Source organism: Melanostigma gelatinosum (assembly GCF_949748355.1).
Source record: "Melanostigma gelatinosum genome assembly, chromosome: 21".
Taxonomy (NCBI): domain Eukaryota; kingdom Metazoa; phylum Chordata; class Actinopteri; order Perciformes; family Zoarcidae; genus Melanostigma; species Melanostigma gelatinosum.
The window spans coordinates 5020837-5142732 of NC_136654.1; the positions used below are offsets into that span (position 1 = coordinate 5020837).

General features: G+C 43.1%; 9 protein-coding genes across 12 annotated transcripts in view; 4 read left to right on the plus strand and 5 right to left on the minus strand.

The window, feature by feature from the left end:
• grid2ipb (glutamate receptor, ionotropic, delta 2 (Grid2) interacting protein, b) overlaps positions 1-12776 on the minus strand; it is a gene marked incomplete at its 5' end in the record, with an annotated part of 28954 nt that extends 16178 nt beyond the window's left edge. The window contains 6 exons of the mRNA XM_079293711.1: positions 849-934; positions 3128-3406; positions 10748-10902; positions 11098-11427; positions 11565-11818; positions 12701-12776. Of these exons, the coding sequence (XP_079149837.1) occupies positions 849-934; positions 3128-3406; positions 10748-10902; positions 11098-11427; positions 11565-11818; positions 12701-12776 (1180 nt within the window). The remainder of the gene's footprint in view (positions 1-848; positions 935-3127; positions 3407-10747; positions 10903-11097; positions 11428-11564; positions 11819-12700) is intronic.
• A 2598-nt stretch (positions 12777-15374) lies between these two features.
• On the plus strand, positions 15375-18654 carry zdhhc4 (zDHHC palmitoyltransferase 4). The gene is made up of 6 exons (XM_079292985.1): positions 15375-15896; positions 16024-16097; positions 16251-16429; positions 17189-17314; positions 17422-17666; positions 17773-18654. The coding sequence occupies exons 1-6, from the start codon at positions 15774-15776 to the stop codon at positions 18070-18072; spliced, it is 1047 nt and encodes a 348-aa protein (XP_079149111.1). The 5' UTR covers positions 15375-15773; the 3' UTR covers positions 18073-18654.
• A 184-nt stretch (positions 18655-18838) lies between these two features.
• pgp (phosphoglycolate phosphatase) lies at positions 18839-21306 on the plus strand. The gene is made up of 2 exons (XM_079292660.1): positions 18839-19566; positions 20237-21306. The coding sequence occupies exons 1-2, from the start codon at positions 18972-18974 to the stop codon at positions 20560-20562; spliced, it is 921 nt and encodes a 306-aa protein (XP_079148786.1). The 5' UTR covers positions 18839-18971; the 3' UTR covers positions 20563-21306.
• Positions 21307-21904: 598 nt separating this feature from the next.
• bricd5 (BRICHOS domain containing 5) lies at positions 21905-25210 on the plus strand (the record flags this gene model as incomplete). Its single annotated transcript, XM_079293833.1, has 6 exons — positions 21905-21958; positions 22204-22341; positions 22437-22586; positions 22674-22781; positions 23998-24148; positions 25109-25210. 6 exons carry the CDS (start codon positions 21905-21907, stop codon positions 25201-25203), a joined length of 696 nt encoding a protein of 231 aa, XP_079149959.1. The 3' UTR covers positions 25204-25210.
• A 586-nt stretch (positions 25211-25796) lies between these two features.
• mlst8 (MTOR associated protein, LST8 homolog) lies at positions 25797-28940 on the minus strand. Of its 2 annotated transcripts, none has more exons than XM_079293832.1 (9): positions 28861-28920; positions 28438-28616; positions 28191-28242; positions 27923-28085; positions 27776-27851; positions 27511-27663; positions 27298-27422; positions 27038-27201; positions 25797-26521 (listed from the first exon to the last, which is right to left on the minus strand). In XM_079293832.1, exons 2-9 carry the CDS (start codon positions 28564-28566, stop codon positions 26403-26405), a joined length of 981 nt encoding a protein of 326 aa, XP_079149958.1. In that variant the 5' UTR covers positions 28567-28616; positions 28861-28920; the 3' UTR covers positions 25797-26402. The 2 variants fall into 2 exon arrangements, with proteins under 2 accessions (XP_079149958.1, XP_079149957.1); XM_079293831.1 differs by having other exon boundaries at positions 25799-26521; positions 28889-28940.
• A 785-nt stretch (positions 28941-29725) lies between these two features.
• meiob (meiosis specific with OB-fold) lies at positions 29726-33270 on the minus strand (the record flags this gene model as incomplete). Its single annotated transcript, XM_079293084.1, has 13 exons — positions 29726-29839; positions 29947-30033; positions 30192-30378; positions 30497-30641; positions 30754-30846; positions 30983-31078; positions 31265-31317; positions 31539-31639; positions 31982-32177; positions 32334-32406; positions 32657-32788; positions 32992-33049; positions 33214-33270. The coding sequence occupies 13 exons, from the start codon at positions 33268-33270 to the stop codon at positions 29726-29728; spliced, it is 1392 nt and encodes a 463-aa protein (XP_079149210.1).
• A 17172-nt stretch (positions 33271-50442) lies between these two features.
• On the minus strand, positions 50443-92251 carry LOC306794976 (heparan sulfate glucosamine 3-O-sulfotransferase 6). Its single transcript, XM_079293276.1, has 2 exons — positions 91452-92251; positions 50443-51689 (listed from the first exon to the last, which is right to left on the minus strand). Exons 1-2 carry the CDS (start codon positions 91970-91972, stop codon positions 51071-51073), a joined length of 1140 nt encoding a protein of 379 aa, XP_079149402.1. The 5' UTR covers positions 91973-92251; the 3' UTR covers positions 50443-51070.
• An 11823-nt stretch (positions 92252-104074) lies between these two features.
• LOC306794742 (methionine-R-sulfoxide reductase B1-A-like) lies at positions 104075-108095 on the minus strand. 3 transcript variants are annotated; one of them, XM_079292930.1, is made up of 4 exons: positions 107200-108095; positions 105335-105477; positions 105115-105232; positions 104075-104451 (listed from the first exon to the last, which is right to left on the minus strand). In XM_079292930.1, exons 1-4 carry the CDS (start codon positions 107981-107983, stop codon positions 104435-104437), a joined length of 1062 nt encoding a protein of 353 aa, XP_079149056.1. In that variant the 5' UTR covers positions 107984-108095; the 3' UTR covers positions 104075-104434. The 3 variants fall into 3 exon arrangements, with proteins under 3 accessions (XP_079149056.1, XP_079149058.1, XP_079149057.1); XM_079292932.1 differs by lacking the exon at positions 107200-108095 and adding an exon at positions 106132-106257; XM_079292931.1 differs by lacking the exons at positions 104075-104451; positions 105115-105232; positions 105335-105477 and adding an exon at positions 106333-106828.
• Positions 108096-112252: 4157 nt separating this feature from the next.
• Positions 112253-121266, plus strand: tex2l (testis expressed 2, like; the record flags this gene model as incomplete). The annotated part of the gene is given in 12 exon segments (XM_079293826.1): positions 112253-113638; positions 115189-115389; positions 115817-116147; positions 116904-117154; positions 117403-117552; positions 117651-117750; positions 118283-118415; positions 119353-119490; positions 119901-120110; positions 120784-120904; positions 120990-121108; positions 121110-121266. Coding segments are annotated over 12 exon segments (3189 nt in total). The 3' UTR covers positions 121159-121266.
• Between the last annotated feature and the right edge of the window lie 630 nt (positions 121267-121896).

Genomic DNA, 121896 nt, shown 5'->3' on the forward strand with positions numbered 1-121896 from the left:
AACAAGCGTATTTCCCAAAGTGTCCATTTATCTGCTCATTATCTTGGTCGTTTGTTGTGGATTTAGGTTTGTAGGTTTACAGAGCAAGAAATAAAAGATAGTCTGTCCAAAAAGAAGCTTTTCTGAGTGAAGAAAAATCACAAGTTTATAATTCATACAAATAATAGTTTACAACATTGTGATGAAGCGTGCGCGAAGTACGGCATAACAATATTTGATAAGTATAATAAAATGACGAGGGTGATGTTTATATAACATCTGATTTATTTCATATGTCATTTGTAAGAAGTTTGAATTTGTATTGGCAAATTCCGCAAAATAATAATGCATTGTGACAATTAGTACAGTTTGTATTGAACATAAAAAATAAACGTGAATGTCACCGCGTAGCACTGACTGACCGCTCGAAGTGTCTGTTTCAAGTGCTCTACTCTTAACGTTTCGTTGGTGAGTCAGACTAAAACGCTTCCCGGTACAGTCATAATCTCGCTCGCTCACACACACACACACACACACACACACACACACACACACACACACACACACACACACACACACACACACACACACACACACACACACACACACACACACACACACACACACACACACACACACACACACACACACACACACACACACACACACACACACACACACACACACACACACACAGAACCACCTTCAACCCCCAGCAGCTGGCACCACAAGAGGCTCACCCACATAAAACACTTCCGCCCCCCCCCCCCCTCCTCCTTCGCCAGCCGACACAGAACAATATTTGGGGCCAAACCACCGTAACACGGAGCGAGGAGGCGTCTATCAGGGGTTTAAGAGAGAAGAAGTACCTGAGATAACGGCGTCGATGCAGACGGGGGCGTGACCTCGGAGCGTGAAGCCGAAGTTCTTCTTCCCCCGGTAGACACGGATGACCCTGAGGAGCGGCAGGACGTGAGAACGATTAACAGAAGATTTGCAGAAAATAATTCTTGACTTATTATATCGACATAATAGAAGCTCATTATAAAAAATGTTTTTTTTACAATATCATGAAGTTTTCTTTTTTTCATTTGAATCATTTTGTCAATAAAATGTCAGAAAGAATAAAAAAAGCCAATAAAAATGTCTTCAAATGACTTGATTTGTCCAACCTATAGCCCAAAAAAACTAAAATATTCAGTTTAGAAGAATAGAAAACAGAGAGAGCTGACAAAGCCTCACATGTGAGACACTGGAGCCAGAGACTGTTCTACATTTGATGGATTCAACGATGTATCAGTAATTACAGCTGTTGTCATTTCAGGTTTCAGCATTAGTCGCTGAACTACGCTGATGCTCAACAACCTCTCTGTGAATGGAGGGAGAGCCCAGATGTCTCTGGGTGATGGAGGACTCACTCACTGCTGTTTGTGCTTCCCGTTTGTTTTCATATTGTTACATCCTGTAGGTGGGAGTCTGACGCGGGGGGCATGACGCTCGTATTTCAGCCTAATCGTACTTCAGGCTTTTGTTAGTACATAACAATCCCAGCTAGTGCAGCCTCGCCTCCTATCACTCAGTTTTATTCTCCAGCTTCCGGCCAAACAAAAATAATTCATTCTCTCTCTAAAAAAAGGCTCTGACATTTTGCTGATGGTGGTGCTTTGCTCTCATTCACCCCAGTGCAGGAACACCCGGTGGAACCTCCCGTTACATCAAAGATGAGACATTATGGTGTCTATCCACCAGTGCGTTGCCATGGAAACGACTCAAGGCAACAGTGCCTTAATACGTAAACAGGGGGAAGACAAAAAAAAAAAAAGGACGGCGGAAGGGGAGAGAAAAACAGACAAATCTGTTCTTTGATAGCCGCGGTTACTGTTATGTAAGACGAGCTAAATGCAGATGTACGCACTGTGTGTGTGTGTGTGTGTGTGTGTGTGTGAGAGAGAGAGTAGGGTGTTTGGGCAGTGCAGCCACAAAAAGAGGCACACTTGACAAACAGAGACTTCTAAAGGCCTCTCCTGATCGCCATCAGTCAACACCAGCTGTACTTTATACTCATAAGACTCAATGAAACATCAACTAATCGTTGCGCAGCAACTCCAATAAATGGCCTAAATAGACAATTGCCAATGTGTAGCGATTGATTTTCAGTATCAATAACAATGTTAAGACACTATAGTAAATGTCATGTAAAAAATACTAAAATAACCCTTTAAACACATCTTGGGGTGGATTCATAAAAAACGAATTATATTTCCATTTATGAAAATGAATAGGCTTAAATGTTATGATCCATGTATTATCTATCCATCTTTCTATCCATCGATCTATCTGGTGTTTTACTGGGGAGAGACAACAGTGTTGCACAACGCTCTCGAGCGGCATCATTCTGTTCTGGGAAGGCACCAGCATGCTGCACAGCTTCTAATTGTGACTGTGCCACTTACGCCACATGATGTAACCTCTCCCATTTAACACAATCAGCTGTTGCGTGACCTGCCAATATGATAACACGTCAGAGATATTCAGCTGCACATCTTCCCTGTGGATTGAGGCGGATCCTGGGAGTTAGTCCGCTCGTTTGTGTGGGAGTGCACTGCCCCCCCCCCCCCTCCCTGTAATCCTGCACTGAGTCCACTGTGGTGTTATTAATTGGACAATCGTGTGATCAGCATGTTGGTGGGCGGAGGTTGAACGGTCGGGGGCTCTGAAACAGTGCGGGATTAACGTGTTGAATTGATGCGATACAAAGAAGCAAATGGCAGTTTCAGTTTGGCTGGATTGAAACAACAACTTATTTTGGGGTTTTACTGGTGCGAACATCTATTTATAACAGAGATTTGGGGTTATTTTTTAAGTTCAGCGTCGTGACGGGACTCAGAGGAAAACACAAGCTTTAGGATGGAAGAATGTGGAGATGACAGGAAAACAGCAAGGATGGAAAAAGAGACACACTGTCCTCTGTGTCATATACATTTTTAAAACATCCTGCCGGTAAATGTCTGAATATTAAAGTAGTAAGTATTTGGCTGCTGCATTAATGCGTGGAGATGAAACTGTTGGTGGCCTTTCCAACAGTGAACAGCACTTAAAACAGAGCCAAAGCCTCAGTACAAACAACATCTCCAACATGTGTGCTCACCTCTGATTGGGTCTGATGGGGGGATGTGCGGGTATCCCGGAGACAGACTTTCGAAAGCCCCTGTCTCTCTCCGCCTCCCCCCTCCCCCCGGGTTCTCCATCTCTGGGCACCGAGCTGGCCCGCTTGGACCCGTGGCGGCGGTCGGAGTGATCCTCGCTCCGACTGCGCCGGATCCTGCCCTGCGGCTCACTGATGCTCTTGCTGCGGCAGAGTCGGTTGATCACGTTCTGGGACACGGCCTCGTCGAAGCGCTGCCGGTGCTTCTTGGGAATGAAGATTCTGGCGAACATGGTGGCATGTGAGGGGGAAACAGAGGGGGTGATGTTAGTTTTTGTCCACGGGAGGAAAAAAAGAGAGTAGAAAAGAGGACGGATCTACATCACGGATCCACCTCGATCCATTTAAAAAAAACAAAAAAAACATAGAGTCCGGAACCCAAAACCCTGGATTTCCAGAGGAATAACAGCAGCAAGTCAAACATCCAGCATGAGCAGAGATTAAAAAGTGATGATCAGCTGGATCGTTGCTGAAATAATCATCGCAATCCAAGTCCAGACTAATTCAGATCAACAGGCTCCCTCCGTCAACACTCAAAAGGAAAAAAGCTTTTGTTGGACAGCTGAGGGGTCTGCCGTCTCCGGAGACAAGAAAAGATGAGAAGTTGAACTCCTGTTCAGTCAGAGAGAAAAGAGGAGCGAGACCGAGAGGAAAATCTTGGCGTCACTTGCTGCTTGCTGGAGTCTCACTGCAGCAGCGCGAGGCACCAGAGCCAGAATACGGCAAGAGGAAAAGGTGTGGGAGTGAGCGAGCACGGGATTTCTACTCTGCCATCTCTCTCTCCATCTATGTCATCCTCACTCTCTCACTTCCGTCCACGCTTCACCCCTGTGTCACTCAGTCAGTGTGAGCACGGAGCAGGAAGCTGTCATCATCTTCATGAACCAAAACCTCGCCATTTCGACGAAGACACTCAATGTTTACTTGGGGGTTTTTTTTGGCTTCATGAGGTATAATTAACCGAATCAAAAGCAGCACGAAGTAGGTAGATAGGTTTTAACTCAATTAATCATTCTCATTTAAATCAGGAGTCCAGTATTTTATAAACAGCTTCATCTCGTGATAAAAAAAGCTCAGCTAATGTCATTTTCACGAAACACGAACAACACCAAAGGGAACGACCATCACAAACACCACACTCGAAGCTCCTTTATCTTATATTTTCTTAAAGGGGTAGCCCAGAGAGCTTAGTATTACACTTCCATAATGTCGGGGGACTTGCGAGAGGGAGACAAATTTGAAAACGAATGGTCAAAATCGGCACAGCAGAGACGGAGATATGTTGACTTTTTAGTCCATAGTATGGGTCAATCTCCAACAATGCTGGATCCTACAGTTCCCATAATGCAACTCTTCATTACACCCTAAATATCTATCTGTTTCATGCTAAGCTAAGCTAAGCAGCTGCTGAAAGGTAGCTGCATATATACAGTGCAGACTCTGGGCAGAGGAAAGAATATGCAAATTTCTGAAAATGTCAAACTTTTACATAAACGTGAACGATATGACGGAAGATGAGGTGAAAGGGAAATAGCAGCTTGCCTTCTCAGTCAGTCTATCATCCGTCTGTGATCGTGAATGAATCACAGATGTTGTAATTCACTGTGACGGTTTTCAGCTTGTGATTCCCAGAATACCTTTAATCCTTCACTCAAGAATCATATCATATCTACGTCGCAATATCGTCTATTAAGGCCACTGATTGCAAAACTAATTACCCAGAGGAAACGCAGTTAGTTGCAATACTATGCGCGCCCACTTCAAAGACGGCTGAACCTTTCCTTTAAGGTTCGACATGCCTCAGAACAAATTAAGAGGACTGTCGGAGGGGAAGAGTGTGAACATCCTCACAGGTCTAGTTATTAAAAACTGTGTGCATGCATGTGTGGGCGGTTGCCTTGTCTCTTAGTAGCAGTCCTGATCACTTGAATGAAATGTTGCCTGTTGTCGTTGCGTGCATGGGATGACTCATTTTGTTTTGTTCTCATAGTCGACACGGTTGTTTGGGAGACAGCCAGCCCTCAACATGAAGCAGCTCGTACCGTCCACACTTAGCCCCCTCTTTGACATTTTGCGAGCTTATGGCGCCACAAAATGCACGTTTCATTTCGTTTACTGGCCTTGGTGTCGAACCTCAATACCTTTGTTGTACCGACCAGAATGTGACCGTAACGCAGCGTTTCAAACGTCAGATTGACTGTTTTATTCCAGTAAAGGTCACACATGGCTGCTGGTGTTTAGACAGGATTTAACAATGGAACTGTGTCTTCTATTGTTAAACAAAAGAAGTGGAAACTTTTGAGAGGTTTAGCTCTCTTCAGAGGAAGGTATTGGAAACAAATTTTGTCTTGGTGGCGCTACAAAAACACAAGTATCATACACGCACGAATATTGAAATATTCAAACAACACCCAGATCTTAATTGATCTCTCATAGAATTATCTTAAAAATATAAAATCGTAATACCAGAAGGAGAAAGTCTTGAAACACTGGTTAAATGTAAATTAAAGAGAGCCAAGATCCCAGCTGGTACACGGAGCGAGTCAGAAGTTAATTGTTTGATTCCATGTTCGTTGAATCACGGTGGCATTCAGGCCAAATTGAGAGCGGAGCCCCAACACAGATTTTCACAAACTGTTTTGATTCCCACCTACACCAGTCTGTTGTGTTCTAGCCCGATTCACCGCTGATCAGATGAATCAGCGCGGCCTGTGAAGAGCAGCACCAGTGGAGTAATTAGCAACAAACGCGCCGATAGAGACAACTGCTCCCGCTCTACATGTCCTCGAGACGCTAATTACGCTGCAGAAAAACAATTTCCACAGCTAAATAAAGCAATTAGGACACACTTATAGCACAGAGCGATGGAGACGGAGGGAGGAAACCGTCACAGCAAACACGAGGCCCGGCCACTGTTCACTTCGTTATCCAGAATTTTATGCAACGGTATTTCATAAGTCTCACTTACATGTGGAACTTGTGGTTTCCTGTATGAAAATCACAGACACAGGAGATACAGTACCTGGCAAAAATGCTACATTACAAACCTATTGGGCAAGAAAATACTCCTCATCTCAAAGGAATAGAGCATTTCGACATTTCTGACTTTGGGCCCTCCAGTGGTGGTATCCCAAAATGCACCGTGGTAACAATGGATGCGGCTCCCCTCTCGACAGGAGCTCTCCATTCAGCACCACAACAACACAAACCAGCAATGCAGCAGAAGTTAACCTCACCTGCTGCTTGAATTAGTAGCGTGCAATATGGGGTGAACATTATTATCTTTTCACAGAAACAATCTAGCCAAAAGGAGTTTAAAAAAAAACACCCACTGATTAATAATTAGTCTGACAGGCCTTTTTAAATCAATCATTGATGTCATGAGTTGACAACCGTTGGCTACTTTTCTCCCTTTTGTTGGAAATATGCACACTTGCAGTTGCAAAAGTGTCTTCCCTTCAAATCATATTCCATGTTTCGCCGTGGAGAAGACTCAATTGAAAGGTTCGGTAAATCTATACTCATCGTGCCTTGAACAAGCATACACCGTATTATTTTCATGTTGACGCTTACAAGAACTGGTGGTTGTCTAATCTTTTGAACAAATCTTCTCAGTTAAAGACATAGGCCACATATTCTTAGCCTGCTGTCGCTGTTTCATCATTCTCATGCTGATCAGGTTTTGAGGCGTTCATGTGTCTGACTGCAGCCTGAGACAGTGTTGCCTGAGCGCAGACTACAGGCTACAAACAGCAGACTCCTGAGGTATAAATAAATGTCCCTTAGTGTAATGTAGGTGTAGCAACCCACACAGTCCCTCTCTCTGTTTGCTGCCTTCGCTTCCCTGCTATTTGTCATCTATTCATGTCCCGGTAATAACATGTCTCTGTCGCTCACACAGATGCAGTGGGACCGTCACAGTGTGTGTGTGTGTGTGTGTGTGTGTGTGTGTGGCTGCTGCTATCAGCCTTATGCTTTTATAAAATGCGCAAATCGTCCGTTGCAACAGCCACCTCATCATAAAAAGTTTTCCGCGTCAACTCTTGGCAACAAAATGAGCGCTCTGATCTCTTTGACCTCATTTATGAAGAACAGAGATCTATATTGATCTGAAGGAAGAGGTTGTGGAGGAGGACGCAAGCAGGGAGGAAGGGGACGGATTTCTCAAAAGGGAAGAATGACGAGTAGACAAAAACTACAAAGAGGAGACCTCATTTCATTTCAAGTGTCCGGATGTGGCTGATGCACGAGCGAGGCTAGAAAAGGTGAGACCGGTGCCGTGTCCTAACACACATAAGGAGGAGTAACAGCGCGTGTGCACGGAGAAAAGAATCGGCCTAACATGATCCGTTTGTCCGGCTCCTCTTGGGCGCTGACAAACAGGCACAGCGGTGGGTCGTGTATTTAAGGATTGCGCCAGTTGGAATTAAAAGATAATTATACGATGATCGTTGTGAGCATCACTGGGTGCCTGGTCTGTTTCCAGGAACTTGTCAAAAGTAAATGATGAAAAATGGTGCTTGTAGAAAGAAACGTCAGCCACATCAGATCCACTGAATGGACTGGGACTGTCAACCAAGACTGAACCACAGTCAGTACAATGACACCACGGTGCCACGGCTGTACAACATGTAATGACAATCCATTCACGATAGATCAGTCTGGACCAGTGCTTCTCAAACGTTTACCCCCTAGGTGTACTTTGGAGTACTGTGAGATTTAAAAATATATATTTTAAATGAAAACACATCAGTCATGCATGATTCCTAAAATAATTATACTATAATAGGTTCAATAAAAAAATGTTAAATTGAATTTAAATAATCAAAGAAATCATCAACTGCTGTAAACTGTCAACTGTCACAACAAATTTTCTTTTTTTACCAAATATGTTTTGGGGCGGAGTGAAAGAAATTTAAGAACCGCTGGTGGCGCCGTAATGCACAAACATGACCGGCATTGGAATCCATGGAGCTGTTGTTCCGCTAACAAGCAATCTGTTTTTTTCGTTCTTCCTTCAGACTGAACAAGCTGGTCCCATTAAGCGGCGCCAAAATCTGCCAATAAAAAGACGACTTGTTCCCCTCCAACTTGCGAGTGCACTGAATTTAGTAGTTTGTGCTCATCAACACTTCGATAAAAAAAACTGTTGCTCGGCACTTGTGCGCCCCGACTGCTTCTCATGTTGTGCAGTGTAGCAGCTCAGCAGTAGTTGCAAACAAGCTCCACTGACTCCTGCAGTTCAGATTAAACACTATCATTATCGGCACCACTGAAGGAGAAAAGCTTCGTGTGTCAAGAGGAGCAGATAAAGGCAGATGTGTTGACCATGCTCACCCATCATCATCATCCTTTAATCACTGCTATTATGTTATAGGGCTCAACTATCACTGCAGTAATGAAAGATGTTGGTTGATTTCGCCACAGCTAAAGAGGGAGACCTGCACCGGACATCATGCGGTACACAAAAGCTAAAACGTGCCTGCAATATTCAGGGAAGACACACACGTACTCAGTATGATACAAGCAGATATCATTTTTTTTAAGAGGAATATTAATGTAAGCTGTTAAATCAACATTCAGTTTGAAAGCAAACACGTGGAGAGCGATTACATCCCAAAAGCAGAGCATCACTCAACCTAATGACTTCACTCACATAAGAGGCAAACACAATAAAAATGCCTTTGTAGTGCCGACTGTGTTACAGCTGCGTCCGTCCAAATGTGGTCCCGTCACATCGAACTCGGAGAACACCCTGTTGACGGCTCGCTCGACGTCATAAACGACAGATTTAAAGCTGGGAACCGCCTCGAAGAAAGCTTAGAAAGCCACAAGGGAATAGAGGAGTTCGTAGCCGAAAACATCAGCTGTCGAAACACCAACAGCAGCCACTGACATGTTCTGTATCCGACTGCATTAAACATTCACTCACCTCCCCACTTCACATACGTAATTACACTGATTGGCAAAAACCATTCCATTGGAAAAAGATGGGGAAAAGGTATACTCACCCCAGGCAATTCATCGCTTTAGCGGTCACCCATAGCTCAACTACAAACTAAGTTGCACCATCTAATAGTGAGCAAAATGGCAGACAGACCTAAGGCTTCAGTGCTGCCTCTCTGAGGGGGATAAGAGACACGGTGGGACTTTGGTGCAAGCGGGAGTCTTTACCAAGTGTTAGGGGAAAACGGTCACCACACAGAGAGAGAGAGAGAGCGAGAGAGAGACAGAGAGAGAGAGAGAGAGACAGAGAGAGAGAGAGAGAGAGAGACAGAGAGAGAGACAGAGAGAGAGAGAGACAGAGAGAGAGAAACAGCCCGAGCTCTGAGCAGAATAATGAGAAGAAAATCCATCAGATAAAAACACATAACCCCGCCCTCCCCTATAGAGAAAGGGGGAGAGAGAGAGAGGAGGTAAGAGAGTTGTGAGATGGAAAAACCACAAAGACATGACAAATATTATTATTGGTGCTCGTGCAAATAGGAGTGTCCTTTATTGAACAAATACCAATGAAGAGTTCTCAATGTTGTGAATTATTCATTCACCAATTTAAGGGAGAAAAATCCAGCCGCCTAACATCATCTCAGGCAACGAAAGGAGCCCAGCACTGACCCCGTGCTGCTGGAAACCCTTCTTACGGAATATAAATACGAGTTGAGACTGGTGTAGTAGTGGAGGGGAGCCAGCGTAGTAAGAGAACAAAAGGTCTGGTTGGCTCTGCTGGTGGAGGAAGTGCAATCTGTGGACAAACTGTCTGGGGATTCAGAGAAAGGCGGCAGTGCTGGTCATTTTGGCGCGTAGACAACCACATAACTCTGGCTTACCCGAGTGCTTTTTCCTTGTTTGGATATCTGGCGTTAGGCCGACTCGTGGAAACACACACCTTCAAAAAATAAACCTGTTGGGTGTAGCTCCAGTTCGGCATGGCCACCGGTAATAAATGATGTTTTTCCAAAAAGCGAGTACTCAACTAAATCTGTATGTGGCTCATCATCAGTCACCGCCATGCTGTGAATATGGCTGGAGTTGCCAATCCTCATTTTACAGCTAAAAAAACCTCTCAGCTACATGTCAGTTTAGTCTCTCGGTTTCACTAACACCGACGGCACTTGAAGCGACTTGGAGGGGTCACTGTGGATTTACCCCGGGTGGCAGATGGCACCCACCTAAACCTAAAGCGTAGCTCGGAAACGGCTGGCAGCGGTCGAGACCCCCTCTAATCCATCCCGCAGAATGAGCAACGGGAAACGTTTACGTGCTCATTATGACTCAAATCCCTGCAGAGTATTTTACTTTTTTAACTGGCACTTGAAAATGACAAGTGGGAATGTGTGTGGGATACGATACCAGAAATGGGAGTAGTAATTGAACAACACTGGAAGCTTTGCAGGTCAATGGTTTGCCACCGTTCACATGGTTTCAAAGGTGGATTAAAGAGGAAACAAAAAGCATGCTCTCCACTGCATTCTCACAAATCTTTCCTCCACTTCCTACCAGCAGTTTATTCTATCCTGTGTTTTGCAATCGATTGTAACCGGAGCTGAAGCGGCCGGCTCTTACCTGATGCTGGAGATGAGCCGCCGATGCTCATCGGTGGCGAGTATGTCGGGCAGGACCGAGGCCAACCACTCAACCCTCTTCTCGGCCGCGTAGTGCTTCAGCGCGGTGAAGAGTTTCTCTTTCACTTCGGGTTCCTCACCTAAAATCTGGTCAACCTGACGGCGGAAATGACGATGATGTTAGAGGCTGGAGGACAAGTCGGTGAAAGGAGAAACGGGGTAGATGCTGCCACCTCATAGTTTTACACTGTGCCAGATTGTTACCGTAAGGACACTTCATCTGCAGTTCAGGCTATTTGTATATACATAAAACTGGACCAGACTTAGCTGTCGCTGTGTATTCAGACGTACCCTCCTGTTGAACTCCAGAGCTTTATGTTTACGGTCCAGTCTCGCTCCCTCTCCTCCCATCTGACTGTCCTCGATGCTGAGGCTGTGTTTCTGCCTCGGGCCGAGACACAGCACCCCCAGGCGGAGCGTCCTCCCCTGGGAGGCCTTGATCAGCGCCGCGGCCGTCTCGTGCTGCCGGACGGGGATCCCGTTGACCTCCATGACGTACTCCCCGGCCCTCAGGCCCGCGCGGCCGGCTGGCGAGCAAGGCGAGCAGTCCTCCACCAGCAGGGGGCAGTCTCCCACGATGGTGAACCCAAAACGACCGTCCGGACCTGGGATGACGTCCATCTGTAATGCAGGATAGATATGGCAGTTTTTATTCAAATTGAGAACATAACCCCGGAAAGGCTCCGGACCAGGCAGGAAGTACCTCAACCCACATTATGTTGTATTGCTCTGATAGATTAAAAAGCTGTAAGTAAGACCTGCTGTATGCGGGACACCACTCCGATACTGGGAGGGATGTTCTTCTGAGTGTGGGCGATGGCGACAAGAGACTGGGGACCCAGCGTCGACACATTGTGGCCCTCGATCTCCAGGACCTGGTCCCCCGCCTGCAGCCCCGCCAGGTGGGCACTGCTGCCCTCCTCCACAGACACGATGTAACTGGGTCCATTGCCGCCCAGCTGGAAGCCGAACTCCTCAGGCCAGCCCTGGTTGGACGACGGCATGCTGAGGACTTAAGGGACGAGAGGAGGGGACACAATAGGTGAGGTGGGAGAAAGAAAAGATTTGAGGATGGGGGACAAGTAACCGCTCATGATCCGAGGACTTCACAGAGTCCTCCATTTCGGAGCTTCGCAGCAGCCAAACATCTGTGAGATTATGAGACGGACATGCTGATAAATGAAGAAATACTCATTCAAACACGCGCACTTACCCACTGTGGCCGATATATTCAAGTCTATCGACATTGCGAAAACACCTTTGGATCAAATAATCCTCTGCAGGTTTCGAAAGAGCTCCAATTCCTGCGTCTCTTCTCCCGCCTGCTATCTCCGGTGTCTCAAGTTGTACTCTCGAGTGCGGCTGTGTAACCCTCTACCCTGAACCGTGACACACTCAGCGGTCCCTGACCTGGTTCACAAACGCAAAAGCAGCCAATCAAATGAAGGCGTCGCAGAGATTGTGACCTTAATTAGCTTGAGAGACAAAAGTTCCTCCAGCTAATTCTTTTTTTTTTTACTCAGGGCACATGCAAGTCTATTCTGTTGAATGGTAATTATGCAATAGAGAGCACACCACTGGCAATGGTGCTCATTTCTAAGCAGGTAAGAGACACAAAGTGGCGTTAAATAACAACCGTATGAGGTAAATTCGCAAATATAGAAGCACATGGAGGCCAGACTTTGGAGTGAAATACTAAAATGAGAATGAAATATTCCACAAGTGACAGTTTCTGCTATGACAAATACAGAAATACAAAAATAGACCTGTTGGCGTCTGCTAAATATACTAAAGTATAAACCCTCTGGCTCAGCTGGGAGCTAATGATCCTCCACGGCCTCCAAAGCCGCAGCGCAGCGGCATTCACTCGCTGGACAAAGCTGATCAGACTTACAGAAATCTTTAGATGGATACCGAGAGCCCCGACGGAAAGAGTATCTGCCTTTTTTGTTTTGCAAAAATTTCTTCATCTTGGATGTCAAATAGCAGGTCGGCCTGCTAGCAGCCCGATATCCAATCTGTCTTCTCCAAAAAGAAAGGACCAACCCAAAGTCAAACGAGCGCAGTCTCTCTGCGAGTGTGTCAAGGAGTTAGTCCTGCGTCTCATCCCTGATTGATCCTCGGGCCAGCCTGCTTGCACAGTGTTAATCAGAAAACTGGGACACGTGCACCCGGGCACCTCTGTTCCTTCACAATTCTCTCTCCAAAAAGGGTATTGTGAGGCCTCATTTTTCTATAAATACACCAGTGTGTCTTTTTCCTCCTCCTCCTCCTCTCTTGGCTAGGTGGCTCTCCGAGGGACCGCTACTGGCCCAGAATCGCTCTGCGTCGATGCAACGGAGCCTGATGAGTACTAATTGGAGCGTCTGCATGCCTGGAATTCTGTGTGTCCATGTGTGATGTGAGAAGCTTTAGCCCGTAGGATTAGTAGGATTATGAGCTGAATCTTCAACGCTCCTCCACCCCCCCCCCCTGTCATTAACACTGAAGGAACATATGCTCCCCTCCCGTAATGAACACATACACTGAATATCAGTGGAACCATACAGGAAATGTGCATATGACATGTGTTGTTATTATTATTGCGATGAGTCAGAATGTGAGAAAGAACACACACAGTGTGAAGATGCAGTCTGTATCAGAGGCTGAGTTTAGGTAAAAGCTGTGAAAACACACGCTTTACGTATTGATTGAATCAGAAGGATTTAACCTGATATTTCATTTGAAGCTGCACGTATCAATATCTTGATCCATAATAGAAAAAGAGTCAAATGACTATGTGTAACAACAGCACAGTGAATTTCACCTGTTTACTTCAGCTTTATGGGGAATTTAGCGCCTTTCATTTTAGCGTCTTTGAGCTCACTCTTTTGGTTTCACCACATCAACAACAAACGGCAAAATGAGTGACAAGCTGGTGACCATAGTACAACCTTTAGCAGCTCGAGACCATAACAGAGCTAGGAGAGTAAATATTGGACTTGTTTAAAGCCCCTACCCATCTTATTCCGGCTTAGTCACGTGACTCCTTGTGGTAGTTTGTTTTGCACTTGTTGGTGCGGGAGGAACTTTCACCTTTATCACTCTTATTAGGTCATGAATTGTGCTGAATGTGATGCAAACCTCAGCTCAAATAAACCTCACTTAAACCGCATAAAGCTGCGAGTATGGAGTTCCCACGACATTGTTTTAAGTTGACAATTAGTGCCGGCCTAATAGTACAAATACACAAAAACTACTCGATTACAATAACAAGAGTAAATGTACCTAGTTACTTCCACCCTTGAATATCAGTGATTAAATCTAATTCAATTAAATTGAAGCTCAAGAGAAAGTAGTGAGGATGCCTGCAGGTTATTGGAGCTTCAAACTGTCATAAATCAATAAGGAACAGGGACTAAATAATTAACCACAAAGGGCTGTTTCTCCAGACAGACACTGCTCACTCCAATCAAACTCTCTTCTTACGCTACAGCAAAGACAGTTACTCATGTGTGACAAGGTGAGAGACAGAACGCTGACATTTCACAGGCAACCGAGTCTGTTAAAAAACGGTCTCAGCCTTTTCACTCAGTGAGCAAAACTGTAATAAATTCTTCCTCAGAGAAATCATTTATACATTTAAGCATCAATTATTCTTTAGATATGTTTTTTAATTAAAAAACAAGGGAGCGGAAATAATGTATCTTTATAAAATCCAAAACTGTAACATTATTAGGATGGAAAGTATTGAGAAATACTTCCTAACCTCAAACTGTAACAGTAAATACACTATGCCTTGTGACCGACAACATATCTAGCATAAGAAACATGTCAAATGATCAACACACACACAGCACAGCACATCATGTACCTGTTTAAACAGCATCCATAAATGCCCATGCAGAGCTCCAGAGTAACGCTCTCCTCTCCAGGACTGCGAGCTGTAATATGAGCATTGGGCCGTGTCGGCAACCAGATCCAACAGGTGTCTTGTGATGCCTTGCTGCATTGTGTAGAGCACTGGATGGCAGCGACAGAGAGAAAACAATCCTAAGTAACAGCTGCAAAAACGTTAAAAACTGTGCTTGTCTTGATAAGTGCTTTGATTTCAATTCTGACTTGGAGTAAATAATGTGATCTTTGCAGGTAATAAACTGACGTCCTACATCCAAGTGCATCAAATCTCTTCATTCAGAAAACACACATTTCTGATAAACACATAGGAGACCGGACACTTTTGGGTGTGATGGTGAATATGTGATGGTTATAGTTGATAAGTGTGGAAAAATAAAGGGTCTCCATCAGGAGAAAGGCTTTCAAGACACTCTCAAATGAGTCAAAACATTACATGATGAATATTCATTATGACAACTTATAAGTTTAAAAAATATTATATTAGCATTATGTTAAATGAAAACTACTGGACAAACTTCACATTTCTATAGACATGCAGCTAGATTCTGACAGATCATGTCACCCACCTCCCTGCAACAGTGTCAGCCTCAGCAAGTTAGAACAACCTCTCAGCTGTTAGCTTGGAATGTAGCTACATCGATGCTAAGGAAGTAGTAGCAGTTTACGGAGCAGCACCGAAAGTGGTGCTGGTGGCCACAGCGCTAGCAATAACAGCTATGTTGACGTGAGATAAAACACTGCAAGGCAGCTATGTGCGACCTTTACTCGGAGGTCAGGGGGGCAACGGACGAGTAGATGGCGTTAGGTTGTAAAGAAAGCGGGAATAGATATGCAGGTTTGCTAGCTAACTGACGTAAATTACGTTAGCATGCTAACGTGTTCATCTGAGATTTAGATTTAGAAGGCACACCCTACATTATTTATTTTAAAAGTGTTCGTCGTCGTGTTTCAACAAACATGGAGACTTAATAGTAACAGCTGTAGCTTCTTGTTGAGTTCGCTACCTGTACGTGGTGACTTTGTACCAGAAAACACTTGTTGTTTTTAGAAGCCGCCATACCAGGTGAGAGATGGATTTCCTCACTCTGTTCGCCGTCTACGTTGCAGTGGTGCTGACATGTATAGTCCTAGTTTGCAAATACTCCGGCCAGCAGCAAACCCCGTTCAGTATCTTCTTCAGCTCAGTAGGAAAGGTAAGAATTTAAGTATTTGAACTGTACTTCCACAAGCCGACACTGTGTGGCGCTGTTTGACTACTTTATCACAATACAAAGAAAACATGTCCGCTGCAATTAAAGCTGCTGACAATTGTCATCACAGGTAGTTGCACCGTTTACGCCAAAATGGCTCCAAAGGTTTTCACAGTGGACCTTGCACAGGCTGTTTCATCAAAGGTTTGCAGTTTAAGTTTTCACAGAAGTACACATTCCTGACATTGTCATAATATGTGTTTATATGGTCTAATATTGTATTTTTAAGTCCAGTGCCGAACAAGTATACGACTGTATTTTTTGCCTTCAGTCTCTTTCATGTGCTTCTAATTGCAGGAACAACATGTTCATCTATCTGCATATCCTGCTGGAGGGTGCTGTGTATGCAGAGTTCACCTATGAGGTGTTTGGCTTCTGCAGGGAGATGGACACCACTCTGCCCAGTCTGTCCGTGCCTTACGTCCTGCTGACCATCAAGACCTTCTTCTTCTACCTCTGCATCAGGAGAGATCCAGGTTTGTGTTTTAGCTGAAGCATATTCAGACATACTTATTGTTCAAACATATTATATGAGACAGGCAGGGGAGGTGAACCCTGACACGCTGAGGTGTGAGATATGTAACACTTTGTACACCTTGTTTGAGATTTATTTTTTGCTGGTATATTGTGGAGTCTTATGAGTAATAACTGGGGATGGTGGTAATTACATCAGTAATTTCATGGACCTGGAGGGTCAAACTATTTTCTGGGGGAGTCTGGTAATCTAGAGACAGCTTCACAACATCACCCCATGGTACAGTAAAGCAGGCCTCATGTCCTGGGAATGCCAGATGAAGTGTGCTTATTTCCACTAAAATGTAAAATTACATTATTTTCCGGGAACCAAACTCAACTTAAATCATCAGTCTTTTCATATTAGAAATATTCTGTTTGCATTGCATACTCCCATTACATTTGCTGCTGAAGTTCTACCTTACTGCTGGTTATAAGGCCCTTGTAGATTGTGGGCGTGCAGAAAAGCAGTCTTATTAAGTATCAAATCTTATAGACTTCATATAACTGCAGTTATTTCCGAGTAAAGTAGATCATTTCAGCTGGCTTTTCACACAAATAGCCAGAAAAAATGACTGATAAGTTAGTTCTGGACAATGTTCACGTGGACAAAATAATACAAACCACCAGACCTCTCCTTGTGTACATAAGGTCTGAAGTACTACTATGTCTTTTGTTTTATTACACTGCAGTTATTTTTCCTCAACTCTTTCCTCTTGCAGGCACAGTGACGAAGAAGAAGATCGCTGGCCAGCTGAGCATCTACCCTTATGACAGGAGGCTGTTTCACCCGGGAGTCTCTTGTGAAACCTGCCAGCTCATCAAACCGGCTCGCTCCAAACACTGCAGTGAGTACATAGATGTTACACAGTATTAAATATGTACCATAGAAAATGTTGTGTATTAAACACAGACTCATACTCAGCGCTCACTTTCAACACCGTCTGCATTTCAGGTGTCTGCAACAGGTGTGTCCAGCGTTTTGACCACCACTGCGTCTGGGTGAACAACTGCATCGGGGCTCAGAACACGCGCTACTTCCTGCTTTACCTCTTGAGCGTGTGCGCCATGGCGGGCGACATTGCCGTCCTAACAGGAGACATGCTGTTTCATGCCGTACTGCGGTCAGGGCTTCTGACGGCCAGTTATGTAGACGAGTACGGCCAGCAGCAGGCAGCAGGGCCTCTGTTTGTTGTACAGGTGAGACTCAGTACTGCCGACGCGCTGCGTTTCATATCCACAGCCATGTTCATTCCCAATTCAATGTCTCATATTAACCTGAAACAATTTTTCTCTGTCCCTCCAGCATCTGTTCCTGACCTTCCCCCGAATCGTCTTCATGCTGGGATTTCTGGTCTTTGTCTTCTTCCTCCTGGCGGGTTATGCCCTTTTCCATTCCTACCTGGCTCTCGTCAACCAGACCTCCAACGAGTGGTACAAAAGTCGAGGTTACGTGTGTCAGCACTGCCACCCAACTGCAACAGCAGACCACCTCTGTAGCCCAGCGCCAGACCACTCGAAAAGATACTACTACAGCAGAGGGCTACTCCGAAACCTGGAAGAGATTTTCATCCCCCCACAGCCTGTTCAGAAGAAAGACAATTGAGAAAAAAAAAAGATACAGCCGTCCGTGTTATGCTGCATATACTGTCCATCCCCCGGGCTTTGCTGTCCCTAAGAACTACGGTTGCCTGTTGAATTAAAGTTTGCGATAGCGATTTCCTTATGGGCTCTGGTGTTTATCTCCCATAAGGTGTCACATATTGGGAAATCTGTGAACACATTGGCAGCAAACACAAAAGTAATCAGTTAGATAAAGTTGGTGTCTGTTATTTATTAAATGAAACCTTTTTTTTTTACTTTGCCGGCCATCAACTAAAGCTGGAACATGTCCTGCCACTGCAGGTTTTTTAATACATGATCGTGGCATTGGCACTCAGCTTTTGAAAATATTGTACTTTTTGTATTTATATCTGGCATAGGTATATTATTTTAATATTAGGCAAGGATTTCAAATAAATAATAAAATTCCGTGTCAGGGGGTCAGAGGCCAGCTGTAGGAGCTGCGAACACTTGCCCCAAAGACTCATGGGAGGTGTAGTTTGATGCCAAGAAGAGGACTTAAAAGAACAGCGTGCTTGGCTTTTAGTAGTTGCTGTGATGTTTTGAATACCCATAAAGTTTGATATTGTTTTTATTGTTTTTTGCAAAGACAACTACAGGTTGTGAGCAGGAGTTAGTGACAGAAGCCTGGCCTGGTGGGACTGGACTTGTACCTGCGTAGTTCATAGTTTGAATACAGAACTATAATAAATACGTCCAGAGCTGCTCCTGTCTCTTTAAGCCGGTGCGGAAGTAACCGCAGAATTGACGCAACACTCAGTGGAAGGTCAGGTTTTCCTCTCCGGTGAATTTCAACACTATTGTTTAACCAACGGTCACAACGACAAAGCTTGTTTCTCTAAATACAGTAGTACTTAACTTAATGACAGCACCAACAGCCTGATGTCTGGGTCTAAATGTACACGGCTGAGCGGAGCGCTGGTGAAAGAAGTGCTGGACTCGGTGGACTGCGTCCTGTTTGACTGCGATGGGGTCATCTGGCGGGGGGACCAGGCCGTCCCTGGAGCCCCTCAAGTCATAAACCTGCTCAAGGAAAAGGGGAAAAAGGTCTTCTTCGTCACCAACAACAGCACCAAGACGAGGAAGATGTACGTCGACAAAATGTCTACGTTGGGGTTCAAAGCGAGCGAAGAGGAGGTCTTCGGGACGGCGTACTGCTCCGCCATGTACCTGAAGACCGTCTGCGAGCTGGAGGGGAAAGTGTACCTGATAGGAAGCGACGCGATGAGAGAGGAGCTGGAGGCGGTGGGGATCCAGCAGACCGGCGTGGGACCGGACCACGTCTCCGGGAAGCCGAACGACTGGGCGAACGTGCCCCTGGATCCCGCCGTGAAGGCGGTGGTGGTCGGTTTCGATGAACACTTCAGCTACATGAAAGTGAACAGAGCCATGCAGTACCTGACCCAGCCGGGCTGTCTGTTTGTGGGGACCAACAGGGACACCAGGCTGCCCCTGGAGGGGGGCAAGGCCGTCCCAGGTAGGGATGCTCACTGGAGACACACACTAAAGGGGCTGACGGGAGTTAGTGGAGATGTCTACACTACTTTGGGTTACACCACTCAAATGAGTATTGTTTGGGGAAATATAAGGCCTCATTATTGGATTTTTTCAGGTCATGAAATACATTAAATAGTAAGCTGAGGTTTATTACTAAGGAAATCCTTCACTCAGACTCTAGAGCTTTCATAGTTGAGGTGAATAAAACAGTCTGCACCATAAACCAAACTAGTTTTAAAACTTGCATCATGAAGTAGAACTTGCTGCTAAGATCTTAAGGCAAAGTTAACAACGCATGCTGTATTAAGTTGTAATAAAGTTCAAGCCCCTCAATACCTGGGATTTTTATCTTACTGGAATGAAACTGTCTAAAAAGGCTCTTTTCACAGCAGCCAGGTCACAGGCACAGTAAGCACAGGTGTAACTGATCAAGTTAATTACGGTCCCATTCAATTTAGTGTGTCACAGTCTTTCCAATGGGCCAGCTCGCACAACACCAGTGCCCTAGGCCAACCTACATGGAACATGTCGTGTCAACATGGCTGCAGTAAAGCGGGCCTACTGATAACACAGGAAGTGAAATCGCTGGTACCTGCAGGGAAATTAAGTTAAAGGTCTCCTCACCTTTTGCCTTCCACTCCCCCTCCCAGGTACCGGCTGCCTGCTGCAGGCCGTGGAGACGGCAGCCCAGCGGCAGGCCCAGACGGTGGGCAAACCCAACCACTTCATGTTCGACTGCGTGGCCTCCAAGTTCGGCGTGGACCCCGCCCGCTGCCTGATGGTGGGCGACCGCCTGGACACGGACATCATGCTGGGCTCCAACTGCGGCCTGAAGACCCTCCTCACCCTCACAGGGGTCAGCACGGTGGCGGACGCCGAGGCCCACCAGAAGAGCGGCTGCGCGGAGAGGCAGGGCATGGTGCCGGATTATTACGTGGAGAGCATCGCAGACCTCCTTCCGGCTCTGCAGGGATGAAACTGTGGCCGTCAGGAATGGAGCGTAGCTACGCGATAGCCTAGCAGCTCCAAACCGGAGGAATCTGGCTTGCCTGTCACATGCCGGACCCCATTGTCTTCTAAAAGGGAATATTTTTACATTACATTAAAATGATTAAACATCTCTTAACTGAGTCACAACCGAGCAGCTAGCTGATGCCTGGCAGAGGAGACAAAGACTCCATTATTGAACTAAACCACTGTTAAAAACCTGCTGATTTAACTTGATACCAACGATTGATTTATTCATAATAACATCAGAACAAGGATTTATAGTGTTGTCTCAATGTGTTTATGTTCCTTTTTGGGGAAAAGGAGTAAGGAGTGTACTTTAAATACCCAGCCTGTGATGCAATCTCCCCTTAAGCAACTACGAGTCAAGCTTGAGGGAAATGAGCTCACAAAATGTGTCCACGGTTTGGTAATATGTGTGTGTGTGTGTTCAGGTTTACAGCTGTTTTAGAGTCTATAAATAACAGATGGGGGCAAAAGGCACTGAACTGGCCTGAGTTGAGCTTTCTGTTTTTTAATGTATTTTCACACCTCAGCAGAAAATGCAAACATTTTCAGTATATTCATGGTATGGTGCGATGCTACCCGGGGTTTGTCACGTCAGTTCAACAGTGAAACAGTGATTAATAGAACAGCAAACATGTTTAAAAAGGTACCCACGATCTTCCTTTTACCTCCTGTTTTCTCTGACTTGTCCTCGACTCCCGGAATCACTGAACGTAATGCTCAATAATAAGAATAAAACTATCTTTACTAAATCAGCGTCTGCTCTCTGTGGCTGTGAGTTCTAAGAGAACAAAGCAAACATCCCTCTCGGGCCCGTGCGTGAAGTCACCTTGGGACGGTCATCGGCTGGATGCTGCAAACAGTCAGAATCGCGTATCACCTCTCGGCTGATGAGAGAGAGGCTTTCCGAGCTGCACCTGTCTCACCCTCTTTGTCCATTGTCTGGGCCGGGGAGGGCCGTCGATTCCTCTCGTCTAAGTGTGTGTTTGAGTGACGGGGGACATTGGAAAGATGGGTAACGTTAGAGATGCATAATAAGTCACATTAGATGTTAAAAAAAGGAAGAAATTGCAGGAGGACAAGACCTCGAAAAATTGAGTTTGGCATAATTCAGAGTCGTGGGTGACTGTTTTGGGAGGGAGACGGTGAGACCACAGGAGGAGGAGGAGATGGAAGGGGGGGGGGGTCTACAGGGACAAAGAGAAGCTGGCCAGGTGTATTGCCTCTCAGTCATGACCACAGCTCCATGCCGGTAGCTACGAGAAGGGAGCAGACCGAGTGAGGAGCCATCAAAGGGACACAGGATGGTGAGGTGTTGGAAGCATTCGGAAAACCGTTTGGAGGAAGCACAGTGCACGGTAAGCAGCTACTGACTGAGGACAGATGTATGCATTTCAGCCAGCAAAGGGGTGAAGGCAGGACATGTTTTTGCTTGTATGCAAATCCAGTTTTGCTACAAGTGATAGTTGCACGACAGGTTGGGACTTGCAGATACCGCTCTATGTTAAAAACAATTCTCAGCAGCCAGACAGTTTCCCACCCTGCTACAGTTTGATGTGAAACAGCTGGTCACCGGCTCTTGTGTGTGTAAACACCTCTGCAGGATGGGGGCTCTGCTGCGTCCACCCAGTCCCGCTTCCCGCACAAGGCCTTCTGGGTCAGCCTCTCGGCCTCCCTGCTCCTGGTCGTCATTGCGCTTGGTTTGACGGGGCACTTGGGGCTTTCTCAGCCTCACCCCGAGGTATATGACTGCCACCATTATCTATATACATTGCCCACATAGTTTCTGACCCGAGGTCTAATTCATTGCTTGCATTAATCGGTCTGCTGTTGTAGTCTCTACAGATTGTCCGAATCACAGTCCCAGATCAGACCGGGGTTCTGATCAACCAGTCGGCCGTTGTGGACCAGCAGAACGACCTGGTTACCTTTTCCGTGACCTCACCTGCAAACCAAACGTCCACCGTGCTGTTCGATATCAAACATGTACGTCCAGGTGATATGCATGTGATGTTATATGTTTTCGGTAATGCTACAAGCCATTGCCAGCCATTATCTGCTGTTGTGTTGCAGGGTTTGATATGCTACAAGCCTGTCGACCAGAAGAGCTGCTTCCTGCGAAAGATGGAGACGTCCGACTATGACAACGTGCACCCCCTCCTGCACGAGTCCACGCACAAGGTAACGGGGGGGGGGGGGGGGGGCAGCGACATGTCAACACGTGAGAACCGAAGCAAGCAACCAGTAACATAATAGGTTCTCCCTCGTCGCGTTCGGGACATGCGAGACTACAAAGTGCAAGATGAAAACGCACTCTGGGCAAATGAAGAAAAAGAAAAGTTTGCCCTTATAACTCTGCCAGGTGTTTTTTTCGAAGTCACCGGCTCGCTAATGTGTGAACTGGCATTTCTGACCTTGACTCATAAACTTAATCCCAGAAGCCCCCCCCCCCCCCCCACCCAGGGAGCCAGGACTCTCTGGGTTTCATAGGTTCTGCATGACTTCCTCGCCGCTCCGCTACAAAGAGAGGGGTGAAGGCAGACGGGGCCGCATGAAGAGGCGCATCGTCTCCCTCTCTCGCTGAATTCCTCGGCACATCTGATCCCTCCAGAGCCCCCACAGCGTGCCCAGGATCCTCTTACAGGAGGCGAATTCGGCAGCGAGCCTGGGCCCTGGAGCAGGCACAATGGCCACTCTGTGTGAGGGCTTTGTAAGACTCCTCTGTTGGATTCAAAATACAGCCCGGTGCATTGGTTGGTAAGGGAAGGGCCTGTGTGTGACAAATACCTGGATCTCCCATATTGGCGTCCATTGTTGGCTCTGAATTGAGCCCTTCTGCCTTCAGATATGATTTGTGTGAGACTGTCTGATTCCTAATTGTGGTTTGACAACATGAGAAGGTGAAGGTGATGATGTGGGGCCTTGCAGGTAAACTGAGATGACACTTCTGTCTCTCCACCGTATCATCTTTTTTTTTTTGCACAATAGCACCATTTCCACCTCGAGTTGAGTCTCTTGAGTGTTTTTGCGATCCCGTCTTGCGGTGTCGTATATCTCATACAGCGCCTCAGCTCAGACTGTGGTCCTTTAATCTATGATGGGAGGGGAAAGGGCCCCTCTTATGGATGGAGAGTAAATGTGGCCCGTCCCTCTGTTCTGCAGCACAATGGTCCTCTTGGTCTTTTGCAGCAAAAAATGGAAAAAGTGGTGAACGCGACCCACTCGAGCACAACGGCACATTAAATGGTTCACTATCGCAGGTCAGCCTTTGTGACGAATAAGAGCGCAAATGTGCAAACCGTGTTGACCTCAGCAGTGAAGATATCGGGCTAAAAGAAGCTTGAGTTTCAATCTTGGTTTTCTTCTTCATATCTCCCTTGATTTGACCCCAATTCAGAGTCACTTCCAGCTGTCTGGGAATGAGACCCGGAGGCAGATGGAGTTCCTGGGAGTGCTGGCGGACAGTCAGGTGGACGTGTCCACGCTGGAGGAGCCTCTCCGGGCTCTGTGTCAGGACAGCTCCATCCACTGGACCAGGAGGGTCGAGGGTGAGAACTCGTACTTTGGACTTAAAATCACATGTCATGTTAAAAAAAAGGCTTGAAGAAATGCTAAGGACAAGGGTTTGGGGGAAGTGTTGATCACCACCCTGGATATATATATATATATATATATATATATATATATATATATATATATATATATATATATATATATATATATATATATATATATATATATATATATATATATATATATATATATATATATATATATATATATATATATATATATATATATATATATATATATATATATATATATATGCTGACAATGAGATAAATAAAGACTGACGCCAACCTTGTCTTTTAAATGGCTACACAAACATGAGAGGCACAACGATGGTATGTTTTTAATTTAGTTGCATACTGACATTTGGGTAAACGCGTCAACTGACATGTTATCTTCGATATTAGTAAAGTACGCATGGTCATATCACGCATCACTTGTCAGTACCCACAGACACCGTATGAAGGGAGCTTTCAAAATGAGCCAGCTGGCAACGCCGTAAAGAAGCAACTCGTCAGGCTGAAACCTAAAACTGATCTATGACGTCCAGCTGCGACCTTTCTACTGTTGCAGTAAATGAGAGGAGGAAAAAGACATTATACTTCTGCTCACTCAACAGTGGCCATGTGGCGGTGTCACACTTTAATCAGGCCACTTTTAGACCATCAATTGTTGTAAAATTATTCTTGTAATAAAGTTGTGACACATTTTGTCAAGGAAAGTGGGGTACGCCAGTTCTTTCTCCAGTTTTACAAAATGAAATTCAGGTAATGTTTGCAGAATTAGAGGATAACAGTCTTAATTTAGGGAGGCAGGCTATTTCATCTTTCATAGCTACCTTTGAACCATTCAACAGTCAATGCTGCACTGTTTCCACGACGATGATCTGTATCTTACGTTTGCTCTTATAGTCACCGTGGTCTGTGTCTCGTTTTCAGGCCCGGGGAAACAGAGGCTGGTCTACTTCTGCATCGACATCTGCTTTCCCAGCAACATCTGCGTGTCTGTGTGCTTCTACTACCTGCCAGAGTGACTGTGTATTCTCTTCCTCTCCTCCCAGCGAAAGATCAGGGAAACAAAGGTGTCTTTTTAGCTCCCTCTACAAGAAAAAAAAACACAAAAAAACAACACACAGAAGAAAAGCCAGCTTTGACTGTTTCCTTTGTGCCATACAGCCGCTAGCAAACCAGTGAAGCAGCCAACCCTCCCAGTCCGCTTCCATCCTTTCCGAGAGAGAAGAGATGGAGACAGGCTGTCGCGGTTATCGCCAAAGCCCCATCGTCGCTCTCTTCATGCATAATATCCGCTCTGGTGGGACACTAGACATTTTTTTTTACATGCCTCTAATTGTATTTCCTGTAACCCACTGCAGCAGTATGATTATGTGTAACCGTTCCAGTCGCAATAAGATTTTTTTTTTTTGATCTGTTAAATAAAAGACTGTTGTTTATTTGTGGCCTTGTTTTCTTCATTACTGGGGGGGGGGGGGAGAACAAAACTCACTTCTTTGACCGACGTCTTTTTACTGTAGAATCATTTCCTGTACATCGTTTCTCTCGATATTTCTCCAGGGACAACGGTTGAAAATTAGCTTTTTTAGCTAACACTGTCACATTTACAGTCATGTTTTTATTAATGTGTGCTGTCGATTAATGTGAACTGTCCCTGTACAAATAAAATCTTAAAAAATAAAAATAAAAATAAAAAGATACTTCCTAATCCGCGTGATCCAAGTTGACGTGAGACGCGTTGTCCTTTTGACACAATAAATACGGTGCACAATAAAAACAGAGTTGAAAAGGATTTCCTTAAGTGCACAGAGGGATGAAGTTAAAAGCATAAAGTTCAGTAATTAAGGTAACATGTTTTAATCACACTTACCCATTTCTACACGGTTGGTTCAGAAGTTTTCCCGTACAACCGATTACATTTGGTTCAAAATGGTGTGCCTGGCCCTTTAAGGTGGATCTTCGACTTTATGTATTTACATTTTTGCCTTGCTGCTATGCTGAATACTTACATGCATTTGGCAAGGAAGAGCACTGTAGATATCCTGGAACACACAGCTGAGAGTCATCGTAATGTTCAAACACAAGCCTCAACTTTCTCAAGGTGATCATTTCTGGGAGCAGTTGTTGTAATTCCCAATTGAGGCACAATGTTTTTATGTCCTTGTTCCACTTCTGCACAGACTGTCTGCACATCTCTTCATCTCCTTCCTCCTCCTCCTCCTCAGCCCAGCACACTGTCATTGAAGGCCAGACACACCACGGCCTTCTGATGGCCGCTGTACTCCCTCTTGATCTCCCCCGTCTCCACGCACCACAGACGAGCCAGGTTATCCGAGGAGGCTGCGGATGGAAGAAGAGAAGAGTCAGACCCCGAAATTCACCCCACGGTATACTGACACTGACGTTACCAAGCCTTTACCTGCGTCTCTCTAAACGGCTCTAAAAGTCTCATAATGTGTGCCTAAATACACGGCAGTAACGAAGAAAAAAAAAAAACTCAATTGATGACAAACTAGTTAATGCAGTTAATGCATAAAACACCAAAAGCTCGGCTTGCATTACTGCAGTTTAAGGGAACGCTTTTGTTGTAAATGCCACATCTGAGTAAATCAGTTTTTGACTCAAGATTATACATAAATTAGAACATATATTTTCCCATACTTGTCCAGTTCAAAAAAATCAAATTCAATATCTTAACTCCAAAATAACAGCGTGTGGGATCCTTGTGTTCAGGTCTAACTGCAAGTAACACTTCCCTGATCTGGAGATGAGAGTTTAGGATTATAGATTGGTTGTGATGCAAGTATATTGACATTGCTATGATGATAAGCTGTTTGCCAGGGCTCATGTACTGACCAGTGACGATATACTGGGAGTCTCCAGAGAAAGCACAGTCCCACATCCAGCCTCTGGATGTCTCTCCGGGATTGTTACTCTTGATGCTCAGCTCCGTCATCAGCGAGAAGTTGGACGTCCTCCAGATCTTACAGGTCTGGTCTGCGGAGCAGGTGGCCAACAGGCTGGAGGTTGACGGCAATAAACACGAAAAATTCCGTATCATCAGCAACGACATCGGAGAGAAAGATTTACAGTGTGTAGAGGAGATGGGCACTCACGTGGAATCGGGGCTGAACTTGCAGCGGAGGGAGTAGCGCTTGTGTGCGGGGATCTTAGTCTTTGGGATGAGCTGAGTCACCTCATCTCCGATGCCTCCAGCAAGGTTCCACACATAGCAGTTCCCCTGTTCAGAAAAACAAAACAAAAGGATGCTTTAATAATCGAGTATGATTTAAAGCGCAGCACCCTTCTCAGACGTTTTGAGGACTGACCGAGCTGTTGACCGCTGCCATGTAACTGGCATCCGCATCAATGTGAACCGAGTTGACCGAGACCTCTGGCTCAGGAATCAGCTGTTCGTTGTGGTCAGTCTTCAAATCCCAGATGTGAATCACGCCACTCTGGTCTCCAACAATCAGCTCTGCCTGAAAAAACACACAACACTGAGTGTTGACCGACATTGTTGGGCAGGAAGCACGTACTTTAATTGACTTATAATCAAACAAACACATTTAAACAGCTCAAATAATGTCTCACCTGGTTGGGATGCAGGCATACACAGTTGATCGGAGCATTGACCTGGAATATCCTCTGACACTGCAGATTTCTTGACCTGAGAGGAGCGGCAGAAGGATCAAAGTCAGGTTCGTTGAACACATTTTTGCACAGCGGGCATTTCCTTACCTGAGGTCCCATATGCGAGCCATGCAGTCCTCTCCTCCTGTGTACATCCAGCGGCCATCTTCATGGAAGCCCACAGACGTGATGTTCTTGCTAACGCCGTCGTAGTTGATCACCGGGTTGGGATTGTTGGAGTTCAGGTCGTACATGCGGATGTGCTGATAACCTGAGAAGCACGAGTGGAAATGACTGGAAGATAATACGGCAGCTATGAATTTCAATTGTGCAAACCAGGATGAGGAGGAACATGTGCGAGACTGTCTGAACCGACCTGCAGCTGCAATCATACTCCTGTCAGGTGTGACCTCAAGTGAGTTCACTTGCTGGGAGCAAATGTTAAGGAAGTGGATTGTTGTGCATATTTTTTTTTAAATAATATTTTGTAGCTTGGCTTTAATTAGTCAACTTGAAACAAGTCTCTCCTTCTACTATGAAAGCAGCAGGACACGCTCGACTGATGTCATCTTCAGTACCGACATTCGTCAGAGCACACTGTTCGTCAGTTAGAGTAAGGATACGGAGTCCTGGTGCTGGACGGTCCTGGTGCAGATCCCGCTGTGGGCCTGCCAGAACCGGACAGTGTGGTCGTATCCGGCCGTGGCCAGAATGACCGGGTCGCTGCCCACCGTCCCCTGGTTCACGTTCATGCTAACGACTGCTGGCTGTCACCGCTCAGAGCGAGGCATGTAACGAGTCACTGCGTGGAAATAGAGGAGACAGTCAGCTGCTGCAGTTTTTAAACCGTTAAATGGCGTCTTTTAACAGGTTTAACTTATTGTGACACTGTGGAAATACGAGTTAACGTGCAGGCTAACGTTAGCAGGAAGCTATCTAAGGGCCATGCAGACAGTTAGCTGACGTTTCAAATTCAAAAGCTACAAAATGTGACTGTAAAGATGTTTCACTGTAGGATATTATGTATGACAGTTTCGACTACTTACAAGAATAAACCTGACAAGTTTAGATTACCTTGAGTTGTTGACGACAAATCTGTACGTCCCCGTAAAGTGTCCCGTAGCAACATACAACGATGTGTCAAATGTTCCGCTTTGATAACCAGCACTCTGCCGCCACCTACTGACGTATTTTATCATAGCAGGACAACCTGACCACAGCAATTATTAATTTATTCCTCATCGAACTATTCAGAATATATTGTAGTTAGTTGTGCCGTTTCAAATGATACTGTAAGATTCTCCTATTGGTCAAATAAATACCAGTCATGTTAAAAATAAACTGTTGCTTTAATGGCATATTACTGGTGTAAAATTGAATTCAGCAAATATAAAAAGCTTCTTTTTTTTTTTTAAATGCAGTCAATCTATACTGCACCAATAGTACAAGACTGTACTCTGATGAAGTAGTAATTTAGTCAAAATGTACATGGGTAAATGTAACAACAGTAACTTTAATTCGAATATTTAATTAATAAATGTAAACTGTAAATTGAATTGTGAAAACTGAGTATGGTGTTTCAAAGCTGCTTGTTCATCAAAGCATCTTGTCATGGAAAAATAAAGGCTGATTGATACATTTGACACAATAAACTTATAAGTTAGTTTATTTAACAGCTTGAAAAATAAGTCCAGCCAACAGTACAATCTTGAACATATATATTTAAATACGTTCAACAAATAAATAAATAAATAAATAATACAGAGAATGTATCTATTCACGAAACACAAATCCTGCAGATGTAAAAATGACTATTTCTCTTGTTAACATCTCAGTCAGAACAGTAGCACACAGCAGGTAAAGCAGCTGATTATAACATACGAGCTTTCCTGCTGTCAGCGTGTGCCGTGATCACAGCCGCTGCAGCAGGGCGGACATGTGCTGCTTCACCTCTCCTGGGTCAGCCACCGAGCAGCCCAGGACCACCCCCCTGCTCCCAGTCTTCAGTTTGGTGGAGGGGATTACCTACAACATATTATAAGAATCTTTCAACTTGTGATTTGCTTTTATAGCTAACACACACACACACACACACACACACACACACGACATTCATTTAAAAGCTACTATACCTTCACGTATATTTTGCATCTCTCCAAAAGGAATTTCCACTTCATCTCGGTCCGCTCGTCATCAGTCAAATGTGTAAACTCTTCGGTCTACATCAGATGGAACACAAATTCAGTTTATCTCTTATTGTTTTCAACATGTATTGGTATTCATCTGGCTTCTGTCATGTTCTTTAATCCCTACACACAGGAGCTACCACGTGTAGTATTGAGGCTGAGTAATCCTCCTCCTGTGAACTGGTACTGACCGTACAGCCCAGTGTCTGTTCTGCCACTGGGCTCCTGAGGCTGCAGGCGTGCAGGGTGCCGGTGTGGTCCGTGAGGTCCACCAGCAGGTCGAAGCCTGTGGCGGCTAAAAGAGCCTGATCCCTCCCTGAACACAACAGGTTGGTGCAGCTCTGTGCGTCCTCGGTCACCTGGTACTTACACCTGGAGCTGAGATGATGAGGAAAACACACTGATCAAGGAACTGTTTATCAGCTATCATCACGAGTACAATGAAAGCAGCAACTATTTATGAATGCCTCCACTCTATGCGCTTGCGTGGACTCACCATCGCGTCCTGATGACTTTTGAAACAGAAGAGTCGAGGTCCAGCCTGGAGAGGAAGCTGTACGTGATGCCGAAGAAAGCTTCAGGGTTCTCCTGGACCTTCTGCTTCAGCTGGCTCACTGTGTACACGTCGGTGATGGACTCCACTGCGGAGACAAAAGCAGCACCACATTTGCATCGCTGCAGTCTTTTCACACAGGCCTTGTCACATCGTCATCTGATACTTCAGAGTGTGTAGAATTCCTCACTATGACCCACCAGGCACGTCCTCTGGCTTCTCATCCTGATCCAGAACACCAGACTCAGACACTTCTTTAGCATAGCTGAACAGCAGACTGGCCTCTCTGGTGTCTGAGGGAAGATCATGAATGAGATGATACTTTTTTTCCCCCCTAACACTCTGGCTGAAAACCTTGTTTTTGATGCATTGCGCACAAATAGATGTATCAGATCTCATGCTTTTGCATGCGTTGCTGTGATATCTTACCGGGATTGACGGTGATAATGGTTTTCGAGTTAACGGTTGCCGTCATGCCGTTGCGGAAGCTGTCAAAGCCAATCTTTGCATCGGCTATGAAGAGCACTTTGAAGGAAGAATAGAAGTTAAAGCAACAGTAAGCTATCTCAAACGTAAACACAGTCACGTCTCAGGTGTACACCTCCGTGTTTCTCTGCGGTGCGGTACGTTAACGGGACGTGACAGGCAGGAACAACACGTTAAATAAAGATTTGTTTTTGTGGCTGAGAATGAGCAGCAGCTGTTACCTACCAGTCTCCTTAGGTATCAACGTTTGCACGAGCTGAATGGCTTCTCTGTCCCAGCTGTGAGTGAAACAGAGGTCAGGGAGTTACTCAGTGAAAATCAAACACACGTGGAGTTCAGCAGGTTAATCCAAAGTTTCATGACACCAAAGTACAATTTGTGGTGACCTGAAGATACACAGCAGTCATCCAAAGGGCCAGTAGGCTGGAATATCGCACAAAAGCAGCAAAGTTATTCATCTTTATTCATTTTCCAAATGATTTAAAGCAGCATGACGCACCAGACGAGAGGGAAGGAAGAGACGGAGTCGTCAAAGAGCTTCACTTCCAGCCTCTGCCCTTTGCGCCTGTCTGAAGTGGTGAACTGCTTCAGCTCTCCGATCTGAAAATGTAAACAGAATCATCTGACGCTCCTATAACAATATCTTCCCTCCCTGTAAAAACTGCAGTGACATTACGTGCAGGGTCTGGCCTCTGTCTGAACACTGAGGCACGTCTTTAGGGTCGTTATGGTACATTGGTCTGTCCCGATCCTAATTATCTCTGCAATTGTAATATTTAACGCTAGATTGTAGACTCTAAATATCTTGTGTGGCTGACAATAATAGCAATACATGTTGTTTATACAGCACATAACTGATGCATCAAAACCTGAATGTACTCAAAGGCGAACTTCTCAAAATACTATTAAATACTGAAAGACTGTGACATGAAGGCGCCCTACCGATTTCACTGCAGCCAGTATATTTATCACCGTGCCATCCAGCTTCTGCCCATTGGCAACGATGTCTGCCAGAGAGTAGAAGTCTCGGGAGTCCTTCACCGGCAGGTGGATCAGTGGCAGCAGCCTGCCGAGGGCGCCCGTGTCGGCACACAGTAACACCTGAGAATGAGCCTCCGACACCAGCAGCCTGTAGAGGCTGAGACAGCAGGCGCAGGCCTTTGAACCAGGAAGTGCTTTACATTGTGTTGTATCACATTTTAGACAGTATTACATTCTGTTAACCTCACTACCCTTCAGCTATTCAAAGCACAACTAATTATTCTACAGTATATGCATTTAAGGTGTTAATTACCTTGGTGTTGTGGGACAGTATCTATCCCCTTTCTCTGGGTCTTTGTTGGTAACTAAAGGATTTTCAACGATGACTGGAAAAATAATAAGAAACAGTTTTGTGCGAAGACATTAAACATTTTAAAAAAATGACCTTCTGTTTTTTCTATTGCGACTGAGAGTAAAGTTTGATTTTCATTCTACAAGTAAAGAAATATATCCCAAGTTGGACATGACCAAAGCTATATTTTGTACTACTGATATTGATATTGATGAGTAATACATATTTATGCCACATCCACACATTTTCAAGTATTTTTAAGGCTCGGAGGGGGACTTCCTCACCACAGTCTCCGGTGCCGAAGCTGTTGGAGAGCCCGTTGATGTATCCATCGTTCCCCCAGGCCGTCACATTAATGAAGAAGTCAGGTGAGTCCTTAATGGTGAAGCCAAAAGTGAATCTCTCGACACCAATATCTGAAATTCAGATGTATAGGTTCAATTAATGTTGCATTACAATGAAAAAGAGGGTGGGGGGGGAGCTCAGAGGATGTTTATGAATTGTTATGTATTCATCTATTCTCCAGAAGAGGGGGCTGGTGTACAAGACACTGAGGCGCAGCGCTGTAAAAAGGATGTGTTATTGACACTAACATCCAAATGTAATATAAGATACTTACTTTTTCTGTCAGGAAAGCTTTTGACATCAGTTTTCCCAATGATGATGCCTGCCACCGTCTACAGAAGGGTAATATGTGCAGATATGTTTACAGCTCAACGCAGTTAAACTACATCCTGTTGCACAATTGCAGAATATTGTTCCTGGCTATTAGATATTGATTTTGTTTTCAGGGCTGCAGCAGGGACACACTCATATATCTCAATACATCACCTGAACTCACCGGGTGGGAGAAGTTAGGGTGGAGCTCAGAGATGGCAATGTAGGTTTGAGCAGTCATTTTGTTTATTCACAACTTAGTTAAACCAGTTATTAGTGCGTTCACAGACTCTGTCCAAAGAGGCAGAACAAATAAAACAATGAGAGTTAACAGTTGTAGTTTAATTCCACCAGCATAAGAGGTTTTGAAGCATTCACCAGTTTCTAACATTACCTAACAGTGGAGACCTTAGATTAAAACGAATACACGGTTCTGTCATTAGTAATTAAGTTGTTAGCATTAATGTTAACGTTAGCTAACAGTTAGCTAATAGTGAAACAAGGCTCATGTTTATTTTGTCTTTCTCACTGTTATCACAGCTCTAACTGACAACATGGTGGGAGTATTGGAAAGTTACGGTACTACCTAATACGTTTTCTTTTTTATTCAGTTTCGTTTTTTTTACCTGCGTCTGTTTTCCTCAGTTTGTTACGTTTAGCGCGGCAAAACCGTGGCCACCGCACGCGACCAGATTTATATGCACGCGACACGTAGATGCTGCCTTCAAATGCAGTCGGAAAAAAATAGACAATTCCAAGTAGTGCTGATAAGTATTGTATTATTTTATTCCCACTTGATCTATTTCAAACAAATCTTTATGAATGTAGTTTTATTTCATTACATTTCTATTTGGGGACCATTTATGAAATACCAAATTATTTAACCATATTTTATGTCTCCATAAAACATTCATAAACAATTTTACATACACCAATGTAAACCTGTTTAAAAATGTATAATTGGCCCTTGGCAATTTAGACATTAGAATGTGACCCTGCTGTAATTAAACATCATTGATTACTAATTTGTTTAGAATATTTCCACTAGTTAATGAAAAGAGACTTGCATTCACCCAATGTTTTGATAGACTTTGTTGCGTGATAAAGCCAAGGATGAAATCTACAATATCAACACACATTCAGTACAGTAAACATCTGTACAGCTGCGCAAACATACATGAAACGGGACTGAACAATACAACTGCTATCACTGATGGACCCATTGACTGGAAGCTGTAATTATGCACAAACATTCACCTCACAGACACACATATTATATTTGTACACGATGGGCCTCATCTTTTTAAAAGTGTCTACTGTGAAAGGCATCCTTTGATAATCCAAAGCCATCACCCACAGCATGGGATTTGTTCTCAGACGGCTTCGTTGAGATGAATTTGACAGTTTCCTGGTTTGTTTTGATAGCACACCGCAGCATTTGATGCGTGAAACTGTCTCATACACCTAAGCAGGAATCAAAAGGTGTAACAGTAAACCCTTATTCAGCTCCACACAGCCTTGTTCCTTTTCGGCAGTGACTAATCCTCATGGTGGGGATATCTCATCCCTGTGACTGATGCTGATTTTTATTTGGGCAGTAATATGTCTGTTGATGTGATTCCACGGTCAATGTGTTGCTAATCGCTGAGAGAAAACTGTGCGGTGGCAGCCATGAAAGCATTTTTCCACTCTCTAACACAACATTGTGAGATTATTCCCCTGCAGACGGCCTGGTGTGTAATGCCCCATCAATGTATTGATGGACTTTGTATAATGTTGTATAATGTGAACTGATTAAATACATCGAACATGGAGCTACGCGGAGGAATCCATTTGCTATTTGCACCAGTGCCTGATGGCTATTCAAATGAAAACAAATTTCAAATTCTAATTTAATTAGGTTTTCCTGACTACAGTTTGTGAGTCCATTAATCACAGCAGCACTGTAAAGCATCATCAGATAAATCAAGTATAACTTACTTTTGCTTTAATGATTTATCCACAATGAATTCATGGATTCAGGTCATCAATCATACTTTCTCCCGATATTCCGCTGGTTCTTTTGAAGTGGTTTGAACAAACTGTTTTGAGTTTCCTTATGATAAGCAACAACATACGGAGCTTCTCACCTCCGATGGACTTTATTCAGAGACAAGCAGGGCTGCAAACACAGTCACTGCAGCAATGTGTTGAGATTGGAAGGCCTCCCTGCTGCAGGTCGGCTCCCTGGAGGGCCTGTAGCCGTCTCACCACCTCTGGGCTATTAATCCATCATCTGTGTGTTCTTTTCCGTATGCAGGTCAGTACATTCGCACAGTATAACTGGAATCACAGGTACAACAACACTTGTGGTTTGTGGTAGTAACGTTAAAATAGTAGTCCTTCATGTGTACATACTTTCAGGCTTGTGTGGCAGCCATATTGGAGGTCCTCGACACTTCAGTTAAGCCGATTGTGTGAAGAAATATGCGACTTATCCATCTCAACTAAGCAGCAGATTTCTCTGCTGTTCTTCTGTGGAAATTCAATATCGTGCCACTGATGCATCAGTCAACGTCTTGTCGTGAACACATTTGCTGCTTCTTAAGAAAACTGCATTTCTGCACTACAAACTTAGAATAATGAGACTTCTTCTGGAAATAGAGGCGTACCAGACAGTCAAACACCACATTCAAAACAAGTTTAATAAAGAATGTGACTGCTTTAAATCGTTAAGCTCTCTTCTTTACACATAATTACATTATGCTCTATATGTGAATGTGAAAAACTCTGCCCAATAATTCAATAATATAAATGATATTGTACAACACCGACAGAAGTCATCCTGTATCGGCCACTTGTGCGTTTTGAGGCTTTATTTTGCTCATCAAATTCTTGTTCTTTTCAACATCAAATCTTTCCTTATATTTTTACATTGTGGTATTGCTCGTAAAAAAAAAATACTTCCTCCACCACTGTTCATATTTAGCAACTGCCCACTGGACCTCCACGATGGCACCAGACAGGAGATGTGTGGTCCAGCTTCACACCCTGTGTAAAACATGAGAAGAGAGGAGGAAGCAAAGACACAGAGGCATGGCAACACAAAGACAACCCGGAGAAAAGTCCTTTAAGAGCTGCAGGGATTGTAGGGATGTGACCGCTACATGCAGGATTCTCTTTTTAGGCTTCTGTGTGTTCATTCTCTGGCCAACTGCAGAGCTGCACATACTTATGGTTTGATCAAAGTCTAAGAACTGGTGTTTACACGATATCCACATGTGATGTACCAGAAAACCCTAAACAGGAAGTGGGCAGTCAAGTTGTAGTATTCGGGTTGGTGAACCGAAGTGTTTTAGTTCACGTGCAAGCATGCACGCACACACATAGACAATAGAGCTATTGTTAATAATCAAATGTGGAGTTTTTTCAGTGCACAAACTCCCGTAAGAGATATCCTGTTGTAGGATCTAAATGGAACAATTTATTATTTTATTGAATGGGATCATTAAGACATATTGTTCTGAACGGTGAGCAATATCTTGGCATGGCCCAGACGTCTACATCCAAGTATAGCTTTTGCATTCGTTGGCAGCAGCCTTTGCAGTCTTTATTGGCTTCCAGAAGTGGAAGACGTCCAAACTACAAGTATGTGTACACTGTAATTTCCCTGCCACCTGTGTGACTAACTATACTGTAGCTGCTGCTCCGCTGGGTCTGCTCACAGCCATTGAATCCAGCTGGGCTCTGGTAGAACAATGCAGTCTGTCTCCTCATCCCAGTGTCCAGTAAAGGGGGGGGGGGGGGGGGGGGGAAACCTTAAATGATGTTAATAACGTGCTGTTGAAAAGCAGCACAACGACAGAAATCAGGGGCATGCATGATGTCAGCTCCCATTATTACTGTGTGCCACCGTATTGAGGTAATGGTAGGAACTCTGTGGCATCGGTCATGTTGTTATGAAAATAAATGAGGAGAATGTGACATTTCCGTTGCAAAACATGATGGAAATAAATAAAAATAAAAACTCTTTAGAGTTGCAGCGTGCTTTCAGTTAACATTCCCACGCTGTTACTGAATAAAACAAAGGAGTTTGATCTGATGATGGTGCAAAAGAAAATGTCACGGACTCACCAGAGTTGTTACAATTCAGCCCATGAGTAACATAAACGGTGGCAAGTGCAAGTCAGTGATTGCGTCTTGACATCCACGTATGTCTAAACGTGCCTGTGTGCATACGTAGTTTTCAGTATCGAGTCATATGAGTATCACATAATTCAAGCTTTTTATCCTCTTGGACAAAAATCCGACCTGATATACTGCGACTGTCAATTTAATGTTACCCAGAGAAGTTTTCACCCATTCATCATTTTTACTGTGTTAGTACCCAGAGCTGTATTTCAGCGACATCAAAGGCCGCCCGCTGTCCCAGTCTATCACAAACGTCTTCACAACATATACTGTTTAGGTAGTTCCCCTCTGACAAGCCCTGACAGAAATATCTCGCTCCACATTCGACCCCAAGAGTCTTTTTTTTTCTCAATAAAAAAACTTTGAAGTGGTTTTTTCTTCTTCTTCAAATGAGGGGAGAAGCACATTTCTTCAATTATTACTGAGTGATATATGAAACAGAAGCTTTCATTTTCTTTGCCGCATGTGTTCCACCGAACAATGAGATCATTATATTCTGGAGCGTCGCCCCTAAAAGTGGTACAAAGCAGCACACAGTTTCACGCTATGATGGCATTCATGAGCGGATTGTTAGATGACTTTGTTTAGGTGCTGAGTTTATGGCATGTGGGACTGATGTTCTGTGTAAAGCATCATGTGTATGACTTCAACATATGCAGACAAACGGCTTTTCTGTTATTCAGAATGAAATATTGTCTTTGAAAAGTTTCATTAGACAGTGAAACATGCAATGTTTGAATAACAGTGATATCAAGTATGAAAAGGTATGAAAAGGTCCTGCACTTCATAGGAAGAACTCAGGATTAAAAGCTGAATGATTCCCAAACATCTAGAGGAACTGTGAATGTTGCAGCAGGTTCATCACAAGCACCTTGTAGAAAAGCCACCAACACAAAGTTATTTAAAAGTCAAATACTGTGCAGTTCTGATGCTGTTATGTTGAACGTCTAACAGGATGAGAGTCGCGTGATGCTGAGTTCACACTCGAAGAAGGAAAACTCTTCACGCGACTTTTTCTATTGAAGCAACGTTTTGATCTACAAGTTCTTTGTTCGACAATCGTCTGTGAGACCACAAAGCGGCAATGTGTATGGACAAAAAATCAGCCTGTTGAGGTTTCATCTCTGCAGATCATTTCAAAGTCCAATTAAAATAGATAGATTCCATACAAGAGGACATCTATAATAAGTACATCGTTTATATAATAATATATAATAAACATGAGTCAGACAGAGAGTCTTACACAAAAGCAACGCGGCCCCATAATCCACCATGTCAGTCGAGTGTGAACCCTGTATGTCACAGTCTTCAACACTTAACAATCGCAATAAACTGTGTTCAATTATGAGATAATAGCCTGATAATCAGACTTCATAACAGTGGTGACAGGATTATTCATATCTGTTTTTAAATCAACCATTTGAATCAACCTTTAAAAAAATTAATATGGGCCTAGAGTCAAAAGTAGAACAAAATTTCAGCCCTAAATCTGAACAAACTGTGTACTTCATGTGAATCTATTGATACTGAAGTCAAGCGTATTAGTAACATTCCAAACATTAATACACTATGTTGTATCAGTGTAGAATTGTATTAGTTGTGTGTTATTTTGGTTTCTGATTTATATTTCGCTCTTTTTAAACTTTCCATATCGCTGATGATCAGCTAATGCATGACATATGGAGTGGAAAAATACTCCATTTGAAATATTTACATCCCAATGAAAAGTATACAGTCAAACCAGACTTTAGTCCAGACTCCGGCCTCTCATATTTGCCTGTTAGCCTACATTATATTATGAACTCTTGCTTGTGCATTCTTCCCCCACAAGAGATACGGGGAATTGTCGTTTTCTGTATTTCTAGACCAGATGTTATCTGAGCGACATTGCGGCTCTCAGCTAATATAGAAGCACGAATTGTATGAAAGACGGGTACAGGAGATATTCTACATTGCCACTGCGGAAATGTCCACAATGGGTCTTGCATTGCAGTGCTTCACGGATCCATTAGACGACCGTATGAGCCTATAGCCACTCTGAACCCATATCCTGCTGGACGTGAGGCCTCCCTCAAACCGAACTCTGCCATTAGAGGGAAAAGGCTCCGTCTCATCCGTGTCTCCCAGTCCTCTCTCCTTGGGCCGGTACTAACATCCCATATGGAAGACATCATGCTGTTACAGAGCAGCTCTCCTCACCAAGCACTAATAACAGTATGGCTATGGGTTTAATAAAAAGGAATGGAACAAATTATGGCCCCATCCCAGCCAGGGCCATCATGTACTGCAGCGCATTAGCGTGGCCTCAGCAGCCAGTCCAGACCAGCATAGACTGGGAGGGATGACAAAGAAAGAGAGAGAGAGAGAGAGAGAGAGAGAGAGAATGTGACTGGGAAGGGCCAAGCTCTCTAGCAATAACCAGTCAGGCTCTGAGGGTTGGAAGCTGCGGTGGAGAGGGGGGAACACACAGGGAGATATATAGAGAGAGTACGCCTGTGGGCAGCACGGAGACAGGCTCTGCCAGGGGTAATGGAACGTCAACTGCAGTTTCACAAAGGACGTTAAGCCGAGTCTTGATTAAAATGGAAGCCAGAGTATGTCAAGCTCAGCTAACTAAGTGAATAAATAGGAACGCATGCAGGGAGTCACTGAGAATGGGAGGAAGCTGTAGAGCAGCAGGAATGTAAAACTGGAGAGAAGAGAAATTTAACTCAAGGCGAGTTTGGTTGACTTGCCGAATGAGTCGTTGATCAAGTTAGTGACTTAGAAAGAAATCAAAAAAGAAGGAAAGAATGGACTCTTTACTTGTTGCTTTTATTTTAGAAATCTCTCCAAGCCCTTAGGAAAGTGGTTCCCAATCTGAGGGCTGAGACTCCCAAAGACGGTGCAGGGAAAATGTAAAGGGGATACAACGTGAGGATGGGAAAGGAACAAAATACATTGCGACAACATTTTTTACTTTTCTGTCATCTTTGCTTTTTGTTTGAAATGGATAGTTTTTGCGTTTTTATGCCTCTAACATTATTCAAAGTGAAATGCTCGGTTTCAGGTGCCCAGGAGAGTTTTTTTAGGAACAAAAGTTTCCATCCAGTGGTACTCACCATGTCGTGTGTATCTTGTGGACTGGCAAACGTGTGTCGAGTGCATTTCCTCTGTCATAAAACATTTGCAAACACTGTTTTTGAAAATACTTTGAATCCTGCTTTGTTTACATCCACATTGTTCTTTTTTTTATTAAATCATCAGCAACAGTCCAGCAATGTGTCACGCTATGTCTTCCTCAGCGTGTGTTTCCATCTCACCTGTGTATAAATAACAGAAACACCTCATAACAATAACCATGCAGTGAATACCACTTGAATGTAGTTTGTGGTGTTAAAAATATGTATTTCTTGCGGTGTAGGCAAAGTCATGACTTTGTTTTATAGTGGTTGACATCTTTGCCACTCGCGGTGGAGCCTCACCGTGACATTCCACCTCTCACTGGGGTCTCACCCCCCACCGCCGGGACCACCTTGCAGTGTCGCCTCGGAAATCACCCGTTTAATGGCCGTATTGCCTCGTGTCTGTTCACGTAAATGTGAAAAGTCGCTGTGACATGTCGGCCCTCACATCAGCTGCCAGCGCTGGAGATGACAGGTTAGTTCAGACCTACAGCAATGCAGGGAATCCTAATGGCTCCATCAGGACAAGCGCACTATATCTCCTCTGAATTTGACCTGTATGTCAGCGTTTCAAACCTCATGGGATTAAGTCTGTGAAGGCAGCAGGCTTAATATTTGGCCGCTGACTGTCTGGACTACTTTGGAGGTTCAATTCAACAATTGTGCTGCTGCCTCCTTCACCTTTTCACTGTGTTTGGTCACTTGATCCGGACCTCCGTGCCAGCCCACCGTCTCTGTCTGTCTTTAAAACTGGCCTGTTTCATTGAACCTCGACAGACGTCTGTTATATTTGGATTAGCAGACAACCCGCTCGCCTGATCTGCTCTCCCACTCTCTTCTTGGGACATTGATTTTGACCTCTAAGTCGTTTTCCCCTTCACTGTCAGTGACGTTATGCTCTGGACCACCAGAGTTGGATTTCTGGTACTTCACTCTGGCCTTGGGATTACATACCGACAGTATATGTAGGAACAATCACATCTCGAAGGATTTTCACTGAAAGCGCTCATTGCTGCTCAGTACTGCTGCTGCACACTGTCGTAATGATAAAATGATACAAGAAAGGTACAATAATAGCCGCAAATTGTCAAATAAAATTGAATGTTAGAGATTTGAAAGCTAATCCATCTTTAAAAGATCAATTTGCCGCTTGTTTATTTTTCAACAACAACTGATATATGTGTAAATAGGGACTGATTCATGAGTTAGTGCCAATGCAGTCCAGATAATAACAGCATCGTCGCCGTGTAATTGAGATAAAGATACATTTGTGTTGTAAAAAGACATATTAACTCAGACACACGTGCATGCACGGGCGGTTGCAGAGATGCCACAAATCTCACACGTCTGTTCACCGTCCTTGTAATTGTGGCTCCATCAATATCTTATTACCTGTTCCTTCAGCTGCCTATTGATCACGCCCGCAGCGGCTTTTCGTGCGCTGGTTACGATGTGCTCTATTACCTGTGTGTTAGTGTCAGCCTCTCAGATCGGGGTGGTGGGATTGTGTGTGGGATCATGTAAGGGGGGGGAGGGGTTGGTATAGATGGACGCCTTATGGCACATGGAGTGTGTTATGGTGGCCTGCATAGGATGGAGAGATTAGGTTTTGACCAGAATGGATTCCTGAAAGGCTCGTACTAAAAGTGATGGTTTGATATTAAAGGTAACATTCCATTCTATGAATTATTATATTTTCAACCGGCAATTAGAATATTGAAATCAATACAGATTACACCTGTGTGTGAAACGACTCCCTTGCTCACTAATTCACTGACAGGTGCAGTTTTGCATGACATAACATGACTTCATATGTAACAACAAGTAAAAAATAAAAGGAATAATTGCACTATGGGGTTTTTAATGAAACAAGACAAAGAATACTAGATAGCAAGGAGGACGTGACTTTGGTCAAAGCCTGGAACAACCTCTGAACAATTATGTGAGACGAAACTGTCCGATGAAACAAACCTCTATAGATTCAATTCTGTATTTGATAAATGACTTCATGATTTCATGACTTCTCCCATGAGGCTGAAAAATGAAATCTTAACTTCCATCGTATTAGTGAGGAATTCATTTAATGGCAGAAATAGTGGCTCTGTGGCTGTTCTCTTTGTGAATTTCTTGTTTGTCTTATTCCTCAAACCAAAGAATGTCAGTCTGACGTCTAAGCATCTGCCTCAGAGCGACACAAATGGCAAACGGCCATTATGGCTGGAAAACAACGGGATATTTTGGAGGAGATGAAGAGTAATTATGACTGCAGTATTTTCAGTGCATTCATATTATATATTTTTTCATTGATTTTAACATCTGTTTGTAGTTATAGCGGGTGATCTTCTATCTCAGCTTGTGTGTTTCTCACTGGGAAGGGAATGGAAAAGAAAGATGGTGAGTGGCCAATGATTCCTATTTTTCTTGGGTCCTTTCGTTTCATTTCTCTCCCCGCTGTTGAAGGCCTGACCTGGACACCGGACTCATTCCCTCTGTCTTCATCCTTGTCTAATCGCCCTCATCCCATCTTATTGCTCTCCCTCTCGTTCTCAGGCACCCTGTTTGTGCTCTGAATCTTCATCAATCGGTCTCTGTGTCTCTATGTCTCTTTGCCATCTCAGCAGGGAAACTGGTGTCTGTAAATCGTGTGTGTGTGTGTGTGTGTGTGTGTGTGTGTGTGTGTGTGTGTGTGTGTGTGTGGGACATGCTTCTCATTGAACACTGACCATAAATCTCTGACCTCCTTGTAGCCTCTGAATAAAGCGCTCTGATATTAAATAATGAGATGGGGAGGTGATCTGGTCCCCTGTCGGGCCCCCGAGGGATGAGATGTGATGTTGTTCCCATCTCTGGCTCCAGAGTGGGAATTAACTGTTTGCTCCCGGCAGTGAACAGGAAGAGGACGCTGTCTCCAGTGTGCTTGGGTGATCACTGGAGAGAATAAAGCTTGATGGTCTTCTCGCATACCGACGGATAATGCTTGCCCTGAATGACATTCAGTGACTAGTCCACAGTGTAAGTAAACTTTGACCAATGTGGTTTTTGAAAGAAAAAAAAAATCCTAGTATGTATAACAAAAAGCACTGATAGACATATTCCCATTGTGTTCTCGGAAACTATACTATTTAATATTTAAGTCAAACAATAAATTCAAGAATAAATTAAAAGACACAATGAAAACTAAAATAAATACAGTTTTCACTATTTCACTGTCTGATGTGTTTATTTGCTTGTGGTTATAACTCAACAATATATGTTCGATGTTACATACACTTTTTTTAAATGACCAGTATCAGCAGACACTAACATAGGACACGTTGGTTGGGTTCCCTCACTCTCTGCCGACAAAGTTACAGATCACAGATCTACTGAACTGAAAGGAACATCACAACAATAATAGCAACAGCGCATTTTCTATTTGAGCAGGAATTTTTACTTTTCTCTCCCCCGAGCTGCTGAAAGACGATCGGGTCCTTGAGGACGCGCTCTATCTCCTCAGCGAGAGCGACAGGAAACTCCATCTGACCTGAGAGAGCCTCCCGAGACAGACTCCAGCGCACAAGAGGAGACCTGACTCCCCAGACATCTGTTACGTGGAATGGCATCTCGTTTACCTTTGGTGCCGAGGGAAAAAACAAAGGACGGGAGGGACGGAGGGAGGGGGAAGGAAAGTGTAGGATTGGGAATGGGAAATAGAAGTCTGTGTGTGTGTGTGTGTGTGTGTGTGTGCGGGCAATCACATCGGCCTGTGACTTGTAAATTCATGCGCCATGAATAGCAATTCAACCAACACAGGAAGCGATGAATTTAACTGGAATGTGCCATCGAGAAAATACCGTGAAAATACTGTGCATCAATTATTTATTTTATGAAAGCTTAGTATATCTAGCATAGCTTTGTTTTTTGCTGTTTTGTTTAGAGGTTTTACTTTTCCTCTCTGGACTTATATTACACTGACTTAATATTTCCTTTTTACGAGTACATATTAAAGAGAATAACTTCACTATAGCTCCACTAAAATTTTGAGATCACTGAGAATATATTTGAATCATTTTCACCATGCAAAACATTGTGTTGTTTCAATTATTTTGTAATTTACACAACTATTCAAGAATTTCAGCAGTAATTACCTGTATGCCATTAATAATTATATGCAGAAGTGCATTATCAAAAATAACAGCATATCCCCTATGGGACAACTAGCCTAGGGTGAAAGGTCATCCATAGATACCCTGTGGGGTCAGCTTCATTCGGTGTTAATGGCCCTCCCTGAGAGCAAGTTGTCAGCTGTGCTTTTATACTTTGTTATTAACCCATGCAGCTTCTTTTGCTGATATGAAAAGACGACCTGAGATCATGTTAATCTGGTCGTTTCTCCGCTTTCTCCGTCTCCTTCTTTTCCCGAAACGTTAAATGACTGAACCACCAAAACATCTTGGATCCGAAACGACACGAAACCTCATTGAACAGGCTCTGCTGAACATATGGTGGAATCAATGAGAGGGCCCATTCATTTAAACAAGCTGTCACCAGGAGGCCGTTCAAATGGAAAACAGCATGAACGAGCATGTAACACAGGAACTTGGATGTATTCCCAGCAATTTGTATTTAATGTATGGTAAATGTCTTTGTTCCTCCCTTGATCTGCTAATTAGAGAGGAAACACGGGTGCAAATCCTCTCCACTTCGCTGGAGGAATGCGGGTCTTGCAGCTAGAACCAAGTGTTTTCTCCTAATTTGAAGCTTGCTTGTCAAAAGTACAGAAGGCCTCATATTAAACCAATCACAGGCTGAATGACTTGGCGTCGATTCAGGCAGTTCTGATAAACAGACAACAGCAGGAGCGAGAGTCTGAAGGACATCATTTTGATGTTCAAGGCTTTGATTTCAGCTCCCCTTTGAGCTGACCAAGTTCTTGTTAGCAGGGTTCGAGCGAGATTCACCAGTCCTCTTTCACTTAACTTAAAATATTCTAATTTGAAACTATAAAGAAATAGCTGGTGTTTGTAACTCCAAACAGCCCAGAGACATGAACAGATAATGAGACAATTGGCCCAGTAAAGACACACTGACTGAAAAAGACACGAAATTACTGCAATTGACAGCTTTTGTAGTTGCTTTGCGTGTCTTTGTAGCATCTCTCTGTGATCACTTTTGGCCTCTTTTTAGTCATTCTGTGTCTCTTTTGAATTGATTTGCATCCCTTTGTGATTGGTTTGCATCTGTTCATGTTGTGTTTCTTTGTAGCATGTAGCATATGTTGTTGCTTTTCGTGTCTCTGTCATAATGCATCTCTTTGTGGTCGTTTTTGCATCTCTCTGTGGTCGTTTTGCATCTCCTTGCAGTACATTTTCATCTCTCTGTAATTTTGTGTCTCTTTACAGATGATTTGCATTTCTTTGTAATCATTTCGTGTCTCTTCGCAGTCATTTTGCGTCTCTTTGTGGTTGTTTTAATTGACTTTTCAAATGGAAATCTTAACATTCACTTCATACAGATGTTCTGGTCCAGGCCCATTTAAGTAATCCATCCATAATACTAAGAAACCAATTGACCATCACCTCTTAAACTCTGGTACCATGTGGTTTCTACAACAGAGAAGCATGTTTTGATGTTAGCCTCTTAGCCAAGAGTTCTTCATTTTGAGACAGAGACGTAATAATTATCTGAGAATTGTTTCAGTCTGTGGCCGGTCCTGAACATTCAGTGTCCGGTTGTATGAAAATATCCTTTAGTTTCTGGCAACAACACTGAAAAGAGGAACTGGATATTTAGCGTTTAGAACTGAAGACTATATGCCAAAATCAGAAAAGTGTCAGACAAAACGAGTTACATGTTAAGAAAAGATCTTTGAGCTCAAAGGGCAAAAATTGCCTCCTCCATCAAGTGAGCACCAGGACACACTCCAGCCATGAAGAAATCCCTCTGGCAGTTGTTTCATTAAATCTTTGCTTCCTTCCAGTTCATGCTCCATTAAGATACTTTGGATTGACATATTATGTTGTAGCTGATTTGAAATCCCACCGCAGTCAAATTTAGCTGCAATCTGGCAAAACATAAGGGATCATACATAATAATGTCAATGGAAGGGTTTCTCCCTCAGCAATTTCCTCAATAATGACCAACTGCGCTCTATCAGTCACAGTAAATGAGTCCACTACACGGGGGCGGTAGCAGATTGTAATCGCTTTCTCAGTCTGAGAATAACCCCGTGCATATGAGGGTCAAATGACCATAGATGACCCTGGTGGTGCAATGCTCTTTGAACTCTGACCTGTGGCCACACCGGAGGGCTGATCCTGACCTCCACAGAGAAGAGCAAGTAGTGGAGCGCAGCAGTGACCAGTTGCTCGAGTCACTTCAGGAGTGAGAGGAGATGTTGTTTGGGTAATTAAAGGGGAATGTGGACAGTAGACCGTGTGTGGAGGCTCAACACAACAGGCCTGTTTTCAGTTTGGTTACGTAAAACAAATCTGGGAATTTTAGTGCTTATTCAGTGGGATTTTAGAGTACAACGGTGGCAGGATTTGGTCAACCTGTTGAGGAGCATGAAGTCCTCCAGCGGAAAAATGAAAGAGATTGGAGTTGCAAGTTTTCAAAAAACAGATAGCAATAGTTCCCACACCATGTATCCTTCTGGCTTTGATGATTGGTATTTCAGAATGAAATTTCACCACATAAAATAAGGCTTGATTTGCACCATGCAGCAGGCACTGTGGTAAACTGTGTGTGATGTGCTGTGGTTTCTAAAAGCGTGTCCTCCGGCTGCCTGGGTGAACCCATGCAGTGCTCTGCAAGCAGGCTGTCAAACTGGCGGGCCGTCCTCAAGCAGCCATTCCTCTCCCGCCCCAGTGAGGACACTTGACCCCCTGAACGAGGGTCACTGATCACTTTCATTTGGAGTGTGAAGATCTGAAGGGGGGGACATTCGCCCATCCATCCCAAATATCCGGGTTCGGCCTAATCCATGCGTGTTTGGATCCTGTGCACCCTCAGTGGAGCCAGACGCTCACACGGACCATTGACAGGGAGGTCATTGTGTGAGGGAGAGAGAAATGCATCAGGATTGGAGCCAGGGCTTTCTGGATAAAGGTCTCTTCGGCAGACCTGCAGCTGAACCATCCTGTTTGCATATCAATACCTTCAGGCCTGAATAACTTCAGTCAGCTGATGAATGAGAGATGTGCTGCTATCTCAAGTCTCAGGGCTCTTTGGTGCAGAGAGAGACATAAAGGAAACGTTTCACCCGCGGGTAACTCAACGACATCGCGGATGGTTCCCTTTATGCATTGCTCACCCATGAATGGGGTTGTGTGACTTGAAGATATTCTATCACTGGAGAGGATGTAGGGCGGAAAATGAACACCATCTACCTGTCAAATGCTAACAAGTTTTACTGAAAAGGTATCTGATCATCACCAAAAGTCAATTCTGGAAAATGTTGGCGGTGAAAAAGGCTGCTGAGCTATGTTGATATAGAAGGTTTCCTAATCCTGTTTTCAGTTATTTTGCTCTTTGGGGGCAGCAGGAACAAAAACAAAAAAATACAAAGTTATATTATCCTTTTGGAGTCGAGTTTCTGGACATTTGGAAAATGCAAGTCAATTATTTACCCTCCTTTAAGCTCTGTTTTAGGTGTCCACTGAAATAGATATCCGGAAATATCTGGTTCTTCAGCTTCTAATGTTCCATTACCAGCTCACATTAGTTGCTGGCCTGCTGTTTGGTGCTGGTCAAGTATAGTGTGCAGTGGATTCATCAGAGTTTTTTCCATATGTGGCTGCTGCAGCCAAAAACAGTGAGCGCAATAAATCAGTTCATCGTTGCTGCCAACAAGCTGAAACTTGCTATAAAGTCCTGTGGTGCTGAGGTGAACTGCGGAGTTGCATGATAATTATGAGGCAAAAAACAAAAAACAAAACTACAACTGATACCACCACAGCTTAAACCGCCACTGATAGATAGTAGACAGATAGAACAGAAACCACCGGACTGTGCGGCCCTAGAAGGATTAAAGTCAAACCCTGGTCCGGAATCCATGTGTGCTCCCTTATGTATGTGTTTTTAGGTCCTGCATTGAATACAGATGTATGGAAGATATATCAGATGTTAAATAATATTTTACAAATGTATGATAGCGACCCATGTTCGACCCTGAGTTAAATCAAAGTGACACTAGGACGTGGTACGTATAAGCACATATCCCCGCCGCCTATAAACTAAACAGGCAGTTATTGATCCGCACCATCTCCCTTCAGTGGAGGTCCCGGAGGTTGAGAATGCAATATTAATGGATCGGGGTGGGGCTGGGGGGGGAGTTGTTGTAGGCCTGTGTGTGTGTGTGTTTATTTGTGTGCGAGTGTTTGTGTGTGAGAGCATGCATCCACGTTCATAGCTCACGCAGGGCGACTCCATTAACCAGCACGGCGGTGGCGGGTCAGCAGTTTATGGCGGCCAGGCTCACAGGTCAAGGGGGACTGAAGAGGTCAAAGATTGTTCATTCCCAGAAGGTCTCCAATCACCCCAGCGAATTGATTGCTTACACATCGGAAAAGCCACTGTCCTGCGTTAACTTCAAATGTAGACCCTGCAGCCACACGACCCCTCCCAAACTCGCCCACCACCAACTTCTGCAGCTGGGAAGTGTTTGTCAAAGAATGACCACTCGCTTATGCTTACAGAAATAGCTCCACCCATTGGGAAATAAGCTTGTTTGCTTACGGTACTTGTCAATACAATCAGATGAGAAGATCCACTCTCATAATTTTCGGTTCAATATAAGGCCTGCTAGCCTGCTAGCTTAGTTTAGTAACAACATGTGGACGAAACAAACAAGCTTGAACATGTTAATTAGTGAGCTTCAGCAAGCTGGCTGCTTTCAGCCTAAGCTAAGCGGCTGTTGGCTCTAGCTTCATATGTTTAGCGTACAGACGAGAGTATCAATATTATCATCTGACTCTCAGCTAAATTTTTAGATATAATGTTGAACTATTGCTTTGACCATGGTGCCAAGTTTTGCAGTTCATTTTCCAACATGGCTTCCGGTTAAACAATGAAAACCGCTTTGTGAACTGCGGCACGCCTTCTTGCAGTTTTAACCCCTTCACTGGCGCACTGCTTTAATTTGCTGAGTGTGTCACGTGACAGGGAATACTCAACAGGGATTGGACCTAAATGCAGAGAGTTGAGCAGGAAGTGGGATTAACCATATTTACGTGAATTATTAACCATTCGGCAGATGGCAAGAGTCCAAATAGGTACAGCTGGAGAACAGGTGACAGGAAAACAGGCAGCAGAACACCACAGAACACCACATCGTGAACGACTGATGGGGAAATTGGGGACAGGTGAGCAGGAGGTCTCATGACTGCAGTGCTAACGAGGGACAGGTTAAACTAATCAGGGCGTGGCAGACAATCAAAACAGGCGGGAAAACACACAAAGGCAGGCAGGAAGTAATCTGTAATGAGAGGAGAGGTGAGTAACAGAATAGTGGTACTTTGTTACCTTTGGACAGAGTTTTCAAAGTTCTTTATTCTATTATTATATTTGAAAATGTAATACTTAGTTTTATAAATCAGTAAAGGTTAAACAATCTAATAGTGCATTTGCATACACTATGAATAAATGTCAGTTTTCCTACTCCCTTCACAAAAATCACAAAACGGTAATTAACAATAATTTCTTTTCTAATCATCCAGTGTCTCTTCCAGGAAAAAAATCTGCTAAACAGATGTACTTTAGATTCGCAGCAGCAGCAACATTGGTTTGTTTGGATTAAATACAAAGACCATGAACTGAATGCTGCGAAGCAAAAAGGAGCCCAAAACACATTTTCGAATAAAAGTTTGTCAGAACTTCCTGCAGAATATCCAAAAGACTCCGAGAGAACATCTCAACAATAGTTTGTCATATTATAAATTAAGCTTTTAGAACTATAGAGTTGCATGTAAGTACCGTTTGTGGAGGTGAGTGTTGATTAAATGAAGTAGAAAACAATCACAGATTCAGGTGTTCCACCAGTACCAGGTATCCTTCTGCGTATGCTACATCTTTATTTTTTAATAAAGACAGTCCAGAAAGAGCGCTTCCTCTAACTTCATACACAGAATAAACGTGACAGAGACGAACAGAACAATGCTGATTGGACTGAAAATATTCTGAATGATTAAGTTATATCTCAACAACACACATTTACATTTATTTTGATTGTGCATAATTCCAAACCCGTTGCTTCTTTCCTCACTGTAAGTGTTTTCAGCACAGCTCCCGTGTCCCAATAGTCCAATATGTCATTTGGTTTAACTTCAGGCACATCTTTTTGCAGTGGGGGTGTCTTTCTGGAGTTATTTTCAAATCACAGGCTTTGCTGTTTAGTGTTGTGGACATCAATGACAGCTCAGCATACACCTGGCACTCACGGTGCCAATTGCAAGTATGCTTCACTCTGGTTCGCCCTCGTCACAGTGCAGCAGCAACCAGCACTTCTCAAACGCATTGCTTGCTAACAAACGCACACATTTTGATAGCTGCTGTAAATCTGGAGGAAGAAAAGGAGTTTTCATAGCTTAAGAAATGAAGGAAAGGTATATTTTGCACAGTAAAAGCTTTGGTAACACACAATGTCTTCAAGATATCCCTGTCTGGTTTTGCTAGCTGGCTGACCAAGAAGGCTTGTAACAGTTTTTAAGAGCTTTCGCGAGTAGCCGTTCAGTCCCAGCCAAAGTTGTGGCCGGTCATTTGGTAAAACTTGAGATTGAAGGGTCTGTAGAAGTGTCTGAGCCGATGCAGGACGTCAGAGGGGATCTGGGGATGGGGCCTGCCCTTCGACTTCCCCAGGCAGCGCGGCCTGCTGCTCCCCTCGGGCTTCTTTAAGCAGGGGAAACCTTTGGTCTGGTTGAAGTAGAAGTGCTTGTCTGTCACCACGCGTTTGAGCCCCAAGAAGTCCTGCACCCGGCCCATCTCGCCCGCCGGGTCCGTCACAAGGCGCTCGCCGCTGACAAAGAGGAGGCGTGAGAGCGGGAAGTAGCGCAGCCAGTTCTCTAGGTGCTTGGCGTAGATGCCGATGCGCACGGCACTCCAAGATGTGTCGATGAGGCCTGTGGTGGCATTGCGAAAGGCCAGGTTCTGGAAGGACGGGAGCCCCGGAGATTTGGACAACGTCTGGGTGTAATCGGAAACAGCCCGGGTCACGGGGTCACGCACCACCACGATGAGCTTGGTGTGGCGGCTCATGGAGAAGACACGGCGAGGGGCTTCCTTAGTGATGAAGTAACTGGGGGTCTTCTCCATGGTGATCTGACCCTCCAGAGTACGAGGCATCAGGTTCCTGCATGACGGAGAAAAGAAAGATTGCCATTATTAAAACTGTAAATATTTTCCGTGAGAGTATACTTGAGAAAATGCCAACATACTGTAAATTCTATATTACAAAAATAACATCTATATATATTAAAAGAAATTAAAACAGTCCCTTGATTTTCTCATTATTCGCATCGCATTCCTTTGCCGATGCCGCACTTGCCTTGAAGGCTTTTTGATTTTGCTGTGGAATTAGTGGGCTACATCTGTGATTAGAGGGAGATAAACAGGACATTAGCTGCTGGCATTGATGGAGTGACTGTGTCAGCTCAGACTGGGAGGGAGTCTGTGAGCAGCTACTGTAGGAAAACCGCAAGGCTATATTAACCTCAGGAAAGTAATTTCCGCTCCTCTGCTACCTCCTCCTCAACAGGCTCTCCCGCCCTGGTCCTTGGAGCTATGAGAGCATCCCACGGGACTAAAATAATAGCCACATTACTGTCATACCACTGGTATTCGTGGCCCTACAGCAGGGTTGGAAAAGTTACTCGTCCTGCTTTTTCACTTTAATTCCTTGTTTGTACAACAAGCTAACCCGTATCACATACAGCGTTGGAGAAGTTAAATGCTCATTACATTTTACTCATCAAAACGTATTTATGCTACTTTCCTAATTACTCAACAGTAAAAGTAATACAAGTTAGCTACATTATTCGTTACTCAGCCCTGCACGTAAACAACTCTCAACACCCATATTCTGTATTTAACGGGTGTAGAAACAAAAAAACAAGACCGTTTAACAAGCAGCCAGAATTGTTTGGATATATTTACAGCAGTATTGACACTCTTCCAGATCTCATTAGTTAGTTTGGTGAGTACAATGTTATCATTGCACATTGAAATGAATACCAAAGTTACGAAAATAAGACTCAAACTGTAATACACTGGAATGATCCTTTAATTTATTAAAAAGAGGCAAAAGTCCATCGTATTGTCTTATGGCTATGTGTTCGCATTCAATCCTGGTTGTTGCATTTGGCCCTCAGATTGTAGTTATAATCAGTGGTAGAGGTATTCTCGTCACACTGTGGCTCTTAGAGGACGAGGCTGCGCTCTTCCTCTTGATCTTTACTCCTACTTCGATGACTCAGAGGCCGAGAAGACGTAGTAGTGCCTCAAAACTTTCAAGAAACCCAGAGCAGAGCCCGCATTTGACTGAGAGACATTCTAACGTGCCAGAGCAGATTGTATATAAAACGAGGAAAATGGGAGGGAAAGGAAAACACATTTGTCTCGTGCCCTCATTCAAATGCTACTGTAACGTTATAATGAAATCTAATGACCTCCGTTGTGAAAAATAAATAAATAAAAAGATTCCACCAATTTTCTTCTGAATTAATTATGTTGAATTCAAAGAGGGCGATTCAAAATCTCAGGCTGAGTTTGTGTTGTAGAAATCTAAGCAATGAGGAATGTGTTGCATCTGTGAAAGATCCCTCGGCTAATTTCCACGCTTCCCCTCTCCCTCCTCAGCAGGCATGTGGTGACGGTTGGGTCGGAGTCTTCGTGGTTGGTCTGTAAGTGAAGGGCTTAGGGGGCTCTGAGCTCTGGTGTGTGGGGATGGAGCCGACTCCATTCCTCTCTCTCTCTGATCCAACACACACAGTCCGCTCCGACTCTCCAAGCATGAAACCATGAGGGTAACAACAGATACACAACTCATGGTATTCATAAGAAACCCCCGAGCTGCTTTACAGGGCTGGGGCTAAAACTAAAATCTAGATATATATATATATATATATATAGATAGCACATACCAACGGGAGAAAAGTTTAGAAAAACAATGCTGTTCATATGGCTAGTCTCAACATTGGGATGTATTACAATGAGCATTTCAGGCCAAAGCATAAGCTGCAACCTATCGCTCTGAAGCCAAGTTCCCGAGGCTGGTCACCACATGACGTGAGCAGCAAAATAGGTTTTATGAATCCAAAGCCACATTTTCCATTTGGATCCAAGGGCTGTTTAACAACAACATTCACCCTTTTGATACGGTAACTCTCATTTGTCATCACTCTGTCAGGTTATTTTGCGGTAATTTCATGCTGGTGTGGTTCATCTTGCCTATTAAGTATTTATTTTCTTTATCTGAAGGAATGCAACGAAAAACACACTACCGTACAATGTGGACCCAGATATGCAAGACATTGTCTGTATTTACGTTGTTTTTTTTTCTGTGGTTGCAGGCAGTGACATCAAAAGCAACCAGCCTCAAAGCAAAAATAAGTGAGGCGCTAGTGTGTTTGCGCTGTTTGGTGTTTTGCGAGTGTGCCTATAGCACTATATGGATGTTTGATTTCATCCAATCAGTCTAATGGAAGCCATGGTGTTCCATTCGAGCTCCCATGGACATCATGTTTACATTTTAAACCTCTTGCCTGTAATCACAGAACAGCCCGGCTACAACAGAAAGCCCAGGAGGAGGCCACCGCAAAGGGAGGAGGATGGGTAAAGCAGAGGGACAGAAGAAGAAGAAGAGAAAAGGAAAATCTTGGGCAAGAATAAGAGGAAAAGAGGTAAAAGCACTGATGAAGAGGAAAACCGGCAGTAACGTAATCCTCTCATTAACCTGGAGTCACTGCTCAGAAGCGGCTAATCTCTTTTTCTTTCGAGAAGATGAAATCACAGTGTTTGTTCTTTTTATCTGATGCTAGCCGCCGTATGGTTTCCAAAGAGCGACCTGATGTTTTCATCACACCTTCACCGTTAGCATCTGTAGCAGGAATCCATACGGCTTTGAAAGTGCACATGCTCACATTTAGCTGTGCTCTCTGTGGGTGGGCTGATCTGTATTAGGGCCTGTTGTTTAAAGCACTGCAGGCCAATAGGCTACTGTTTATGAGCAGAATGTGAGGATACACGAGCGAGCTGTGAATACTGACCTGCGTCGGGCTCTCAGCAAAAGCAACAGGAGACGAGCGCGGTCTGCTTCATGTGTAGACGGACCGTTTGAGCAGCGTTTTCCAGTCCTGCCTTATAAACCCAGTTTAGATAACGATATATTTGGTCAAAAGTGAGTTCACGGTCACCGGACCAGCATGCAAAAGAATCTTTCGACACTTTTTCTGCATACACAAAATGATTGCGCCAAAGAAGTATAACATTTCGAAACACAAGGCAGGATTTGGAGTAAAATACAGTGAAATGGAGCAGACAGTTGTATACTAATTATGGGAAATTTAGGACAAAGTGTTTTTTTTTGGGAATATGAGTTAAAATATAATATAAAACATTTTGTTTTTTATCTTGTCCCACCAAAGCGCAATACGAAATCGTTGAAGTACCCCCTTTAACTACCATTAAATGATGAAAATAAACGTTTAAAATATATTAGATTGTTGACTAAAATGAATATTAAATAATAATATGATGATAATAATAAATGAATGAATGTTTTATTACAAATAGACTGACAGATACACTGTTCATCTGATCACTATGAACTACGCTGAAAGAACACATTCGGTTTGTAGATGCGGCATTTTCAACCCTGCGTTCCCTGAAGACTGTTGCCAAAGGCCGAGTGCAGTATCTGTGTTATTTAGGTGTTGGGTGAAACGAAGGGCATCACAGCCGATCTATCGATGCAGTCTGAAAACCCCTTTTATTCTGTCAACTTCACTGTTTCTGCAGTTATTGTTCTGTGACTTTTAAGGGAATGAAAGGGTTTGCCCACTAAAGTGCGACTCAAATGTGAGTTTATTTTACTTCCAAAGTAAAAAAGGCACCTGCAGGTATAGTGCAGACACGGTGGCTTCAGCCACTATCATTTCTGTTCGTACATCACCCATCTCTCTCTCTTTCTGCGCTTTCTACTACGACATACACTCAAACTAGGGCTGGGCGATAAATCGATTTAATCGATTAATTCGAATGTGTGCTTTAAGGCGATGTGTTTTATTGAAAATCGAGAAAATCGCCCCCACCCCTCCCCCCCGTTCGGTTCCCGTAGTAGAGTGCGCGCGCATTGTTTACAAACTAAAACAATGGCGGCCAGCAGCTTCACAGTCGCGATGTATATCGCAAAAGATATGGTGCCCATATACACCGTGGAAAAGCCGGGGTTTATTCACCGTCTCAAAGCTTTGGACCCCAGGTACGTGCTACCAAGCCGTAAACAGTTTTCTGACGTTGCCTTGCCTCGGCTGTACAATAGTACACGCCAAAGGATCTCTGCGGAGCTGGAGGGGATGTCATTCTACTCCGCAACAACTGACCTGTGGTCCAGCAGGTTGACCCAGACACCGATCCACTTGACTGGTGGAAGCGTCACCAACTTAACTTTCCAAGGCTAAGTACTTTAGCAAAGAAATACCTCTCTGTGCCAGCTACAAGTGCCCCCTCTGAGAGGCTTTTCAGTGTGTGGGGGGGGCATTGTTACATGCCACTGTGCATGCCTGAAGCCAGAGGTAGTAGACAGGCTTGTCTTCCTGGCAAAAAAATTTAGAAAAAACATGCACTACTGTTTAATACTGTTGGTTATGTTGTGAATGCACTTGATTTTGTTTACATGCACTTATTTACTGTGCAAAATATGTTATGTTGATGTTAGATCAGATGTTGCACTTTTGAAAATGTGAATGTTAAAGGGTCACATACATTTTATTTCATGCTGTGTTTGTATCAGTGTATTCAGTTAGAAAAGCTTACTGTAAAAAGTTACATTTGCACAGTTGTTTACAATGGAAGGCTACTATTTAATGCCATTTAATGTTATGTTTAATTTAATTTTATATTTAAATGATTCAGGCAAACAAAAGAGTGACCAAATACTTTTTGTATACTACAGGCACCTTTCTACAATGTTCAGGTTTTGTTTGCACTTTATTTTTATCAACCTACTTGGGAAAATCATCACAAAATAAAAGAAAATTGTTTTCAACAGCTTCTGTCATCTGCAAAAAATTTTGGGGGAAAAAAATCGATTTAAATCGTGAATCGGATTTTTTGTAAAAAAATCGGAGATTTTTTTTTTAGGCCATATCGCCCAGCCCTAACTCAAACACACGTAAACACATAGATCCACATCTGGGAGTAATGAAGTCCTCCGTTTGAGTGTGTGTGTGTGTGTGTGTGTGTGTGTGTGTGTGTGTGTGTGTGTGTGTGTGTGTGTGTGTGTGTGTGTGTGTGTGTGTGGCAGAGATGAGGGAAGTGTTTCTGGGTTAGGAAGTTTCCCTCTGGTGCCGGGGGTTCGGAGCTCTGAAAGCTGTGATCCATACCGGCCCTGCTGGGCCCGGGGCCAGACCCCCGGACCCTCTTAATCCCCACCAGCCTGCGCTGCGCGGAAATGGACTCTTCCACCCTGAAGGTCAGAGGCAGATGGTTGTGATTCAGAGGGCGAGACCACCGGGGATCACAGGGGATCATGTAATGCAACATGTCATCATGTGCAGATCTCTCTCTCGTACACGCGATGTTACCCCCTCTTCTCCTTCATCCATCCCTCCACTTCTCTCCCATCTCCTTCTTACAACTTCAACGCCTCCACTTGGCCTCCACTGTATCCTTCAAAGTGGGATTGTTATGGACACATTTGACACGTGTGAAGGAATTTAAAAACCCATCGACATCCTCAACCGCTACAGAGGGACACATGCAGACGGATGCAGTCTGTGTGTGTTCAAAGATCTGTGAAAGCTGCTGCGTGGAGGGAGGTTTGTCATTACTGATGGCGAATACAGGGTGAGGAGCTTCTGTGGGCTGATTAGAAGTCAGCGAGGGCTAGAAGCGACTCAATAAAAGGGGAAGTAAAGTAGTACTTCTCTGTGTGTGTGTGTGTGTTGCAGTTGGGCCATTACTTTGTGATGCTTCTGGCCAAAATTTGGCTTTTTTGTTAAATGTATCCATTGCCAAGTAAAACTCCTTTCTTCAACATTTTCTTATTTTTGTCCAGGTATTCGGATTGTGAGGAAATAATGAATATGAATGTAAGTTGCATCTGGGTTTCATTGCCCAGTTGTGTCTCAATACAGTTTCAGAGGATTTTCTTGTGAAGTAGAAAATTCAGATTAAAACGGTCTTGAAATGATCTTTTTACAGGGTTTCTGCATGCAGTGTTAACAATATTCAATTATTAAATAAGACTCTTTTTTTAGACCTTTTAAATACCAAGAAGAATCCAATTTAATACCTTTTTATTTACGAATAACAGAAAAATCAGCAGGGACCAAAAAGCCTACATTCATTTATTAAGTATATAAAATTATTGAAATATATATATATGTCTTATTTATTGTGAGTACTGAGTACTGTATAACAACAATTCGTAGTGATTAAAAAAACACATTCATGTGACGTGGACCCAGATAATCAGCAGAGAATTGCTGGATTGATCAAAAATGTATAACTAATGTTACGGTCTATAGCCGGCTAGCATGGCCTTATTATCAAGAGCTGCAGATACCATGCACACTGAATATTGGCACAAGATATTATCTATCAGCCCTTTACGCAATATCTGTATCACATGAACCCAAATTGCCCACACCTCATGTTACTGTATCTCACATCAGCATGTGTGTGGCGGACCATTACGCACTCCGAAGGTTACCGTCTGGCTGAAGCACCAGGGTGGTGAGGAGTATTTTTACCGAGGAGGTTCGCATCAACGGGTTAGGTCGGTAGGAAAGAGCTGAAGAATGTGTCTAGCTGAGGGGAAAAATAGAGGCGTAACAGTTAATAGAGACATCAGAGGGTCTATAGAGCGGTGAGTGAGTGAGAAGTGGTCGGTCAGAGTTTCCTCTGAGAAACCAGGGCGGCCCTAATGACAGAGGAAGATCCATCTGTGTGTGTGTGTGTGTGTGTGAATTTTCTAATTCTATTTCAACATTTAGCATTCGCTTCCAAACTGCTAATCTGTTAATCGCTGACTAATGTAACAAATGAATTGATGATTTGTCTTAAAGGAATAGTTTGACATGTTGAGTTGGGTAATAAATCAATTTTATTCACTCATTTGAACTGATGGTTGAGGAAGATGTTTAAAAATGAAAATCCATTTTTCACATCACCCGGCCCGAGTTAGATGAGCAGATTAATACCACTCTCATGTCTGACTGTATACGTGAAGTATGTAGGCTAGCTGTTTCCACCTGTTTCCAGTCTTTATGCTAAGCTAAGCTAACTGGCTGCAGCCTGTCTCCTTATATTTACCGTAGAGACTTGAAAGTGGTATCAAGCCTCTCATCTGACTCTTGGCAGGATGGAAAAAAAGCTTATTTCTTCACCAAATATAAATTATGATTCAGTTATCTCTAGGAGGTAAAGGGCAAAAATATCACAGCAATGACTAACGAGTGCCACAGTGCTTATACTTAAAAATGACCACAGTCAGAGAAAATGAAGAACAGGAAGAAGGGATGCAGTGATTTTATCTTTCTGACAGCGTAACAACCTGTAATGCTGGAACATGGAAATAAGCCTGTAAGTTATGTGTGTCTGAATGTTTATGTGTGAGTGTACTGTATGTGTCCATATGAGTGTAAGTGTGTGTATGTGTGTGTGTGCACTGATTGCTCCCACCCCTCCTGACTTATCGAATGGGAAAATCTGCAGTCGTGTTCCTGCCGGGCCCACAGTGGCCTACTTGTGTGACTTTATCTCCGAACTGCCGGGGGGCCCCGGGGGCCCCACCCTGCCTTCATCCGATCCCCTGAACACAGGATGGGCAGATAGAATGGTTGGATCCTGACCCCAGTGATGGCATGATGTCCTTTCCACAGTTACATTATTGGGCTGTTAACAAGATGAATGTTCGTGGACTCAGTTCAGTTATTTACTGTAAATGTAAAATTCCTGTTGAAATAAGTCTGTCAATTTATCAGCACATTAAAGCTGAAGCAATGAGTCAGTTACTCAATTATTTGATTGAGAGAAAATTGACAGGGAATTATTTTGATAATAGACTTGACAATCAACTTAGGTTCTGAGAACATAATTGGCATTTTTCGCTGTTCAACATTTTACAGATAAAAAATGTATGAAGTAATTGCGAAAATGTTACAAAAATATTCGTATATTGTTACAGCCTTGCAGCACATATATTAAGATGGACTCAAAATGTTGACTTTATTCTTTTTCTATGTACTCTATATATGCGCTAGCAAGAGAAAAGGAGTGGTGTGCTTTATGTTGAACAATGTTAATGTTCATGCACAATTCGAAGGAGCAGACGGGAGATTGCATTTCACTGGCGTTGTAACGTTAACTTGTACAATTTCATGTGAGAAATAAATTGGTTGATTTAAATAAAGAAGTCTTGTGTTCCAGTTTTTAAGCGTTTTATATATATATGTATGCTAGCACCGGTACCAACCGGCAACCAGGAGCAACAAGACCACAGGCTTAACGAGCCGGCTAGCAACAGCCTAGCTTGTTAGCCTTAGCTAGCCTGTTATCTTTGAGCTATTTGGGCGTGTTTCAGCAACCAGGCTTCATGCGGCTCGCCTCAGCTTCATCCACGCTCCAAGATGGAGACGGCCAGAGCCGCTCACTTTCAGCTTTATTTTGGCTCTTCAGAAACCCATGCGTGACATCGCAGAGACTACATGCATGTTTCATTTCATCTGTTCCAAAAAAACATTGCAAGTATTTTCAAATATCAAACTGTGAAACATATTGCATTGTTATTCATATTGGAGGAAGCCGACATATTTTGTAATGCTAGTTATAGTAGCCTAATTACTATATAATATATTTCATACAGACAGACTGCAGATTTTGTTTGTCCTTCAGTTCAGACGGTCCAGTTAAAGATTAAACATGAGTCAACATGTCCAGACTTTAAAGTTTACCCTTCCCATGAGTCGCACAGCCGACAGAAAACAACCACGTTTCACTAATTAAACAGATTTTCTAAATGAGGACACACACACACACACACACACACACACACACACACCTCAAAAACACTGTAATCGACTCAATATGGACTTTTGCTCGTCTGCCAACTCCCCAGCTCCCCACCAATAAGAACACTCAATGCTGTATGATGCTAAAAACCCACTTCCGAGCAGCTTCAGCCTGCCCCTCCTTGTGGTTTCTCAGCTCATTGTTAGCAGCGTCTTAAGATGAAAAACGGAAATTGCCGCTGGCAGAGGCACGGCTTTTTGCAACTGGAAACAGTCCATTCAGCGGTCTGCTATTAGTGCCATATCAGGCTCATGAGAGTGGACTCAGCAGGCCCTGGCTGCGTTTACACACATCAAACATGCAGGACGAAGTGGAGTTTGGATGGACATGAAGCGGGAGCTGGTGTCGGTTTCCAGATTTCCTCCAATCACAGCGTCTTGTTTGATGGTTTGCTTGTACTCAAATTCAGCTCCAGCTCTCTTTGCCAGAGTCGCAGGCATAATGAATCTCATTTCCTCTCAAAGCCGGCACAGACATCACCCACAATTAACCAGTTCAAGTCGGTTAAGTCAAACCGATGGGAGTTTTCGAGGAAGGTTTGACAGCAGACAAAGAAAGGTGTGTTTCTCTGGGTGGCTGCAGGTTCTCACGACCCCTCACCCACCCAGGCAGTCAGACATTAAACAGAGATAGACACCAGTGAGAGGTCCACGGCCACACACACACACACACACACACACACACACACACACACACACACATACACGTTTTTGCTACATGGTGGGGACGCCTGTGTAGAGGTTACGCGTGGGGACCTCATTTTCTGAATGGAATAACGGCATACTTTTCATCACATAAATTTTGTTTTGGTCCTGGGAACCAAAATATCAACTCAAGTATCAAAACTTCTCAAATTTAACAAACTGAATTTTTGTCTGGTGTTTCTATCCCAGCGGGGACGCTCCTATCATGTCATAATACAAACCACCACCAGGGGACACTGTTAAAAATGTGTCTTACAAGCCTATATAAGGTATTCAAGCCTATATAAGGTATTCAAGCCTATATAATGTATTCAATGGAGGGTAAGTTTATAGAAACACCAAGGAGCTTTATTTAAAAAAAGAGTTGTTTCTGTATTATATTTTGTTAATTAATTTAATATTGCATTTGTGGATTCAACATTAAATGTTGTAATTGTATAATGACTCATCTGTGTATATTGAACTCCACTCAATGTAAATGTCAGATCAGAATCAGAATCAGAAATGTTCAAACTTCACAGCTTTATTTCAAAGTTCTGTGCATTTTTCAGATATAGTGCACTGAATATTACAGTTGAAAGCATTACAGTTTTGATACTGTGATATTCAGTGCTTTGTATTTCAGTTGAAAAAAAACCTACAAATGATGGAGCTGAATATCACAGTATCACAACTGCAATGCTCTCAGCATAATATTTCAAAGTAGTATTTCACTTGCAAAACAAATACTGAACTTGACTACGACAATACTTAAATTGTAATTCTGTAAACATTATTTCAACACTTACTGTTTCAAAACCTTTCAGTGCCTCACAACTGCACTGCAATGTACACTTTTAAGTGTAGTGAAATGGTTTTAAATAACTAAAAATACAACGAAAATATGTTTGTGTATCACAAAATAGATTCGTACAACTTTAATGCCGTAACGCAAATAGAAATATTCAAATATTTAACAAAGAAAACGAGGAATGTCAAAGAGAACAGGCACGATTGTGAATTCCTCAAAAAAAACAAAAAAAACTGTTAAACCTTCCATTTGACAACATTGAACAATGTCCAGCAACAGAAGTGCATAAATGTCCAGCAAAGATTGTACCTGTAGTCTTCCATCTGAACACAACAGTGCACAAATGTAAAAGCTTACCTTTCTTGCAAAGACTTTCGCTTCAGTGCATCAATTCGGTTTTTTGTGTAAAATTTCACTGCCTCCCACCTCCTTCCTTTGAGAGCTAGTGGTGACGTCTGAATGCATTCCAGACACTGGGCTTTCCCAGGAACCTTCCAAGATCTGATGTGGTCCATGAGTGTTTTTTCCACAGCCTGGATTTCGTCGTTGGTCCACTTCTGTTTTTTTGTTTGTGATGACCCTGAATAAAATGAGACAGTAATTTAATGTTATTCAAAAACCAGCAAGTACTGAGGCTATAATGTTGTATCGATCTTGACTGTAGCAGTACACAAAATACGAGTAAAACAACCTGTAGTTGCAGTAACATAAGTATTTGGAGCAACAGTGTCTAATACAAAAATAGAACTCGCAGCAGAAATATAGACGGTAGTTGCAGAAGTATGAACAAAGACACGGTTTACTAACACTAGCTTCAGTATTACATGACACAAGTGGAGTACTTCATTTAAAACAACTGGTCATTGTCCATTTAGTCCAGAGGACATTATGTGATTTAGGACTAGATGAGATCTACTGACCTGAACAAATGAGTCCTTTACATAGATGATTCTGAATTCAATATACTGGATGATGTGAAATTATTTTTCCTTACGTAATGATGCCAGTTACTTTAATATGGTGTTTCATTAGCCTCAAAACCTGGCCACACAAAAACCAGGTGCGTGATAGAAACGCACAGAGTAATATTGAAAGTTAAAGTATACTCACTATGCAGAATGGACAAAATAATATATTTATAGTAGGCTGAAATCATTGGATAATAATTATCGATGCATTGATGAATGTATCACTTTAATGTTGCAGCTGGTAAAGGTGGAGCTCATTTGAACTACTTAATACACGTATTAACTAAGTTACATACTACATAACGATACATCATAGTTTATTAGTTTATTTCTATTTTGGATAGGGAATCTATAAAATGTATTCTCATGTCAGTGGACTCACTAAATAACTTGATCCTAGGTGAGAAACTGAAAAACTTTGAAAAGATTACCTTTTTTTGTGTGTGATTGACCAGAGGCCTCTCCAACCAGCATCTTTTCATCCAAACTACCTATTAAAACACAAGCAAAACTGAGAATAACAGACTTTCAATTCATTTCATACATCCAATCAAATAGTGTCTACAATCTGTTGGTGCCCACAGAATAAACACTCATGTGGTATTTTAAGGAAACTGTATTAGGGAAAGTGATTGGAAATAAAAATACAGGCAAGGTAAAAGGCATGCAAATGATTAAGGCTAGCAATGTACCTGGACAGTGTGTGCTTTCTTTACAAGAGAAATATTTTATCAGAAATTTTCACAATCCTCACATTTACTCGAAATATTACCTTTGGCTGGATGTGGATCATCGTTTTGTCCAACTTCAGTCGGGCATTTCTTTTTCACCACAGATCTGTCTGTAAACATAAGAGCTCTCCTTTAGGAAATGAGTATTCAATACAATGAAAGCATTGATTAATGCGCTTCAGTGTAATCACCGAGAAGAACTAGCAGAGGATGCACCTTCTACATCTTAACATAAGGTCTACACATGTGAATCAATGTGTTAAATCAACACAAATGTTTTGGACTCTATCTTGCACATTGGAGATATTCTTTTAACTTCATATTTTGCCAGTTCCAGCACACAACTTTACAGCTCTCCCATTTGAATAAGTCATATTTTACATGTTGAAACAATATTAATATCTTGCATTTACCTTACTATTATTGTTATTACTGTGCTTGCTGAAGGAACATGATTATTATTATCATCATCTTGCATTTATCTTACTGCTATTAATCTGCTAACCCAATGCCATAGCAACCGCATAGAGGGAAAGAATCAATTCTTATCTCCCACTATTCACAGCTTCCAAAAATATTTTTTTCCAACAAAAGAATAGATACATATTGCATTTAAATATGAAAATTCATAATTGATTGTGAACAAAACACTGTCTGCACAAATTAAAATGACTAGATTATTCATTTCAGACTTTTGAACAGTAGTGTATGTGTATTTTTTTAAAGTGTACAGTGCATCTAATATGGTAACAAGGCAACTTTTCAAACTTTTCAACTTTTCAAAAAAGATAACTTTTAATTGGTACCGCCATCAATTTGCATTGCATCTCATCTCAGGTTTACCAGGATCTTAATATTCACATTTAAACACCCTAACAAATATTCCAAAAATTATCAGAGCACATAAGACACAGAATACAAACAAACATCTGTCTCTCCAGTCTTATCCCTCTCTTAATTCTCTCTCTTAATTCTGGCAGTAAACAGATTTTCTCTCAGTTTTTTGATACGTTAGAATGTCTAACTTTGTAGTTTGAAGTTTTACCGTTAGTCCCTCGCAATAGTTGCCTACATACCTGATGACTGTGAAGATGAAGGTGAAGATAAAGAAGCAACATCCGTTGTAGTCATGTCCTCCTCATCTTCAGTATCTGATGCATTACTGTCAACAGCCATTATCTCTGGGAAACACAGAAAGCATATGGATAAAACTATTAGATAGCACATAAACTGTTTTATGAGAAAGCAACATAGCATGAATGGGCAGAGGAAGCAGAATAGGGCCAGAGATGGTGCTGCACGACTAATATGAACACATCCCTATACAATGGCAGATGGTAGACTGTCTAAGCTACTATCCACCAATGCCAAAATGCAGTATCATGCATGGTCACAATACCAAATTGGAGAACGCAATCTGCTTGAATGTTTTTAATTTTAGCAACTGAAAAAATATCTCGGTCAGCCGCAAAAATAATCTCTATAAAAAGGAAACCCATGTGTGTAAAAATAAAAATATTGAAACAGGCCTGTCTTACCTTCTGGATCAATGTTAATCTGATCAAGATTCATTCCTTTGAATTTAGACAGCTGTCCTCGTTCCAGGGCCATGAGAACTTTGCTTATCTTTGCCAGCTGAAGTGTGCCTTCAGACAGTCTGTAATACTGGCGATGCACTCTGATGTCATGGCCAAGGAAGTCAGCGAGGTCATCCATTTCATTGTCCTTTAAGTTGAGGACCTTTGACATAGTGGCCATGTGCTTTCTTAATTTGGTCGAGGATAATGTTTCTGGGTGGCTTGCCCCACAGGTTCGAGCAATCTGCCGAATAACATCGGATCCCCTGAAGTGACTGAGTGCTTGTGGTCTCCCAAACATGAAAGGATTCTCATCAGGCACATCACAGTTCTGGCGATTCTTGACAAGTGACTCCATCGATGCCAGCACATCAGGTGTGAGGAGAATGGCTACCTTTCGTCCACGTTTGCCTTTCATCTCTATTCGTTGAAAGTGCTTACAAAGCTTCTTCTCAAGGTCAGACAGAGCAAGCTCTACATCTGGATGAGTCAACGAGGCATCTCTCAGTGTAAAAGCATTTAGCCTCATCTTGGACACTTCTCCTTCTCTTCTGCGATTGAAAAGGATCACTTCACAAAGTGTAATCTTTGCAAGTTCTGCCCAGTGCTTCTGATTTGGGTCTTCTTCAAGTTTTGTCTGGCACTCCTTCCTTTGTATGTTGAGATGCTGGTGCATTTTTTTTACATCTTCAGCAAAGGGAAGAAGCTGTGGAGCATTCCATTTAGTCTCACTCAAATTCCTGAGGGCCTGAGATGACACACACTCGTTCCATTTAGTGTCACAGATTTGTTTAAACATCTGCACATTGCAAACAGCATTCTCATCACCTGAGATCATTGCTTCACATTCCACAATATTTGCCATTTTCTTGAGATTGTGGCCTAACTTCAGTGCCAAAGATGGTGTTTTGTACGTGTTAGTTTCCTCATTCAAGCCAGCCACTTTATGAACTGCTTCTATCACATGAGGGAAGTTAGCTGGTACAAGGAAATCTGAAGTAGTCTTCAAATTGCCATTTTTCTTTCCCTGGAGAATCAGTCGCCCTGTCTCACGCATCTTCTGTCTGATATATTCGTGTTTTGTGACATCATGCCCGTGCTTATTGAAGAGGTGTTCCCCGAATTTCAGTATGATTTTCTCCTTCCGGACAACATCTGTAACCTCATCTTGATTCATGTCAAGCACCAGCTTCCAAAATCGTGCATTCACGCTGTCTGGAACTGGCTGAGCATTCGAACAAAGGGCCTGCACTCTAGTTTTCCCTGGCTTTAAACCTTTGACTTTCTTGTGTAGATGACATCTCTGCATGTGCCTCCATAGTGATCTCCTCTTCAGGTAGGCGTCACAGTTTATACAGTGCATGTAATCACTGGCGTTTACAGGTCCACTTGATTGTTGACGGGGTATCACCATTCCCTTTCCTTCTTTAATAACCTGATTATTATGGAAACGGTTCCCTCTATTTCTCAATACACTGAACTGTATTCTTCGTTCTTTAGAACCCTTTGGGAATGTTATTGCTCTTGCCACTTCAGGTTTGTCCTTGTGTTTTGATTCTAAATGGCGTGCCATTTTGTTGAAAGGCTTAGAGCAAAACACACAGTAAAACTTTTTGTTGTACAGTCTGCCTCCATTGTCTTTCTTCTTCAAGGTCATGACCGTCACGTCGCAACCATTAGATGAGGATTTGTCGGTGTCAGGTTCAGCCAGGGAAATAAAACGTGTCTTATGTGTTTTCTTGCGTGGTTGGTCATCTCCTTCCTGAGAGTTGGTTGAAGTTCTCTGTACCTTTCTCTTCTTTGCCGTGTGCTGTTTGACCTCTTCTTTTGAACAGTCACTTTCTGTTTCTTCATCATATTGAGGAACATACTCATCCTCATCACTGTACTCAGAACTTGATAGAGGTTCTCTTTCGTGTCTGTTGAGCTTAAAAAAAGAAAGAGAAAAAGAAAGGATTAGACTTGGATATTCTTCATTGTAAAATCACAAGCATTTAACAATGCCGTGGAACAGCACGCATATTAACGTAGATTGTTGTGTTGTTTCGGGTAGTTTTAAACATCTATGACCGGGGTATTCAATTAAAGTTCAACAAGGTCCATTCAGAGAGAATTTCCTCATTAAATCTCCAGAACATCATAATAATGTCTAACTTGCACTCTGATTTAGTTCCATATACTGTATATTGAAGTAGCCAACAGTTGTATTAAAGTCTGTATGTAGAAAACAACTGATTATCAAATATAGAAAGATCAATTGAATAATACATAAACAATATTTATTGTCAGATTTAAAATTGAGATTAAGATTAAATTACATAACCGAAAGCTTTTGAAAAATGTGCATCTTAAAACAAAGAAATTAAGTGCCCTGCAGCTTTAAATTAATAAAATTCAGGTGTGAAGTGATGTCACCCAAGAAAACCAAGATATCCATATTATTCTCATCTTCTAATAAGATGAATTAGCGAGCAGGACTTTATCTGTGGTTATTAATCCACTTGTTTCAGCTCTATTCCTCTCTGTTAACGTCATTGTTGGTCAGTGAATTCATGCGTTAGGATTCTGATCATACTGGGCTCTTAGGTTTATTTTCCTGTGCCTTTATTTGAGATGCGAGACGTTAGCTCAAAAGAGTTGTGCTTTGTCTCGTAGTGGCACTTCACATTACCGCTTTCAATAATCATCACAGCCTCTGAACATATTACCCTGATTCCTGTAAACTGACAGATGTCATGGCCCTTTTCATGTTAGAATGTGAAGTTTTGCAAATAAACTTACAACTCCACTGTCGGTTCTCATGAGCTCTGGAACACTTGTGTCCTCATCGACATCAGCTGGAATGGGGTCAAGAATATCGGTATTGTCACTGGACCGCTGGTGTTCTTCCTGAAAAACAAATCATTTTTTTGTAATGTTTAGACAGGCTCCCAACCTACCAGTCTGCCTACCTATCAGTCGACCTACCAGTCTACCCACCTACCTACCTACCAGTCTACACTGTTTTACATCAATAAAATAATACACAACCAAACAACAAATACTACAACTTATATTTCATCAGACATTATGAATAAGTGGCTGCAGTGCAAACTATTTAATTTCTCCCTGTGGGAAACACTGTCGTAATAATGGAAGTCTAATATGTGTGATTAACTAGCTGTAGTCTGTAAGAAATGAATTACTCTAGCATTGTTTTCATTTCTGTTCGACATTCACAGTCGAGCAGGTTAACTGTCAATTAAGAACCCAAAGAAGATGACATATCCTACCTCGTTGGTCTGTTCAGGGTTAAAGCCATCTGTCACATCAGCGCCTGCAAATATATTAGAGGATAGAAATGTTAATATGGTTTACGATGAACTAATAACTTCAACATCATCTTTGATGGGTCAAAATGTGTTTCATTTGCGTCTAGACTATTTTTAAATAGTTATATGATTTAAACCCTGAGAGTATGATCAGTTTGGGATTGAAACCAATAGACTCCCTGAAGTATTCAGTATAATATTCTCCACTATTACAAAAGACTTTCTACAAACCTCAACATAAAACCATCTCATGGTCTCTCCCCTCTCTCACCTGTGCATTCAGAGCTGCCACCAGTGGATGAAAAACATGCTCCATCCTCCTGAAAGCACAAGGGACACATTCAGTCATGTTACAGTACTCTGTATTTCAAGCTGCAGTGGTAGAATTTGGTGGAATTAAAATTGTTGCCTGAGCTGCTATTATTACATTTTGACTGAAATTAAAAGTAATTTGTTCTGGTCTTATAGGCTGCATTATAGTAAGGTGATCTACTTATTTCTGAAAGTATGAGGCTAAATATTCTACTTCAATACCCATGGTTATTTGAATTACAATATCTGCTTACATGTGAAGAAATACTTTTTTTAAAGTTAACCTTGACTCAATATGTCAAATATGTCACTTTGTTGAGCATAATATTCACGTTCTGTGGGAAAAGATAATGATGATAAAATATAAATTCTAAAAAATATCTAAATATCATTTTGTGACTGTAAAAAAGCCCCACGATGTGTAAATTATCCATTTGTAGTTAACTGTAATTAGTTGTCCAGCCTTCCGTTAACGGTAGGCTGGTCTCAGATCGCATACCTGCAAACTCATGAGTGAAAAAGGTGACAAGCCCGAAACAGTGAACAGTGTGATGAGAGGACATGTGAGCCCTTGTTGCTGTAGTTCATCTCCTTGGAGCAGAGGCTACATTTAGCATACCCTGCCTTATCAATGTGTTAAAACACTGTGACAGCAGGAAGCTGCACTCATGTCTGTTCAGACCTCCACCTTTATCCAGACCCAGCTCCACTCACAGCTCTGTTAGCTGCACATGCTAGCTGCACATGTTAGCTTAGTGTTAGCTAATATTAGCTGTCCATCTCGGTTAACTTCCAGCACATTGCAACAGCTCTTTTTATATGGCAGTACATGTACCAACATTAGGAGCAAGGACAATAATTAAAAACTTACCATTTCCATCCAGGTTCCACAGCTAGCCCGTCAAGTTACATGTGTGTGGAGCCGCTCGACAGTCTGAGGCAGTGAGTCACCTCTCCACGGGCGCATGCACTGATGGGGGAGGGGCCACGCCATGGTCCCCATGATGATGGTAAACGTCAGGTTTTGTGTAATGTCAGCAATGAAACTTAAGGTACTTTACACAGAACATGACATTGACTGTTGTTGTGAAAAAATGTGATGTTGTTGTCTTTCACACTTAGAGCAGGTTTAAGAATGAAACAGAAGCTCTCAGAGGCGTATAGTTTAAATCAAAGCAATAGATTTATTTATCAACAGAGTCATTCAGCCCAGCTATCAAAAACAAGCTTGGGTGCTAATGGATGAACCTCGCAGAGATTCACCATGAGACACGCTTGAACACATCAGCGTGAAACTTAATATAGGGGTTCCACCCCTTGTTACACATTGGCCAAAGTCAAAGATGCAGGCGTGGCACGTTTGTACGTTATGGCGCCTGGATGGAGGCCGTGGATGTCCATCCACCTTGGCCCCTCCCAGTAGGCGTTGGTTTCCATCAGTGTGAGTGAGATTTTGAGGCGAGAGGTCCTAATAAAGAGTGTGTATGAAGAAGCCGGGCTCAGCTGGGGCGGTGGCCCTCGCTTGAATCTCACTGTCTATTGTGTCTTCCTTATCTTCTCTAAAGATGGCTGCCTGTTCCTTGTGTCGCAGTTAAATAAGTAACCTTTCACCTGCTTCTCTCTGGCCTTGCTGTGTTGTGAGCACTGTATAAGTGATTAATAGAGCTGTATATAAACTAATGGTTATTAAAACTACAAATATGCTAGTGATTAATTAAACTGTATATAAGTCAATTGCTACTTAAAGCTGCATATTAACTAGCTGTTAATTAAGCTGTATATAAGCTAATTTTCTCAACAAATCCCTCTCTTGACGTCTGAAGGACGTCACTTTCTTTACCTTTCTGCCCTGTTCACACGCTGGTGTCTGCCTCTGCCTCTCCTGACCCTACCAGGCTGTTCTGCTCTTCCCATACTGGGTAAGCTCCATAAGGAGGGGGTGGTAATGGTTCCTTGGAGAGGGCAGTGGTGATAGGACGGCCAACCAAAGAACGAATACAGGGTATTATACAACATCCACATGAGACCAATATTGCAATGAACACACCCGCTGACACTGCTATTGACAAGATCAGGTGCTTCCATTTTCCAAACATGTTTTCCATCCAATCTCCAAATGGTTCGTTCACACCTGATGCTTCCTGCATTTCTTTTGACAGTGCCTTCAGACTATTCAGTGCTTTTGTGACTGAACCGTCCGGCGCAGTATTGTTGGGGATGTTAGTGCAACACAGATCTCCAAACATTGAGCAAAAGCTCCAAAGCCATTTTGTTTTGCATAGAAATCAAAGAAGTTGGGGCCAGCTGCTCAGCCAGACCCTCTATTGCATCCCTAGTATGATTAGCCAAACGAAGAACATTGTAATGCACATAATTGATACGATCAACATTTTTATTCACAGTTATCCATGGAATAATACTTGCGATACTCTCAAAACCTACTGCAATTTGATATACCAATTTGTATTGATTAGGCACTCCTCTGGTTCACTCTGATTGTATCTATGTAGGTTGGACCTTTGTCCAGACTGAACTATCCTACTGCAGTTGCTCTTTTTGCTAAGATATGTCTGCGTCTGTGTTGGGTCAGGTTTTGTACTTTAAATATGGATGCCAGAGTAGTGCAATTTGGTGGAGTAGCCATTTTAGTCATATTTGTCATGCATGCGTATCCTGTTGGGTCAGATTCAGGATATAGTGGTGCTGGTTCGGTGAACCTAGCTGGTCTAGCTGCAGCACAAGCTATACAGCCACCCATTTTTTTTTTTGTTTATAGCATTATCAACAATTCAATTTAACCAAACATTGTCGTTTCCATGTCCTGTAGCTAATTGGATCACCTGTTGGTGGTTGCTGAAAAGTCAAATTACAAATTACAAAACAAATTATGCATTTTGCGTCAGATTACCTCGGACCTCTGCTAGAGGTCTGGACGGCTCAGGTGCTGGGGCACAGTGTGACAGGTGGTGCCAAGGTGCTCCTGCTTTACTTATGACTTGGACCGAGTGTGAAGTAACCTCCTTCACTTCGTACGGCCCTGTCCACCTGGGGTCAGTTCACTTTTCTTATGAACTTTGACCCTGACCCAGTCACCCTCTCGGATGAGATTTTTACCTTTTCCTGGTCAGCTGCACTGGTTCGCTGGACCTGTTTGGAGAGAGCCTCCGTGAGAATGATTAATGCAGTCACATATGCCTTCATTTCAACTTGCTGCACATCTAAGTATATGTACATCTATGTATATGACTACCGTCTCTTGGAGGACCAGGCATTTGCCTCCTTGTCATTAACTCATGTGGTGAAAGATGCGTCCTATTTCCTTGTGCGCTCCTCACTGCCATTAGAGCTAATGGTAAAATTTTAACCCATGTCAGCTTTGATGCCGCACATGTTTTCGCTATTTTTGATTTTAGCGTCTGATTTGCCCTCTCTACCAGTCCTTGTGACTGTGGATGATACACTGATCCAGATCTACTTCCTGCAAATGCTTATTACTGAAATGTGAACCATTATCGGAGTATCAGCTCTGTCTGCAGCCACTTCACCACTGTCTGTGCGTCTTCTCTTTTAGTTGGGATTGCCTCCACCCACTTTGAGAATCTGTCCACCATTACCAAGATGAGTAAAGTCCATGCTGATGTCTTGGAAGCAGGCTGATGGTACAGGATAAGAGCCCATAGGTGTTTTGTACGGTTTCTTCACATTGTGTTCTCCACAGGTGGTGCATTCGTCGCAGAAGAGGCACAGTGCTTGCATTCTTTGCAATGTTCCTTTCTTTCCTTCGTGCGTGCCTCTGATATCAGTGAGACACACAATTCTGCTGGTGCTACCACTCTACCATCATGGGATCTACAAAGTCCACTTTCTCCTGTTGTTGCTCCTTTCCTTTGCCATTCGGACCATTCGTATGGTCCAGCCTTCTTCTGTATGTCAATCAGTGTTTCTTCAGTGATTTCTGGTTCTTGTATGGCTGGTTTCAGAACCATCTGTTTTGGTCTGTATCCTCTTCTTCTTTAGCAGCTTCATCTGCCATTTGTGCTGATGCTGGTTGAGGTAGGATACCTGATGCTACTATTGAGTGTTCCATATCTTCGAATTGTCTCACCACAGCATAGGATGCTGTGTTTCCTTCATCTCCTTTGTAGCAACATTCTTCCTGTTTCATAGGCAATGTGTGCTTTTGTGCATTCTTTTTTTTAATTTTCGATTTTCTTGCAGCTCCGAACGTGAATTTTTGCTTAGGAGGATTCTTTGATGCAGCTCCTTCTCTTTTCGATTTTCTTGCAGCTCCGAACGTGAATTTTTCTGCTTAGGAGGATTCTTTGATGAGTCTCTTTCTCCCCCTTTTTTCTGATACAAAACTGCATTAACATCCCTCTTTTTGTTCAGAAACATCTCGGTGGCTTGAAGTGCCGATGCACGTGACAGAGCCTGCGTGAGAATGGTGAACACATCTTCTGTTTCTTGTGTTCAAACTAGGGGCTGAGGTGTTTCATGATGGAGGATGCTTTCTCTGTGGGCTGTGGGCTGCGGGTTGTGGGCTGTGGGTTGTTAAGGGAATATGTGGATCTGGACTGGATATGACGCAGGTATTGTGGCTAATAGTTGCAGCAGTGTCTCTGTTGTTGCCAGATATGTGAAAGATATTGCTGTTCAGCGTGATTCTGGCTTCTTGGATGCTGATTGCCTGTCTCTCTCTGATAGTTTCCTCTTCTTCCATGTGGTGAGCCTTGTTGTTGTTGACCACGCGTGCGGCAGTCTCGTGAATAGTGACCAGGTTTTCCACAGTTGTAGCAGTAGAAAGTTCGTCCGTGCTGTTTCTTTTTCTTTTTAGCAGGCTTTGGGGCCACGTCAAGCTTTGCCAGCTGTATTGACACTTTTAGTGCTTCGAGCTCCATATCTGTTCTTTCCACAGCAGCTCTGTATTCATCATAAGTGTGTTCTTCACTTATTTGTTGCAGATTCTCTTCAGTGAGAGGACAGTTCAGCAGTTCTCCATCCCAAATGTCTTTATCTTTCCATCTCTTTATCATTCTTTTGTACGCTTGTTGTTCCACCGGCCAATGTTTGATTCTTCCATTCATCCTGCTCTGATCCTGGACATCATTCTCCAAGTTGCACAGACAAGAGGTGTATTTCGCAGCCATGACGTCTCTCTCTGCAATAATCAATAGAAAGTCTGAAATCAGTATTCCCAAATGTCCACACGATGGAGCCAAAGCTCCTATCCACTGTTCCTGTTGCAGTTCTTGGAGTGGCCACAGTTTTTTCTTCCCAGGTTGTGAAGTGCCAGCAGAGGGAGCCAAACCTCCTCTCATGCCTTCAATTGACATGTTTGCTCTCTGAATTCACACTGGCCCTCGTTCACAACCTTGCTTTCTCTGGAATGTGTGTGTGTGAAATGATGATCTATTTTATTATTAACACTTAGGGTGAAGAAGACGAAAACAGTAATGTTCTAAACATATTTCGAAGTCTCTGTGTGGATAGATAAGCAGAACACTCTGTTCCTGCGTTAAGATGGCAGTTTTCTGCCCTAATCTGATGGGTTTTTTAGCGAGCAGATACTTTCAGGGTCACTGATCTTTATTCTGTTGTACGAAAGAATGACGGAGTGCTCCTCTCGGCGTTTTAAACCTTCATACAGTGACCTCACAACTCCGCAATATAGCTTTACAAGTATAACGCATATTATTTAACATTGTATGAATATATATTATTTACAAATCTCCCTATATACCCCTGCTAGGTGTGAAATGCTATGTTTTAATTACACATGCAATGGATGTAACTTAATGTTTTATAAGGCCTCTAGTGTGCACCAAGCCCCCACCTTTTTAATTGTCTTCTCTCTGTCCTTTCTTATCAGGAAAGCTTTTTCCTCCCTTATTTTCCCACCAGCGTTTGTCTGACTAAATGAATGGATGCTTTGTTACAGCATTTAACCTTGTACATTCCTAATTTTTAGCGACTGTCTGGCTGGAAGAATAGAAGCTGTGTATCGGCTTTAAAACTATTTTTTATTTTTATTGCATGAGTGACTGCTGTGTTTCCGCATTACACTTTGCTAACAGTCCCTAAGGAACACAATTTTCCAATAAATTTAACTACGCCAGTAAAACTGACACTTATATTAACCCTCAGCTGTCTCTCAGCATATTCTAGTGATTTATGTGTGTGTGTGAGTGCAACGTCTGTGTCTAATGCGTGTTTTTTTCTGCTCAACTGACCATCAACTTTGAAATCACACACCAACATCTGCAGCACCACAACTCAAAACCTCAGCATATGATGTGATAAGCACACGAACATCTGAAACAACTTGACTGTAGCTTTCAGCTCTCTCTCTCTCATATGTACGCTTCAAACATCAACTCTCATTCAAACAAAATTGCAACACACTGCCATTTTTAAATGCGCACAGATCACAAATACGGTAAAGGAATATCTTTAGAAATACAGTCAAACAAATAAACAAAAGTTAAAACGTACGCCTCAGCATTAGCTCTCTGTAGGCAACTAATAAACACAGTTAAAACATGCTCTTGTGTCTCTGAAGGCAAAGCATAAACACAAGCTCAAAACGTACACTGCCATTCTCTGAAGTAAAATCATAAACACAAATTAAAACAGGCACTGCCATTTTCTGAAGTTAAATAAGTCACAAGCGCGCTGTCTTCAAAGGAGATGGACAGCTCTTTTTCTCAAACTAAGCAAACTGCTTCTCAGCAAACAAACACAGTACGGTCTAGAAGGAAATTAATATCTTTACAAATGCAGTGAAACAATGAACACACATTAGAACATACACTTCTGTCTCTTTAAGTCAAATCATAAAGACAAGCGCGGTCCGTTAAGGAGATGGACAGCTCTTTTTTTTTTTTTTTAGACACACTATTTTATATTCCAACAGCAATTTCTTTTTCTCAACCTCATCAAACAGACTGTGTACCGCTGACCTCTCGACCACGATACAAATGAAAAACAAATGCTTTTTCAGCAAACAATCAGTCAAATTATAATCAATTCTGTCCCTATCCTACACACATATCAAAGAGCGCTGCTCTTTAATACATCACACGGCCGCTGCTTATTGTCAAAAACAATGTTACAGCCGGGATCCGATCCCGGGCCTACCGCGTCGAAGACCGTTATTTTAACCACTACTCCATCAGGGTAGCACGTCTACAATACAATTTAACTGCTTTTTATCCTAGGTCATCTCTGGACCTGTACACGTTCTGGCCATTTTCATTAATCTCGTCCGTCATTAACAACACACCGATATAATCAACTTCTGTGCTCTCGTCCAGAAACTCCGTCGAGGAAACTTTAAGCAAAGTAACATTATTTTTCACTGGATCGCTACTCACGAGTTAATGTCCGAAGACTCGATGCTCTTAATACGGGAATTCCGCAGTCACTTTTTCTCAATACAGTTTATCAATGACATCAATAACATATACATATATCCCCGTCATGTTATGCAATTTCTTCGTAGTCCAAGACGTCTTATAATTACGTTAAAGACTACGCTTTATTTGTGGCAGGAATTTGAGCGCTCAATGCGAGGCGCGTGACCGCGACAGAAGAGGCGCGCGACCGCGTCCCACACTACTTCACTCTACGCTGCCACTAAAAACGTCATTTTTAGCCTTTTATCTAACGTCTTCTGCTGGACCCATTCACGCATATGTACAAACACGCATATGTACAAAAAAACCCCAAATGCTGGGCTGAACAACCCTGCTGCTGTGTGATTACTCTTTACAATACTTTTATGACTACACAATACTTTTATGACTATGTAATACTTACAGTTCGGACAGTCGGATTTAATTTAGTTTTATGACTATAATACAATACGCAGAATTCAGTCAAATAGGCTTCTGCTCACCTTGTTAGTTGTGTCGACACTATCAGACTGTTCCCGAACTGCAGGCACGACCTGGTGGCAAATACCAGGGCTCCCAGCCTCCAGGGAGACTCGCAGTTTGTTTTCTGAAACACAGATAGAGAGGTCTGTTAACATTCCAACCCGAAGCTCCGTATCATATCTATCACGTCGGGGTCACCAAATTGTTGTGAAAAAATGTGATGTTGTTGTCTTTCACACTTAGAGCAGGTTTAAGAATGAAACAGAAGCTCTCAGAGGCGTATAGTTTAAATCAAAGCAATAGATTTATTTATCAACAGAGTCATTCAGCCCAGCTATCAAAAACAAGCTTGGGTGCTAATGGATGAACCTCGCAGAGATTCACCATGAGACACGCTTGAACACATCAGCGTGAAACTTAATATAGGGGTTCCACCCCTTGTTACACATTGGCCAAAGTCAAAGATGCAGGCGTGGCACGTTTGTACGTTATGGCGCCTGGATGGAGGCCGTGGATGTCCATCCACCTTGGCCCCTCCCAGTAGGCGTTGGTTTCCATCAGTGTGAGTGAGATTTTGAGGCGAGAGGTCCTAATAAAGAGTGTGTATGAAGAAGCCGGGCTCAGCTGGGGCGGTGGCCCTCGCTTGAATCTCACTGTCTATTGTGTCTTCCTTATCTTCTCTAAAGATGGCTGCCTGTTCCTTGTGTCGCAGTTAAATAAGTAACCTTTCACCTGCTTCTCTCTGGCCTTGCTGTGTTGTGAGCACTGTATAAGTGATTAATAGAGCTGTATATAAACTAATGGTTATTAAAACTACAAATATGCTAGTGATTAATTAAACTGTATATAAGTCAATTGCTACTTAAAGCTGCATATTAACTAGCTGTTAATTAAGCTGTATATAAGCTAATTTTCTCAACACTGTCCCCACCGTAACCTCACCCATCCCCCACTCCTTCGGTCACGATCAGCATGAGGGAGCTCTGAGGCTCGGCCTGGTCTGCAGCCGTTGTTAATAACTTAGACAGGTAATAGTAATTACTAAAACGGAAGGATTACATAAAATACCTGCTTAAGTTGAGACTTTATTACTCAACTAGAATTTTGTATAAAGTATGTAAAAAAAATTTTTTTTTATTAAAAAAGGACATTGAAATGAAACAAGCATTTCTAATGAAGTTAAGTAATAGAAGCATTTTTGAACGATTAAAAAATTATACAAACATTGATATTCATAAAATAGAAACTACAACTATTTACAAGCCATTGTATTCAACATAAGTATTTATATGTGTATTTAACTAACATATTATGAATTTACGATGCAAAATAGTATTCAAAAGTATAGTACTCACACAAGAATACAAAAAATAGATTTCTTAAGAGCTCTCATCATTATTATTTCATAGTGAAGAATAAAGGTAACGAGACTACCAGTGCTAACACTTCTATCCAGTAACAATCAGTCCTCCACTATGACCTCTTTTTCGTCCTGGTGTGACGCTGTTAACTGGAATTGGGGCCTGTCTACAACATATTAAAAAAACAGGGCTCTGACATCTTCAGAAGTAAAAGATGGTCTGATCTCATCAAGAGTACGACAGGGTGTACAGCTTAGGGACATGTACCCCATGCTGAAGTCTGAGTTTGATACAGGCAAAAATCTGTTCTAGATAATCTAGAGGGATTCTTTCCAGGTGGTCCTATTGTAGGCCTTGTCCACAATGTGTGTGCACAATCTGGGGGTTCTAGGACCCATATTTGAGAAATTATGGCCATTCTTGCATATGCCAAAATATAAGTGAATAAGGCCCCAATTAAGCCCAATTAAGCCCTTTGTGGCTGTTTTTGGGGACCTTAACTTGCAGCTATGAGGCCCAGATTATAGGTGTGTAATGGTGACGAGCCCCTCTTTCAGGCAGAAAAGGATTTAAAACCCTACCCCTTTTTAAAGTATAAAAAGTTTGAGAAAAGACTGGTAAAATCTGGATTTTGACCACTTTTTAATATTGATCAATTTTAAAACACTTGTCAATGGCCTTCTTTGATGAAATTCACATATGATGGACAAAACAGGACCCTCTTCAAGGTTCAATTGGATTCAAGTCGTTAGCATGCTGCTACCGGAAGTTAGCTTTCCCAAGGTTCTACAGATATCTCGCTTTAGATCCTGCATCACCTTATCATAGGCGACTGATTTATGCAAAAATCAGGCAGTTCCAACCTTTCACTACGATTTAATGGCCCGTTTCTCACTTGCCAAAACAGGCCGAAAGATGAGGTCATATGCCTCAATTTTGACCTTTGGGGCTGTTTTTGGGGACCTTAACTTGCAGCTACGAGGCCCAGATTATAGGTGTGTAATGGTGACGAGCCCCTCTTTGAAGGAGAAAATGAATCAAATCTCTACTTTAAATTAAAGTGGACATTTTGAGAGAAAAGACTGTTGAAGGCCATGTCGGAACATAAGTGTCATCTGGGTAGAGATATCCATAGTTCACTATGGGAAAAGTGTTTGGAATGTGCCATTGAGTTTCATACCATTTAACGATGGGGTAAAGATGGAATGACTGTGAAAATTTCACGGTCCTAGCCCATTGTTTTATGGGGTAATTAGGCCAAATAACTTTAAAATGAAGAAAAATGCCATATATTACTACGGGAAAAGTGTACCGAACTTCCTATTGATTTTCATACCACGTGGTTTGTGGCCAAGGGCCAACTGACCGTGAAAATTTCAGCGTGCTAGCCCATTGCTTTCTAGGGGTATTAACTGAACGTCTATTTAAGCCAAATAAATGCTAAATGCCATGAATCACTATGGGAAAACTGTACAGAATTTCCCGTTGATATTCAGACCATTTCATCTTGGGGCAGAGGGTGACTTAATGTGAAAATTTCAGCCTCCTAGCCCATTGTTTTCTAGGTGTCTAGGCAGAATTGAGTCAAAAGGCCGTAATTTCTACGTGTACGGAGTTTACCATAGCAGAAAGTGTACCATCGCAGAAAGTGTATGGAATTTCCCATTGATTTTCATACCACATGGTCTTTGGCCAAAGGTCGACTGACTGTTAAACTGTCAGGGTCCTAGCCCATTGCTTTCTATGGGAATTTTGGCCGAGTTCGGTGAGAAATCCATAATTCACTATGGGAAAAGTGTTTGGAATTTCCCCTTGATTTTCATACCACATGGTCATTGGCCAAAGGTCGACTGACCGTTCAATTTTCAGGGTCCTAGCCCATTGCTTTCTATGGGAATTTGGGCCGAGTTCGTGAGAAATCCATAATTCACTATAGGAAAAGTGTTTGGAATTTCCCCTTGATTTTCATACCACATGGTCATCGGCCAAAGGTCGACTGACCGTTCAATTTTAAGGGTCCTAGCCCATTGCTTTCTATGGGAATTTGGGCCGAGTTCGGTGACAAATCCATGGTTCACCCATCTCATCCAGTTCACCCAGTTCACCCATCTCACCCAGTTCACCCATCTCACCCAGTTCACAATATCCCATCAAATTCAACCATGTTGTGAGAAGTTATGACTAGTTGACGGATGGGCCGTTTGGGTAATCACTTTCCATTCATTTTATCGTTCAAAATGCCCCATTCAAATATAGGCCAACTGCCCCTCTTCCCGCGCAGGCATGCTAAGTGCTAGGGAGTCCCATCCAACTTGAATGTGCCTCATTGGGGCCTGTCTACAACATATTAAAAAAGCAGGGCTCTGACATCTTCAGAAGTAAAAGTTGGTCTAATCTCACCAAGAGTACGACAGGGTGTACAGTTTAAGGACGTGTACCCCATGCTGAAGTCTGAGTTTTATACAGGCAAAAATCTTTTCTAGATAATCTAGAGGGATTTTATTCAGGTGATCCTATTGTAGGCCTAGTCCACAATGTGTGTCCACAATATGTGGGTTCTGGGATCCATATTTGAGAAGTTATGGCCATTCTTGCATATGTCAAAAAATCCACGAATATAAGGGATTAAGGCCCCAATTAAGCCCTTTGTGGCTGTTTTTGGGGACCTTAACTTGCAGTTACGACGTCCAGATTATAGGAATGTAATGGTGACGAGCCCCTCTTTGAAGGAGAAAAGGATTCAAAACTCTACCCCGTTTTAAAGTATAAAAAGTTAGAGAAAAGACTGGTGTAAACTGGCTTTCGGCCACTTGGGAAGATAAGTGTCATTTGGTTCGAATCCTTTCTGTTGGGTGAAATAAACACAGTCCATTTCCAATTGATATTCGCACTATTTAATCTGTGGGCAAAGGTCGACTGGCTGTGAAAATTTCAGGGTCCTAGCCCGTTCTCTATGCGAATTTAGGCCGACTTAGGTCAAAAATCCATAGTTCACTATGGAGAAAGTGTTTTGAATTTCCACTTGATTTTCATAACACGTGGTCTTTGGCCAAAGGTCGACTGGCTGTGAAAATTTCAGGGTCCTAGCCCATTGTTCTCTATGCGAATTTAGGCCGACTTAGGTCAAAAATCCATAGTTCACTATGGAGAAAGTGTTTGGAATTTCCACTTGATTTTCATACCACGTGGTCTTTGGCCAAAGGTCGACTGGCTGTGAAAATTTCAGGGTCCTAGCCCGTTGTTCTCTATGCAAATTTAGGCCGACTTAGGTCAGAAATCCATAGTTCACTATGGAGAAAGTGTTTGGAATTTCCACTTGATTTTCATACCACGTGGTCTTTGGCCAAAGGTCGACTGGCTGTGAAAATTTCAGGGTCCTAGCCCGTTGTTCTCTATGCAAATTTAGGCCGACTTAGGTCAAAAATCCATAGTTCACTATGGAGAAAGTGTTTTGAATTTCCACTTGATTTTCATAACACGTGGTCTTTGGCCAAAGGTCGACTGGCTGTGAAAATTTCAGGGTCCTAGCCCATTGTTCTCTATGCGAATTTAGGCCGACTTAGGTCAAAAATCCGTAGTTCACTATGGAGAAAGTGTTTGGAATTTCCACTTGATTTTCATACCACGTGGTCTTTGGCCAAAGGTCGACTGGCTGTGAAAATTTCAGGGTCCTAGCCCGTTGTTCTCTATGCAAATTTAGGCCGACTTAGGTCAAAAATCCATAGTTCACTATGGAGAAAGTGTTTGGAATTTCCACTTCATTTTCATACCATTTAATGAATGGGCAAAGCTTGAATTTCTATGAAAATATCAGCCTCCTAGCCCATTCTTTTCTGGGGAAATTAGGCCAAATAAAGTCAAGATAAAGTCAAAATGCCATAAATTACTACGGGAAAAGTGTACGGAATTTCCCATTGATTTTCATACCACTCAATCTATGTGGAAAGATTGAATTACTGTGAAATTGTCAGCATGCTAGCCCATTGCTTTCTAGGGGGTATTAACTGAATGTCTATTTAAGCCAAATTAATGCAAAATGCCATAAATCACTACGGGAAACTGTACAGAACTTTGGAAAATCGTAACTCGGCAACCGGAGGTCCCAAGGGAACGCCGCTTGCCTACCTTAGACAAGAGAACATACTACACACTACATTTTTAGCGGCGCTCCTTCCGTCCGGAAGGGCGGGACAAAAAGTCAGGGTTTTCATCCCTACCCCCAATGCAACGTTGCTCCAAGTGTCCCGGGACCCCTAAGGCTGACTAGGCTGATAAGGATTCATGTCTAAACTAAATATTTGCTTTGGTAACATTGCGGGTCAAGCTGCAGGGTATCAAACTTATGATGGTAAGCTAGCTAAGCTAACTGCACCTTATGTTGCTTGACAACAGGTTGCAGTGTGTCGGCTTAACTTACTAAAGTTGCACAAATGTGAGTTCCCTTGAAATAATGACCCGTTCTTCCTATAGTATATATATAGTGTTGTGCGCAAGGGTTTTATCCTCAGATTCCATGCATTAGATCAGAAGGTCACCTGGAGGTCACCTGAAGGAATATTCAAAGTAAGAGTTAAAAATGAGGCCTGTAGCCACCATATAGCTAGTTGTTACAAAACAACTTACAATGAGCTTTGCTAGCTACAAGGGGTGCCACCATAGAAATACATTTTACGGTTTTCCGTGGTCTATTGAAGAGTTAGTTGTTATAATGACAACGCACGTCTGTGTGGCTAAGTGTTGTTGCAGCTTGGAAGAGAGCAGACTTAGCTCCAGAGACAGATGGCTAGCTACTGAGCTAGGTAGCTTATCTTTCTCCTGAGCAGGCAGGGAGTTATTCCATTATTTACATGTATCACAGGCTTTGTCTGACCTTTTGTTTCTTCTGGAAATGTTTGCCCTGTAAAATCATACTAAGCATACTTAAGCACGGTGCAAAAACACTGGCACTGCACTGTTATGAATTGCCATCATGATTCATCCAGAGAAACTGATATGAAGAGGTCAGAAAAGCATTATGAGCTCGCAGCTGCTTGTGAGAACTGCTGGTGCGAAAAATAAATCATGGTACACCAAAGAGTGAAATGTAGAAGGGCCCACTTTCAGCACCAGCCAGATGAGTAGCAACTTGGGTGGCTAATTTTCTGTAAATAGGGAAGCATTCAACTGGCTAGTTAGCTAGCTTGCTAATTCCACTATGCTTAAATGCTTCACTAGTTACAGAAGATGGTCACAACAGCGGGCTGGTGGCCAGCAGCATCGCTGGGTCTAACAGTCCCTCGCCCTAACTCCCTATACAGAAAGTTTATCTCTTAGCTTTTGCAGCGTTATCTATGGTCGTAATAGTGGTCCAAAATGATGTCAAACTGCATACTTCTGCATACTTCTGCATAAGTCAAAAATATTCAAATATCCTTGGAGGACAACCAAACCCAAACTATCCTAGTATATTTTATTCAATGTAGAAATTCACGACTCTTTATCCTGCTGCGTAATATATCCTGTCTGATATGCTGCTCCTAAAACCTGAATAAATAGCTCACACCCTGTTGATTTCAGGCTGAAGGCATCGTACAGTAAAATATGTTTTAGAGTGATACTATAGGCTACAAATAACAGGAAAGCACTTTAAGTATTAACACTATGGGTAAATATACAAGCACACCACCGTAACCCTATACTGTTTCAGTTGGCGTATTATAGACCTACTATAGAAGATGCATAGCATTTGAATAGTATAATAATAGAACGATCAAATCAAAAACTGACACAGAATGCTATAACATGCTTAAAGATATAATAAATAAATAATTCAATTAATTTTGTAGAGTCCAAAATCATAAAACATAAATAAATAAGGAGCAAGACATTGCTGACACCAGCCCACACACACGCCAACAAGTGAATGAATAATGGGAGTAATGGGACTTATTTTTCTCCGACTTCAAGAACGGCATCTGGCTATATCAATGTGCTTTCCCACGCTGTACAAGAGTGTGTGGATGAAGCATTAAGTTGCGACTCTCTATGCTTTGTGATGTTACTACTCCCCTTGTCTTTTCAGTCATTACTGCAAAACCTCTCCTCAGTGAGTCCGCAACTTGCCATATGTAGTTTACACGGAGATTAGCCTAATATAACGATCGCAATAGTAAGTGTACACATGAAAATGGCCGCCCCTCAAACCATCCTGCTGTATTGATTTAAAGGAAAATGTCTTTTCTACTCCTATTTTATGTTTATGGATACAACTCTAAACCTGCATTTGTCTGTTATCATCAATATCATTGTCATTGAACAGTGAGCACTGTTTAAAAGTTAGCTTTAAAAAAGCAGTGCAACAAAACAAGACCTTATGGATCTTACACCTCTGACATGGCAAAATAAATCAAATATAGACTATTATTATAATTGTTGTTGTTATTGTCAATAATATCAATGATGAGATAATGAATTGTGGTAAAATATCATTAAAATTGTATGGAAGAAACTTAAAACAGGCATTTTACATGAGAAATATATAGACAATATACATTATGGTTATCGTTGTTTTCATGCAAATTTTTAAAAAACTATAGCAATATAAATAATATCAATATTAATATTAAGTATTTATTTATTTATACATATATTTATTTTTTATCAAATGTAGCATTTCATTCATGCTTATCTTTGGTCAAAAAGACACATTTAAAGTGTATTCCCAAACTGTAATACTACTTTTGACCAATAGGGGGCAATAGAGAGTGGACAAACAGCGATACACACTTCAAGAACAGCCTACCTCATGGGGACTGCAGTACTAGTGTGTATACACTAGGGGAGCATTCATACACACACACACACATTTTTTTCTTAAAAATGGTTTCCAGGGGACTTCTGAGAAAACTACATGGGGCATGTCTAGACACTGTTCTGAAGCTTGTAGGAGGGGTTTGCCAGTGGGGACCTCAGTTTTTGTCCCCACGGTGACACGAGTCCCCATGGGTCTGTGTGCAGTCAGGTCAAAGTCCCCACCGGGATACAAAGACAAACACACACACACACACACACACACACACACACACACACACACACAGTCACTGGGTGTGGGTTTGAGTATCTGTCCGCCCATCAAAACCAAACAGCAGTAACTGTATGAATGTAACTGTCAGTATCTCTTTCAATGAGAAAAATTATTTACATTTTATTTATATAGCGCCAACTCATATAATAGACGTTATCTCAGGGAATGTTCCACATTCCACTTTGCAAAATGATCTTTATAATAACGTGATTGAGAAAGTGAGACGATATTGTACTCAGATCCGCTCTTCAACGTAAAACTGTTGAATAAAAAGAGCAAGAAGAGAGCCGAACTAAAGAGTAACTCCAATCCATGAGCATCATGAGCTGATCATTTAGAACACATCGTACAGTAGATCTTAAAACGGTGATTGATTCGTTGATAAGTTGATTCCTTTTCAATTTTGGAAACAACTATTTTGGTAATTAATCTTTAGTCATTTTTTTTTTATCCCCAAAAAGATGCCAAACTTAGGCTACTCCCAGCTTCTCAGTTTTGAGGGCTTTAGGTTTCATTTTGTGTTTCATATCATTTTAAACTCGACATTTTTGGGCTTTTTGATTGTTGGTTGAACAAAACTTTACTATTTTCAAACATTTTAGAAACAAAAATCTGCACCATCATTTTCTCGTCAAATATTTTGTCCGTCATTTTAATTCGGCTAAAATGTCCGAATCACTATCACACCTCTTTGGTGATGATGTTGTGATGATGCAGAAGCTCTTTTACTGCATTTGATGTCATCTTAAATTCGGATTTAAACACCAGCAGATGATGTGAAGTGATCGGGGACAAAACCCCCCACAGTCCTCGTTCTGCACCAGTTCAATGGAAGCTAATGTGAAGTTTGACAAGTCAAGTCACCTTTCAAAGTTACAAACTTACTTATATTGTGTTACTGTTCCACAGAGCTCAGCAAGGAAACCTTCTCTGTTCAAACACAGAGAGGTCATTTTCACATTGACTGCATTAAGAGGAGAACAAAAAGGAGGTCGAGAGGAAGTAAAAGCAAATGACGGAGAGAGGAGGAGGAAGCAGAAAGATGATTCCTTTGTTGTGGTCCATTCAACATTTCAGCTTGTCAGTCATCCTGATCTCTGTCTGTTTAACAAGAAGAAGCAGACTTTGATGAGCGAGCAAAAGCAACGGCATGTCCTGATCCTGTTACTTAAAATGCACACTCTCAGTCTGATAGTCTGCAATTACAGACCAATAGACGATTGAAATTAAAATTGGTGATAAACAACACGCACCCCTGTGTTTCTGCGCCCTGTAGCTGTGACTGAAGGGTTGTGAGGTTCATAGTTTGCCTCTCATCGTGCATCCCGTTCCATTATTTCTGATTGGACGAGACGCGGCATGCTGGGAGTCTAAAGGTCGTCCAATGACGAGCTGTCAAAATATTGACGACTGAGTTGGACCAAACCTTTTTTTTTCTACCAGTAAAAATCCATACCTGTCCTGCACCAATTTATCAAGTCATGTTTGATTATATGTTCATACTTTTTCTAAACTTCATTTACATATTAATTCTGACAAAAAAACATTTAAATGGAAATAGCAGCATGTGTCATGTCATGTTTATTAGCTCTGACAGACGTGCCGGATGGTGTTGCTCATGTTTATGCATAAACCGACTACTTTTTCCTCCCCGCGCTGATGTGGCTTAAAATACTCCCAACGCATTCAGCCCTGTCTTCGGCACAAAGCCTTCTTTCTTCCAGCAAGATCTATACATTTCCTATTTTTTTTTTATTTTTTTTTACAAATTCTTGCTTGAAAGCCACTCTTTCCCTTCTGAAAAAAAATCTGCAACATGCAGCTCCCGAGAATGCGATCAGAGAGGAATTCAACCGGAGAATCCCCTGTGAATGGTAGAAAAGTCTGACAGGAACTAAAACCAGGACATTCCTGTCGAGGTAGCTGAATCGTACGACGCGCTTCCTGAGAGAGAGAAGAGACGATGAGACAAAGAAATGAGTCGATAAGGACAGAGATCTAGAGACAGAGAGAAAGAAACATCGACTCGAAGGTGAGCTGCTGTACCAGGAGCGAGGACTCGTCCGCTGGCTTTACATTACACAGTTTGAGTGAACCTGAACAAGCCAATAAATCCACCACCGGCAACACTCACACTGTGAGGTATAAATGTCAGCAGTGGAAGGGAGTAACAGCTCCTTGTCAACAAGATTGAATATTCAGAAGTTAATTCATTTCTGCTGCAACAGGGCGATAAAGGCAGAGGGAGGGAGATCAATAGAGAGAACCTATTTTAGGTGATCGATATCGGGAGATGACATTTATATCTCCTGGATATTTACAGCGTCAAGAAAAGGTGTACAAACGGGGGGGGGGGGGGAGCGGCCGGAAAAGCAGGTCGAGCCGAAGCAGCGCGGATGAATCCGAGCTCACGACACATGCTCACACTCACTTTGCACGCCATGGCTGTGTAAACCCTCATCCTCCACCACCAAACCACAGAATCGTTTCCAGTTGATGGCGAAGCCAAGGCTTTTCCACATGCAAGCATTCTTTTTTTTTCTCCGACAATTTGCCAAATGCTTCCTTTAAGGATGTCCATGTGTTTTACTTGGTCACCGGCTGAAGACGTGGGGGCCAAGGCTCCCTCTCCCGGCTCAAAGGCGCAGACAGCGCTTTGACATGAGGAGCTCTGTCAGAGAATACATGTTTTGAGTGATACTTTCCAGCCCGGCTCCAGATGATATTGTTGGCTTTGCATATACAAACGCTTCTGTTTCAAATTGATATGTGATTCACCGGGTACTTAACGTGTAATTACACCAAATGAATACTATTTTTATAACAACATATGATATCTGGAAGTACGGAGGAGGCAGGAGGGCAACAAGGGAGGGAGGAAAGGACTGTAGGAAGGCACAGGGATGTGTCTACTACAACACATGGGGACAGGTCGACATTGAGATTTGTCAATCAATTCGGAGAGAGGGCTTTGTCGCCTCAATGCAAACACATGCCGCTTTCGAGCATATTGCTGAAACGATTCCGTCAAATTTTTTGGGGAGAACAGTCTCTGAGTCGTATCCGACTCAATACGTGGATATATTTTATACAATCAACTTTTTTTTTTACTGATAAGATGACTTACTCCACAATCTTTCCACGTCCTCCATGGCAAAAAAAACAATCGCTTTGACTCTTGGTGCTTGTAAGTAGGCCATAAGTGAACTACGCCGCCCCTGGGTACAATAAGCTTCCCTTATAGCAGTAAAGGTTGAGTTGCAGGAATACTGAAGACAAGAGGGTGGCTGCTGCTCTTGGCTGATGCTTCACAAGTCCTTGTTTAACTGCGACCGGGGGCCTAATCCCTCTCAGCAACTCCGCACGTCCCTCAGCTGTCCGTGTTAATGCCTGACCTGTCACGACACTGGTCCAATTCACACAGTGTTGACACGAGCTGTCTGCGGATTAGTACGGAGCAAAAACACATGTTTCATTACGCCTTCAAAAGAGAACGGAGAGGGAGGGAACAAAAGAGAAGTGAACGCGTCATGTCTGTGTTCAGAGAGCACAAGGTGAGGTCAGTTTGCGCAGCGCAAGTACCTCATTGTGCAAAGCAATGGCATCATTTCCAACGGAGAGAGCGGGAGGTAGCATTGTGTACTGATTTTTCCGCCAGGTTATGCAGCCAAAAGTTGAACTAAATTGACCTTTGACCCACGCTGACCTCCATCACGTTGCGGGCCAATGAGATTTTTGGCACTGGAAGGATTCTGAAGGTATGACGGCCATGATTTACTCAAGAGAGGAGACGCGGCAGAAAAAAGTTAATTTGTGCTTTTCTGAATTCAGAGGTTCCGTAAATCTGATCCCATCGGGAAAAATCTGAAGCCTGGCAGAAAAGATGAGATGGGGATACGAGGTTAGAGAATACATTTTGAGATTGTTCAGTAGTCTAGTCCCTGTAGTCTATAATATCAGACAGCTGCTGCTTCGTAGGGTTATTTCCTGTCAAATACTTCGGGGGAGACATGACAGTCTCACAGTTAACCTCTTAGGGCAGGAATGATAGAAAAAAAGCATGAAAAAGGGACACGTTTTGTGAAAATGGTGTAAAATGTTTGGGGTCAAATTTCCACATCCAAGAAAACTTTTTAATAGCGTCACCTTCACATTAAATGCTGAAATTGTGGATTATTTGTGCATCATTTTACATTCCCTCAGCGTGAGATCTGAAATATTACTCAATTGATTCGTTGACCCACGGACGACACTTATTTGTCCAGCAACACTGCCAACCATTCACTGATGTTGGTTGCTCAAGTGTCTGCTGATTGTATGATAGGTAACTTGATGTATTTGGATTATGGACTAAAATCACTCATAACTGTATCATCATCACACATGCATTGGACATGCAGCAGGAAAACCCCGTCCTCCTCCTCCTCTTCCTGAAAACCACACTGAAGAAGCAACACACACGCACACACACTTGAATCTCTGATGTCGCTCAGTGCTGTTCCACCTGAGCCTCGCAGGGAACCAATCATTACCCGGCTGTATTGATCTCTCACAGCCTCTCTCTGTCTTCTTCTCTCAAACCCCGTTTTTCCCCCCTACACCTCCAAAGTTCTCTCTCTCTCTCTTCTAGTCTCTTCATCAAACCGTCATTTACTCCCCGGATCTTTTTTTCCTTATTCTCCCTCTGTAATGGTGTTCCCCTGTCCCTCCCTCTCCGTCTCTTCTCCGCTCATCCCCGTTCTATCAGATATCAGTCATTTCCAGCCTAAAAACACGGCGGTTCCTCTGACCACGGCTGCTTAAAAGCATTCTTTAAAGCACTTTTTAGTTCATCAACGAAGACTAATGAATCTCTCTGCATGCTGCTGTCCTGAAAACAACTTCACGTGTCTGAGTTTTATTGTAAAAATGTATGGAAAAAGAAATACGTCTGTCAATCTTTTAAAAAAAAAACACATTTCGGCTGATCCTCAAGCAAACACCTGACAGAGGGGTCATCCACACTACCACCGTCCACAACAACCCATCCTCCCTCTGTGATCAGGCTGGCGGTGAGGCCCTCCAGGGACCAACATTGGACACTTAGGGAAGCAGCGCGTCAGCTCAATAAACAACAATTTATTGGCAGGGGACTGAATACGCTGCCATCCTTGGAGGCTATCAGCGGAGCGTCTTATTGGTGCTGAGGGATATTAATGAAGAGGAGAGAGAGAGAGAGACTGACCATGCATGAGATGATGCATTTGCAGGCACCACAACATGCTTCACGTGGGCTAATGAGTGCAGAAGTATTTGAAATAGCTCTGCTGCTGTTACGTCATGCTCGGGCCACTAATATGTCGTCATTTACTGTTTTAAAGTCACTGGAAAACACACCATAATAAGCAGACGACAGCATGTGAAGAGGCCACCTGAAGCGCCGAGATTAGTTTAAAAAAAAGAGTGGAAAAAAAAGGTTCTTGACATGTATGGCACTAAAAAGTGGAAAAAATTAACTGCTCACATCTCAATTTTAAATCCTCATACTGTATCCCCACCATTTATTCACGTTTATGTTTCAACACTCTTTTCAGTTTGAGGATGAAACTGATTCCAAAGACACACAGTGAGATTTAACTTTGTTCAGACGTTAGCCACCCCGACGAGATCTACGAAACACTGATGTGCAATTGTTGATGATGAAAAATAGCTATAATGCACATTACAGAGAAGAAGTCATAATAAATCTTGAAGAATCTAAAGAAGAAGAGGGGTCTTTGGGGGGTGCACATGTTGCAATGCATGACCTGATTTCACTACCAGACAATGTATAACCCAACAGGAATAAGATCATTACATCGTTGAGTTCATTCACATTGAATCAATTCCTCCAGCTTAATGAACTGGAAAATTAAAAAAAGGCTTCTGTGCATCTTGAGGGAGAAAGGGAAAAGTCTAGCTTCTGGAAAGTGAAAGTAAGCAGCTTTAACTCCTAATCAGGCATCCTTGACTTCTGCCCTGACCTTTGACCCTCACAGTTCATTACTCCGGCAATTTCCTCGTTTCGAGACAGCAGGGAACCGCCTGATTTCCAGTAAATATTTAATTGATTGGTGTATCATTGAGTATAAATAACAAACTGCCTACCTGTACCAGCCCAGTCCCTTGTCGTAGAAGCGGTCAAAGAAGTGCGGCTCAGAGCCGACGGCTCTCACGTCCGGATGGATGCGCAGGAACTCCAGCAGAGCCCGCGTGCCACCTTTCTTCACCCCGATGATGATGGCCTGGGGGAACTTTTTGCTGCCGAAATTGTTGGCTATAGAGATGTTGTTCGGTGGAGCGTCTCTGTTCGACAAGTCCGACAGCTGCTCGCGGACGACCTGAGACGCGTTATACGCGCCGAGCTGCTGCGCTGACAGCTCGTGTCCATCATCGACGGTGATTCTGTGTTGAATATTGCTTTGCTGGTCGTAAACGGGCCTGGGCAAGGAGTCACAGTAACCGTTGAGGCAGTAAAATAGGTAAGTGAAGAGAATGAGCATGGCCAAGAAGACGGACAGCTTGGACTGCACCCGCAGGTGTCCAAAGTTGAACGCAGCTCTCCATTTACTACATCCCATGAGTCGCACTCCAGAGCACGAGGACACAACGCAGGAAACATGCCACATCAAAAGACTTCATACTTCTAAAAGTCCCCTCCGTGCTTTTTCAAAAAAAATAATTTAAAAAATCACAGCGCTCGTGCCACAACAGCAAGTGGCGCAAAACATGCTCCCCCGCGCGTAAAGTAGCTCTGCATGTTCCTCAGTTTATTTCGCTCGCCCTTTGACTCTCTCTCTCTCTCTCCTCTCACTTTCTCTCGTCAGCTCGTTATCGACTTGTAGCTATTTTTCAAGAACTCGAGAAAAGTCCCAGCGAGGCTCAGCTGAGAGGTGGCTGTGCGTTAACTTCCCGCAGCGCTCCGTGCTTTCTGTGCGCTCCCGTGGTTCCTCGGCAGGCAGCGACAATCCTTTTCCCGTCTGACTGCCAAATCCACGCCCTGTTTCTCAAACACACGCCCCTTCCATCCTCGGCCCGTGCGACACTACAATAACAGCGAGCAATGATTAACTTTGCACCCACTCCAAGATGTCAGAGAGGGAGAATCTCTCATAGCCTAAACATCTAATTATTTTCAGTCATTAGTTTAATTGCATTTAATGCTTCGAAAGAGGAGGGAAATATCTGGAACATGATGAAGCGGGGATATTAGTTTTGATTGCGGACTGAGGATGCAATTCCTCCTTTAAATAATCCACTTTGAGACAGTCTGAGCTCCGGGTTGTTTCTTGCCCAAATTGCTCGCTGGGGACGGGGCTCGTGTCCACCTGCTGTCTGCTGGCCCTCCTGACCACACACCACCATGGAGCCAGGCATGACGCACACATTTAGCCTTTACACTCCTGCCCGACAGGGACAGACAGGTGTCATCAGCTTCCTCTTATTTCTTTCTCCCTGTGTGTGTGTGTGTGCGCGCGCGCGTGCGTGTGTGTGTGTGTGTGAGACCAGTTAACTGATAATAGACTCAGACCATCATCAGTCTCTCTCCACAATTCTTTGCAGTGTCGGTAAATATTGATAAATAATTAATAATTAAGACCAAAACAACAATTCAATATATATATATATATTTTTAAACATTCGCAAGAGTTTAATTCAGTAACAAAGCAATTAGCCGTCATATGAGACAATTGCTGATATGCTGGTTTTTGGAACCAGATCCTATTTACGTCCTGGAAATCGAGACATTTGTTCCTGAATCTTGCCAAGAAAGCCTCAGGACACAGATTATATTTTCAGCGATGACACGGACGAGATGAAATGTCCGGATCGCTCCCTCCTTGTGATACCGGTGTACTGGAGGTGTAGCCTGCTGCAGTGAAAAAGATAAAGTCAGCCCTGTTTTATTTGTGCAACCTTTCTCCCTTGGGAACTGTCTGCTCTTTTTGATTCATATTATGAATCCATATGGTCCCAATATTTCCCTGCAGAACTGCACACATGATATGTGACGAAAAAGTCACTCCTCATTTTTCGTGCGTTTTTTAACAAAAGTCCAGCAACATGTGTCAATGTCCCTTCATGCTGTGTTTATAATATAATCTTCCATCTTCACAGGAAACCATAGTTAGGTTATGTCACCAAACTACGGGGTTAGATTCAGGACTCGATCGTGAAATACTTGGTTAGCTTTAGGCAACGAAACTGCTTAGTTAGGTTCAGGAAAAGTTTGTTGTTTGAAATAAAATGACTACGGAAGTTCCATTACTTAAGTACTGACGTTAAAGGTACGTGAGAAATAAATCAACGTTGACTTCTCACTTCACACGGAGCACGAACAGCAATCAAGACTGTTTTTTGTCTGAGGAAGTAGCTGTATTTAATCATGATGGAATGAAAAAGCAAAACAGATATAGCCTACATTTAGTCCTTGTGAAATATGAACTTTAAACAGAACAAAAACAATGTTGGTTTGAAACAAATTTGTCAAAATGGCGCGCTTGATGTACTGTGGAGTTGGTGGGATTCATTGTGCCATCGTGGAGTAATACTGGACTGACCGAACCCATAATAAGTCTTCAGTGTTAGACAGTTCTGAAATGGATGCTTCTGGATACCAAAGCTATTTTCCCAAAATAGTTTTTGACAATATATGTGTTACAGTATAAATCACAAGTTATTGGCACTTTGTTATTGTCTTTTGAAATACAAGTGAGGTGCTACATGGCAGCACATCCATATGGATGATAAATCTGAGGGGGATGACAATATCTATCGACCCAGGCCTCCTCCAAGCTGGCAGTATGTCAATTTCCCCAAGTCTCTAAACAGAGAAGGCATCATTTACCCTTCTGTACTCTCCGAGCACTCCTCCATATTGATCCGCTGTGATGTTGAAAAACAATCGGAGACGTGCCACTCTGCAGTCAAAGTGATCAATAATGTGGGCTTGCTTTGTTTTGTTTATACCATACAGAGTCGGTGGTGTCTTTTCTTCAAGTGCGAGGTTGAAAGGATTTAGCTTTTTTTTGAAGGCATGTTTTATGCCAAAGTGGCTCATATTTGTCTGTTTGTTTGCAAAATATCTTTTAAGGGCCTTTGGACAATCTATATGGGATGCGAATGTGAATTTACAAGCTAATTGTCAGCTTTTGTCTCCATTTTGTTTTTAAAATGAACTTTATTTTGTTGACTTTTAAGATGGCAGCTGAGATGGCGGTTACGCTTCTCTGTTAAACTAGTTAGCTTTAGCCTGAGTTTGGCGTTAGCTAGGCGTTTTTTCCCACCATGACTGAATTGGAGTCATTTCGTTTTATCAAGATATCATTTTATCAACATTTATATTTCTTGTTAAAAATACCAATGGGGGAAAACGATGAAGTAAATGTCGCTTTAGCTGTGGCTAAGGCTCGACGTGGCTATATGTGTCCTGCTAGCTAACTTTTGTTTTCGCTTCATTCCGTGACAGAGCGTCCAGTAAATGTGGTTTCCATACAGAGTACAGTTAGATTTGGTTTTTAGCTTTTCAAAAGCTTTTCCCAGGATTTATACATTTTGATTATGTTTTGATATAAACAGATGTCAAATGTCATACTCAGGTCTTAACTCAATTTATCAAAATATAGATAAGATATTTGCTTTTCTAGGCAAAATTCAGCAACATTTTGTATCAATACTGGTCATATTTGAAATAGTTTCTTTTTCTTGTTTTTTTGTTGGTACACATCAATGCCATAGTGGGATAAAAAACTGAATTACTGCTATCATGAGATACTTGAGTTAAACATCAGTCATAACATGAAAGATATGCTATCATTGGTTCATCAATAACATGCGCAAAAAAGGAAAAAACAATCTCCGGGTTATTATTATAGCCCACTATATTGTAGCTGCGGACAAAAAGAAACTTATATCTGCAGAGCGTGCTACATATTTCGGCCGATATCAGCTATCATGTGCAGTATCCGGCTAATCTTGAATGACAGTCGAGTGTATGGGAACTTCGCTCCCTTTGACAGTTTACAGCGGAACACCTGAAGAAAGGCATTCCCACACACACACACACACACACACACACACACACCTGTATCTGTACATGACATCATCGGTGTTGAATTCCTACCTACCTGTGTAAGTCTGTGGCTGTGGGAAGGCAGACAGCTGTACAAAGCCCAGCAGTGACTGTTGTGCGCTGTAATCCTCAGTAAAGTCCCCGTGATGACCTGCGGCGGCTGCTTCAAAGCCTTTCTCAATACAGACTACCCAAAGCAAACAACTGTACCTCGCTGTATACTGTGACAAAATATTCTCAATTTGAAAGGTAAATGATGTCTTCTAAAAGGAATTATAGAATTGATCAAAACCTTAAGAAGGCATCGGGGCCAGTTCAGGGCTTAAATGAGACTGATCTACTCGGGGTGACAACAGCATGTTAGCCAGACCCTGCTGTGCAGGTCACTAACACATTGGGTGAGTCTTTTAGCGTGCTTCCCAACGGTTGTGCACTAAGACGACTTTTACACTAAAGAGAATAGATGTAATTGGTTATTTCCATCCCTGACAGTCTTTTTGAATTTGATGAATCGGTTTGTTATTTGTTTAAATATCGGATATTATTTTGATGGTGGCTTTGCACCGATTTGTTGACACTAATATACTTATTTTTTACCAAGTGGGAGTTAAACTGTCAGGAATTACTGATATCTCTGGCTCACAAATTACAAGTAGCAGGCCGACGTGAACGATTATTCCGTCTCGGCCGCATGTAATTATGGTATGTATGTACCCATGTGAATGCAGCATAACCCATGACTGTATTATTAGAACTAGAAATCAAACCCAGATGGCATCAATGGGGCCTTCTCACAGTAGCCATTTTGGCATGTCATTGCAGGGTAAACAGCTGTAATTAATAACATGAATTATGGTCCTGTTCCATTTAGGTTGGCACGGGCCCTGGTATTGCGCATGCAATGACTGTGACACACTGAATAGAATGGGACTACAATTAATTTGATCAATTACACCTGCTTACAACCCTGCCATGGCATGTTAACGATTTACTATTTTCACCATCTTGGTTCAAAAATACAGATCCGGCATTTGTTTTGTAAATATTTGGTCAAAAACCAAAGTTGTGAGGCGATGATGGTGCTGGATGAAAAGAGGGTCACCAAAGGTATCACACGAAACAACAATAAAACAACGATTTTTGACGTTGTCTGGTGCCTGTCTAATGGAAGTCTATGGGCAAGGATTTTTTTTGTTGCAATTACGTGGTTGGCCAAAATGAGAGCGAGCACAGTGACTCTGTGGGGGGGTTGATTATACTCATACAGCGAAAAAATGACAACTTGTTTGCTGGTTCTATTCAGCTCTTCGAATACATCTGTGTTAGAACCCCCATGATGCCTCAGTGCGATGCTGAGCCTGGACACACATCTCTCACTCTATCAACAAAACATCCAGGGAACAAAAAGTTTCCATCGATTGACAGCTACTCTAGTTCTGCACTGAAAACACACAGGAATTTGTGCTCGGCACCAAAGATGTCAACAAGACAACAAAGCCTTGCGGGATGACCAATTAAAAAACTTTACAAACACAGCACGCACAGCGACCAATGAGAGAGTCCATACAGCCCTGGCATCTGTGCACTGTTAGTGTGTTGTGTGAAAGCCAGTGGCAGGGCCACATTCTCGACTTTAACTGCAGGGCAGAGCTCTGCGGCGAGCTGGGTAAGTATAGGGCACGGCAGCACCGTGCATTATCACATGGGTGTGGCTACGAGCTCGCTGCTCGAAAAAATGTTTTCAATTGTGGAGTAAAGAAAGGCACGTAAAGTGCCAGGCATGCCTGCACAGGATCCTCACTGTGTGACACGGGGAAATTTAAGGGTAATGATAAAAAAATGAACGGTTTGCCGGTTCACAGCTGAGTCCTTATTGCTGAGAGAAGAGGTGAGAGTAGCTGCTTCCATGAGACTCAACCTGATGCCTCCCTGGCTTATCATATTTACTGCAGGTCATTGTGGTTAACCAGTGACCACTGTCCAATAAAACCTCACCGTGTTTCTTGTTTACAGGGAGCAAAAGCAACCGTTCGTTCACTTGTGTTTATTTCTTGCCTGATTCTTTTTCTTTCTTTTTTAAATTTTTTATTGTGTGAACTTTTAAGGGAAAAGCGTCTTGGTTGAGAGATACACTGGAGGGGGACAAATAAACTTCAGATGGTTCCTGCTTATTGGAAACATTCTGGTTTTACACTAAAACAAATATTTAGACTCTCACTGAGTCATTATATATCTCTGTGTGATAGGATTTGGGGGAAATCCATAATGATCTGTTGATATTTGTTGGCAGCACGCTGACCAATCACGTGCCTCCAGCTTTTTTGGGCCCGTTCACAACCTTGTGGTGTAACAATGCAGGAGGAGATAAGGCTTCAGCTGTGTCACGCAGCGCTGAGATGCAGACAAAACAACATGGAGAGAGAAATCACCTTATCGCTTGACATCTGACATCTGTTCGATCGAGAGAAGAAACTAAATGTTACATTCAGCGAGACGATGGGTTGTTTAGGAGTTAGTTTCTCCTGCAATGCATGAATTTGACTAATACAAAAAAAAGATCAAGATTCAAAAAGTGATGTTTTCTTCTCTTTTCATTTAAAACTACAAGACTCCTTTTTTACAAGTTGAGTGTCCACTCTTCAGGAACAGGAAGCCATGTGCATCTTTGAGACTTTTCGGTTTGAAAAAGGTTTCATGAACCCAAAGCTTTTAGTATTTCCTGTCTCCAAAGTCCTTCAACTAAAAATACACAAACATCACCACAATGGCAATTGCAAGGTCTTCATCTGACCCTTAACAGGAAGGGTTACCTTATACATGCAGGTTTTCTTTAAACCATTCAGGTGATTCAATCTAAACTACAGCTGCTACACTTTACACCGATTGAATCAAGAACTTGTTAATTAGTGACCTTCATTTGTTAAATGAACATCATGCTGCATTGAAAAAGACATGAACTATAAACTCATGTTTTCAATGGCTACTGAGGTGAGAAGTGAGAAGGAGGATCATTTTCTCATGGACTTCTATAAAATCGGACTTCTTTTTGCAACCAGAGGAGTCGCCCCCTGATGGCAATTAGTAAGAATGCAAATGTAAGGCACTTCAGCATTGTCTTGGTTGCCACACACACATGAAAGAGGCATCAATCTCATATGATGTTTGGCAAGAGAGCAAATAAGCCTCTTTTAATGACAGCAGTGCTATCAGCTGATCTGCGCTGCACTTCACAGCAGCAAGCAATCAGCTCCTCTGATAGCTTATCTGACAGGTGTAACTCAAGGTAATAAGGCCACCCTGTAAAATGTGCTGATCAGCGCTCCACTCTACTCACAGGTTACGGGGAGCACAGTATAAGTGTGTGTGTGTGTGTGTTCTCGCGTGCGGGCATCCCCTCACTGACCTTTCCATTTTCCTCTGTATCAAATTCAAACATTAAGCCAAGAATCTTGGACTGCACGCTACAGCTACCGAGCAATTTACTGTGGTACAGTGTGCAGTGGATTTTCAAACACCATACGATTCCGTGATCCACAGTCATGATGTCATTCATGCAACAGAAAACTGGCCTATAATCATTCTGGTCACTTCTTCTCTGCTATGAAATTCCAGCAGGACGATATATCAGAAGCTGGACGCGGCTGTAAATATAGACGCACACCGCGCTGGTAGACCATCTGATAGTTAGCAGAACCAGTGGACAGGATAAAAAATGAGTAATGCCAGCATTGGTCTCCGACACGGTGCTCCTGTGGATGCCGAGCTTTTTTAAAGTTATAACTTCACCAACATGCCAAGGAATCCTCCACTTGATTGTCGGACAATTTAAGCTGCGGAAATCAATGGACTGTGGAGCGCGGGGGGGCCTCAGGAAAACTTTGAAAAGTTGTAAGATCTTCAGCAGTCTCACCACAGAATTATACCTCTGTGAGCCTGAGCATGAGCCACTGAGAGAGACAGGCCGCCTAAACAAACATGACCCCCTCAACCACTGCCACCACACAAACAACACTCACACACACACACATGCACGGCAACGTCTGCTTTCAGAGCATATCACAGTTCCAGGTCTGCAGCGGAGGCCAAGAGAAAAAAGCTCCTGATTAAATAGTTTACAGGGGGGGGGTTAGCTCAGCAGCTTTGAAGCCAGTCGCTGTGCTTGCTTGTTATCTGCTCTCGGTGACTGAAGATAACGCAGTTAGACAGCGCTCAGACACGGTGTTTACTAACAGTCAGCGGCGGGACATCCACGCTGATGCAGACATGTGGCTCTGCAGAAGGACAACCAGATGGCGATGAGTGGGCAGATGTATACTTCAACCTGGATGTGCTTCTACCTGCTGCTGCCGGACACGTCATGAAGCACTTTGTGTAGACTTTGAACCGGGGTATAGCTGTTCCTGCTTAAAACCCCAAACACATTCCATTGCATTTAGTAGTTCTAATTATGGCTGTGCAAATATATAGCCTTGGTTTTATATACCTAGATTTAAATGGAGGTGAATAGAACTTAATTTGTGGCGCTCAAAGCGTCCAAAGAAAATGACTCAACGCCTCCAGTTTGTGTCTGGCTGTATAGGAAACTGCTTGTCACTACCAATCTCACGCTCCCTTACTGCCTGTCATCTGTCCTCTATTAACCCTCTAATAAGGCCATAAAACATATCATTATGAAAACATGTCTCGACAGAAACAATGTCGTGTCTGTGTGATTCGCAAAACACTCTAGCAACAGTTTTCAGGGGAACTAGATGTGAAGGTGGTCAAATGTGTGGCTTTTTGGCTTTTTTTGTTTTTATACCTTCTTAAAAAATGAATCACGTAACATGTAAATATTCGTAACCTTCGAGTATGGTCATGTGAAACAGGTATCGCTTATAGACGTAGCAGGATGACACCTTGCACAATCCGAGCAAATGTGAGACATCTGAGAGGAAAAAAGGCGATGAGTCAGCAAACACCCTTGTTGCTTTCCGGCTCAAACCCCGTCTGACGCTGAAAGGTGTCGATACCTCGCTGTCTGTGCTGCCCGTTCACTGACTTATTGAGCCGCAGCCCAATGCTCTGGATCTCCGAGCATGATGCATGGCGATAGGTGTGTGGGGTCCGCAGGGACCTGACAGATGCCACTGACATTGGGGACACAGGCGGGCCCGGTGAGCCGGGCGCTGCGCTCGCCATGCATCACATGTCAGGACATCAAGATGGATGGTGGCGATTTGCTCCGTGTCCAGAGGATGGAGCATAATTTAGCCCGGATGCTGAGTGACACTTGTCCCACTGAGGGACCGGTTAGCTGTCTGCGAGATGACGATGGTTGTAGACAGTTTATGATTAAACTTCTGACCTCACAGAATAGGATGAGAGAAGACGCTTTTCAAATGTACAGCTTTTGTGAACAGACTTTTCCAAACTCAAGGCTAGCATTGCTTGAACACTGTTAGTAAACAGCTGCTGGTGAGTGTGTTTGTTTACGTTGTCAATAACAGCAACAGTTTAGGTGTCACAATTCAAATGTCACACAAATCTCCACTGATTTGTACGCATGTAGGTCAATTTACTTGTCATTTGTAATACTACTACATACCCTAAACATGGGGGGAGAAAGAGGAGTACGAAAAGCCACAAAGTTCCCAGGCTGGATTCGAACCAGGGACCTTGCGGCGATGCAAAGTGGAAGGAGCTATTTGGGGTGCCAAGGGTTCCAAGTTAAAGTCCCGTTCATTTGTCCTCTAATCAGGTACGTGTCTCACAGATTGCAGCTCTTCTACGGCTTGGCTCGGCATGAAAGTCCATCGGTCCAAAATATGAACAACCACGTCAGAAAATTGTGCCTCTTCGATAACAAGCTTTCGTAATAAAACGTTTGGGGAGACGTTAATTCCAGCTCCCGAGGTGCGAATATCTCGGTTTCTGCTGAATAGATTTTGAGCAACCGTTTAAAAATGAATCCCCCTGACTTTATGGAAGGGCGATACTTAATCAGTGGAGTGACTGCTTGAAGCCATCGAGTTCGACACCCATCGCAAAGTGAAGACTACTTAACAACTGAACAAACAAATACAAATAAAAAAAGAATTGGAAGCATCTCTACTCCTTCTTTAGTGCATTATGAAATGTTCAACAATCACCCATGGGGAAATTCATCACGCTGTAAGCGGTACTTTGCTGACATCACAGACACACCCTGTTGTTAAAACACAGTTTCCTGCCAAGAGCAGTTAAGCAGAATATAATTGCTTTGGTGCGAAATGACATCACAGTGAATGAACAGCCTTTGAGTGAATGAGCAAGTTGAAGCCGAAGACTGTCTTCCTGGAAACATGACATTCAAAGCACGGTTTCTGTTGGTGAGGGAGGGGTGGCCATCACAATAACACTTCCCTTTCAGTGAAATGTAACCGTATAATACTCCTGAAAAGGGAGATTAGACTGTCTTCCTGTAGGACAGGATACCACCAACATGCCCCGACGCTGGCGTGGTGGAGCTTTCCTTGTGTAGCAGCTGCCCCTATGAGCAGAGGCATTCACATGAATGTCTAATGGTTCAATCTAACTCTTAATCTAGATGTAGAGAATTGCGCCTCACTGTCCCATGACAAAACCATTGTCTCTGTAACTGTGTGCTTGTGTGTGTTTTGGCAAGACATCCTGCTGTAATATGGCCTAATAACCACCATGTCATCCACCTGTTTCTTTGGCTCAGGGGTTCCAAGGGTGTTACAATGGGCTGACATTATTCATTGAAGAGAGAAAATGAAGAATGTGAGACGAGGGAAAGCTAATGAGAGGAAAAGACTGAAGTAACTAGCATCAACGACATGTTAAAGTACAGTGTGCAGAAAGGTAAATCACATCCAGATTGCACCAATCCTCACAGGCTGATGGAACAGCGTAAGATGATCCAAAGGCTGCTTTTTTTTTGTTGCTTTAATTAGAGCTCACCTCACTTATCTGATGTAGCAATCACACTCTCATTTCCCTGTGTTTGCTTTATGCTTATCAGACGTAGACACTCCTGTACAGTTTTGACGGGCAGAGCATAACCATACCACTGCCAAGGTTGTGGGTTTGATTACTAGCGGGACCACCTTTGCTTAAAATGCGCACACTCACAGTAGGCCTACAGGGAAGCATCGTGGGTAAAAACACCCACCAAATGGACTGAAAGACTAAACTGCAGAGTGTTTGCCTGCCAAGACAACACAAGAGGAAATTTACTCAGCCATAACAACCTCAATGCAAGGTCAGGCGTCTCCTCTGAAAGAGGGCTGAAATTCATTTGAATACCTTTGGCAGCGTGTAGAAGCACAGTTGTATGTAGTATGTGTGGTGCTCCGGAATATTCAAATTGTTGATGCTGAGGGTTCAGCGACATCGACTGATGTTATGATGACCTCTCATAATTGCACACTACAAGAAGTGATGTTTTGAAAGAAAACACGCTTCAAACTTTACTTGTCTGTGGCGAGACCAATGAAATGGAGGACGGCGTGTGTCTTTGTGTGTGTGAAAGCTGTATGTGAAGGTTATCGATGCATGACATAAGGGGAAACGAGATGTGAGAGATCTGTCCAAGACGAGTATGGTAGTCAGTGTTGTGATTGGCACACACATTTTTCTGTGTGCGTGTGTCCATGTGTGTGTGTGTGTGTAGGCTACTTCCTTGCTAATGATAGCCCTCAGTCTCTCACCAGGCGGCCGGTCTACTCCTCTAAACCTCATGGTCTTTGCCAACCCCCAGAGCCCAGAGAATAAGGCCTGCAGCTGGGCCACAGAGAGAGCCCGGGCCCCTGTTAGCGACTGAAATCAACCAACATTCATAATGAATGTCACGACAACAAACACAGACAGCTCATGCTCATAACAAGCAAGCATGCACATGCAGCTAGTACACCACACGCTGTACAAGAACAGATAGTGTCACACACTGTTTCCGTCAGGCTGTGTGTAGAGGAGTGAGCGTGATCTAGCAGCATGATCGCTCCATCTAGAGGTCAGTTTGAGGAACATCAGTTCCTCTACTTGTCTAAAAGTATTTAATCCAGAAAAATTGTCCCTTATATTTTGGTATTAAGTTATTATTACTGATATGGTAGCATTTTACTGTTATAGTCAGTGGAGGTAGAGCTAATTTTAAAGGAACAGGAACTTTAACAATCTGACATGGTGTTGCACCTGGGTAGTTTAATCTCTAACAATGCATCATGTTTCATAAGTTCATCATATGTTTGGAATGTAAAATCTTAATTTATAAAGACACTATAGCTGTCAGATAAATGTAATATCGTAAAAAGTATTCTACTTCTCTTTGAATGGTTTTGAAGTATAAAGCAACACAAAATAGAACCGTACAGTACGTACCTTCACTGAAAATAAATCATAAACGACAAGACAAAAATATATTGAAGTATCATTTGTTGTTTGTTTCTCATCAATATCCTGTAACAATGGAGCAGTCATCAAAATGTTTTACATTTGTCCACTAAACTCTTGACTGAGTGAGTTTTTCAAAGTAAAATGAAAATGTAGAAAAGTTCTAAAGTTCAAAAGAATCTTAAAATAAACATAAAAAACAGATATTAAAAGAGCAGACTGACTGAAATGTGAGCTTCTCCAGTGCATAGATAATACGGTTACATTTAACCTGAGGAAGTACTGTAAATGGGAGTAAATTACACCAGCAATAGCATGTACAATTAAACAGTGAAACACATAGCAGACATTTTTTAATTATTAATAAGATTATGTGCATCTACTGATTTAATTCAGATTGATAAAATCATAATCATAAAGTTAAAATGTATTTCAGTAGGTATTTGAGGAATGATTTTTTGTTTTGTAAAGGAATATTTGCAGAGGTAAAGTCCGGTCACTTTGTCACAGGCGGGTCAAAGATTCTTCAGTGGACAGGACGTCCCTCTCAGGCCTTTTCCCCCGTCCACGTCACCCACTGACCCAACCTGTTCACTGGTCCTGGACTGAGCGGCAGCTGGAGTAGAAACTCATACCTCGCTCTTCACTGCTTGTCCTTACCTGGGACAGAGACAAAAGAGATGCAATAATGCTCAGTGGACAGATTGGAAAAGAGCTACAAATGTGTTAGCTGCAGGCACAAATACAGGAATGGAAAGTATCTCAATACATTTACTTGTGTTTTATTTATTATTTACAATTTCACATCAAAGACACATGCTTCTAAAATATAATGTTGTGGTCATTGACAAAAACTCTAAATTTCAACCTGTTTTCAATGCAATAAAAACATCTTTTTTTTTCAAGAACTGAAAACTTGTTTTTCATAATTCTGGTGCAACACTTTGTTATATTGGGATAATAATCCTAAAATATACTGCAGCATACATAAAAGAGGCCATTCGGCATACGAAGTAGTCTTACTTTTGTTACTTTAAGTACATTAAGCACAATACTTTTGCATTTTTACTTAAGAAAGCTGTTGAATGACAGACTTTTACTTGTAATGGAGTATTTTTACATAGTTGTAATACTACATGATCTGAATACTCCTTCCTTTAGGACATCTCTCTGCAGAGACAACGTCCTACTTTACTTGAGTGAATCTAGCCTCGCTGTGGAGGGATCTCATTATTATTTTTTACTTTTGGCAGAAAATGCGACTCAATTAAAGCCTTCTTCAGTCACGTGCCTGTGTCTCACTCACGTCTGTGGTACTTTTACCTTTGTTTGGGACAAACTTCAGCGAGTGACTGAATATTCAAAAGCGCGAGACTCCTTCTTCCGGGCCGTCATTTACAAACTCATGGCCGAGCCCGTTGCCACACTTGCCACACAGAACCTGCGTTCACAAAACAAAGTCACATCATCCTCCTGCCTCCTGTTTGATGCGTGTGAAATGATGCAGCAGCAGAATAACAAAGAGGGATCAGAACACTGTCACCTTGAAGGCAGTGAGACTCTCCATCATCTTGGTGACACTGTCCTCTCTGATGGTGTCAGTGAAGGCCGGCCACGGAGACGAGTGGGCGAACTTGGACCGACTGGAGAACAGCGGATGGTTACACTGGGAGCAGACATACATACCTGCAGGGGACAGTTACTTTTAAAAGCCATTGGATTGTTTGTCATTTTGCACCGCAGAAACGGTGTTTATGTAATAGGGCAATGGGTCGAAAGGTACAACTTAGGGGGTCACTAGATCATTTAAAATAATTTAAAACCAAAACATTTGAACAATTTTATTTTTCTGTAAAAAAATAAATTCTTTGAAAAATCACTCTTTGGCCGACAAAACTTATGTCAGCACAAAAGAGAAGGCCAGATGGCTTTTTAAAAAAGGGGTCACAAGCCATGGTTATAATCACCGCAATAGTGATTTACTTAAATATACCACAACTATAGTGCACGTTTATTTCACTATAAAATAAAATAATACTACTGATGTGTTTTACCATAGTTATTAACAGCAGATTTATTATTATTATTTTACTTTCTTTAAGAAACTTCTCTTTGAATTTACAAATCTGACATACAATGGAAAATAAATAAATACATTTGACAAATTCTGTGACACCACGTGCCCTTCCTCTCTACTCATCACTGCGATATTACAATTGAATAATACTTCCCCATTTAAAGCCGCCCATCTGAAGCCAAACCTCGACCGAACCTCTATAATCCAGGCTAAAGGAAGGTTACATCACATCACTGTCTACTAAACAGCCACCGCCTGCTCACCTGGTTTGAAATTGTCTTTGTAGGCCTCACCGCCAAAGAAACGACAGAAAGACATGCTGCAGTGTCCGCAGCTGAAGGCTGAGCAACTCGTAATCTGGGTCAGTCTTTATTCTAACGCCAGTGACAGGTGACACGCGCTCCTGTTTTTCCTCCTCTCGTGTGAAGTGATCCAGGAAGGAGATTTAACGGGAGCTCCTCCCACTGCAGCTGCCTGTATCGACGCTAGATGTCAGTGTGTGACAGCAGGAGCGCACGTGCATTGTAATGGTCCCCTTGTACACACTCCCGTTACAACTTGAATTATTTCCTAACACTTACGCTGAGTGAAGAAGATGCAGAATCACAGACACGGACAACCTAACAAACAATGTGAATTTATTGTAGTTAGTTGTCATCTCAGAGAAATCTTGTCAGCGTTATCAGTGTCCGGCAGGTACCAAGAGCATAACTGTCAAAACACTTTTAGATGTATTTTATAAATGAGACACAGACTTCAGTCATGAAAATAAATCTATTTTTCTTGGTAGAAACAGGGCGAGTCATCAGAAATAGTATTTCTGTCCATTGCAGGTCTGCGTCCATCATTCATACTTGCAGTAGTGCTTCAGTGCCTCTGGCAGCTCCAGCCAGTCAATGGCCATCCTGTGGACAATGTGCTTCTGGATGGCTTTCCTACACAATGTCTGCAAGGACGAGACTGATGCAACAGAGAAAGAAGGCAAAATACACAAACAGCTTGTGGGTCAGCAGAATCACAGTAGTGAGGACAAATTCAAGAGAATGAATGGGTCCCTGGGCCAGAGCCTGATATACAGATGTAGAAGTGTGATGAATAGTTATTATAATCATAACATTTATTGTAAAGCAACCAACGGATACAAAATGGCCACAAAGAGACTCAAAACCCCATAGAACTCAAAAAGACTACAAAGAGATGCAAAACAACTTAAAAGAGTCTGTGAGTGCTGGACCACCTGCGAAATGTTACACAGTAACACGTCTGTGCCCGGGGGCCCTTTGTTTTACCATTCAATGATGATTGATGAACAGTATCAATGTAATACTCACATCCATACTCCACCTGGACGATTCGGACACACTTGGTGGCAGCAAAGACATCCACCACAGCATGGAGAGGCTGGATGGAGGGAATCCCCTTTGCGGACGCTCCCATGTCTTCACCATTGATGACAATGTGCATATCAGCCAGGTCCTGCCCTTTAGCCACATACAGTACTCCTATCCGGCTGCGTCTGGCTGTGGGAGGCAGCGCGTTGGTCTTATACAAGTCATCCAAAATGTGGCTGTAGCGTCCGGGCCTGCTCCGACCCACCAGCTTGTCCATGGGGATTCGAACATCCTCAATGTACAAGTGAGAGTCAGTGAAGAAAGCCTTTGGTTTGGTGTTGTCTCCTGCTGTGACTCCATCAGCGCCTCCAGCTCCATCGCCAGCCTCCCCTCGTCCGAGCCTCCGGCCCCCAGCCAGACCTCCGTCTCCAGCCTCTTGGCCCCCCGCTCCAGGATCGTCTATGATCTTGTTGTGGTTGCGAGTGATGGCGAAAACCCAGCTGTCGCCTGAGTCTGTCAGGTCCGGGATGGAGTATTCCGGTACCACGTCTAAGCTCCCGGGGTCCCTGGCAGTCAGGCCGACTCGGAGGTGGCCGCACCAGCCCAGCTCCTTATCCTCGATCTCGATTAGAAAAATCTCCCCGGGCTTCAGAGGGTGCTTGCTGAAACACACTCCATTGGCAAAGCTCTCCACACGTGTGGCCTGGGTTCCAGAGAAGTCCAGTCTGACATTAGATCCATGTATCGGGTGGAATTCCATGAACTGGTCAGGGGAGGGCTGCATTTTGAGTTGGGCCGCTGTCCAAAAAAACCTCAAGAAACAGAGACAGACTTACTGAAACTTGGGAATCAAACAGCTTTGCAGTGGTTTCGACCAGATCCCAGCTCTGCTTATCTGTGGGCCACTCAGAGAAGCTTCTGGTGGAGGGCTATTTTTGAACTACATATGTCAACAGATGGCAAGGTATGTGTGATGTGTGTGTGTGTGTGTCCGTGCGTGTGTGGGGGTTGGCCAACATGCACATGCCCTCACTCTCACTAGACATGCACAAAGATTGAAGTGGGGTTAGCGGGAGCAACAAAGCCCTCCGGGCTCCGGCACTCATTCAGTTTCACAAACCCATCATGAAACCATATGGCATGGAGATATGTGGAACAGCAGGCCTTTCATAGGCTGCACTCTGAATATAGTCACGCCCCGCGAATTTATTCTTATGTAGAGCAGAAATTAAAGTAAAATACCAGGATGTAGAGAGCTGTGGAGATTTATTACGGCAATGGAATTATAGCAGAAGAATATGAAGAAGAATTATATTTCAAAAGGAATACCATAGATACTTCTTTATATTCATTATATATGACTGAGAGTAAAGGCTCCTGCGCACGGTGTCACTCCCTCCAGATTTAGTTCATATCATTTCAGTTGAAAGCTATCAGGTATTTTTATTGAGTCGTATTAATTATACAGTATGATAATTAGGAGCTACCCCGCTCCAGCCCTCAGTGGTTACATAACAGGTCTAATATGAAGTAATTTGCAGTGTGCAGCTCTGCAGCTACCAGGTCCAGAGACCACATGTCCACGGCCTCATTAATATGAGCTCTGGTGCTCTGTACCAGGTGGTCTCCACACAGACACCAGGCTGAACAGCAGACACAGGACGAGTCAGGACAAAGTCAGTGTGACTTTCAGTGGCTGCTGCTGCTGGCGGTCCGGAACGTTGTCGAGGTCAACAATTCGGCATGGACCTCTGGTGGGCCAGAGCTGTGGCCTAATGATGTCATGTGATTGCTCTGTCATGGGAAGACCCTGCTTGTGTCTGTCCTCCATGTTATTGTACAGGCTTTGATCCAGGAGTCCGAGGTTGAGGCACATATGATCTATATGTCACATGAAAGACAAAGACATTCCACTTCACGTTGTTGCATCGTGTCCGGATCCAGACATCGCAGCCGTGAAACCTCCCATGTTGGGGCCCTGGGTGCGTACATCCTGCTTAAACATAAATAAATTAAACTGTATGAGTATAAAGACATAAACTAAATATAATCATACAAAGGCAACAAATTATTAAATAAAAATGTTGGGGTCTTGGGTGATACTTTCAGTCATGCAGCCAGCCAGGCTACTCAGGAGCATTGTCACTGTTGAGTTATTGTCTCTCACAGCTGCAGCCTGCACACCACTCGGCCGTTCTTCACATTGCCATTTCGGCTTCTGGTGTGTTTTTATGTAGGCCAAGATGGAAGGAGGGAGAAGAGGGAGAGAGATGGGGGGTACATTATTTATCCCCTTCTTTCTTTCTTTCTTTCTTTCTTTCTTTCTTTCTTTCTTTCTTTCTTTCTTTCTTTCTTTCTTTCTTTCTTTCTTTCTTTCTTGTCACGAGACAATTTCCACCTTTTTGCCATATTACACAAAAGTAATGGTAATAATTTGGTACTTTAGTTTTGCATGTGTGTTCCCCAGATTAGAACAGCTGAACTTTAGCTGTCACCTTGTTTTATATAATTAGACAGCACTTACACTCTGGATGCAGAGTGGTGTGGGTGCGTTTTGTGTTTGCGCGTCTGTTGGGGCTGCAGGACTCTTAATCTGGATTACCATGCAGCTCGGCCATGCTCTTCATAATCTGTTTGGGGAGCTGTGATTCTCGGCAGCGCATGACACATCTGGATGCAGGCAGTCGGTGAAGGGGAGGTATGTGTTTGTGACTGTACGAGAGAGAGAGAGAGAGAGAGAGAGAGAGAGAGAGAGAGAGAGAGAGAGAGAGAGAGAGAGAGAGAGACTCCTCACTCCGCGGTCCTTGCACACACAAATGGAGAGGGAACCAGCAGGCGACAACCCAGACCGGCGGGTTTAGTCACATTTCCATGCAAAGAATTTTTTGTGTAAGTATATTTTATTCCTCATTTCCATTTATGTTGTCATTCCCAATTATTTAAAAAACAAGACTAGGAGTCAGCAGGAATATGTCTTGCCTGCATGGGTCTCATACCGGACTGTGCGCACTGATGTCGTTTGCAGCATGTCAACATGTCTACATGTCACACTTGTTTTGTGCATTGTTAGTCATCCAGAAAGAGAACGAGCGCAGCTCTGGGAGTCAGTGTGAAAGTGTGAAAATTGATTTTGTAATATGTGCACTATTTGAAAAAGTGAAAACTTTCAACCCATTGGTTAAAAATATATTTTCAAACTCATATGTACAGAAGAATCTGCATCTGACCTCAAGCATATAAAGAAGAGCACTGATAGCAATCTGTACTCTGAAGGATTGTGATGTTACTAATAGCTACAATCAACACTGGGTCAGGGAGATGAGCTGGCTTGGAAACACACCCTACCAAATGTTGGTTTAGCCCATAATCCGGCTGTGTGATTTGTCCGATTTCACAGTAAAACCCTGCATTAATGTTAATCTGAGATTGTTACTGTTCGTGTCTGATCAGAGGGTTATTTGATACTGTGCAGTCAAAGCAAGATGTTTTAGTTTAAAGCTCTCTCCACAGCGGATAGTGTAACACCCAGGGCCAAAAGATGTCCCTTAACTTGTTGATTTGGTTCTTCCATTTATTTCATATCCAGTTACAATGAGGTTATGCAAAAATGATGACTTAGCTGCAGCGACTAAATAAACAAACATTTCGATGAGTGAAAAAGAATACAGCAGCAACTTGGAGTCCAAATACAGCTTCCAAACTAGCTTGAAAATATGGCAACATCAGCCAGTCCTGTCATAGTGTTCTCCAATTAGCTTGGACACAACACTGTTAGCTTAACAGTGGTTTAGCCTGCCTGATGTGCGTGTAAGCGCATGTGTTTGTTTTCTGGCACTTTGCAGCAGGTCCTGGTCTCCCTGCCCACCCTGTAAAAAGCTGTGATGAAGGTCTAATGCCGCCTGGCTGCATGTGTGTCTATAAGGTTTATCTCCCCACCGTCCATTTTGGGTGAGAGCAGATTAGTCAGAATCCACCAGCTGCTGTGGAATTGGTTGAAATCGTGCCACACAGCGCTTGTAATACAGTTACGTAAGTGCGACCAGGCAGAGGTAGGGCTTGACTTGCAAGAGCAGGGCACTTGACCCAGAGATACGGCGAGTGCAAGGGTCCCCACTGGGCCTGCCGTTTCCTAGCTTGTGTCCAGTGATGCAGAGCTGCTCTTCTCTCCCACAAAATGACAGCTGATAACACACACGGCTCTCTGTTCAGTGTTGGCCTGAGCATCATTTTGACAAAGTAGGCGGTGGCTGGATAATGTGTTTCAAAAGCCACATGAGGTAGATGAGGCAGGGCACATTTAAACTCCCCTCACTATTCATTTCAGAGTTACATAAGTAACTCTGTAAACAGCTCGAGAAGACACCAGAGGGAGGGTTGCGACTCGGCTGACAGTTAGCTCTCTAGGGGGTGAGGCTGGAAGACACTGGAGTTGTGTCCTTTGGGAGATGGCGTGCTGAATACTACTCCAGAGAGTCAGTGGGGTAAAGCCTTTTTTCCCCTATGACGTATGCGTCTTTGTTCGGCGATAACAATTTTGACAAAGCCAGAAATGAATTCTCTTTGTTTTGCCCTGCATCACTGTCCTTCATCGCTACTCAAACAATGCTTTTCTAATTCATCTTCATGTGCACAAAAAGCACAGAAATAGAATGAATTCTGTGTAGACAGCCAATCAGCCCCAACAGACATTAGACCCAAACCTGAGCTGCCCTAGTTTGTGCAACATTGATCTGTCTCGTCTATTTTTGCATACGTCTAAAACCCATTCAGTATGTGGAGCGACATCTATGGGAGAGGTGCTTATTTGAATCGAAAGTCTTCAAATTACAACGTGACATTCTCACATTAATGCAGAGTTGGCACATGCAAGCAGTTTCCGTGGAAATGACGCACAAGCGTAGGAAAGATACCCTTCCCTTCTCTCCATGGCTCATTCCCTCACTGCTTTTATTTGTTCTGCCTCCGAGGCTTAATAATGGAGCTGACCGGGGTCTTTATTTATTCTTTTTCACTGACTCCTAGGTGCCTTGGCTGTGCGATGTAAAGTCAAGAAATGGCGGAGAGTGGAACAAATGGGGAGAGAAGAAGCGAGGGTGAAGGGAGAAGAGGTGTCAGACCTCTCCAGGAGCCCCACAGCCCGGCTCTTGGCCTCTCCGCCGTCGCTGGGACCAAGAGGCATCTCCCCCGGGACATTGTGATCCAGCTGACTGGGACAGAGGGAGAATGGGACAGTCTGGATGACAGTGAGCTCATATTCTCCCTCGACCACGATGACGACTACCCCTCCATCTCTCTCTCCAAGGAGAGGCAGACTTCTGTTGAGGACAACAGAAAGTTGCAGTCCCAAGCTTTCCACGTCCCTCTTTCCCCTTCAGACCCTGGCACTCTGGGCAACTGCTCCGCCACCGGTTCCAGCTTCCTCTCCCCAGGAACTTCTTCGCCCACCCACCGACCCCTTGCAAGCTTGGTCAAGTCTCTCTCCACAGAGCTGGAGCTCAAAGAAAGCTCCACTCTCAGACCCAGGCCCATCATAAGCCTCGTGAAGTCGATCTCCACAGAGCTCTCCCGTTCAGAGCCAGAGGTGTCGCAGTCGAAGTCAGACTCCCGCCTCAACCTCCACATGTGGAAGCAGCTCACCCAGCCAAAACACCGCAGCAATGGGGACTCTCGCACTGCACCCCCTTCTCCTAGCTCACACTCCCCGTGCGGAGAGGGTATGAGAGGGGGCTTCTTCAAAATGGAGCTGGAGGACACCAAGAGGAAGCTCTCAGAGGCCGTGCACGAGCCGTTTAGCAACATGTTCAGTAAGATCATGAGAGAGGAGGGCGCTGGCAGCCCCAGACACCAGTGTAAAAGCCAGGGTGCTCACCAGGTCAGCTCCAGAGGTTTGGGGCGTGAAACTAACATGGACACAGTTCTCTCTGAGTCTCCTGTGAGGAACACGAGAAAAACAGAGGCTGATGTTTTGCCTGTGTTTGACTGGCATTCTGTTAGACATCCTGGGAGAGGCACGCGTGGGCCCTGTCCTGTGCATCACAACAGACAACATCACAGGGATGAGGAGCTGGAAATATGTACAGACGGCGACGTGATGCAGGTATTAGCCGTGGAGACTCACGGGCCGGAGAGGAGATCACCTACCATGGCAGCACCCCTGGTTAGGACTTCTGACCTTTCTCAAGCCCCTCATCCTCTGCCATGCATGAGTTTATTCTGTGTGGCAGTGCTGTCCTATGGCTACTTCATCCTCCCTCTCAGTCCATACGTCTCTGGCCTGGCTCTGGGATTAGCACTGGGCTTCTTACTGGGACTGCTGCTGATCAGGATGGGCTCCCCCGGGTCTCGCTGCTCAGCTCCCCCACACAGATCAGCACAGACTCTGTTGGGAGAGCAGATTCTGTCAGGTGGCGCTGTCAGCGCTGAGCCTGACGCCCTCAAGGTAAATCTGACGAGTCATTAAGGAGGAAAGTGTCACATTTTTGTTATTTTCAGCCACGGCTGTCTCGATCCAACACTAACACCTTCTCATCCTGCCTTCCATCAAACACCTGAGCACTTTTCATTCCATTTCTTTGTTCCACCCAGGCCTTGTTGTATAACAGTTGGCATTTTGGGAAATACATGTATTCGCTTTCTTGCCGAGAATTAGATCAGAAGATCGATACCACTCTCATGTATGTCTGTCCAGTGTGAAGCTACAGCCAGTTAGCTTAGCTTAGCACAAAGACTGGTAACGGGGAGAAACCAAACTCAGTGAAAGTTTCTGCTTTCGGAAATTCACTTTAAAAAGCATGTTTACTCCAATTACAGTAACAAGAATACATGTAGTTATTTTTCACACGTGTTGATTTGTTGTCAAGTCACTCAAGCACCTCTGTTGACTGTTTCCTTCACAGACTAAAGCTTCTCTAAGTGGCACGTAACTACATACGATTCGCAGAGTGCAATTAAAAGCTTCAATGAAAAAAATCCAATCAGAGCTGCAGCGGTAATTACTGTTCTCCTCCAGCCTCCACCTAGACGCTGTCAGCTCCTGAGGCCATTAGTGGAGGATATAGGCAGGAGGGAGCTGTAATTTGTCAGGGCGCGAGGCAGTTGTGGGTTGGAGAGGGGTGGCGGTAGTTGGGAATCGGAGGTTTACTGTCACAGTGTTGAGATAATTCCCTTGTTTGGTCATTAGCAGTTTGGTTTCAGTCCGACCGCTGTCGAGATGTGGAAGGTATAACTGCAGCATTTGTGAGGTTTCTGGTAATGAGACGACAGACAGTCATGGAGAGAACAGAGTTTGATTGCGGGACACATTGTTTAGTAGTTAATTGGAGCATCAAGATCCTAAAGGGGATCATATCGCAGCATTCAGTTCACATTCAACCATCCTAATGAACACTTATATCAGACTGAGCAAGGTTTTTTCCTAAAGCGTCGTCATTTTTTTAATTATACAGTATTTTAAGGCCAGAAAATTTAGTTTTTGTTCAAGCATCAAGTAAGTTCAATGACTTGCAGATATTTAGATGAGAAGATGGATTTCACTCCCGTATTCCGATGCTACCTATGTAGCTAAGGGTAGGAGACGATTAGCTTAGCTTAGCATGAAGACTGGAAGCAGTTATCTTGGCTCTGTCCAAAGATCAAAAATACACCTGTCAGCACCTCTGAAGCTCACTTATCAACAAAATTCTTTCATTTTAGACAAACATGTGATGGCAGTATTTCTTGACAGTCACTGCGCCACGCTGTCTTTCCCCAATAATAGTTTCATCATTTGTGTTGAAATCCACAGAGAAGAATGCATCCTGTTTGATACTTGTGCCAACATAAAGACACACTTAATCACATTCATCCTTTCTGCTGTTTACTTCACTTTTAGGCTGATTACAAGCATCCTAACATGCCTTTCAAGATTGGAACAATTCCAGATCCCACGTTTATTACTCACTTGAAACTGTGAATGGTGTTGATTGCATTCACACTTTTTTGCCTTTTCAGGGCTGGATGAATGAGATACACGATTACGACCCAGAAACTTACCATCCAGCTCTGACTCACTCCGTGTTTGCCGCCCTGGAGGGCTCCTGTCTTCGTCTGGACTCCCCGCGCAACAACATCAGCCGCAGGGCCACGTACGACGAGAGAGTCCACGAGGCCGCCTTCATCAAGTCACGCGCCTTTCAGCTTGCAAAGAGCAAAGTATGATGACTAAGTAACCTTTTTTGATGGCAATTTTTGTCTTTTTGATGTTATGTATCTGAGGCTGTTATGTCTTTTTTAATGGGATAAACAAAGGAAAGGGAAGGCCTGACATATTTTGGTATTGTGGTGATGTTACCGTATGTAGGGCAGAGCCTGAATAGACTTTGTCCAACTTTGTGATAGCGTTCACTTTCCAATTAATGAATGCATAGGGTTTTTACGAATTAATGCATTGATGTTGGAACGCATGAGGGGAAATAAACAAAGATGGAGAAAAGCATTAATTGAAATCAAGTTTTATTTGGCAAGAAACGGTTGAATCCACTTCAACAGAATGAATGAATAATGCATAGATGAGACATCTGACTGCACGACCCACTTATTTTGCTTTGACACAACAAAACTCTGCCGCTGTTCCTCAAAGGTATTCCTGCTACCATCTGTGTTGGCTCGGAAGAGGATGTGGAATCCAAAGTATCCTATCTGCATCCAACTGGCCGGGGGATCGAACTCCCAGGAGGAGGAAGGAGGAAAGTCGGAGGAGAGTCGGGGAGAGGAGCCGGGAGCTGAAATGGCCAGTCCACTACAGAGTTCCTCCAAACACGTCCGTGACCTTCCCACCGCTCTTTACCTCTTCGGACGCACGGGAAGAGAGAAAGAAGAGTGGTTCCGTCACTTCCTGTTTGCATCCATGGATACAGAGGGGGGAAAGGAGAAGGACAGACAGAGGTCTGGCAGATGTGTGTCCAGATCGGGTATGAGAAATGTCAATAATGCATTAGAGAAGAGATAAGGCATCTATACAAATGCTATAAGTGTGGATTATGGATTACATGCTCCAATTCTTTGCATTTCAAAGCCAATCCCTTTCGAGGGAACACAGAGATCTCACAGTTGTTTGGTGACATGACAGGGCAAGGCATCAGAAAAAAACTGCTTTGTTTTTACTGTGTTTTGAAGAAAAGTGGGAATATATAAAACCCTCTCCATTTGCATTTTATATTCTAATTCAAATCAGTCTTTTGATCTGTCATCAGTCACAAGTCTTTTTGGGAAATATAGTTGTTTTCTGCTCTCTTTTTTTGCAGAGTAAGATGGGAACATTGATACAATTCTTGTGTCTTTGCATTGAACCAGAGCCAGCAGGCGGTCAGCTTAGCTTAGCATAAAGACTGGAAATGGGGGGAAACAGCTAGCCTGGTTCTGGCCAAAGCAACAAGCTGACGTGGTACATTTTTCAAAATGTAAACTTCCGCACTAATTCCATCATACCATCAATATAGACATGTTATACGTACAACTCTTTGGTTCCTGAGTTGTTTTTTTCACATTAAAAGCCTTTAAAATGAAAATTAAAGCTTCATGCATAGTAGGAATAGTAACATCGGTCGGTGAAAAGGTAAAGTGGAACGCCTTATGTGACTCTTGCTGTACTGGACATGGACATTTTTGTGAATGATCATTATAACCGCATATGTGTTGATTTCCAAATGCTGCCTGTATTGTCCCAGGTGACCCAGCAGTGGCACAGAGCGTTGCTGCCCAAGGCACAGTGGGCAGCGGTGACGCCGACGCCCCCTTAACATCTCCGGTCACCTGCGTCCCTGCAACTCCTGTCATTCAGACCTCCAGTAGCACCAGGGGCCTCTCCCTACTGGACAACCCCAGCTACATGGCTCGTCTCTTGGCCACAGAGGAGGTGACCCCCCTCTCTAGTCCTGGAGCCAGCAGCACAGATACAAGTCCCACTATCAAAGGAAATGTAAGTCGTGCTTGCAGATAAAATTAGGTGAAGCAAATTAAGTGAGGCTGTAGGGATATTCCAAAGCTGCACAGTTTGCATGTGCAGACAGTAAAGTGTGACCAGTATAAAATAGCATTGTGGCATTTCTAGCATTTAGTATTAAATTATTCTACTCTTTTTCCTCTGTTTCTAGCTCTAAATTGTACTAAACCTGCACTTTTCTTGTCCTTGGCTGGCTCTTGCTCTTTTTCAATTTTGTTTTACAGTGTACCTGTGATCTAGCTGAGCAGCCTGGGACGAGCCAGACTGATTGGGCCAACGCTCTAATTGGTCGAATCTTCTGGGACTTCCTGCGGGAGAAGCACTGGGCCGACGTGGTTTCCCGCAAGATCCAGAAGAAGCTGAGCAAAATCAGAGTGCGGGCAGTTTCATATTCAAAGTTGCTGTGTCAATGTAAGTCACGGAAAGGGCTAATAGCAAATGTAAAGCATTTTATATCATTTTTATTTGACAGCTGCCTTATTTTATGAACGAGCTGACTCTGACTGAGTTGGATATGGGCTGCTCTATGCCGCAAATCACCACCACATCCAGACCAGAGGTAAACCACAGAGGTGAGTACAGACTGGAGATCAAACACTGCAACGAAAACATGCGCGTACCCAATATGCAAACACAAGCAAAAGATGAGTGAGGAGATGACTTGTTGCTGATGTGATCACAGCTGAGTATTGCAGCGCATCAGATCAGACGCTGTTATCCTGTTGTAATCTCACAGGAGAGCCATTACGCCAGGGCCTTCAACATTTAGAGCATATTGGCTTGTGTGTGTGTGTGTGTGTTTTAAAATCAGGCAATCTGGCAGGCAACGCTCCTAATGACGAGAGGAAAGTGTGTCAGCCACGGCTTTGACCTCCACTCCAATTCGCTGTTACGAAACCACGTGTCAACCAATTGTCCGGTTTTCAGCTCCGAAAGGGGATTTATAAATCCGTCGTAACTTGTTTCAAATTGAATTTCAAGGCTTGACAATCATTGGTAAAAGCTGTTTTAATCGGCCCACCATGCAGTGTGTGTGTGTGTGTGTGTGATTTCTGTCTTGATTTTGGTGGTCTGGCGTTGACCTCCTCCTGCTGCCCCCTGCAGGCCTGTGGGTGGAGCTGCAGCTGGTCTATACCGGTGCCCTGCAGATGACCCTGCAGACAAAATTCAACCTGTCCAAGCTGGGTAAAGAGGGCGGTCAGGATGCGGACTGCACGACTGAAACCGGTAGCCAACGGTCAGCACTACGCACGCTATGCACACACACACACACACACACACACACACACACACACACACAGCATACCCGGTAGTAATAGCAGCGAGTATCAGTCTCGTTGACTGATAGGGGTGAGCGCTATGGATTAAGTGTTTTGTCATTTTATATTGATTTACATGTCACATATTCATTTTTATATAAAGAAAAATGGAAGCAGCATAGGCAGATACATATCCTGACTTTTAGTCCTTGCTGTAGTATTTGGCTTCATAGGCACTGACGCCTCCAATCCCCATCATGCAACTCAATAGCTTCCAGTTATACCTTCCCGCCTGATGTCATCAAAAGCGGTATTTTCTCAGACTTTAGGATGCTCCAACCAAAAATCAAGGAAGACGATGTCCTACAGCTGTAGTTCTACTGGTGATGAGTAAGCTGCCCTTTGGTGGAGTGACCCTTTAAAAAAAAAAAATCAATACCTCAGCGTTTCACAACATCTATAGGTGTATTTCATCATATTCACGGGCCAAGTAGCAGGGGTGATCGCCCACATGACAGTAAACCCTGTATTTTCATCCGTATCATATAGCACACACTAATACCCACCTACCTGTCTTTCTATCCCTTTATCCCTCTGATCGCTAGAGCTCCACATTACATTGATCAGCGTAGACCTGCCTGTCATAGACCTGCAGTGGTGGGGATTACAGTCCAGGCAGAGCTTTGCATCAGCTGTCTGCGGTGCATCTGGAGCTTTACACACAGATAGAAAACTTTTGTTAATCTTTTCAAGCCCCAGACACCCAAATTGCGGTACATGCATCTGTCCATAGAGTCTGCGTAGTTCAATTTTGCCTTTTTTATGCGAAAACGTTTGTAGTACTGATGCTTACATGCACATCCAAATTTTGCCATCCGCCCGTCCCTAACTTGTCCGTGCATCTTCTCCTCCGAGCTGCAGGCCCATCTTCAGCGTGCTGGCGGACAGTGATGAGGAGTCCTCCAGCGCTGGTTCATCTGATGAGGAAGAGCTGCTTGTCTCTGAGCCTCAGGCTCCAGTGGGGGAGAAAGGATCCACACCAGCTCCTGATGGGTAAATGCTGATATATAAAGTAGTGCGTATCAGACAGGAATACTGCCTAGTGTACGTGTTTCTTTATTGTAAAAGACTGTACATTACAATACTAAGTACTAACATGACTTTTTGCATTTAATGTAAAAAAGAAGATGTTGAAAGTGGGTTACGTTAATTAAAGAACATCACATGATTCTTGAGTCAAAGGACTTTTACATAAACAGCTACTTAAAAGGGGAGAAAGTGTAACTTTTAGTGAGCAACACCTTTAAGTGCTCCCTCTCCTCTCCTCTCCTCTCCTCTCCATTCCTCTCCTCTCCTCTCCTCTACTCTCCATTCCTCTCCTCTCCTCTCCTCTCCATTCCTCTCCTCTCCATTCCTCTCCTCTCCTCTCCTCTCCTCTCCTCTCCTCTAATCCTCTCTTACAGGACAGGGGGAGGAAAGACTGGAAGGAAGATTTTGAGATTTGTGGACAAAATCGCGAAATCCAAGTACTTCCAGAAGGCGACAGAGAACGAGTTTATTAAGAAGAAGTTTATGGAGATGTCCAACACGCCCCTGCTGCTCACTGTGGAGGTGCAAGAGCTGTCGGGGACTCTGGTCGTCAACATCCCGCCGCCCCCAACAGACAGGATATGGTAAATACTGAGGCTTAACTCACAGTTTCTCTTGTTCGGATGGCAGTTTGCATGTTTACTTGTGTTTAATTAAACAATGTGCTGTTAGTCTTGTGCAGGGAAATTCAATTATTTGTGAAGTTTTTCAAAGTATTTCAGAATTTTCCATCAAATAATTGCTCTTTTGAAAACACAAACTCAGTTTGGGACATATTTGCTGCACGTTTGAAAGTGTAGGACTCAACTTGTGCTCTCTGGTGGACAAACTACATATAACTGTTCCTAAATGACCTCATACCCAGTTTGGCATTTCTCTACTGCGATTTCTCGCTGGTTATCGGCCGACAATCCATTGCCTTCCTTATTTCAATATGTATATATGTATGTATATCATTTTTACATAAATTGCACTCTCTGTCACCAATTCCTGCATGTCATAAAATGCACTACAGCTTCAGAAATGATGGGAATTCAAAAAGAAATTGCTTCATGTTGAGCAGCATGTTGTGTTTGTGACTGTTTGTGGTGTGACTCACTTTTCGCACCTCACCTCCTGCCAGAAGAACATTTATTTATTCTTTCAATCTATTCTAGTTGAGTGCTAGGACTGTTTAGAGCACGGAGACAACATGTGACCGAAAAGCAGCAGTTCAATATAGATGTGACAGATATGCTGTTATGACCTCCTCTATAGGTACAGCTTCTGCGTGCCCCCCAAGCTGGATCTGCATGTCCGTCCCAAACTAGGGGAGAGGGAGGTGACTTTCTGTCATGTCACCGAGTGGATTGAAAAGAAACTGCAGGACGAGTTCCAGGTAAAAAAAACTAAAAAAACAACGACTCCCATAGTGCTGTCGTCTTCTCAGCTTTCCTCACAATCATGTTTTTTTCTTTCTCCAGAAAGTGTTTGTCCTGCCAAACATGGATGACATCGACTTACCCCTAATGCACTCTGGGGTGGACAGCCCTCAAGCCTCCCAGCACCTGGCCACTCAGTCCCAACGGTCCCATAGCTCCTCCAGAGTCCATAGAGAGGATCCCACCTGAGGTCTCTGCAGAGTCTGACTAGTGCCTCGTGTTGATGATCAACGGACAACTGGACCCTGCTATGTAGGGACGACGAATGAGAACCGCCAACTCAAATCAACTCTTGTGTTTATGTCTGAACCAGATGTTTCCGATGATTAGCGCTGCAGGTGTTTGTGCGGCTGATGGAGAGTCACAGGTTTTTTTGTGTCAGATTGCTGTACGAACGACTACAAGTGATCCCTTTAGCAAATGTTTACATGTGAGTGATCCCCAAGAGATTTTTACTGCTTCGATGTTTACAGGTCAATGTCACTTTGGATATAAGATGATGAAATAAAACCCTGAAAAACACCTGCCACTTTTATTTCCCTCCATGGCACAGAGGGAATATGAAATGTTCATGAGAGACAAAAATAACCAAACACACGTCCTCTATAAATCTTAAATTTCCCTATGACCTCTTTCACAGCAAAGATGACATTTTATTGTCATTTTTTTTAAAGACCTTGATGCAGCTCCTGCATATACTTAATGTCATGCCTCATAATAAATAAATAAAACAATTAAACATAACATTGATGTACCGTATATGAAAAGACGCCAATGATGTTGTTTGTTCATTTTCCAATGGATGCCAAAGGCAAAGCCCTCAGTGTCAGCTTCTGGACTGACACTGTTTCCTTCGTGAGTTATATTTATTCACATGGCAGATCTCCAAAAACGCTTAATAATTTCAAATTATCCTTAAACCACACACCCTAAAACACAATGTTCGCTA

Bases quoted from the DNA above. Each gene is read 5' to 3' on its own strand.
- zdhhc4 (XM_079292985.1), top strand. From the start codon at position 15,774: ATGGATTTCCTCACTCTGTTCGCCGTCTACGTTGCAGTGGTGCTGACA. The intron at 15,897-16,023 runs GTAAGAATTTAA...TTGTCATCACAG, and splicing joins TCTTCAGCTCAGTAGGAAAG to GTAGTTGCACCGTTTACGCC. The intron at 16,430-17,188 runs GTTTGTGTTTTA...TTCCTCTTGCAG, and splicing joins CTGCATCAGGAGAGATCCAG to GCACAGTGACGAAGAAGAAG.
- pgp (XM_079292660.1), top strand. From the start codon at position 18,972: ATGTCTGGGTCTAAATGTACACGGCTGAGCGGAGCGCTGGTGAAAGAA. The intron at 19,567-20,236 runs GTAGGGATGCTC...TCCCCCTCCCAG, and splicing joins GGGGGGCAAGGCCGTCCCAG to GTACCGGCTGCCTGCTGCAG.
- mlst8 (XM_079293832.1), bottom strand. From the start codon at position 28,566: ATGAACGTGAACCAGGGGACGGTGGGCAGCGACCCGGTCATTCTGGCC. The intron at 28,086-28,190 runs GTCGGTTCAGAC...CGTGCTTCTCAG, and splicing joins GAGTATGATTGCAGCTGCAG to GTTATCAGCACATCCGCATG. The intron at 27,852-27,922 runs GTAAGGAAATGC...CGCTCCTCTCAG, and splicing joins GCTCGCATATGGGACCTCAG to GTCAAGAAATCTGCAGTGTC.
- LOC306794976 (XM_079293276.1), bottom strand. From the start codon at position 91,972: ATGTGGCATGTTTCCTGCGTTGTGTCCTCGTGCTCTGGAGTGCGACTC. The intron at 51,690-91,451 runs GTAGGCAGTTTG...TCCGTCATGCAG, and splicing joins AAGGGACTGGGCTGGTACAG to GAACCTGATGCCTCGTACTC.
- LOC306794742 (XM_079292931.1), bottom strand. From the start codon at position 107,983: ATGCAGCCCTCCCCTGACCAGTTCATGGAATTCCACCCGATACATGGA. The intron at 106,829-107,199 runs GTGAGTATTACA...CTGTTGCATCAG, and splicing joins CGTCCAGGTGGAGTATGGAT to TCTCGTCCTTGCAGACATTG.